Here is a 141930-nt window from a genome sequence, read left to right on the forward strand (position 1 = left end):
TAGAATGTTGGGTTATATCTCTAGGTGTGTGGAGCTTAAGTCAAGGGAGGTGATGTTACATTTATATAATTCCTTGGTAAGACCCCACCTCGAATATTGTGTGCAGGTTTGGTCACCATACCTTAAGAAGGTCATTGCTGCCTTAGAAAAGGTGCAACAGAGGGTTACGAGAATGATTCCTGGTCTTAAAGGAATGTCTTATGAGGAGAGGTTAGCTGAGTTGAATCTGTTTAGCCTTGAGCAAAGGAGACTAAGGGGGGACATGATCCAGGTCTATAAGATTCTAACGGGTCTGGATGCTGTTCAGCCAAATGGTTATTTCAATATTAGTTTAAATACTAGAACTCGTAGCCGTAAGTGGAAATTAGCGGGAGGACATTTTAAAACAAATTTGAGGAAGCACTTCTTTACACAGCGTGTAGTTAGAGTATGGAATAGTCTTCCTGCTAGTGTAACGGAAGCTAAAACCCTGGGTTCCTTTAAATCAGAGCTAGATAAGATTTTAACAACTCTGAGCTATTAGTTTAAGTTCTCCCCAAACGAGCTCGAATGTCCCCCTCTCGTTTGTAGATTTCTTATGTTCTTGACTGTCCAAACTCTGCACTTGAGTCGAAAACTACTCTCAGCTGGTCAGGTTTTTGTGGGTGGTACACACCGAAGGATGGTAAGTACCAGTGTTCTTTGTCTGAGTCCAAAGGTGGAGCGACTTCTGCGTGTTCATTGTCCAGCATGTTTTGAATGAACTCGATGTATTGTCTTTTTAATTTCAGGGTTCTGGTCCAGTGTTTTTCTGAGACACTGGAGGCGTTTGAGCGCTTTCCCTCTGTTACTTGGAAGTTCTGGCCTCGAGGAGCGGAACGGCAAAGGCGTCACCCAGCTGTTACTGTACCTTCGTTTTGATGCACCTCCTTTTCCATGATGTCAATAAATTCTTTGTCCTCTACTGACAGTGCTGGTTTGTCATCATCTTTTGTCCTGTCAAAACTGTTTCTCCCAGTTGATTGGTGTTTGTACTTCCACTGTCCTTTTTGGGGTTAGGTGTGTTGTTAAACTGATAGTTGTAACCATTCAACTCTTTGATTTGAAATGTGTTAGGGCATGGGCAGAGGTAAGAAGCTCGGCCATTCTGAAGAACGTGTGTTTTGAGAGCATTCACATTAGGAGGCTTATGTGTCTTCCCCATGCAGGCTTCCCCAACTATAACCCAGCCTAAGTCTAAACGCTGTGCATAAGGTGTACTGTGTGGTCCATTGATTCTCTCTCTGACTTTGTGTACCTGTATAATGTCTCTTCCCAAGAGCAACAGAATATGTACTTGTTCTTCTACAGGAGGTACTTTTCCAGCAATCTTCTGTAAGTGTGGGAACTTCATAGCAACTTGTGGAGATGGAATCTCTCTTCTGTCGTCTGGAATCATGTTACATTCATTCAGATTTGGGAGTGGGAGCTTTACCATCCGTTGACTCGATCATGAAGTTTAATGTTGTTCTGCCGACATTATCTGACAGTCCTGAGCATGTTCTGAGCTTGTAAGTGTCTGAGCGTGTCTTAATATAAAAGAGCTCGAAAAACTGAGACTTAGCCAGTGATTTGTTACTTTGTTCATCAAGCACTGCATACATCTTTCTAGCCTGTTCTCTTTTGCCTTCTGGATAGACTAACACAGGACTTATTTTTGAGCATGAATGTGGGCTATCTGCATCACCACAGACTTCCGTGCATTTAGAAACAACTGAGGCATTTACACTATCCTGTGTCTCCCTGCCATCATCTTTATCAGCTTCAGAGCTCTCAGCTGGAGCAGGGGGTGGACCTGGATGTAGTACTGCTAAATGTCTGTCGCTACCGCAGTCCATACATTTTATTTGCACCCTACAGTCCCTTGCTAAATGCAAAGTAGAGCCACAGCATTTAAAAAAGATTCTGCAGAACGTCACCCAGCTCTCTTAACTTTTAAAAATGACTTGCGCTTATCTATGGGTTTCACTCTAAAAATTTTGCACTTTTTATGAGGGTGAGGCTTCTTATGTTGTTAAAAAAGCAGTCTGTATCCTTAAATCTGTCGGAGCTGAGACTTTGCTTACAGCTCAGCAGAGCGTGTGCATCCCGCGTCACAGGAGGAAGAGGGGCGTTTTGGGAAACTGCACGGGAGTTCTTTGCATGGCTTGTTTTAGTTATGTAGCCAGTTTAAGCCTGTGATAAGTGAAGTTTAGTAAAGTTTAGTATTTTCAGTTTATAACCTGGCATTTATTATCGTGGGATATGTGCATCCATGAAAACCATAAGTTTTTTTTCTTTCTTTGTGAATAATGCTAAGTTTGTATGTTAGTTTGTACGGTAGAGACACTAATCGTAAGACTGCATATACTAGTTTATAATTAATTTACATTCTTGGTTTAATTCCTATGTTGGAGATATGTATATATCATTTAGGTTTATAATTCGAAGACGAGCCAGATTACTTCGCAGTGTAATCTGTAATTTGAATTTATAATGTTAAGTCTTGCATTGTGTTATTTATTTATGTTTACAGACCACACCCTAATTCCACGTAATAAAGTGTAACAGTTGCAGTTGTGTCAGAGTTCTGACCGGACTCCCCACAGCGATTCGAACTTACCTAGTCAGCGCACAATCGCTCCATCACATATGTCTTGGGCATACCTTGTCAGGACTTTCTATGGGCTTACTGCAACTATTTTGAGCTGAACTAGTGTCTGTAGGAATGTCTGTTTTGTGTACACTAATCACTTGCCTGTTATTGCCTTTGAAGCTTTTCTCTTTTTTGAAGCTTGTGTTGGCAACAGACATGTTTGCTTGTAACCCAACTGAAAACTTCAATGATGTCTTTCCACTCTCTGCCTACAGGGTTAAAGGCAAGGTGTTTGTTACTCTGAAGCGTTACATTTTGTGCTGAATCTCATGTTTTATTGTTTCAGAACCATGGAGCAGTCCTGGCCAGTGAGGATAGTTGTTGGTGAAAATGACATTCGAAAGGTAATTTTCCATGAGAGACCAGGCACTGTGGAAGAATTAATAGAGGAATTGAAAAAACGGTTGAGGCTGCAGCATGACTTCATGCTTCACTATGAAGACCCAGATTTCAAACATGCTTTTTGCAACCTTGCGGATAGCACTGAATTGACCGATAGAGCAACACTGAACACTGTCTCTCTGGAAAGTGTCAGTTTAACACTCAACCAACGGGCACCTTGTCTACAGCTAGTTCATCTGACACGGAAATACTGCCTCGCACTGAGGAAACCTCACGTGACCCATGGCCTTCTGCCTTTGAGGTACCATATTTCTTGAAGCTTAATATACATGATGATGAGAGATGGCACACGCATGTCAGTTTCACGAGACATGAAGCATGACTTTCTGCAGAAGCTGGCTGAGGAAATGTACAAACTCTCAGCTTATCCACAAGATGAACAGTTCACTGATGTTCATTGATAACTGCTAAGCAGCCTTGCCTTGCTGAGCCAGGATCAACCACGGGTTTCTACGGATGGAAAAATAGTTTAAAATTCAAAATGGGGAATCTACACTCCAAACTTCGCCAGTGTGGAATTGCAGATGTCTCAGTCAACAGTAATAAGAGAACACGACAAAACCCAGATGGAGAGCCTACTGGAAAAGAAACTCAAGAGACCCAGAAGTAGTGAGACAAAGTTCCTACCAAATTTTCCACAGGGTCAAGATACAAGAACACTTGAAAGCTCTAGACAGATGCTTGAAAACAAGATGAAGAAAAGGTCACCAAATGCAGTGCATGTAAATCAGCTGATGAGCCAGACCTTTTCATTAAGACGTAAGGAGATTGTAGAGGAGCAGCCTCCAGTTAAACGGATGTTGGGACGCTGGCCAGTTCTCTTCAGAAAACAACAAGTAAATCACAGCATATAACAACTAACTAACTGAGGCTGTTTATTATTTGGGGAAAATGTACTACTGTGGCTGTCATGGTTTGTAATACTGCCTGACTGGACAGGATGGCAACAAAATCTTGACACATTACTGAAAACAATATAATACAATCCACAAATTGGACAGAAACCTTTTGTAAGACTACTAACAAGCTACAATAATAACTATATATTTGTAAACTATAACAATAAGCATGAGAGGTACTTGCAAGGAAGCACTCTGCAAACTTTATTCTAATGGTTCCTGTTTCAGCAGTAAGAGTTGTACTGAACTCCTAAAGTAGACTACTGTCAATCGTCACCATGTGGAATAAAGTCTGTGCTGCTGTACTATCAAAGTGCTCCCACTTACTAGCAGGTATTTCCCTTGTTTTGTTATACTTTTTAAAGCGGTCTTGGTATTTATTGCAAGACTGCTGGATTAGACTAACTAAATTTTAACTAGGTGTAGCTAGTAAACTGACAACTGAGTGTATACAACTTAAAACACTGGAGGAGTACATATTAAATGATCTCCTCGGGAGTCTATTGACGCACCGGTGCCTCAAGGATCACGCGCCTGCCGCCATCTAGTGGCCAAATTATAGTATACATCATGAAAGAGTAAAATCTGTTATATTGTTATTTGAGTTTTCCTTTAGTCTGGGTCACTGTTCTGGTGCCTGAATTGTGTTGTAAAAGAGGCGCACATAGTTTAATTTTTACTTGTTTTAGAATATATTTTATTTCTAGTATAATATCATTTACTAAGATTAGGGTTTGGGTTATGGGCGACCCTAACTTATGCTCGGGTTGCAGGGAAGCAGGAGAGAGGAGCCAGGAAGTAGGGTAAACGTGACTTTATTGCACGTAGACAGGACCGGGGAAACACGACAGCAACGTCACATAACGTCACAACGTCAATGACCGGACTGGGGATACAAACGGGAACGCGGACTAAATACACTGAACTAATGACAACAATCCGAAACAGCTGTAAAACACTGGGATTCCACATGAGGTTAACGAGGGGGCGTGGCACACATTAGGATCGGACGGAGCGGGGCATGGCAGAACCCCCCCCCCAAAGGCGCGCACACCGGGCGCGCCCAAGAGGAGGCGACGGACGAGACAAGACCGGGGAACAGGACCTGAAAGACAAAAACATCAATGAGAAACAGGAAACAAGACAGAGACACAGAACAGGAACAAAGACCAAAAGAACGACAAGACCCGACACAAAACAGGGAACGCAGACAGGCAGACCAAGAAGGGAGACACAGAGGGAACACCAACGGGAGGAACGAAGGGGCCAGGAGTGAACGAAGGAGAAACAGGAGGACGAGGAGCAGACACAGGGGGCACAAAGGCAAAGGGTGGGGGGAAACGGGGAGCCCGAAGGAGCCCAGGCGGGCGAAGGGCAGCGGCCGGAGGGACCGCAGGCGACAGGGAGGAGGGAGCAGGAGGGAACCACACAGGGGCCGAGGGAACGGGACGAGGGAGAGACGGAGGGGACACGGAGGGAGCAGGAGGGAACACCAGCGGAGGCAGGTAGGAGGGGGAAGCCGCGGCAGGCGACGGCGCAGCCGGAGCCGGCGAAGGCGCCGTCCGACGCCCCGCCGAAGCAGGGGGGCCCGGAGGCGACCGACATGGAGGCGGGACCGAGGACCGGCACCGAGGCACCGGGGGGGAACCCGGAGGGGACCGCCGACCCGGAGCCGAAGGACCCGCAGGCAGCCACCGAGCGACAGCCAGGGGTCGAACGGGCGAGCCAGGGGGCAGGGCGGGCGGGACCCGGGCCCGACGCAGGTGTCCCCGCCCTTTCCGGGAGACTGCGAGGCGGGGACCCGGCCGGGGTCTGTCACCTTGGGGTGACAGTGGAGGAGTCACGGGGGCAGTCAAGGGGACAGTCACAGGGAAAGCCACAGGGGTAGCCAAGGCAATCCCCGAGGGGTCCCACTCAAGCTCCCCCTCCGACTCCACTATGGAGGGAGGAGCATCATGGCAGCAGTCAGGGACCTCCTCGGGGACAGGAGCATAGGGAGTCGTGGGGGGCTGAGCTGAGAGCTCAGGGGCTGCGGGGAGCTCAGGGGCCGCGGGGAGCTCAGGGGCCGCGGGGAGCTCAGGGGTCAGGGCCTCAGGCGAGGTAGCCTGTGGGGCCGCGGGGAGCTCATGGGTCAGGGCCTCAGGCGAGGTAGCCTCTGAGGCCGCGGGCGAGCCGGGCTGGACCGGCAGAGCGGCGGCCTCAGGCCGGGCCGCGGGCAGAGCGGCGGCCTCAGGCAGGGCCTCAGGCAGGGCCGCGGGCAGAGCGGCGGCCTCAGGCAGGGCCACGGGAGTCACTGGGGGCGCCTCAGCAGGCGTGGGAGTCACTGGGGGCGCCTCGGGCATGCGGCCAGCAGGGGGCGCCTCGGGCGTGAGGCCAGCAGGGGGCGCCGCAGGAGCAGGAGACGACATGGGTGCCTCTGGGGGCGCCGCAGGAGTTTCTGGAGGAGCCAGCTCCGAACAAAAACGGAGCAACTCCCTCACGGTCTCCTCTGGAATAACCAGCTGCTGGAGTGGGGACTCAGGGGTCACTGCTGCGAACTCCCTCCGCAGCTGCTCCATGAGTTTGACCGCCTCCGGGGAGTCTCTCACTGCAGGTTCCCCTACCACCCGCCAGTACAGCCCTTGGAGGGTAAAAAACCTCCTAGCTGTCTCCAGGCGGGGCCGTGGCTTAGGAACCACGGGGGGCGCTGCAGCCTCAGGAACCACGGGGGGCGCTGCAGCCTAAGAAACCACGGGGGGCGCTGCAGCCTCAGGAACCACGGGTGTTGCCGACACATGGCCAGCAGGGGGCACCACAGGGGGTTGAGCTGGGAGCTCGAGCACTGGAATCACGGGGAGCACTGGAGTCACGGGGAGCACTGGAGGCTGCACAGGGGACTGGGCAGGGGGCACCCACTCCAGGCCAGCAGGGGGTAGTGCAACTGGAGCAGGCGGCACAGGAGTCTCGGGGGGCGCTGCAGGCGTCACAGGAACCACGGGGGGCGCTGCCCGCTTCCGAAATCGCGGCACCCGCGGGATAGCGTCCTTAATGGACCTGGCCCCTTTAAGGGCCAGGCGCTTCCCATGGAAGGGAGAAGCTGGCTTGGGCAGTGAAGCGGTGGGCGGACGGTCTTCAGGTGTCCGCTTAGGGGAAGCGGCGGTGACGTCACCCGCGAACACCGCCGGGTGGAGAATCGGGCGGGGATTCTCCTTCTGCGCAGCAGGGCATGCAGCAGAAATAGAGACGGTGCCCAGATGGACCTCCTGCGCGTCCTCCCGTCTGTCTCTCCGTCTCCGTCTTCTTCTCCGCGCTGAGGTAGGCGGAGGCAGGGGCACAACGGGTAGCTCGCTGTCTGGCAGCCCGCAGTCCAAAGTGACCTGCCTCAGCGTTATCCTGGCGACCCCCTCCCTAAGCTGCCGCACGTTGTCGCGCACCTACCCCACAAGGTGCGCATCTCCGGGCAGGGACATGTCCTCTAAGATGTCCCTGCTCCGGCTGGCTATAGCCCGAAGCAGGGGATCCTCCTGGACTTCGGGCTGTGTGAGCCAATATATCATCTCGTCCGTGAGGTCGAAGTACTCAGCCTCACCGATCGGAGGTGTTTTCTTGTAGAGTCCGGTCATTCTGTTATGCTCGGGTTGCAGGGAAGCAGGAGAGAGGAGCCAGGAAGTAGGGTAAACGTGACTTTATTGCACGTAGACAGGACCAGGGAAACACGACAGCAACGTCACATAACGTCACAACATCAATGACCGGACTGGGGATACAAACGGGAACGCGGACTAAATACACTGAACTAATGACAACAATCCGAAACAGCTGTAAAACACTGGGATTCCACATGAGGTTAACGAGGGGCCGTGGCACACATTAGGTTCGGACGGAGCGGGGCATGACACTAACCTACTAAATCATGTTTATTGAACGTGTTTGTGGTTTTCACCATGAAAAATACACCTTTTTACTATTCTGACTTTATTTTGTTCGTGTTGTATGGGTCCAATGTGTTGATACAGTATGTCAAAATTAGACTTAATTATTAATAATTACGGCAAATTCACATATCTGGGGTTGTGCTGAAAAAAATGATAACCAGACACTGGCATGGAAAGTTTTTGCAAGTTTTTATGTTGAAATGTCAAGGAAAAAACAAAACTAGTAAAATACCATAGACTTCTAAGTGTTAAGTAACTGCTTCTCCTTAATGTTAGGCCTCTGATGTCATAGCAGTTCAGACGGCTGTCCTGCACTGTCTTTCAGTTCTTCTCGGCGATGATGGCAGCGATTTCTTCAAAGTGTGTTTTGTAAGTATTGCAGCTATTATATAGCAGGGATTTATCAAGTGACGCTTTTTGCGTTGGAAATTTTCACCTTATTGTCTCAACCCTCCTCTATGTTTGCAGGAATCAGATGTCACTGCAGATCATACACAGGTTCCTGTTGGGGTATTGACAGTTATACCCGACAACAGCAAGCAGCCGGGCCCAAATGCCCTGCACCCCCAACCATCAGGCACTGATATAATACTGGAAGGTGGTAACATCATAATGGGCGGTATTGAAAACCAACGCGCAATTTTGTCCCGGCCACTGCAATGGACTCTGTGGTCTCCTCCGGTGCTACAGTCTGAGAACGATGCTGGCCGCATGGTAGGCCAATTGGTTATCTCACTGTTCTTGATTGTTATGCTGTTCCCTTTTTCTCATTTCTATTCGCCTTTGGGACTATATCTATATGAGCCACTTTAAAGGGGTAAATGTTATTACTGTGTTGTCTTCATATTTTTCTTATATCACGAACTCTTAGGGGCACTTGTCTTAGATGTTGCTGTGGAGCAATCTGAATGTCTCTGGTATTTCTTGGTTGGCAGGGCGCTTCAGCCGGGGGGTGGGAGGGTTTTTTCTTTCTTTTTTCTTGCTTTGTCAGAGTGATGTTTGGTTTTTCATATTGCATGGTCACTTGTATTTTCTTTTTATTTACAGCTGTTAGACATTCCATACTACACTGTGTGTGCATGTACTGATCTATCTGTTTACGTAAACAATGCCACAACTCCCTACTCAGCCAGACAATACCCTTGACAGTTACCTGGAGGGAGCCAGCATTGCCAATCAAAGAATTGAATATTGGTGGGGATTTCTTCGCAACCAGTGCGTAGAGTTTTGGTTATGCTTGTTTGCAGACCTTAGAGACAATGGATTCTTTGATGGCGGGCTTCTGGATAAAAACCTCCTCCAGTTCTGTTGCATGGGACTTATCCAGGTCAGTTCATGAATTACAATGTTTTCATATAGTGTTGTATGTGTGTATGTTAGTGAGAAACAAGGGGTAAGAGCAGGAACAGACAAGAAGGAGAAACAAAGGATAGAGAAAAAGAAGAGGGGATGAGAAATTACACAGGAGAGAATGAGGCAGAGAGGGGGTAGGGAATAAAGTTAAAGAATATGGTGTGTAGATGTCATATGATGTGGTATCAAAAAGCTGAGACTAGCTCTGTCTACAAGAAAGTAAATCTGGGCGATATGGCCTAAAAATAAAATCTCCGATTTTTTTCACAATAAATCCGATTTTCAATTTTAATCGATTTTCCCCTCCCCTACTCAAAATCAAACTACAGATGACAAATAAATGGTTCAAAACAAGTTTTAACTTTATTTTGGTTTTGTTTTTTTTCTTTAGAGTTAAAGTGCAATCTGACAAGCCAAAAAGATGTACATAAGTGAGATGGCAGCCCACGCCGTTGTAAACACTTTTAGAAACTTGTACAAACTTTTAGCATGTTAATGAATCCCGGCTTTCCACAGTATGTATGGGAACCATGTCATTTGCAATATACATCGCGACAGCGTTTATTGCCTTCCACCGTGCCCCATTCTTATCATATGGCACACAGTTCGAAAACGTGTCAGGGACGGTTGCTTGCTTAACTTTGGATGTTGTGCTGGTGCTGTGGGTATTTTCATTTCGCTGAGAGCTGTACTTCTCCCACTCTGCTGTGTGCCTCTGCTTTAGGTGCTGGAATAAATTTGTCGTCCTGCTTCCTTTGGTTGCAACAGTTTTTAAACAGACTTTGCAACAAGGACTTGTTTGGTCTGTGTCCGACAGCTCAAAACCCGAACCATTACCATGTTGTTTGTGAATCCGCTACAGTATTTGGGTGCGCCGCGCTAATTTACCCATGAACAACGGTGTGTCGCATTAGTTCCACTTTTGGCGCTCGCGTGTAATATAAGTAATAAAAACACATCGTCCTGAACTGTAAATTCAAATTAATCGATAATATCGTTTTATCGCCCATCTCTACAAGAAAGTACTTTATTTATCTACGTTTACACACTATCACCTTCAAAATAGTCCCCTTGTACAGCAATACATCTGTCGGTGTGTCACAAAACTAGCCTTGAAACTTTTTGATACCACCTCGTATTGTAATGCTCTTGTTAGGTTCATACATAATTTGGGATTATTAGTTGCCTGCGTAAATCTGTGTGTATATTCTTTTTATCAGGATGAGCTGGATGACACTGCACAGGTTTGGAATGCACACACCATCAGGCCATCCAAAAACATGAATGTCCCCAGCGGTCGGCCTAATGTGATGTATGCTATGCCTGAACTGTACAGGACAAGAGATTTCCTAAACCAGGGTGAAGATGACCATGTTCAACTGTGCAAAAATGAATGTGTCTTTTGGTCAACCATACCCTGCGATTCAGATATAAATGAATTATGCAATATTACTATGGCAGAGTCCCACCTGTATCTACCAAATGATCCATATCAAGCTGTATACTTGTCCGTTGGCAGTCTGCTCCCAAAGTCTCAAAAAGTATCCTTTGTTTTTTGGTTCTTGGTTGCATTTGGAAATGAAGATGCTGCAGTAAATAAAAACAAAACCTGTTAGTACTAATTTAAATTAATGGTAGTGAGAAATACATATTCTGCATTTACTATTAAAGGTTGTGCATAACATACATATGGGTGAAACACCAAAAGCTTAGTAAGGATAAAAAACCATATTTATTGTGAAATAAATGGAACATTAAATGGATCTAACCACACACGAATAACATAGTCCTGAAAAATAATTTCATTTTAGAGAAGAGATTGCACATGCAAAAAGTTGTTGAGAAGCCCTGGAGTGATTGCTGGCACAAAATGCAACTGTTTGTACAAAGTACATGTGGATTAAGTTATTACCTAAAGTTGATTCCATCTCTACCCATGTTTCTCCATCATCATCATTACTTTATTTATTATAAACGCTTCTAATATCAAAAACCTGTTCACTGCTTCCACTGTCAGATGTATGTCTGTGCTCCACTGGATCTGTGATCAAATGTTCTGCACCAGTTTGACTCAACTGTGGATCCACTTCCTCTGTTGTACTGACAGATGAATCCTTAGATAAGAAATCTTCACTGTATTCAGTCGCTACAGATGATGACTCATCTGTTGAAGGTGCTTCTTCTTTTGTGCAAATGTAAAATCTAAGCATTTTCAGTTTGGTTTTTCATAAAGTCTGCCAACAGTGTCATCCATAGTAATCTGGTTTTAAAATGTCCATGTAATTCTACATCCTCAGCAAGATGGGTTACCCCATGAACATTGTAACTAACAAATTCAGCACCATACAATTCACTGAAATGTGTTACAAGAGACACAAGTAGTGTGTGTGCAAAGTCATGAAGAGCTACAGACAATGAAGGACTTGCAAGAATGAAAATGGCAACAGATAACAACATGAAGTTGTTATAAACTGAAGTTGACAACACATTGCGGAGAAACACTTGTCCGGTATACAGTAAGAAATGTGGCAGCTCTGTGGCCTTCCACCTCGGCCTTTCTGAAAGCCCCCTTGGTTTACGAGCAAAATCAATGGGAATGAAATATCTTGAGCCTATGAGTTCACTAGAGATTTGATCCGTTTGATGAGACGACAAGGGCCCTGATGTAAACCACAAATCCAACAGTTTTCGCACTACCCCAAGACAGACAAGATGCATATATTCATGCCACAAATACACCATAAAGAACGATACTATGATTAGTTAAGGGGACCGGATCATGATCACTGATTATTCTACTCCTACTCATATCCTGAGAAGCTTGATAAATACTGTCCCTGAACTGGAACAGACTGAGAAGTCCAACAGAACATCCAACACATCCCTAAAGATACTCTCAGGCTGTGTGGCTTCGTGCTTTTCCTCATAGCCATGTCACAGGCTGCCCTGATGCTAACATCACCGCTCAGCCTGTCTTTGTATGATACTGGGGAAAAATAAGCGACAGCAAGTCTATGGAGCTCTAATAGCTAGCAATAAGAAATCAGAAATTTGCAGTTTTCTATCAGCTAAAATGAACTTTTCGGTGTTAGCTTGCTAGTGACGTATTGAATTATCCCCGTTCAGGATATTAACGTTAGCTAACATTATAAAATTCATATTTTTCTTAATGCTTCATCCTACTAACCTTAGCTAACATAAGCAGATACATACACTTGTAGTTGCTTTTGTATGAGGAAGCGTATAGCTTAAACCCCTTATCCATTTTGGTGGCAGGAGTTTTAGATGTCAACCTGCATCTGCGATAGACACTGGTTACACCCATGTTTGGAAGCTCATGAAAGCATCTCAAGTAAAACAGCGCTATATTCAACTTAGCTCGTACAGCCGACCTGAACTGGAAGCAACGTGACCTGTTTTACAGAATAAGGAAGTCTGTTGTGCCTAAACCCCATACCAGTTATACTAGACTAGACCAGTGGTTCCCAAACAGGGGGGGGCGCCCCCTACAGGGGGCACAGAGGTATTGCAGAGGGGCACACCAATGGGATAGCCTACGCTCAACTTAAGCACCGCTAGCAAAAACATGGATAAGTTTGTGGATTCAGCCAAGTCTCCAGCAGAGGCCGACTCATCAGCTGCAGGTTCAAGCTCCAAAGCAAAGAAGAGAGAACATGATGAGTCATATCTGGGCCTTGGTTCCACAGCGACGATGGTGGGTAACGAGGAGAGACCACAGTGTGTTGTGTGTCTGAAAATACTTGCTGCTGACAGTCTGAAGCCGAACAAATTAAGATGTAATTTGGAGACAACACACCCTAAGCATAAAGATAAGCCAGTTAATTTCTTTAAAGGAAAACTCACAAACCGCTGTGTACAACAAAGCATCATTACTGAAGCTGTATCTTTGCATAAAAACACTCAACTGGCATCATATAAAGTTCCCTACCAAGTTGCTCATTGTCAAAAACCGCACACAATAGCTGAGGAATTAATACTTCCCTCCACTATCGATATGGTTGCAACTATGATTGAAGAAGCAACAGCCAGCAAGTTAAAAAGGCAATTCCGTTAACAAACAATACGATCGCGAGGGGCATTCATGACATGTCAGACAACATAGAGGAGCAGCTGACTGACAAGGTGCGGGTCAGCCGCCACTTCACGCTGCACGTGGATGAAGCGACTGACAGTAACAGAGACTGTTTTTTGATAACGTACATCAGATATATCGATGCTGAGGATTTCAAGGAGGATTTGCTGTTCTGTAAGCAGATTACTGGCAGAGCCACTGCAGAAGAAATTTTTTAAATCATTGACACGTATGAGAGAGGCTGATCTGAAATGAGAGGACTGTCGGGGATCGGCACAGACGGGGCTCAGGCTATGGCTGGGAAACGGGGTGGGCTGCAAGCGCTTGTGAAGCACGTCTCTCCCAGTGTGCAGTGGACACACTGTATGATCCATGGAGAAGCTGGCGTTTGAACAGCTGAGTCCCGAGCTGAACGATGTAATGACGGATGTCATCACTGCAGTAAACAACATTAAAACACGCCCCATCAAAGCCCCGATTTTTTCTGCCCTGTGTGAGGAAATGGGCTCCAACCACACAGATGTTTTGTTTCACAGTGAGGCTCGTTGGCTGTCAGGTGGGAAAGTTTTAAATATTTTTTTTGAGCTCCGAGATGAGATCAGCACTTTCATGGAGGAAGAGGGTCACGAGTTTGCCAATACGTTTTAAAATGACAAATTCCTCCTGAAAGTTGCATACCTGGGTGACATGTTTCAGAAACTCAATGAACTAAATCTGCAGATGCAAGGCACCACCACACACCTTCCACATCTGGCAGATAAAATCACATCAGTCTGGAGAAAACTGGAGATGTGAGAGCAGCAAGTTACTGAGGGAAATATAGACTCATTTGGGAACCTGAAAACATTCATTAAGCTCAACAAGCTTCAGAACACAATTATCCCATGCATGAAAGCTCACCTCTCCCCCCTACAAAAATATTGCCAGAAGTATTTCCCAATGACAGGATCCGAGACCCCTACAGTGCTACACCACATGAGGATTTCAGCACTGCAGAGGAGGAACAGTTCATTGATGTCACCTCAGATTCATCAATGCAGTTTAAGTCTAAAACACTGGCTGCATTTTGGATTGGAGTGGAGAAGGATTACCCAGTGCTAGGAGGGAAAGCTGTGGGCACACTCCTTCCTTTTGCTACATCCTACCTATGTGAGGTAGGTTATTCTGCTGTAGCGTATATTAAGACAAAATACAGATCAAAGCTGGACATTGAAAAGGAACTAAGAGTGGCTGTTTCCCAGCTGCAACCCCAAATTGAGAAGTTTTGCAGCACAAAGCAAGCCCACACCAGCCACTGAAAAGTGTGAGACTTGAGATGATCCATTTTTTAGTTTTTATCTGACTGGGAACTGGTTAATTTTCCCAACCATTTTTGTGGAGACAGTTGTTTATTCTTCAGTGTGCTCTTTATTTCTCCCACTGTGGTGAAATTGCACCATTTGTAATTGCATTTGTTTCGCTAAAATAGAAAATGGAGTTTCAAATAAAGTTTGAATCTGAACTTGTGTAGTTTGAATGGGGGGGGGTCAATAATGTTCATATCTAGAAAAAGGGGGCCCTGCAGAGAAAGTTTGGGAACCACTGGACTAGACAATATTATATTAGACAATGGCATGGATAATGATGCAGCTGTAGATCTAGACTCTATATCTTTCTTGGGCTAAACGATAAGGTTTCAAGGGACAATTAATAAGACATTCCACTTTTAAGACGTTCAATTACATCAAGACATTTCTGAGTAAACTCATAATCTATGTGCTATATCTACTGCATCGTGGGCTACAGTATAAGACTATGATAGACTATAGGCCAATCAGTCTAACTTGTATAACTGGTAAAGTTATGGAGGCTATAATCAAAGAGAAAATGGTAGATTACCTGGACTCAAATAACATTTTGAGGGATAGCCAGCATGGATTTAGGAAAGGTAGATCCTGTTTAACAAATCTGTTGGAGTTTTTTGAGGAAGCTACTCAGGAAGTTGATGATAAGAAGGCCTATGATGTCATCTATTTAGATTTCCAAAAGGCTTTTGATGTTGTTCCCCACAAGAGGCTCTCACTTAAACTCAAAGCGACAGGTATTTTAGGAACTGTAGCGACTTGGATTGATAACTGGTTAACGGATAGGAAGCAGCGAGTAGTTATAAGAGGCTCGATGTCACAGTGGGCCTGCGTTCATAGTGGGGTACCGCAGGGTTCAATTTTAGGACCACTTTTGTTCCTAATTTACATAAATGATATAGACACCAATATATACAGTAAACTGGTGAAATTTGCAGATGACACCAAGGTGGGTGGTGTAGCAGATACTGAACTAGCGGCTCAGCAGCTACAGCGGGATCTTAATTTAATTAGTGGCTGGGCTGACACCTGGCAGATGAAATTTAACAAAGACAAATGTAAGGTACTCCATGTAGGGAGCAGAAATATAAAGTACAGGTATTTTATGGGACCTACTGAAATAAAGGTAGCTGATTATGAGAAAGACCTTGGTGTGTATGTTGATGCTTCCATGTCTCATTCTCGCCAGTGTGGGGAAGCAATAAAAAAGGCCAATAGGATGTTGGGGTACATCTCCAGGTGTGTGGAGTTTAAGTCAAGGGAGGTAATGCTAAGATTATACAATTCCTTGGTGAGACCTCACCTAGAATATTGTGTACAGGTTTGGTCACCATATCTTAAAAAGGACATAGCGGCCTTAGAAAAGGTGCAGCGTAGGGCCACAAGAATGATTCCTGGTCTTAGAGGAATGTCATACGAGGAAAGGTTATTTGAGCTAAATCTGTTCAGCCTCAAGCAAAGGAGACTGAGGGGGGACATGATCCAGGTCTATAAGATTCTAACAGGTTTGGATGCTGTTCAACCGAATAGTTACTTCAGCATTAGTTCAAATACAAGAACTCGTGGCCATAGGTGGAAATTAGCGGGAGAACATTTCAAACTGGATTTAAGGAAGCACTTCTTTACACAGCGTGTAGTCAGAGTATGGAATAGTCTTCCTGATAACGTAGTGCAAGCTGAATCCTTGGGTTCCTTTAAATCAGAGCTAGATAAGATTTTAACAACTCTGAGCTATTAGTTAAGTTCTCCCCAAGCGAGCTCGATGGGCCGAATGGCCTCCTCTCGTTTGTATATTTCTTATGTTCTTATGTTCTTATGATAGCCAAAATAAAAACTAAAATAACGAATATTGAATATATAATCGATAATTATATTCGTTTTATTATTTTTCATAATAGCAAATTAAATATAAATTTAAAAGCGTTTTATTCAGAGCAACAGTGTTTTTTTGGATTGCGGGTAAGATTCATGTTCAGCCATGTTTTTGGCATGGAGCTGGGTAATCTCAACATAAAAGATCACGTGATTTGGGTGACCAGATAAACCATGTCAGGGAGGACACTCTGGGCTAGGACAGGAATTGTAACTTACCATTTCAATGAAAAGGACCTGGAACTACAGGTCCTTTTCAATGAAAAGGAACTACACAGGCTAAATGGCGAATTAATTTCAGAAAGGCACAATTTATTCATGATTAAATGAGAATGAAAACATAAGCAGTTCATCTCCTTGGAAAATGAACGATTTTACCTCACCAAATAAGCCTGGTTTAAATAGAGAACTTAGCTGATCTTACTAGTTAACGTAACTAACGTTGACTGTAATGGTCTCAGAAGGATAATGGCAAGTAATTCAACTTATAAAGACGTCAGCTTGCATTAGTAGATGCAACACTTAAACGAATAAATGAAGGTTGTAAAATAACACGTACAGTTTCAACAGGCTAGACTTGTGCTGGCTACTTACGTTTACCAATGCACGACAAACAGTACCATGACAGACGAACACAAGGAACAGGTCACTCACTGAGAAAGAATGACGCAACCGACAGGCTAAGCTGCTTCTAGCACTGAGGTGGTTAAAATGGTACGGTCCACATTAGGGGTGTCTGAAATCGTTTTACATAAAAATTTCCTTCAAGGTGAGGTTCTCTTTTTTTTCTTTTACAACAAAAGAAAAATGTAAAGACCTCCCCCAAAACTGCTATTTTTGTCTCTTGGGGGGGGGGGGGGTCTGGGTCTTGATCGGGGGTACTGTACCCCCCAATACCCCCGTAATTGGAACCATGATTGTAATGTTGCGCTGCTTTATATGTTTAATCGTCCAGTCTGTGAAGAAGGCATCCAAGTAAGAATGGCATTTTACTCAGTACATGTCAATAAAAACTTTGATTCCTTGAAATACATGTATTTGATCTTTTTCCTGCCAGCTATCTTTTTACACAGGGCCACTATACACAAAAGTTTATTTTTTTCCACTGCTAACAGTTTGGATCAGGAGTTGGTCATTGTAAAAGAAGTACTGTGCCTGCAGGTGAAATTTGTAAAGATTTATCTACACCCTTCTGGCAGTGCTGCCATTGCAGTCAGGTCTCGCAGACTACGAGGAGTAGAATTAAGTTGTCCGGCTTGGTGGCAGCAGTTTATACTCCACCCCTGCAGCTGTGCTCCACGCCACGTCAGCGGCAGACAGACCTAAGCCCAAGTCAGACGCAACCACAGTTTCGATTGCTTAGCCTTGGTATCCCGATGTATAACTCATTAACCTCGTAGTTTTGCATGTGAATTCGGACCATGTCTGCACTGTCTGACACGCCCCCATTGGCAATTTGGAGTGTATCGCGCACGTAAACACATTTGGTTAACAAACTTAATATTTCATATTCAGTGTTTTTTTTCCTCCGCAAAAAAAATTATGTTTTATGTAATCAGTAATAAGCAATTTTCGTTACCAAAACACACTAGTAATTTAGCTGTTTAAGAAAGGAAAAGAGTCAAGAACATCACAAAAATGTCATTGCATAGACATATATTTTATTTTAAATATGACCAATAAAGTTAAGTAGCAAGCAGAATACAGGCTCGGTATACAATGAGTTTATACAGATCCTTCCAGACATCATGTGAAACGTTAGAAACCATACTTGCAAATGTTCCTAAACTTAAACTATAGTTGGTCATTGGTTTGTCAGGGCACAGCACACAGTGACAGACGTATCCAGCATTGCGGCTTATAATTCATGCACGCGAATATACACATACATGCACTGATAAACGTGTCATTACAGTTTTGCTGTTTACTTTTGTCTTTTAAAAGCATTCACTCTTTAACGCTAGTTTAACAGGAACAGATTAACCCATTTCTGCTACCCTCCGTAGTGAGGCTAGCTTGCTAGCGTATATAAAACAATGTGAAAATACCAACATTAGAAGACAAGAAACTGCATATTCGATAATACTACTTAAACAAAAAACATCTTAGTTACCTTTATGAAAATGCCGAGAGCAAACACGCAGGAAGGGAGATATCGTGTTGAAAGTGATCTCCTTCCATCTCACCAGGCCACCCGACGCCTCTTCGTTAGCTCCTCTATCAATATCTGCTGTCCATATCCTCTTTTCCAAGTGGGAAACCGAAAAAAGCTCGTGTTGTGGTCCACCTTTCTGCCATTTCTAGCATGTGATTTTGTATGACAGCCTTTCACACAGCACGAGTGTCCCATCTTACCAAAGAAAATGCCGCACGCAAACCCTCGCTCTTCAGTTGTATACACCCAAAATGGCGATTCCACCCACAATACACTGCGGCTATAGCGAGTGTGACATCAGCTGACAAAGACCGATTGGAGCAACTTTGAAATGTTCTCCTAGAATTTTTGAAACTTGACTTTTATGTAATTTGTATCTTTAAACCCTGAATTTGTTTTATCGTGAATTTGAGGGCATGGAAAAATAGCAGTGAAACTGCATTATAGAAAATTTGAAGACTGTAATTCAGAGGTAAAAAAAAAAACATGCATATTTCCAATGCATAGATATTCAATGTTAGAATTTCAGTGGCATATAAAATTCAAATTGTGATGAGACAGAGTTACTTCCATACCTTTCATGTGTCACACCGCACAACAGGAACTGGGACCTTTCAACTCGTAGCTTAAACTCCACACATAATTACACCGCCACGCCAAAACAACGGAGGATAAATAATTAAGTCGCTTTGTTAGTTAATAATTTATTAGTTATTTGGAGGACCAATCGGTCAATACGGGACACAGCCACTTTATTTATATTTTACTTTACTTACGACCTGCGACATGTTTATGATTCTTATTACATCTGGCCAGCAGATCGATCTTTCGTTTCTCACAGAATAATACATGATGTAACGTTATCCCGCTAATAAGCTCTGGAACATTTCATGGCTGGCACCGGTGTTCTGTCGATATACAGTATGCTGCCTTGTCGAAAAATGCTACCGTAGTGATAATCGATAGCCCTAACCCTAACCCCCCAAAACCCCTAAAACCCTTACCTTAACCCTAACCACTAAAACCTAACCCTAATCCCAAAACGGTGGAACTGCACATGCGCAGAAAGGCTCGATAGCACGTCTCGATAGGTAGTATTTTATGACAGAACACCTGCAATATTGGACAACAGTGTATTGGTTATTGATCTAATTTTCCGATGCAGAGATATGGAGACACGGGGGCTCCGTAGTGTTACTATACATGTGATACACACTCATAATGTAATTAACAAAGCGTTATATTTCCAACTTCATGTCTGTTGTTTTCAACTGTTGAATCAATATTAACATGCGCATAAGTATTAAGTAACAAACCGTTTTAAGACCTGTTTTATTTGTTTGTACGTTGTATATCTGTATTTTAACAAAATAGATCATATATACATACGTTTTATGAGTTTGCATAAATAGAAACGATCGTTTTCACGGCCTACAGAAAAGAGCCTTCCGTTCGCTGTTTTCCCGAAACAGCTATGCTTTCTAGGGCAGGGACGCTTTATTCGGCGTAACACCTGCAGCTGATGGCGGAGCAGCAGGACGAGCTCCAGGCTGCTGAGTGTCTTATGACTGACTGCCTCTCCACCCTGCAGCGATGTGCTTTAATGTAAAGGCAAACTGCCCGGCACCGACAGGAGGATGAGGCATGTCAACCAGTGAAGAACCAGCTGGAGCAGAAGTGTGATATCCTACTGCTCAACACCGTAGAGCAAATGCTACGCTAAGCTGAGGATGTTTTAATGAAATGTGCTGGTTAAATGAGAAAGACGGGCTGCCGTGGGAACTTCATGCTTTGCTGTAACGTTGTGAAGATGCGCTGTATACATAAAATTGAATTGAATATTATGTACAGTACTGTATTGTGTTATATCGTATTTGAATTATACACACTTCAGTAATTTTATTGGTGCGGTACTGTAATTTGAAAAGCGTTTGAAACAACTACTGTGGTTTTAAATCATCAATAAAATGAAGTAAATATATAGCGATCAACGCTGTCCTTATTTGAATGTAATAAATATACAAATGTGAATCAGATGGTAATCTGTCTAAGACATAAATAAACAGAAAAAAACCGTAATAACCATCATTCGCATATAATGATCAATTTCACCCAGAGAAACGTGATCATTACAAGCGATGTCCAGCGTATTTCCGTTCAGCGGAACAAGATTGCCTTTCGGTGATCTTTTTTCAATCATTTTTGTTAAATATTCCCACAAATTAGCCACGTACGCTGTTTATGACTGGGCCAGAAACCTTTGACTGCATTTCGTATGTGATCGGTTAAGTTGTTTCTGGGTTTTAATCATAGCCGATCAGAACCGCAATGGCGGATTCCACGTCACTCCGTGATTTCTGATCGATGTACTAGTTGGAGATACTTTGAGCTTTAGAAGGAATGAACCACCGCTTATTAGAGGACAGATAACTAACAATTATCAATTCATCCATATTCAATAGTCGTGCATGTGTTTAGACTACAGGGAAACCGGAGAACCCGGAAGAAACAGACGGGGAGAATATTCAAATTGACAACTAATTATATTACTGCTAAATAATATATTCAAATATCTTATTTATTTTTCAATTTTACGACGGGGGGAGTGAGGGGGCCTCTGGGCTGCAGCCCATGTAACCCCGTGCATGATGCCGTCCGTTGTTCTAAAATCAACAATATTTGAATGATGCTCATCCATCCATCCGTAACTGGACAGCATCTTTTGCATCTTGCTCGGTATTGAGAAGGATCTCTTTGCTCTTACGATCGATTACTTTTTGGTCTAGAGCAATAATGGACAGGAAACGCTCCCGCTCCGATTCTGATGATCAATCTCCAGCGAAAAAAAGGAGGGAGAGTTCGGAAGTCCAGAGCACCGGCGATCCCCGCAAAGGTTTGTAGCAAAAGATGATTGCCTTTTCATAGGGAATGAAAATTACACATAAGAAAGCCATGTGATTCTCTTTAATAAGGCTTACTGCAAGAACAGATGTGAACACTGTCCTGGACTTATAGATTAATTAATGCAACAATTGATTCTTTGATTGATAAAAAAAATGTCGCTGAACGTTTGAAAAGCAAACTTATACCCAAATTGGTTCAATACTGTAGCTCTTTTGATTCTGAACCCGAGCTTACTCTGACTGCAGCATCTAATAGGCAAACTAATGATAATACTGAATTAAAAGGCCATGTTCGTGATAGGCATGTGGTAAAGAAATATTAATTCATGCTATTTAAAGTTAATAGTGAAGTGTCTGCAACTGTGTTATCCTGTAGAAAATGCTGTATGGACTCTTTTTCTGAAGTGTACCTGCTTAATGTTGTAGAACATTTGGAGGACCTGTACCTCGAGGGGGAACTGCTCGGAAAGGGTGGTTTTGGAGCAGTTTTCGCCGGCATTCGCAAGGCCGATGGCTTCCCAGTAAGTCACCAAACGGTGTAGTCGTGACATGCAAAGTAATATCTCTCCAGAGATCCCTTTTATTACACCGGTTACAGGCACCTATAAGAGGCGATGCCTTCTCAATATGCACTACACTAAATTTGTGATTTTTTTTCCCTCTAGGTGGCCATCAAATATGCCAGGAAGAATTATAAGGAGCTAGAACTGGTAAGTGTTTTCAGTCATGGAGCTGGGTTTATTTGGAGGAATTTCTGCCTAAATATAATATGTATATCCTGCTCTCCCATTCATAGCCTGGAATTGATGGGCCCATCCCATTGGAGGTGGCACTGATGAAGCTTGTTAGCCAGAAGTCATCCTGTGCTAACGTGCTCCAGCTCATCGACTGGTTTGATGGACCACAGGACTATATTATGGTCCTGGAAAGGCCGGACCCATGCCAGGATCTCTTTGACTTCTGCCAAAGTGAAGGAGGGATCCTGTCAGAGGGTGTTGCCAGGCAGGTGCTGGTGCAGGTGCTCCAGGCCTTGCGTCACTGCCAGGAATCAGGTGTCTTCCATCGAGACCTGAAATCTGAGAACCTCTTGATCAACACAGACACTCTGGAGGTGAAACTCATTGACTTCGGCTGTGGTGATATCTGGACAGATTCCCACTACACAAAATATTCAGGTCAGTGAGAGAGGCTAATTAAAATCCTGTCAAACTAACCCCTGGTTCAACAGCAAGTAGCGGGTAATCCAGTGCAGTGTTTCCCCTACCATTATATTAGGGGGCATTTAATTTAATCTAATTTAATTTTCTATGTAGCGCCAGATCACAACAGAAGTCATTTAAGGTTACCTTTCCTATAGAACAGGTCTATACATTGTCCTTTTATTAAACTAAATAGCCTTATGTTATTTATCGTATATACACAACAGCTTGTCATTTTTGTCTCTACACGGTCGCACGTTTATAATTCTCCTCTGCTCTCTGTATCACGCATGGCGGAGTTCCGCCCCAATGCACGGCACAGTAACGTGCGCACACACACAGGTGAGCACACTCCGACCAGCGGACAGAGAGCGCGCCTTGGAAAATATGTTGCATCAGCCACCTGAAAAGCAGACAATAAATCAATAAATGGGCCAGACGTTTCTGACTTCCCATATCAAGAGGCTCTAGAAATGTTCTTCTAGAAGCCCAGAAGGATATACTGCATTGACAAAAGCTGCACACTTTGTGGATAATTGTCATAAAAAGAAATGTTCTGATGTTTAGTTCAGTTGTTATATCGACTGCTGTCATTAAAAGAAACGCATGAACACCATGAATCCTGTCGGTGTCCGTCTGCCCCACCCACCCCCCAAGCTGTAAACCTAGGGGAAACACTGCAGTGATTAAGTAATCTGGACTTGTGATAAAACTCCCTGCAGGGGAGTTGGATTTGTGTTCTTGAGTCCTAACCTAACTCGTTTCAGTAAAAATATCTAGGTTTATGAAAGATTTTGTGAGTTTATGAATGATTTTGCTTTGTTTCAGGGACAAAGGTCTTCGCTCCCCCAGAGTGGTTCCTGAAGGGGCAATACCTAGCTGGCCCCGCCACAGTCTGGTCTGTGGGGGTCACACTATTTATATTAGTGTGTGGTTACTTGCCCTTCCCCAACAAGAGGGCAATCATCTCAGGCTGCCTGGAATTCCCCCCATGGGTCTCTCCTGGTGAGCAGCTTATTTTTCATCCCGTGACTTGACTCTCCTGATAGGAAGTGTTCTTTTCTGACTAACTATGTGCCAAATTATTCTCCGACAGGCTGCTGCAGTCTGATCCGCCGGTGCCTGAGGCGCAAGGTTGCGAATCGGCGGACTTTGGAGCAGATTCAGCGCCATCCTTGGCTGCAGCGGAAGTGACACCATAAGTTTTAGTTTAGTGACTACTGGAGCTTTGTCAGTCCCTGCTGTAGGTAGTTGTAGCATATAGTTCTGTTTTTATTTTAGTTTGTTTTTTTAGTTTTTTGTGTTTGGTGTATCGGACGCGGGTAGACCGCATTTTGCGGTTGAGCTGCATGTGGGTGCACTGAAGACTAGGTTAGAATGTAGAGAGTTAGGCAGTAAAAAAAGCAGGGAAGCTCCAGTTTTCACTTGTCCAGCTCTATTTTGGGTTGAGCGTCCTCTGTGGACTTAAGGATAAGGCTACAACAGGGGGATAGTTTAGTGTCAAGTTCCAACAGAGGACCACATCAAAGCAGCAGAAGAAAAGGAAAAGCAAACAGCTAAGTCCTTCAACCATTTTCTCGTTGTCCTGATAAATAATTTTTGATATTAATATGTTAGTGATGGTTTACTTGCTGTAATACTACAGATGCATGTAGAGGACCAATGCAAGGCAGCAAAAGAAAAAAAGCTAAGTCCTTTTCCTACTTTTCACACTTTCCCTTTGTCCTGATGATCCACTCATTTTCAATGCTAGAAATTAATGATATCTGTCTTTTCTGTCCTATCCAAGGTCCAACAGAGGACCACATCAAAGCAGCAGAAGAGAAAGAAAAGCACAAAGCTAAGTCCTTCAACCATTTTCTCGTTGTCCTGATAAATAATTTTTGATATTGTTAGTGATGGTTTACTTGCTGTAATACTGACTTTTTTGTTTCATTCCAATCCAGGCTGCAACAGATGCATGTAGAGGACCAATGCAAGGCAGCAAAAGAAAAAAAGATAAAAGCTAAGTCCTTTTCCTACTTTTCACACTTTCCCTTTGTCCTGATGATCCACTCATTTTCAATGCTAGAAATTAATGATATCTGTCTTTTCTGTCCTATCCAAGGTCCAACAGAGGCAACCCCGCCTCCTCCTACAGGTTCCGGGCGGCGTAAAAAGAAGAGACGCCGGGGAAAAGGGGAGGAAGCCGCCCCGACGCTCTTCCTGGGGGCGTGCTACCTCGCCGCAGCGCCTCTTCCAGCGGAGGTTCAAGAGGAGCCCCTCCTGGTTCAGCCAAGGAGCACCCTGCTGGCCGCGTGATGGCGGCGCCCGCCGAGGCGCCCCCTGCTGGCCACATGCCCAAGGCACCCGCAGAGGCGCCCCCTGCTGGCCGCACGCCCGCGGCCCTGCCTGAGGCCGCTCTGCCCGCGGCCCTGCTTGAGGCCGCCTCTCTGCACGTCCAGCCCGGCTCTTCTGTCCTGCCCGCGGCTTCGGCTGCTCCGCCCGCAGCTCCAGCCACGTCTGCTACCCTGGCTCCGTCTCTACCTGACCCTGTCCCTACTCCAGTCTCCCCAGCACCGGTTATGGTCCCCGAGGAGGTCCCGGACTATGCGACTGACACTCCTTCCTCCGGAGAGGAGGATGAACTCGAGTGGGACCCCTCAGGGACCTCTCTAATGACTCTGGGTCCCTCGCCATGGCATGGGAAACCCCACCTATCTGTGTCCAAGAAGGGGAGGGGACATAGACGTCGGGCCGGGGTCCTGCCCGCCCTGCCCCCTGGCTCGCCCTCGTGCGCCTTGGCTGGGGCTCCGGGGCTGCCTCGGTGCCGGTTCTCGGTCGGGTCCTCGGCTAAGTGTCGGCCGCCTCCGGACCCCCCTGCTCCGCCTGGGCGTCGGACGGCGCCTTCCCCTGTCATTGTCGATACTGTGTGAGTGTACCTGTCCTGTCGATTGTCTTTAATAAACCCCATTCTTCAGTTCAACCTGACTGCTCTCGCCTCTCTCACCTGCTCGTCACTCGCCGAACATGACAGTTGCCTGTTATTTTCTGCTTGTTTTCTGTATTTAGTCCGCGTTCAAGTCTGTTTCCCCAGATCAGTCATTGATGTTTTGTGCCGTGTTTCCTCGTCTGCCTTGAATAAACCCCGTCTGCCCGTAATTACGGCTCGACTGCTCTGTCTGCCCGCTCGTCTGCACTGCGGACGTAACACTTATATGACTCATGTAGGTTCTTCCAGAGACACATCATTTGTTACTTTATGAATCAGGTTGTCATCATCATTGTCATCAACCACAATAGGTGCACACAGATATCTATATATTTGTGTGTGACCATGAACCTGTAACAACTGGTCTTGCCTGGTTGACATCCTGAGGTACTTGGACTAATAACCTCTGTGTCCAAAGGTACAACCTTAATATTAAAAAAACTAAAATCTAATTAAGAGTTAGCTTTTCAACAATCAACGCACTATTATTCAGTCAGATTTCATGAAGGGAAAGCATGATGATTAGCTGTGGATGCTAGATAGAAGGAAATTAAGTTTACTGATAGGCTTCATCTGTCACATTTCTGCGTTAACTGAGGTGAATGAAACTGCAAATTAAATACAATTGTTTTATGTTTACCTGTTTCAACAATATGCAGGTAGTGAGTATATGTCAGGATTAAATTTGTGGACATGAAGGAATAAGAATATGATATACTCAGCTACAGACAGGTGATCTCAGTTATGTGTTCAACTGGGTTGAGATCTGGTCACTTAAAGGATACTACACACAGGAATCGCTACAAAACAAGGTGTTGACATGCTGTCACTGGCCAAAATAATGCAAGATTATAGTTAGATAGTTTGGATGCTTTACTGCAATTATGCTTATTTTGACTTTGAGCATAACAAATTCAAACCATGGCACTAACATGGATATACTGGCATTAGTGCCTTGGTCGCATTATCGTTGTGTATGTAAAGTTACAGTAGATATTGTTTACTGTCACATCTAAAGCCACAAGAGAATAAAAAGAACACAAAGTGTGTTGCTGTCTCAGTACATGTAACTGTATCTGGCAGTAATCTATGACAGTATAAAATCTAACAAACCCATATGTGTAAAAGGCTGCCTGCAGGAGGACTTTAATTATACCGGGTTTTTTTAAAGAACTGCTCCCCGGATGGTTATGTGTTTAGTTTCAGCAATTGGCGAGTTATAGGAGCAGCCATTTTTTCCCACCGTTTCAGTGTGATGAGTCAGATCTTCACCGTTAATCCTTGCAGGGATAGTAAATGAAAAGTGAGTATTAATGATGCTGTTCGATGTAAACGGAAACTGAAATGCGGCAAAGCTGGTAATACTGACCTGTACTGGGGTTGCAGCGCCATAAATTAGTTTAAATACTATTACGTTTAGTTTAGTCTTAGAGCCAGTGTTGACTGTCTAAAGGCTATAAATTTATTGCTGTTCTGTTCAGTAATTACTGGCTGTTAGCCCATTGTGCTTTGCTTCGCTAATTCAGTTTCCTCATTTGGGCATTAGATGGCACCGAAGTAGCATAAGAGCTATGGGAAACAGCTAATCTCGCAAATCTTTAATTTATGGTGAGTTTACCTATGTTGTATGAGACATTGATATTGCTGTATTCATTTACCATTTTTGGATTTATTTGTCACACTACATACTTATGTAGATTATTGAATAATTAGGAGCACATTTTCTGGTATTTCAGAACTATCTGTACATCAGTCCCTAAGTGCCTTTATGAGGATATAAAAGCCATCAAAATTGCCTTCCTGAAGTCTGTCTCTTCAATTCAGTGTTCTAACTGACACTCAGGAGTGTTTCTGCCATATCCCAGAACGTCTCACCCTAGTAAGTCTCCGTGACACCATATGTAATGGCTTATTACCTGTTGTTCATCACTAACCAGTGATGGTCCACCAAGAGAATTCCTGTTAGGACAGAAATCATTTACACAAAGTTTATACACAGACATAATATACATACATACCCACAATGATATAAAAGTCAGCTTACACTGTTTCTGGCACTTTCGGTACAGGACTGCTTTGATGCTCAGGTTCAAATGGCTGTAGTGAAATAAAGCGAAAACCTGTTAAAATGTATATATGTAATACAAATGTTATTAGCTTGTATGTGTAGCTTGATGAATGGGTTGAAATGGAATGAAATTTGTTAACATATTAGTGTTAAATATTACTGGGGCCCAAAACAAAGACATGCTGTCGTGTGCACTATCATTGTTTATTCGGTTTTTATTTATGTAAGTTTACACATTTTAGTTTTCTCTCAGAAACAAGAAGATTCTGCTATCTCTAGATAAATGCTGTTGGCTGCTCTAAAACTTTATTTTTCATTCATTAAAGTGTTTTTGATTCTCCGTGGACATTGTTTGGTTGATACACTTTACACATAACCAAAGTGTTGTAAATTGCACTCACCAGTGTATCAGCTACATCAAACTCTGTGGGTTTTTTGATCACGATCTCAGTGTCAGAGTCAGAAATGTCTGACACTTCTCCAACTGCAAAACACACTACAATTGAAATTAGTATAGTATTACTATAGTCAGACAGAGCTGAACTTTTTAAACAATGCTAAATCTAGGAGAAAGCGAAGAAGGGAAAGCCTCTCTGACACACTGTGATGGTAATAGTTGATTTTTGGCTCAAGGTGGGACTTCATGGGAAAAAGGTCGACTGAAAAGTATTAGGAAAAGTAGATTTTTATGTAGCAACAGCTCCAAAATGGCTTGGAATGAGTTTCAACATGAATCCCAGCTGGTGCAACACCAACATACCTGCACAGCAAATTAAAATGGCTTAGTACTTTTCACTTTACAGACTAGATCATCTTTCTCAGAGAGTTGGAACAACTAGGTACAGAAGTTACTGGCTATGGTAAATCCTGATTATTTACCCTCTTCAAAATCCTGGCATGGATAATGGATAATGATGCAGCTGTAGATCTAGACTCTACATCTTCCTTGGGCTAAACGATAAGGTTTCAAGGGACAATTAATAAGACATTCCACTTCTAAGACGTTCAATTACATCGACATTTCTGAGTAAACTCATAATCTATGTGCTATATCTACTGCATCGTGGGCTACAGTATAAGACTATGATAGCCAAAATGAATACTAAAATAACGAATATTGAATATATAATCGATAATTATATTCGTTTTATTATTTTTCATAATAGCAAATTAAATATTAATTTAAAAGCATTTTATTCAGAGCAACAGTGTTTTTTTGGATTGCGGGTAAGCTTCATGTTCAGCCATGGTTTTGGCATGGAGCTGGGTAATCTCAACATAAAAGATCACGTGATTTGGGTGACCAGATAATCCATGTCAGGGAGGACACTCTGGGCTAGGACAGGAATTGTAACTTACCATTTCAATGAAAAGGACCTGGATTTGACTTGAGCACTGAGTTCTTGCTGTGTGCTGATTGGTCAGTCTCCTACAGTACAATCATGCATGTGTCACTAAGGCTAATGTGAAACAGCTGGATGCGTCTTTCAGTCAAGGAAACAAACCAGTCAAAGCACAAGAAGAGCTGAACTATTTAGCCAAGCACAGGAGCCTTTCCGTTTGAAAGTACAGTAGTTTGTAAAACCCGAAGTAGCTCAAAGTGTCCTCCCTGACATGGATTATCTGGTCATCCTACACGTGATCATATTACGGTAATGTAGTTCAGTGCATTCCTTAGCCGTCAAACCGTCAGAAATATTCTTGCCATTATGTTTGTTACACAGTTTCTATTACACTATCCATCCATTTTCTGAAACCACTTGTTCTATTCAGAGTCGCGGGGGGGTCCGGATCCTATACCGGACGCTACGGGGGCAAAGCAGCGAACACCACAGCATGGGGCGCCAACCCATTGCAATTAGTATATTATATGACTATAAACTTCTATAATATGACTTCTACTATCTATTATATATGGCAAATGTACCTGATCCACCCCCCACCATGTCAGACACTTTCTTACACGTATAATATGGCTGCGTCCGACTTCATGCAGCCGCTTACAGCGCTGGCTTAAAGCAATGCACTCCGGTCCTGACGTTCGTATCCCAGGCAGTTCCGAGGCGGTATCTGCTATTTCTCCTGAATATCATGTAAAGCAGTGAGAACTGATTTTCAGTTAATTTACCTGGTAAAATAAAGTTTAAGTAAATTATATAAATGCTGTAATAGTACACGTAAGATAGTGGTTTATTTATTGTTAGTTATTGTAATCAGAGTGCGAATTACCCCTCCATAAAACAGTCCCCCCAGCTCCAACAGCCTTCAGAAATAAATATTTGCCTATTAGGCTAATATCTGTCTTGATGATACAGTAGATCTTAAAGTACAGCCTAATTTCTAACTCACCTCTTGGTCCTGCGCGCTGCCCTCATCCTGCCATCTTCCTGCTGCCTGCTGACTGTCCTGTACACTGTCCTCATCCTGCCATCTTCCTGCTGCCTGCTCACTGTCCTCATCCTGCCATCTTCCTGCTGCCTGCTCACTGTCCTGCACACTGTCCTCATCCTGCCATCTTCCTGCTACCTGCTCACTGTCCTGCACACTGTCCTCATCCTGCCATCTCCCTGCTGCCTGCTCACTGTCCTGCACACTGTCCTCATCCTGCCATCTTCCTGCTGCCTGCTCACTGTCCTGCACACTGTCCTCATCCTGCCATCTTCCTGCTACCTGCTCACTGTCCTGCACACTGTCCTCATCCTGCCATCTCCCTGCTGCCTGCTCACTGTCCTGCACACTGTCCTCATCCTGCCATCTTCCTGCTGCCTGCTCACTGTCCTGCACACTGTCCTCATCCTGCCATCTTCCTGCTGCCTGCTCACTGTCCTGCACACTGTCCTCATCCTGCCATCTCCCTGCTGCCTGCTCCTGTGCCTCTCCTGCCTTCTGCTGACCACCATTTTCCTTCATACACATTAACAGTTTGCAAAACTGCACCTATACTTTTGGTGTGATGTTCTGTAGCTCAACACTAATATTTCCTACTTACTCTTCTTTTACCACCAAAAAAGTGTCTGATGTCTCCATCTTTCCTTTTCCTCAAAATGTGTCTGTGAATAAAATCTAATCTATGTTTAACAAAACAGTATCTGGCTTACCAGATGAAGCTTCTAAAAATGTCCATAAATATGAAATTGTGGAATGCAGAATCAATACCAGGAAAATTCTAATAATAGGGCTTATTATTTGCTAGTTTTTTTTTTACGTTGACCTTATAGGTTTCACTTATAGTAATGTTTTTTCAGAGCATAACGTTAGACCTTCTTATGCATTAGCATTAGCCTAATAACAAACTACACAGGCTAAATGGCGAATTAATTTCAGAAAGGCACAATTTATTCATGATAAAATGAGAATGAAAACATAGGCAGTTCATCTCCTTGGAAAATGACCGATTTTACCTCACCAAATAAGCCTGGTTTAAATAGAGAACTTAGCTGATCTTACTAGTTAACGTAACTAACGTTGACTGTACCGGTCTCAGAAGGATAATGGCAAGTAATTCAACTTATAAAGACGTCAGCTTGCATTAGTTAGATGCAGCACTTAAACGAATAAATGAAGGTTGTAAAATAACACGTACAGTTTCAACAGGCTAGACTTGTGCTGGCTACTTACATTTACCAATGCACGACAAACAGTACCATGACAGACGAACACAAGGAACAGGTCACTCACTGAGAATGAATGACGCAACCGACAGGCTAAGCTGCTTCTAGCACCGAGGTGGTTAAAATAGTACGGTCCACATTAGGGGTGTCTGAAATCGTTTTACATAAAAATTTCCTACAAGGTGAGGTTCTCTTTTTTTCTTTTACAACAAAAGAAAAATGTAAAGACCTCCCCCCAAACTGCTATTTTTGTCTCTTGGGGGGGGGGGTCTGGGTCTTGATCTGGGGTACTGTACCCCCCAATACCCCCCGTAATTCGAACCATGATTGGTAATGTTGCGCTGCTTTATATGTTTAATCGTCCAGCCTGTGAAGAAGGCATTCAAGTAAGAATGGCATTGTACTCAGTACATGACAATAAAAACTTTGATTCCTTGAAATACATGTATTTGATCTTTTTCCTGACAGCTATCTTTTTACACAGGGCCACTATTATGACTATACACAAAAGTTTATGTTTTTCCACTGCTAACAGTTTGGATCAGGAGTTGGTCATTGTAAAAGAAGTACTGTGCCTGCAGGTGATATTTGTAAAGATTTATCTACACCCTTCTGGCAGTGCTGCCATTGCAGTCAGGTCTCGCAGACTACGAGGAGTAGAATTAAGTTGTCTGGCTTGGTGGCAGCAGTTTATACTCCACCCCTGCAGCTGTGCTCCACGCCACGTCAGCGGCAGACAGACCTAAGCCCAAGTCGGACACAACCACAGTTTCGATTGCTGAGCCTTGGTATCCCGATGTATAACTCATTAACCTCGTAGTTTTGCATGTGAATTCGGACCATGTCTGCACTGTCTGACACGCCCCCATTGGCAATTTGGAGTGTATCGCGCACGTAAACACATTTGGTTAACAAACTTAATATTTCATATTCAGTGTTTTTTTTCCTCCGCAAAAAAAATTATGTTTTATGTAATCAGTAATAAGCAATTTTCGTTACCAAAACACACTAGTAATTTAGCTGTTTAAGAAAGGAAAAGAGTCAAGAACATCACAAAAATGTCATTGCATAGACATATATTTTATTTTAAATATGACCAATAAAGTTAAGTAGCAAGCAGAATACAGGCTCGGTATACAATGAGTTTATACAGATCCTTCCAGACATCATGTGAAACGTTAGAAACCATACTTGCAAATGTTCCTAAACTTAAACTATAGTTGGTCATTGGTTTGTCAGGGCACAGCACACAGTGACAGACGTATCCAGCATTGCGGCTTATAATCCATGCACGCGAATATACACATACATGCACTGATAAACGTGTCATTACAGTTTTGCTGTTTACTTTTGTCTTTTAAAAGCATTCACTCTTTAACGCTAGTTTAACAGGAACAGATTAACCCATTTCTGCTACCCTCCGTAGTGAGGCTAGCTTGCTAGCGTATATAAAACAATGTGAAAATACCAACATTAGAAGACAAGAAACTGCATATTCGATAATACTACTTAAACAAAAAACATCTTAGTTACCTTTATGAAAATCTGCTGTCCATATCCTCTTTTCCAAGTGGGAAACCGAAAAAAAGCTCATGTTGTGGTCCACCTTTCTGCCATTTCTAGCATGTGATTTAGTATGGCAGCCTTTCACACAGCACGAGTGTCCCATCTTACCAAAGAAAATGCCGCACGCAAACCCTCGCTCTTCAGTTGTATACACCCAAAATGGCGATTCCACCCACAATACACTGCGGCTATAGCGAGTGTGACATCAGCTGACAAAGACCGATTGGAGCAACTTTGAAATGTTCTCCTAGAATTTTTGAAACTTGACTTTTATGTAATTTGTATCTTTAAACCCTGAATTTGTTTTATCGTGAATTTGAGGGCATGGAAAAATAGCAGTGAAACTGCATTATAGAAAATTTGAAGACTGTAATTCAGAGGTAAAAAAAAAACATGCATATTTCCAATGCATAGATATTCAATGTTAGAATTTCAGTGGCATATAAAATTCAAATTGTGATGAGACAGAGTTACTTCCATACCTTTCATGTGTCACACCGCACAACAGGAACTGGGACCTTTCAACTCGTAGCTTAAACTCCACACATAATTACACCGCCACGCCAAAACAACGGAGGATAAATAATTAAGTCGCTTTGTTAGTTAATAATTTATTAGTTATTTGGAGGACCAATCGGTCAATACGGGACACAGCCACTTTATTTATATTTTACTTTACTTACGACCTGCGACATGTTTATGATTCTTATTACATCTGGCCAGCAGATCGATCTTTCGTTTCTCACAGAATAATACATGATGTAACGTTATCCCGCTAATAAGCTCTGGAACATTTCATGGCTGGCACCGGTGTTCTGTCGATATACAGTATGCTGCCTTGTCGAAAAATGCTACCGTAGTGATAATCGATAGCCCTAACCCTAACCCCCCAAAACCCCTAAAACCCTTACCTTAACCCTAACCACTAAAACCTAACCCTAATCCCAAAACGGTGGAACTGCACATGCGCAGAAAGGCTCGATAGCACGTCTCGATAGGTAGTATTTTATGACAGAACACCTGCAATATTGGACAACAGTGTATTGGTTATTGATCTAATTTTCCGATGCAGAGATATGGAGACACGGGGGCTCCGTAGTGTTACTATACATGTGATACACACTCATAATGTAATTAACAAAGCGTTATATTTCCAACTTCATGTCTGTTGTTTTCAACTGTTGAATCAATATTAACATGCGCATAAGTATTAAGTAACAAACCGTTTTAAGACCTGTTTTATTTGTTTGTACGTTGTATATCTGTATTTTAACAAAATAGATCATATATACATACGTTTTATGAGTTTGCATAAATACAAAACGATCGTTTTCACGGCCTACAGAAAAGAGCCTTCCGTTCGCTGTTTTCCCGAAACAGCTATGCTTTCTAGGGCAGGGACGCTTTATTCGGCGTAACACCTGCAGCTGATGGCGGAGCAGCAGGACGAGCTCCAGGCTGCTGAGTGTCTTATGACTGACTGCCTCTCCACCCTGCAGCGATGTGCTTTAATGTAAAGGCAAACTGCCCGGCACCGACAGGAGGATGAGTCATGTCAACCAGTGAAGAACCAGCTGGAGCAGAAGTGTGATATCCTACTGCTCAACACCGTAGAGCAAATGCTACGCTAAGCTGAGGATGTTTTAATGAAATGTGCTGGTTAAATGAGAAAGACGGGCTGCCGTGGGAACTTCATGCTTTGCTGTAACGTTGTGAAGATGCGCTGTATACATAAAATTGAATTGAATATTATGTACAGTACTGTATTGTGTTATATCGTATTTGAATTATACACACTTCAGTAATTTTATTGGTGCGGTACTGTAATTTGAAAAGCGTTTGAAACAACTACTGTGGTTTTAAATCATCAATAAAATGAAGTAAATATATAGCGATCAACGCTGTCCTTATTTGAATGTAATAAATATACAAATGTGAATCAGATGGTAATCTGTCTAAGACATAAATAAACAGAAAAAAACCGTAATAACCATCATTCGCATATAATGATCAATTTCACCCAGAGAAACGTGATCATTACAAGCGATGTCCAGCGTATTTCCGTTCAGCGGAACAAGATTGCCTTTCGGTGATCTTTTTTCAATCATTTTTGTTAAATATTCCCACAAATTAGCCACGTACGCTGTTTATGACTGGGCCAGAAACCTTTGACTGCATTTCGTATGTGATCGGTTAAGTTGTTTCTGGGTTTTAATCATAGCCGATCAGAACCGCAATGGCGGATTCCATGTCACTCCGTGATTTCTGATCGATGTACTAGTTGGAGATACTTTGAGCTTTAGAAGGAATGAACCACCGCTTATTAGAGGACAGATAACTAACAATTATCAATTCATCCATATTCAATAGTCGTGCATGTGTTTAGACTACAGGGAAACCGGAGAACCCGGAAGAAACAGACGGGGAGAATATTCAAATTGACAACTAATTATATTACTGCTAAATAATATATTCAAATATCTTATTTATTTTTCAATTTTACGACGGGGGGAGTGAGGGGGCCTCTGGGCTGCAGCCCATGTAACCCCGTGCATGATGCCGTCCGTTGTTCTAAAATCAACAATATTTGAATGATGCTCATCCATCCATCCGTAACTGGACAGCATCTTTTGCATCTTGCTCGGTATTGAGAAGGATCTCTTTGCTCTTACGATCGATTACTTTTTGGTCTAGAGCAATAATGGACAGGAAACGCTCCCGCTCCGATTCTGATGATCAATCTCCAGCGAAAAAAAGGAGGGAGAGTTCGGAAGTCCAGAGCACCGGCGATCCCCGCAAAGGTTTGTAGCAAAAGATGATTGCCTTTTCATAGGGAATGAAAATTACACATAAGAAAGCCATGTGATTCTCTTTAATAAGGCTTACTGCAAGAACAGATGTGAACACTGTCCTGGACTTATAGATTAAACAAATTAATGCAACAATTGATTCTTTGATTGATAAAAAAAATGTCGCTGAACGTTTGAAAAGCAAACTTATACCCAAATTGGTTCAATACTGTAGCTCTTTTGATTCTGAACCCGAGCTTACTCTGACTGCAGCATCTAATAGGCAAACTAATGATAATACTGAATTAAAAGGCCATGTTCGTGATAGGCATGTGGTAAAGAAATATTAATTCATGCTATTTAAAGTTAATAGTGAAGTGTCTGCAACTGTGTTATCCTGTAGAAAATGCTGTATGGACTCTTTTTCTGAAGTGTACCTGCTTAATGTTGTAGAACATTTGGAGGACCTGTACCTCGAGGGGGAACTGCTCGGAAAGGGTGGTTTTGGAGCAGTTTTCGCCGGCATTCGCAAGGCCGATGGCTTCCCAGTAAGTCACCAAACGGTGTAGCCGTGACATGCAAAGTAATATCTCTCCAGAGATCCCTTTTATTACACCGGTTACAGGCACCTATAAGAGGCGATGCCTTCTCAATATGCACTACACTAAATTTGCGATTTTTTTTCCCTCTAGGTGGCCATCAAATATGCCAGGAAGAATTATAAGGAGCTAGAACTGGTAAGTGTTTTCAGTCATGGAGCTGGGTTTATTTGGAGGAATTTCTGCCTAAATATAATATGTATATCCTGCTCTCCCATTCATAGCCTGGAATTGATGGGCCCATCCCATTGGAGGTGGCACTGATGAAGCTTGTTAGCCAGAAGTCATCCTGTGCTAACGTGCTCCAGCTCATCGACTGGTTTGATGGACCACAGGACTATATTATGGTCCTGGAAAGGCCGGACCCATGCCAGGATCTCTTTGACTTCTGCCAAAGTGAAGGAGGGATCCTGTCAGAGGGTGTTGCCAGGCAGGTGCTGGTGCAGGTGCTCCAGGCCTTGCATCACTGCCAGGAATCAGGTGTCTTCCATCGAGACCTGAAATCTGAGAACCTCTTGATCAACACAGACACTCTGGAGGTGAAACTCATTGACTTCGGCTGTGGTGATATCTGGACAGATTCCCACTACACAAAATATTCAGGTCAGTGAGAGAGGCTAATTAAAATCCTGTCAAACTAACCCCTGGTTCAACAGCAAGTAGCGGGTAATCCAGTGCAGTGTTTCCTCTACCATTATATTAGGGGGCATTTAATTTAATCTAATTTAATTTTCTATGTAGCGCCAGATCACAACAGAAGTCATTTAAGGTTACCTTTCCTATAGAACAGGTCTATACATTGTCCTTTTATTAAACTAAATAGCCTTATGTTATTTATCGTATATACACAACAGCTTGTCATTTTTGTCTCTACACGGTCGCACGTTTATAATTCTCCTCTGCTCTCTGTATCACGCATGGCGGAGTTCCGCCCCAATGCACGGCACAGTAACGTGCGCACACACACAGGTGAGCACACTCCGACCAGCGGACAGAGAGCGCGCCTTGGAAAATATGTTGCATCAGCCACCTGAAAAGCAGACAATAAATCAATAAATGGGCCAGACGTTTCTGACTTCCCATATCAAGAGGCTCTAGAAATGTTCTTCTAGAAGCCCAGAAGGATATACTGCATTGACAAAAGCTGCACACTTTGTGGATAATTGTCATAAAAAGAAATGTTCTGATGTTTAGTTCAGTTGTTATATCGACTGCTGTCATTAAAAGAAACGCATGAACACCATGAATCCTGTCGGTGTCCGTCTGCCCCACCCACCCCCCAAGCTGTAAACCTAGGGGAAACACTGCAGTGATTAAGTAATCTGGACTTGTGATAAAACTCCCTGCAGGGGAGTTGGATTTGTGTTCTTGAGTCCTAACCTAACTCGTTTCAGTAAAAATATCTAGGTTTATGAAAGATTTTGTGAGTTTATGAATGATTTTGCTTTGTTTCAGGGACAAAGGTCTTCGCTCCCCCAGAGTGGTTCCTGAAGGGGCAATACCTAGCTGGCCCCGCCACAGTCTGGTCTGTGGGGGTCACACTATTTATATTAGTGTGTGGTTACTTGCCCTTCCCCAACAAGAGGGCAATCATCTCAGGCTGCCTGGAATTCCCCCCATGGGTCTCTCCTGGTGAGCAGCTTATTTTTCATCCCGTGACTTGACTCTCCTGATAGGAAGTGTTCTTTTCTGACTAACTATGTGCCAAATTATTCTCCGACAGGCTGCTGCAGTCTGATCCGCCGGTGCCTGAGGCGCAAGGTTGCGAATCGGCGGACTTTGGAGCAGATTCAGCGCCATCCTTGGCTGCAGCGGAAGTGACACCATAAGTTTTAGTTTAGTGACTACTGGAGCTTTGTCAGTCCCTGCTGTAGGTAGTTGTAGCATATAGTTCTGTTTTTATTTTAGTTTGTTTTTTTAGTTTTTTGTGTTTGGTGTATCGGACGCGGGTAGACCGCATTTTGCGGTTGAGCTGCATGTGGGTGCACTGAAGACTAGGTTAGAATGTAGAGAGTTAGGCAGTAAAAAAAGCAGGGAAGCTCCAGTTTTCACTTGTCCAGCTCTATTTTGGGTTGAGCGTCCTCTGTGGACTTAAGGATAAGGCTACAACAGGGGGATAGTTTAGTGTCAAGTTCCAACAGAGGACCACATCAAAGCAGCAGAAGAAAAGGAAAAGCAAACAGCTAAGTCCTTCAACCATTTTCTCGTTGTCCTGATAAATAATTTTTGATATTAATATGTTAGTGATGGTTTACTTGCTGTAATACTACAGATGCATGTAGAGGACCAATGCAAGGCAGCAAAAGAAAAAAAGCTAAGTCCTTTTCCTACTTTTCACACTTTCCCTTTGTCCTGATGATCCACTAATTTTCAATGCTAGAAATTAATGATATCTGTCTTTTCTGTCCTATCCAAGGTCCAACAGAGGACCACATCAAAGCAGCAGAAGAGAAAGAAAAGCACAAAGCTAAGTCCTTCAACCATTTTCCCGTTGTCCTGATAAATAATTTTTGATATTGTTAGTGATGGTTTACTTGCTGTAATACTGACTTTTTTGTTTCATTCCAATCCAGGCTGCAACAGATGCATGTAGAGGACCAATGCAAGGCAGCAAAAGAAAAAAAGATAAAAGCTAAGTCCTTTTCCTACTTTTCACACTTTCCCTTTGTCCTGATGATCCACTCATTTTCAATGCTAGAAATTAATGATATCTGTCTTTTCTGTCCTATCCAAGGTCCAACAGAGGCAACCCCGCCTCCTCCTACAGGTTCCGGGCGGCGTAAAAAGAAGAGACGCCGGGGAAAAGGGGAGGAAGCCGCCCCGACGCTCTTCCTGGGGGCGTGCTACCTCGCCGCAGCGCCTCTTCCAGCGGAGGTTCAAGAGGAGCCCCTCCTGGTTCAGCCAAGGAGCACCCTGCTGGCCGCGTGATGGCGGCGCCCGCCGAGGCGCCCCCTGCTGGCCACATGCCCAAGGCACCCGCAGAGGCGCCCCCTGCTGGCCGCACGCCCGCGGCCCTGCCTGAGGCCGCTCTGCCCGCGGCCCTGCTTGAGGCCGCCTCTCTGCACGTCCAGCCCGGCTCTTCTGTCCTGCCCGCGGCTTCGGCTGCTCCGCCCGCAGCTCCAGCCACGTCTGCTACCCTGGCTCCGTCTCTACCTGACCCTGTCCCTACTCCAGTCTCCCCAGCACCGGTTATGGTCCCCGAGGAGGTCCCGGACTATGCGACTGACACTCCTTCCTCCGGAGAGGAGGATGAACTCGAGTGGGACCCCTCAGGGACCTCTCTAATGACTCTGGGTCCCTCGCCATGGCATGGGAAACCCCACCTATCTGTGTCCAAGAAGGGGAGGGGACATAGACGTCGGGCCGGGGTCCTGCCCGCCCTGCCCCCTGGCTCGCCCTCGTGCGCCTTGGCTGGGGCTCCGGGGCTGCCTCGGTGCCGGTTCTCGGTCGGGTCCTCGGCTAAGTGTCGGCCGCCTCCGGGCCCCCCTGCTCCGCCTGGGCGTCGGACGGCGCCTTCCCCTGTCATTGTCGATACTGTGTGAGTGTACCTGTCCTGTCGATTGTCTTTAATAAACCCCATTCTTCAGTTCAACCTGACTGCTCTCGCCTCTCTCACCTGCTCGTCACTCGCCGATCATGACAGTTGCCTGTTATTTTCTGCTTGTTTTCTGTATTTAGTCCGCGTTCAAGTCTGTTTCCCCAGATCAGTCATTGATGTTTTGTGCCGTGTTTCCTCGTCTGCCTTGAATAAACCCCGTCTGCCCGTAATTACGGCTCGACTGCTCTGTCTGCCCGCTCGTCTGCACTGCGGACGTAACACTTATATGACTCATGTAGGTTCTTCCAGAGACACATCATTTGTTACTTTATGAATCAGGTTGTCATCATCATTGTCATCAACCACAATAGGTGCACACAGATATCTATATATTTGTGTGTGACCATGAACCTGTAACAACTGGTCTTGCCTGGTTGACATCCTGAGGTACTTGGACCAATAACCTCTGTGTCCAAAGGTACAACCTTAATATTAAAAAAACTAAAATCTAATTAAGAGTTAGCTTTTCAACAATCAACGCACTATTATTCAGTCAGATTTCATGAAGGGAAAGCATGATGATTAGCTGTGGATGCTAGATAGAAGGAAATTAAGTTTACTGATAGGCTTCATCTGTCACATTTCTGCGTTAACTGAGGTGAATGAAACTGCAAATTAAATACAATTGTTTTATGTTTACCTGTTTCAACAATATGCAGGTAGTGAGTATATGTCAGGATTAAATTTGTGGACATGAAGGAATAAGAATATGATATACTCAGCTACAGACAGGTGATCTCAGTTATGTGTTCAACTGGGTTGAGATCTGGTCACTTAAAGGATACTACACACAGGAATCGCTACAAAACAAGGTGTTGACATGCTGTCACTGGCCAAAATAATGCAAGATTATAGTTAGATAGTTTGGATGCTTTACTGCAATTATGCTTATTTTGACTTTGAGCATAACAAATTCAAACCATGGCACTAACATGGATATACTGGCATTAGTGCCTTGGTCGCATTATCGTTGTGTATGTAAAGTTACAGTAGATATTGTTTACTGTCACATCTAAAGCCACAAGAGAATAAAAAGAACACAAAGTGTGTTGCTGTCTCAGTACATGTAACTGTATCTGGCAGTAATCTATGACAGTATAAAATCTAACAAACCCATATGTGTAAAAGGCTGCCTGCAGGAGGACTTTAATTATACCGGGTTTTTTTAAAGAACTGCTCCCCGGATGGTTATGTGTTTAGTTTCAGCAATTGGCGAGTTATAGGAGCAGCCATTTTTTCCCACCGTTTCAGTGTGATGAGTCAGATCTTCACCGTTAATCCTTGCAGGGATAGTAAATGAAAAGTGAGTATTAATGATGCTGTTCGATGTAAATGGAAACTGAAATGCGGCAAAGCTGGTAATACTGACCTGTACTGGGGTTTCAGCGCCATAAATTAGTTTAAATACTATTACGTTTAGTTTAGTCTTAGAGCCAGTGTTGACTGTCTAAAGGCTATAAATTTATTGCTGTTCTGTTCAGTAATTACTGGCTGTTAGCCCATTGTGCTTTGCTTCGCTAATTCAGTTTCCTCATTTGGGCATTAGATGGCACCGAAGTAGCATAAGAGCTATGGGAAACAGCTAATCTCGCAAATCTTTAATTTATGGTGAGTTTACCTATGTTGTATGAGACATTGATATTGCTGTATTCATTTACCATTTTTGGATTTATTTGTCACACTACATACTTATGTAGATTATTGAATAATTAGGAGCACATTTTCTGGTATTTCAGAACTATCTGTACTTCAGTCCCTAAGTGCCTTTATGAGGATATAAAAGCCATCAAAATTGCCTTCCTGAAGTCTGTCTCTTCAATTCAGTGTTCTAACTGACACTCAGGAGTGTTTCTGCCATATCCCAGAACGTCTCACCCTAGTAAGTCTCCGTGACACCATAAGTAATGGCTTATTACCTGTTGTTCATCACTAACCAGTGATGGTCCACCAAGAGAATTCCTGTTAGGACAGAAATCATTTACACAAAGTTTATACACAGACATAATATACATACATACCCACAATGATATAAAAGTCAGCTTACACTGTTTCTGGCACTTTCGGTACAGGACTGCTTTGATGCTCAGGTTCAAATGGCTGTAGTGAAATAAAGCGAAAACCTGTTAAAATGTATATATGTAATACAAATGTTATTAGCTTGTATGTGTAGCTTGATGAATGGGTTGAAATGGAATGAAATTTGTTAACATATTAGTGTTAAATATTACTGGGGCCCAAAACAAAGACATGCTGTCGTGTGCACTATCATTGTTTATTCGGTTTTTATTTATGTAAGTTTACACATTTTAGTTTTCTCTCAGAAACAAGAAGATTCTGCTATCTCTAGATAAATGCTGTTGGCTGCTCTAAAACTTTATTTTTCATTCATTAAAGTGTTTTTGATTCTCCGTGGACATTGTTTGGTTGATACACTTTACACATAACCAAAGTGTTGTAAATTGCACTCACCAGTGTATCAGCTACATCAAACTCTGTGGGTTTTTTGATCACGATCTCAGTGTCAGAGTCAGAAATGTCTGACACTTCTCCAACTGCAAAACACACTACAATTGAAATTAGTATAGTATTACTATAGTCAGACAGAGCTGAACTTTTTAAACAATGCTAAATCTAGGAGAAAGCGAAGAAGGGAAAGCCTCTCTGACACACTGTGATGGTAATAGTTGATTTTTGGCTCAAGGTGGGACTTCATGGGAAAAAGGTCGACTGAAAAGTATTAGGAAAAGTAGATTTTTATGTAGCAACAGCTCCAAAATGGCTTGGAATGAGTTTCAACATGAATCCCAGCTGGTGCAACACCAACATACCTGCACAGCAAATTATAATGGCTTAGTACTTTTCACTTTACAGACTAGATCATCTTTCTCAGAGAGTTGGAACAACTAGGTACAGAAGTTACTGGCTATGGTAAATCCTGATTATTTACCCTCTTCAAAATCCTGGCATGGATAATGGATAATGATGCAGCTGTAGATCTAGACTCTACATCTTCCTTGGGCTAAACGATAAGGTTTCAAGGGACAATTAATAAGACATTCCACTTCTAAGACGTTCAATTACATCGACATTTCTGAGTAAACTCATAATCTATGTGCTATATCTACTGCATCGTGGGCTACAGTATAAGACTATGATAGCCAAAATGAATACTAAAATAACGAATATTGAATATATAATCGATAATTATATTCGTTTTATTATTTTTCATAATAGCAAATTAAATATTAATTTAAAAGCATTTTATTCAGAGCAACAGTGTTTTTTTGGATTGCGGGTAAGCTTCATGTTCAGCCATGTTTTTGGCATGGAGCTGGGTAATCTCAACATAAAAGATCACGTGATTTGGGTGACCAGATAATCCATGTCAGGGAGGACACTCTGGGCTAGGACAGGAATTGTAACTTACCATTTCAATGAAAAGGACCTGGATTTGACTTGAGCACTGAGTTCTTGCTGTGTGCTGATTGGTCAGTCTCCTACAGTACAATCATGCATGTGTCACTAAGGCTAATGTGAAACAGCTGGATGCGTCTTTCAGTCAAGGAAACAAACCAGTCAAAGCACAAGAAGAGCTGAACTATTTAGCCAAGCACAGGAGCCTTTCCGTTTGAAAGTACAGTAGTTTGTAAAACCCGAAGTAGCTCAAAGTGTCCTCCCTGACATGGATTATCTGGTCATCCTACACGTGATCATATTACGGTAATGTAGTTCAGTGCATTCCTTAGCCGTCAAACCGTCAGAAATATTCTTGCCATTATGTTTGTTACACAGTTTCTATTACACTATCCATCCATTTTCTGAAACCACTTGTTCTATTCAGAGTCGCGGGGGGGTCCGGATCCTATACCGGACGCTACGGGGGCAAAGCAGCGAACACCACAGCATGGGGCGCCAACCCATTGCAATTAGTATATTATATGACTATAAACTTCTATAATATGACTTCTACTATCTATTATATATGGCAAATGTACCTGATCCACCCCCCACCATGTCAGACACTTTCTTACACGTATAATATGGCTGCGTCCGACTTCATGCAGCCGCTTACAGCGCTGGCTTAAAGCAATGCACTCCGGTCCTGACGTTCGTATCCCAGGCAGTTCCGAGGCGGTATCTGCTATTTCTCCTGAATATCATGTAAAGCAGTGAGAACTGATTTTCAGTTAATTTACCTGGTAAAATAAAGTTTAAGTAAATTATATAAATGCTGTAATAGTACACGTAAGATAGTGGTTTATTTATTGTTAGTTATTGTAATCAGAGTGCGAATTACCCCTCCATAAAACAGTCCCCCCAGCTCCAACAGCCTTCAGAAATAAATATTTGCCTATTAGGCTAATATCTGTCTTGATGATACAGTAGATCTTAAAGTACAGCCTAATTTCTAACTCACCTCTTGGTCCTGCGCGCTGCCCTCATCCTGCCATCTTCCTGCTGCCTGCTGACTGTCCTGTACACTGTCCTCATCCTGCCATCTTCCTGCTGCCTGCTCACTGTCCTGCACACTGTCCTCATCCTGCCATCTTCCTGCTGCCTGCTCACTGTCCTCATCCTGCCCTCATCCTGCCATCTTCCTGCTGCCTGCTCACTGTCCTCATCCTGCCATCTTCCTGCTGCCTGCTCACTGTCCTGCACACTGTCCTCATCCTGCCATCTTCCTGCTGCCTGCTCACTGTCCTGCACACTGTCCTCATCCTGCCATCTCCCTGCTGCCTGCTCACTGTCCTGCACACTGTCCTCATCCTGCCATCTTCCTGCTGCCTGCTCACTGTCCTGCACACTGTCCTCATCCTGCCATCTTCCTGCTGCCTGCTCACTGTCCTGCACACTGTCCTCATCCTGCCATCTTCCTGTTACCTGCTCACTGTCCTGCACACTGTCCTCATCCTGCCATCTCCCTGCTGCCTGCTCCTGTGCCTCTCCTGCCTTCTGCTGACCACCATTTTCCTTCATACACATTAACAGTTTGCAAAACTGCACCTATACTTTTGGTGTGATGTTCTGTAGCTCAACACTAATATTTCCTACTTACTCTTCTTTTACCACCAAAAAAGTGTCTGATGTCTCCATCTTTCCTTTTCCTCAAAATGTGTCTGTGAATAAAATCTAATCTATGTTTAACAAAACAGTATCTGGCTTACCAGATGAAGCTTCTAAAAATGTCCATAAATATGAAATTGTGGAATGCAGAATCAATACCAGGAAAATTCTAATAATAGGGCTTATTATTTGCTAGTTTTTTTTTTACGTTGACCTTATAGGTTTCACTTATAGTAATGTTTTTTCAGAGCATAACGTTAGACCTTCTTATGCATTAGCATTAGCCTAATAACAAACTACACAGGCTAAATGGCGAATTAATTTCAGAAAGGCACAATTTATTCATGATAAAATGAGAATGAAAACATAGGCAGTTCATCTCCTTCGAAAATGACCGATTTTACCTCACCAAATAAGCCTGGTTTAAATAGAGAACTTAGCTGATCTTACTAGTTAACGTAACTAACGTTGACTGTACCGGTCTCAGAAGGATAATGGCAAGTAATTCAACTTATAAAGACGTCAGCTTGCATTAGTTAGATGCAGCACTTAAACGAATAAATGAAGGTTGTAAAATAACACGTACAGTTTCAACAGGCTAGACTTGTGCTGGCTACTTACATTTACCAATGCACGACAAACAGTACCATGACAGACGAACACAAGGAACAGGTCACTCACTGAGAATGAATGACGCAACCGACAGGCTAAGCTGCTTCTAGCACCGAGGTGGTTAAAATAGTACGGTCCACATTAGGGGTGTCTGAAATCGTTTTACATAAAAATTTCCTACAAGGTGAGGTTCTCTTTTTTTCTTTTACAACAAAAGAAAAATGTAAAGACCTCCCCCCAAACTGCTATTTTTGTCTCTTGGGGGGGGGGGGTCTGGGTCTTGATCTGGGGTACTGTACCCCCCAATACCCCCCGTAATTCGAACCATGATTGGTAATGTTGCGCTGCTTTATATGTTTAATCGTCCAGCCTGTGAAGAAGGCATTCAAGTAAGAATGGCATTGTACTCAGTACATGACAATAAAAACTTTGATTCCTTGAAATACATGTATTTGATCTTTTTCCTGACAGCTATCTTTTTACACAGGGCCACTATTATGACTATACACAAAAGTTTATGTTTTTCCACTGCTAACAGTTTGGATCAGGAGTTGGTCATTGTAAAAGAAGTACTGTGCCTGCAGGTGATATTTGTAAAGATTTATCTACACCCTTCTGGCAGTGCTGCCATTGCAGTCAGGTCTCGCAGACTACGAGGAGTAGAATTAAGTTGTCTGGCTTGGTGGCAGCAGTTTATACTCCACCCCTGCAGCTGTGCTCCACGCCACGTCAGCGGCAGACAGACCTAAGCCCAAGTCGGACACAACCACAGTTTCGATTGCTGAGCCTTGGTATCCCGATGTATAACTCATTAACCTCGTAGTTTTGCATGTGAATTCGGACCATGTCTGCACTGTCTGACACGCCCCCATTGGCAATTTGGAGTGTATCGCGCACGTAAACACATTTGGTTAACAAACTTAATATTTCATATTCAGTGTTTTTTTTCCTCCGCAAAAAAAATTATGTTTTATGTAATCAGTAATAAGCAATTTTCGTTACCAAAACACACTAGTAATTTAGCTGTTTAAGAAAGGAAAAGAGTCAAGAACATCACAAAAATGTCATTGCATAGACATATATTTTATTTTAAATATGACCAATAAAGTTAAGTAGCAAGCAGAATACAGGCTCGGTATACAATGAGTTTATACAGATCCTTCCAGACATCATGTGAAACGATAAATAATTAAGTCGCTTTGTTAGTTAATAATTTATTAGTTATTTGGAGGACCAATCGGTCAATACGGGACACAGCCACTTTATTTATATTTTACTTTACTTACGACCTGCGACATGTTTATGATTCTTATTACATCTGGCCAGCAGATCGATCTTTCGTTTCTCACAGAATAATACATGATGTAACGTTATCCCGCTAATAAGCTCTGGAACATTTCATGGCTGGCACCGGTGTTCTGTCGATATACAGTATGCTGCCTTGTCGAAAAATGCTACCGTAGTGATAATCGATAGCCCTAACCCTAACCCCCCAAAACCCCTAAAACCCTTACCTTAACCCTAACCACTAAAACCTAACCCTAATCCCAAAACGGTGGAACTGCACATGCGCAGAAAGGCTCGATAGCACGTCTCGATAGGTAGTATTTTATGACAGAACACCTGCAATATTGGACAACAGTGTATTGGTTATTGATCTAATTTTCCGATGCAGAGATATGGAGACACGGGGGCTCCGTAGTGTTACTATACATGTGATACACACTCATAATGTAATTAACAAAGCGTTATATTTCCAACTTCATGTCTGTTGTTTTCAACTGTTGAATCAATATTAACATGCGCATAAGTATTAAGTAACAAACCGTTTTAAGACCTGTTTTATTTGTTTGTACGTTGTATATCTGTATTTTAACAAAATAGATCATATATACATACGTTTTATGAGTTTGCATAAATACAAAACGATCGTTTTCACGGCCTACAGAAAAGAGCCTTCCGTTCGCTGTTTTCCCGAAACAGCTATGCTTTCTAGGGCAGGGACGCTTTATTCGGCGTAACACCTGCAGCTGATGGCGGAGCAGCAGGACGAGCTCCAGGCTGCTGAGTGTCTTATGACTGACTGCCTCTCCACCCTGCAGCGATGTGCTTTAATGTAAAGGCAAACTGCCCGGCACCGACAGGAGGATGAGGCATGTCAACCAGTGAAGAACCAGCTGGAGCAGAAGTGTGATATCCTACTGCTCAACACCGTAGAGCAAATGCTACGCTAAGCTGAGGATGTTTTAATGAAATGTGCTGGTTAAATGAGAAAGACGGGCTGCCGTGGGAACTTCATGCTTTGCTGTAACGTTGTGAAGATGCGCTGTATACATAAAATTGAATTGAATATTATGTACAGTACTGTATTGTGTTATATCGTATTTGAATTATACACACTTCAGTAATTTTATTGGTGCGGTACTGTAATTTGAAAAGCGTTTGAAACAACTACTGTGGTTTTAAATCATCAATAAAATGAAGTAAATATATAGCGATCAACGCTGTCCTTATTTGAATGTAATAAATATACAAATGTGAATCAGATGGTAATCTGTCTAAGACATAAATAAACAGAAGAAAACCGTAATAACCATCATTCGCATATAATGATCAATTTTACCCAGAGAAACGTGATCATTACAAGCGATGTCCAGCGTATTTCCGTTCAGCGGAACAAGATTGCCTTTCGGTGATCTTTTTTCAATCATTTTTGTTAAATATTCCCACAAATTAGCCACGTACGCTGTTTATGACTGGGCCAGAAACCTTTGACTGCATTTCGTATGTGATCGGTTAAGTTGTTTCTGGGTTTTAATCATAGCCGATCAGAACCGCAATGGCGGATTCCATGTCACTCCGTGATTTCTGATCGATGTACTAGTTGGAGATACTTTGAGCTTTAGAAGGAATGAACCACCGCTTATTAGAGGACAGATAACTAACAATTATCAATTCATCCATATTCAATAGTCGTGCATGTGTTTAGACTACAGGGAAACCGGAGAACCCGGAAGAAACAGACGGGGAGAATATTCAAATTGACAACTAATTATATTACTGCTAAATAATATATTCAAATATCTTATTTATTTTTCAATTTTACGACGGGGGGAGTGAGGGGGCCTCTGGGCTGCAGCCCATGTAACCCCGTGCATGATGCCGTCCGTTGTTCTAAAATCAACAATATTTGAATGATGCTCATCCATCCATCCGTAACTGGACAGCATCTTTTGCATCTTGCTCGGTATTGAGAAGGATCTCTTTGCTCTTACGATCGATTACTTTTTGGTCTAGAGCAATAATGGACAGGAAACGCTCCCGCTCCGATTCTGATGATCAATCTCCAGCGAAAAAAAGGAGGGAGAGTTCGGAAGTCCAGAGCACCGGCGATCCCCGCAAAGGTTTGTAGCAAAAGATGATTGCCTTTTCATAGGGAATGAAAATTACACATAAGAAAGCCATGTGATTCTCTTTAATAAGGCTTACTGCAAGAACAGATGTGAACACTGTCCTGGACTTATAGATTAAACAAATTAATGCAACAATTGATTCTTTGATTGATAAAAAAAATGTCGCTGAACGTTTGAAAAGCAAACTTATACCCAAATTGGTTCAATACTGTAGCTCTTTTGATTCTGAACCCGAGCTTACTCTGACTGCAGCATCTAATAGGCAAACTAATGATAATACTGAATTAAAAGGCCATGTTCGTGATAGGCATGTGGTAAAGAAATATTAATTCATGCTATTTAAAGTTAATAGTGAAGTGTCTGCAACTGTGTTATCCTGTAGAAAATGCTGTATGGACTCTTTTTCTGAAGTGTACCTGCTTAATGTTGTAGAACATTTGGAGGACCTGTACCTCGAGGGGGAACTGCTCGGAAAGGGTGGTTTTGGAGCAGTTTTCGCCGGCATTCGCAAGGCCGATGGCTTCCCAGTAAGTCACCAAACGGTGTAGTCGTGACATGCAAAGTAATATCTCTCCAGAGATCCCTTTTATTACACCGGTTACAGGCACCTATAAGAGGCGATGCCTTCTCAATATGCACTACACTAAATTTGTGATTTTTTTTCCCTCTAGGTGGCCATCAAATATGCCAGGAAGAATTATAAGGAGCTAGAACTGGTAAGTGTTTTCAGTCATGGAGCTGGGTTTATTTGGAGGAATTTCTGCCTAAATATAATATGTATATCCTGCTCTCCCATTCATAGCCTGGAATTGATGGGCCCATCCCATTGGAGGTGGCACTGATGAAGCTTGTTAGCCAGAAGTCATCCTGTGCTAACGTGCTCCAGCTCATCGACTGGTTTGATGGACCACAGGACTATATTATGGTCCTGGAAAGGCCGGACCCATGCCAGGATCTCTTTGACTTCTGCCAAAGTGAAGGAGGGATCCTGTCAGAGGGTGTTGCCAGGCAGGTGCTGGTGCAGGTGCTCCAGGCCTTGCGTCACTGCCAGGAATCAGGTGTCTTCCATCGAGACCTGAAATCTGAGAACCTCTTGATCAACACAGACACTCTGGAGGTGAAACTCATTGACTTCGGCTGTGGTGATATCTGGACAGATTCCCACTACACAAAATATTCAGGTCAGTGAGAGAGGCTAATTAAAATCCTGTCAAACTAACCCCTGGTTCAACAGCAAGTAGCGGGTAATCCAGTGCAGTGTTTCCCCTACCATTATATTAGGGGGCATTTAATTTAATCTAATTTAATTTTCTATGTAGCGCCAGATCACAACAGAAGTCATTTAAGGTTACCTTTCCTATAGAACAGGTCTATACATTGTCCTTTTATTAAACTAAATAGCCTTATGTTATTTATCGTATATACACAACAGCTTGTCATTTTTGTCTCTACACGGTCGCACGTTTATAATTCTCCTCTGCTCTCTGTATCACGCATGGCGGAGTTCCGCCCCAATGCACGGCACAGTAACGTGCACACACACACAGGTGAGCACACTCCGACCAGCGGACAGAGAGCGCGCCTTGGAAAATATGTTGCATCAGCCACCTGAAAAGCAGACAATAAATCAATAAATGGGCCAGACGTTTCTGACTTCCCATATCAAGAGGCTCTAGAAATGTTCTTCTAGAAGCCCAGAAGGATATACTGCATTGACAAAAGCTGCACACTTTGTGGATAATTGTCATAAAAAGAAATGTTCTGATGTTTAGTTCAGTTGTTATATCGACTGCTGTCATTAAAAGAAACGCATGAACACCATGAATCCTGTCGGTGTCCGTCTGCCCCACCCACCCCCCAAGCTGTAAACCTAGGGGAAACACTGCAGTGATTAAGTAATCTGGACTTGTGATAAAACTCCCTGCAGGGGAGTTGGATTTGTGTTCTTGAGTCCTAACCTAACTCGTTTCAGTAAAAATATCTAGGTTTATGAAAGATTTTGTGAGTTTATGAATGATTTTGCTTTGTTTCAGGGACAAAGGTCTTCGCTCCCCCAGAGTGGTTCCTGAAGGGGCAATACCTAGCTGGCCCCGCCACAGTCTGGTCTGTGGGGGTCACACTATTTATATTAGTGTGTGGTTACTTGCCCTTCCCCAACAAGAGGGCAATTATCTCAGGCTGCCTGGAATTCCCCCCATGGGTCTCTCCTGGTGAGCAGCTTATTTTTCATCCTGTGACTTGACTCTCCTGATAGGAAGTGTTCTTTTCTGACTAACTATGTGCCAAATTATTCTCCGACAGGCTGCTGCAGTCTGATCCGCCGGTGCCTGAGGCGCAAGGTTGCGAATCGGCGGACTTTGGAGCAGATTCAGCGCCATCCTTGGCTGCAGCGGAAGTGACACCATAAGTTTTAGTTTAGTGACTACTGGAGCTTTGTCAGTCCCTGCTGTAGGTAGTTGTAGCATATAGTTCTGTTTTTATTTTAGTTTGTTTTTTTAGTTTTTTGTGTTTGGTGTATCGGACGCGGGTAGACCGCATTTTGCGGTTGAGCTGCATGTGGGTGCACTGAAGACTAGGTTAGAATGTAGAGAGTTAGGCAGTAAAAAAAGCAGGGAAGCTCCAGTTTTCACTTGTCCAGCTCTATTTTGGGTTGAGCGTCCTCTGTGGACTTAAGGATAAGGCTACAACAGGGGGATAGTTTAGTGTCAAGTTCCAACAGAGGACCACATCAAAGCAGCAGAAGAAAAGGAAAAGCAAACAGCTAAGTCCTTCAACCATTTTCTCGTTGTCCTGATAAATAATTTTTGATATTAATATGTTAGTGATGGTTTACTTGCTGTAATACTACAGATGCATGTAGAGGACCAATGCAAGGCAGCAAAAGAAAAAAAGCTAAGTCCTTTTCCTACTTTTCACACTTTCCCTTTGTCCTGATGATCCACTAATTTTCAATGCTAGAAATTAATGATATCTGTCTTTTCTGTCCTATCCAAGGTCCAACAGAGGACCACATCAAAGCAGCAGAAGAGAAAGAAAAGCACAAAGCTAAGTCCTTCAACCATTTTCTCGTTGTCCTGATAAATAATTTTTGATATTGTTAGTGATGGTTTACTTGCTGTAATACTGACTTTTTTGTTTCATTCCAATCCAGGCTGCAACAGATGCATGTAGAGGACCAATGCAAGGCAGCAAAAGAAAAAAAGATAAAAGCTAAGTCCTTTTCCTACTTTTCACACTTTCCCTTTGTCCTGATGATCCACTCATTTTCAATGCTAGAAATTAATGATATCTGTCTTTTCTGTCCTATCCAAGGTCCAACAGAGGCAACCCCGCCTCCTCCTACAGGTTCCGGGCGGCGTAAAAAGAAGAGACGCCGGGGAAAAGGGGAGGAAGCCGCCCCGACGCTCTTCCTGGGGGCGTGCTACCTCGCCGCAGCGCCTCTTCCAGCGGAGGTTCAAGAGGAGCCCCTCCTGGTTCAGCCAAGGAGCACCCTGCTGGCCGCGTGATGGCGGCGCCCGCCGAGGCGCCCCCTGCTGGCCGCACGCCCGCGGCCCTGCCTGAGGCCGCTCTGCCCGCGGCCCTGCTTGAGGCCGCCTCTCTGCACGTCCAGCCCGGCTCTTCTGTCCTGCCCGCGGCTTCGGCTGCTCCGCCCGCAGCTCCAGCCACGTCTGCTACCCTGGCTCCGTCTCTACCTGACCCTGTCCCTACTCCAGTCTCCCCAGCACCGGTTATGGTCCCCGAGGAGGTCCCGGACTATGCGACTGACACTCCATCCTCCGGAGAGGAGGATGAACTCGAGTGGGACCCCTCAGGGACCTCTCTAATGACTCTGGGTCCCTCGCCATGGCATGGGAAACCCCACCTATCTGTGTCCAAGAAGGGGAGGGGACATAGACGTCGGGCCGGGGTCCTGCCCGCCCTGCCCCCTGGCTCGCCCTCGTGCGCCTTGGCTGGGGCTCCGGGGCTGCCTCGGTGCCGGTTCTCGGTCGGGTCCTCGGCTAAGTGTCGGCCGCCTCCGGACCCCCCTGCTCCGCCTGGGCGTCGGACGGCGCCTTCCCCTGTCATTGTCGATACTGTGTGAGTGTACCTGTCCTGTCGATTGTCTTTAATAAACCCCATTCTTCAGTTCAACCTGACTGCGCTCGCCTCTCTCACCTGCTCGTCACTCGCTGATCATGACAGTTGCCTGTTATTTTCTGCTTGTTTTCTGTATTTAGTCCGCGTTCAAGTCTGTTTCCCCAGATCAGTCATTGATGTTTTGTGCCGTGTTTCCTCGTCTGCCTTGAATAAACCCCTTCTGCCCGTAATTTCGGCTCGACTGCTCTGTCTGCCCGCTCGTCTGCACTGCGGACGTAACACTTATATGACTCATGTAGGTTCTTCCAGAGACACATCATTTGTTACTTTATGAATCAGGTTGTCATCATCATTGTCATCAACCACAATAGGTGCACACAGATATCTATATATTTGTGTGTGACCATGAACCTGTAACAACTGGTCTTGCCTGGTTGACATCCTGAGGTACTTGGACCAATAACCTCTGTGTCCAAAGGTACAACCTTAATATTAAAAAAACTAAAATCTAATTAAGAGTTAGCTTTTCAACAATCAACGCACTATTATTCAGTCAGATTTCATGAAGGGAAAGCATGATGATTAGCTGTGGATGCTAGATAGAAGGAAATTAAGTTTACTGATAGGCTTCATCTGTCACATTTCTGCGTTAACTGAGGTGAATGAAACTGCAAATTAAATACAATTGTTTTATGTTTACCTGTTTCAACAATATGCAGGTAGTGAGTATATGTCAGGATTAAATTTGTGGACATGAAGGAATAAGAATATGATATACTCAGCTACAGACAGGTGATCTCAGTTATGTGTTCAACTGGGTTGAGATCTGGTCACTTAAAGGATACTACACACAGGAATCGCTACAAAACAAGGTGTTGACATGCTGTCACTGGCCAAAATAATGCAAGATTATAGTTAGATAGTTTGGATGCTTTACTGCAATTATGCTTATTTTGACTTTGAGCATAACAAATTCAAACCATGGCACTAACATGGATATACTGGCATTAGTGCCTTGGTCGCATTATCGTTGTGTATGTAAAGTTACAGTAGATATTGTTTACTGTCACATCTAAAGCCACAAGAGAATAAAAAGAACACAAAGTGTGTTGCTGTCTCAGTACATGTAACTGTATCTGGCAGTAATCTATGACAGTATAAAATCTAACAAACCCATATGTGTAAAAGGCTGCCTGCAGGAGGACTTTAATTATACCGGGTTTTTTTAAAGAACTGCTCCCCGGATGGTTATGTGTTTAGTTTCAGCAATTGGCGAGTTATAGGAGCAGCCATTTTTTCCCACCGTTTCAGTGTGATGAGTCAGATCTTCACCGTTAATCCTTGCAGGGATAGTAAATGAAAAGTGAGTATTAATGATGCTGTTCGATGTAAATGGAAACTGAAATGCGGCAAAGCTGGTAATACTGACCTGTACTGGGGTTTCAGCGCCATAAATTAGTTTAAATACTATTACGTTTAGTTTAGTCTTAGAGCCAGTGTTGACTGTCTAAAGGCTATAAATTTATTGCTGTTCTGTTCAGTAATTACTGGCTGTTAGCCCATTGTGCTTTGCTTCGCTAATTCAGTTTCCTCATTTGGGCATTAGATGGCACCGAAGTAGCATAAGAGCTATGGGAAACAGCTAATCTCGCAAATCTTTAATTTATGGTGAGTTTACCTATGTTGTATGAGACATTGATATTGCTGTATTCATTTACCATTTTTGGATTTATTTGTCACACTACATACTTATGTAGATTATTGAATAATTAGGAGCACATTTTCTGGTATTTCAGAACTATCTGTACATCAGTCCCTAAGTGCCTTTATGAGGATATAAAAGCCATCAAAATTGCCTTCCTGAAGTCTGTCTCTTCAATTCAGTGTTCTAACTGACACTCAGGAGTGTTTCTGCCATATCCCAGAACGTCTCACCCTAGTAAGTCTCCGTGACACCATAAGTAATGGCTTATTACCTGTTGTTCATCACTAACCAGTGATGGTCCACCAAGAGAATTCCTGTTAGGACAGAAATCATTTACACAAAGTTTATACACAGACATAATATACATACATACCCACAATGATATAAAAGTCAGCTTACACTGTTTCTGGCACTTTCGGTACAGGACTGCTTTGATGCTCAGGTTCAAATGGCTGTAGTGAAATAAAGCGAAAACCTGTTAAAATGTATATATGTAATACAAATGTTATTAGCTTGTATGTGTAGCTTGATGAATGGGTTGAAATGGAATGAAATTTGTTAACATATTAGTGTTAAATATTACTGGGGCCCAAAACAAAGACATGCTGTCGTGTGCACTATCATTGTTTATTCGGTTTTTATTTATGTAAGTTTACACATTTTAGTTTTCTCTCAGAAACAAGAAGATTCTGCTATCTCTAGATAAATGCTGTTGGCTGCTCTAAAACTTTATTTTTCATTCATTAAAGTGTTTTTGATTCTCCGTGGACATTGTTTGGTTGATACACTTTACACATAACCAAAGTGTTGTAAATTGCACTCACCAGTGTATCAGCTACATCAAACTCTGTGGGTTTTTTGATCACGATCTCAGTGTCAGAGTCAGAAATGTCTGACACTTCTCCAACTGCAAAACACACTACAATTGAAATTAGTATAGTATTACTATAGTCAGACAGAGCTGAACTTTTTAAACAATGCTAAATCTAGGAGAAAGCGAAGAAGGGAAAGCCTCTCTGACACACTGTGATGGTAATAGTTGATTTTTGGCTCAAGGTGGGACTTCATGGGAAAAAGGTCGACTGAAAAGTATTAGGAAAAGTAGATTTTTATGTAGCAACAGCTCCAAAATGGCTTGGAATGAGTTTCAACATGAATCCCAGCTGGTGCAACACCAACATACCTGCACAGCAAATTATAATGGCTTAGTACTTTTCACTTTACAGACTAGATCATCTTTCTCAGAGAGTTGGAACAACTAGGTACAGAAGTTACTGGCTATGGTAAATCCTGATTATTTACCCTCTTCAAAATCCTGGCATGGATAATGGATAATGATGCAGCTGTAGATCTAGACTCTACATCTTCCTTGGGCTAAACGATAAGGTTTCAAGGGACAATTAATAAGACATTCCACTTCTAAGACGTTCAATTACATCGACATTTCTGAGTAAACTCATAATCTATGTGCTATATCTACTGCATCGTGGGCTACAGTATAAGACTATGATAGCCAAAATGAATACTAAAATAACGAATATTGAATATATAATCGATAATTATATTCGTTTTATTATTTTTCATAATAGCAAATTAAATATTAATTTAAAAGCATTTTATTCAGAGCAACAGTGTTTTTTTGGATTGCGGGTAAGCTTCATGTTCAGCCATGTTTTTGGCATGGAGCTGGGTAATCTCAACATAAAAGATCACGTGATTTGGGTGACCAGATAATCCATGTCAGGGAGGACACTCTGGGCTAGGACAGGAATTGTAACTTACCATTTCAATGAAAAGGACCTGGATTTGACTTGAGCACTGAGTTCTTGCTGTGTGCTGATTGGTCAGTCTCCTACAGTACAATCATGCATGTGTCACTAAGGCTAATGTGAAACAGCTGGATGCGTCTTTCAGTCAAGGAAACAAACCAGTCAAAGCACAAGAAGAGCTGAACTATTTAGCCAAGCACAGGAGCCTTTCCGTTTGAAAGTACAGTAGTTTGTAAAACCCGAAGTAGCTCAAAGTGTCCTCCCTGACATGGATTATCTGGTCATCCTACACGTGATCATATTACGGTAATGTAGTTCAGTGCATTCCTTAGCCGTCAAACCGTCAGAAATATTCTTGCCATTATGTTTGTTACACAGTTTCTATTACACTATCCATCCATTTTCTGAAACCACTTGTTCTATTCAGAGTCGCGGGGGGGTCCGGATCCTATACCGGACGCTACGGGGGCAAAGCAGCGAACACCACAGCATGGGGCGCCAACCCATTGCAATTAGTATATTATATGACTATAAACTTCTATAATATGACTTCTACTATCTATTATATATGGCAAATGTACCTGATCCACCCCCCACCATGTCAGACACTTTCTTACACGTATAATATGGCTGCGTCCGACTTCATGCAGCCGCTTACAGCGCTGGCTTAAAGCAATGCACTCCGGTCCTGACGTTCGTATCCCAGGCAGTTCCGAGGCGGTATCTGCTATTTCTCCTGAATATCATGTAAAGCAGTGAGAACTGATTTTCAGTTAATTTACCTGGTAAAATAAAGTTTAAGTAAATTATATAAATGCTGTAATAGTACACGTAAGATAGTGGTTTATTTATTGTTAGTTATTGTAATCAGAGTGCGAATTACCCCTCCATAAAACAGTCCCCCCAGCTCCAACAGCCTTCAGAAATAAATATTTGCCTATTAGGCTAATATCTGTCTTGATGATACAGTAGATCTTAAAGTACAGCCTAATTTCTAACTCACCTCTTGGTCCTGCGCGCTGCCCTCATCCTGCCATCTTCCTGCTGCCTGCTGACTGTCCTGTACACTGTCCTCATCCTGCCATCTTCCTGCTGCCTGCTCACTGTCCTGCACACTGTCCTCATCCTGCCATCTTCCTGCTGCCTGCTCACTGTCCTCATCCTGCCATCTTCCTGCTGCCTGCTCACTGTCCTGCACACTGTCCTCATCCTGCCATCTTCCTGCTGCCTGCTCACTGTCCTGCACACTGTCCTCATCCTGCCATCTCCCTGCTGCCTGCTGACTGTCCTGCTCACTGTCCTCATCCTGCCATCTTCCTGCTGCCTGCTCACTGTCCTCATCCTGCCATCTTCCTGCTGCCTGCTCACTGTCCTCATCCTGCCATCTTCCTGCTGCCTGCTCACTGTCCTCATCCTGCCATCTTCCTGCTGCCTGCTCACTGTCCTCATCCTGCCATCTTCCTGCTGCCTGCTCACTGTCCTCATCCTGCCATCTTCCTGCTGCCTGCTCACTGTCCTGCACACTGTCCTCATCCTGCCATCTCCCTGCTGCCTGCTCCTGTGCCTCTCCTGCCTTCTGCTGACCACCATTTTCCTTCATACACATTAACAGTTTGCAAAACTGCACCTATACTTTTGGTGTGATGTTCTGTAGCTCAACACTAATATTTCCTACTTACTCTTCTTTTACCACCAAAAAAGTGCCTGATGTCTCCATCTTTCCTTTTCCTCAAAATGTGTCTGTGAATAAAATCTAATCTATGTTTAACAAAACAGTATCTGGCTTACCAGATGAAGCTTCTAAAAATGTCCATAAATATGTAATTGTGGAATGCAGAATCAATACCAGGAAAATTCTAATAATAGGGCTTATTATTTGCTAGTTTTTTTTTACGTTGACCTTATAGGTTTCACTTATAGTAATGTTTTTTCAGAGCATAACGTTAGACCTTCTTATGCATTAGCATTAGCCTAATAACAAACTACACAGGCTAAATGGCGAATTAATTTCAGAAAGGCACAATTTATTCATGATAAAATGAGAATGAAAACATAGGCAGTTCATCTCCTTGGAAAATGACCGATTTTACCTCACCAAATAAGCCTGGTTTAAATAGAGAACTTAGCTGATCTTACTAGTTAACGTAACTAACGTTGACTGTACCGGTCTCAGAAGGATAATGGCAAGTAATTCAACTTATAAAGACGTCAGCTTGCATTAGTTAGATGCAGCACTTAAACGAATAAATGAAGGTTGTAAAATAACACGTACAGTTTCAACAGGCTAGACTTGTGCTGGCTACTTACATTTACCAATGCACGACAAACAGTACCATGACAGACGAACACAAGGAACAGGTCACTCACTGAGAATGAATGACGCAACCGACAGGCTAAGCTGCTTCTAGCACCGAAGTGGTTAAAATAGTACGGTCCACATTAGGGGTGTCTGAAATCGTTTTACATAAAAATTTCCTACAAGGTGAGGTTCTCTTTTTTTCTTTTACAACAAAAGAAAAATGTAAAGACCTCCCCCCAAACTGCTATTTTTGTCTCTTGGGGGGGGGGTCTGGGTCTTGATCTGGGGTACTGTACCCCCCAATACCCCCCGTAATTCGAACCATGATTGGTAATGTTGCGCTGCTTTATATGTTTAATCGTCCAGTCTGTGAAGAAGGCATTCAAGTAAGAATGGCATTGTACTCAGTACATGACAATAAAAACTTTGATTCCTTGAAATACATGTATTTGATCTTTTTCCTGACAGCTATCTTTTTACACAGGGCCACTATTATGACTATACACAAAAGTTTATGTTTTTCCACTGCTAACAGTTTGGATCAGGAGTTGGTCATTGTAAAAGAAGTACTGTGCCTGCAGGTGATATTTGTAAAGATTTATCTACACCCTTCTGGCAGTGCTGCCATTGCAGTCAGGTCTCGCAGACTACGAGGAGTAGAATTAAGTTGTCTGGCTTGGTGGCAGCAGTTTATACTCCACCCCTGCAGCTGTGCTCCACGCCACGTCAGCGGCAGACAGACCTAAGCCCAAGTCGGACACAACCACAGTTTCGATTGCTGAGCCTTGGTATCCCGATGTATAACTCATTAACCTCGTAGTTTTGCATGTGAATTCGGACCATGTCTGCACTGTCTGACACGCCCCCATTGGCAATTTGGAGTGTATCGCGCACGTAAACACATTTGGTTAACAAACTTAATATTTCATATTCAGTGTTTTTTTTCCTCCGCAAAAAAAATTATGTTTTATGTAATCAGTAATAAGCAATTTTCGTTACCAAAACACACTAGTAATTTAGCTGTTTAAGAAAGGAAAAGAGTCAAGAACATCACAAAAATGTCATTGCATAGACATATATTTTATTTTAAATATGACCAATAAAGTTAAGTAGCAAGCAGAATACAGGCTCGGTATACAATGAGTTTATACAGATCCTTCCAGACATCATGTGAAACGTTAGAAACCATACTTGCAAATGTTCCTAAACTTAAACTATAGTTGGTCATTGGTTTGTCAGGGCACAGCACACAGTGACAGACGTATCCAGCATTGCGGCTTATAATCCATGCACGCGAATATACACATACATGCACTGATAAACGTGTCATTACAGTTTTGCTGTTTACTTTTGTCTTTTAAAAGCATTCACTCTTTAACGCTAGTTTAACAGGAACAGATTAACCCATTTCTGCTACCCTCCGTAGTGAGGCTAGCTTGCTAGCGTATATAAAACAATGTGAAAATACCAACATTAGAAGACAAGAAACTGCAAATTCGATAATACTACTTAAACAAAAAACATCTTAGTTACCTTTATGAAAATGCCGAGAGCAAACACGCAGGAAGGGAGATATCGTGTTGAAAGTGATCTCCTTCCATCTCACCAGGCGACCCGACGCCTCTTCGTTAGCTCCTCTATCAGCATCTGCTGTCCATATCCTCTTTTCCAAGTGGGAAACCGAAAAAAAGCTCATGTTGTGGTCCACCTTTCTGCCATTTCTAGCATGTGATTTAGTATGACAGCCTTTCACACAGCACGAGTGTCCCATCTTACCAAAGAAAATGCCGCACGCAAACCCTCGCTCTTCAGTTGTATACACCCAAAATGGCGATTCCACCCACAATACACTGCGGCTATAGCGAGTGTGACATCAGCTGACAAAGACCGATTGGAGCAACTTTGAAATGTTCTCCTAGAATTTTTGAAACTTGACTTTTATGTAATTTGTATCTTTAAACCCTGAATTTGTTTTATCGTGAATTTGAGGGCATGGAAAAATAGCAGTGAAACTGCATTATAGAAAATTTGAAGACTGTAATTCAGAGGTAAAAAAAAAACATGCATATTTCCAATGCATAGATATTCAATGTTAGAATTTCAGTGGCATATAAAATTCAAATTGTGATGAGACAGAGTTACTTCCATACCTTTCATGTGTCACACCGCACAACAGGAACTGGGACCTTTCAACTCGTAGCTTAAACTCCACACATAATTACACCGCCACGCCAAAACAACGGAGGATAAATAATTAAGTCGCTTTGTTAGTTAATAATTTATTAGTTATTTGGAGGACCAATCGGTCAATACGGGACACAGCCACTTTATTTATATTTTACTTTACTTACGACCTGCGACATGTTTATGATTCTTATTACATCTGGCCAGCAGATCGATCTTTCGTTTCTCACAGAATAATACATGATGTAACGTTATCCCGCTAATAAGCTCTGGAACATTTCATGGCTGGCACCGGTGTTCTGTCGATATACAGTATGCTGCCTTGTCGAAAAATGCTACCGTAGTGATAATCGATAGCCCTAACCCTAACCCCCCAAAACCCCTAAAACCCTTACCTTAACCCTAACCACTAAAACCTAACCCTAATCCCAAAACGGTGGAACTGCACATGCGCAGAAAGGCTCGATAGCACGTCTCGATAGGTAGTATTTTATGACAGAACACCTGCAATATTGGACAACAGTGTATTGGTTATTGATCTAATTTTCCGATGCAGAGATATGGAGACACGGGGGCTCCGTAGTGTTACTATACATGTGATACACACTCATAATGTAATTAACAAAGCGTTATATTTCCAACTTCATGTCTGTTGTTTTCAACTGTTGAATCAATATTAACATGCGCATAAGTATTAAGTAACAAACCGTTTTAAGACCTGTTTTATTTGTTTGTACGTTGTATATCTGTATTTTAACAAAATAGATCATATATACATACGTTTTATGAGTTTGCATAAATACAAAACGATCGTTTTCACGGCCTACAGAAAAGAGCCTTCCGTTCGCTGTTTTCCCGAAACAGCTATGCTTTCTAGGGCAGGGACGCTTTATTCGGCGTAACACCTGCAGCTGATGGCGGAGCAGCAGGACGAGCTCCAGGCTGCTGAGTGTCTTATGACTGACTGCCTCTCCACCCTGCAGCGATGTGCTTTAATGTAAAGGCAAACTGCCCGGCACCGACAGGAGGATGAGGCATGTCAACCAGTGAAGAACCAGCTGGAGCAGAAGTGTGATATCCTACTGCTCAACACCGTAGAGCAAATGCTACGCTAAGCTGAGGATGTTTTAATGAAATGTGCTGGTTAAATGAGAAAGACGGGCTGCCGTGGGAACTTCATGCTTTGCTGTAACGTTGTGAAGATGCGCTGTATACATAAAATTGAATTGAATATTATGTACAGTACTGTATTGTGTTATATCGTATTTGAATTATACACACTTCAGTAATTTTATTGGTGCGGTACTGTAATTTGAAAAGCGTTTGAAACAACTACTGTGGTTTTAAATCATCAATAAAATGAAGTAAATATATAGCGATCAACGCTGTCCTTATTTGAATGTAATAAATATACAAATGTGAATCAGATGGTAATCTGTCTAAGACATAAATAAACAGAAAAAAACCGTAATAACCATCATTCGCATATAATGATCAATTTCACCCAGAGAAACGTGATCATTACAAGCGATGTCCAGCGTATTTCCGTTCAGCGGAACAAGATTGCCTTTCGGTGATCTTTTTTCAATCATTTTTGTTAAATATTCCCACAAATTAGCCACGTACGCTGTTTATGACTGGGCCAGAAACCTTTGACTGCATTTCGTATGTGATCGGTTAAGTTGTTTCTGGGTTTTAATCATAGCCGATCAGAACCGCAATGGCGGATTCCATGTCACTCCGTGATTTCTGATCGATGTACTAGTTGGAGATACTTTGAGCTTTAGAAGGAATGAACCACCGCTTATTAGAGGACAGATAACTAACAATTATCAATTCATCCATATTCAATAGTCGTGCATGTGTTTAGACTACAGGGAAACCGGAGAACCCGGAAGAAACAGACGGGGAGAATATTCAAATTGACAACTAATTATATTACTGCTAAATAATATATTCAAATATCTTATTTATTTTTCAATTTTACGACGGGGGGAGTGAGGGGGCCTCTGGGCTGCAGCCCATGTAACCCCGTGCATGATGCCGTCCGTTGTTCTAAAATCAACAATATTTGAATGATGCTCATCCATCCATCCGTAACTGGACAGCATCTTTTGCATCTTGCTCGGTATTGAGAAGGATCTCTTTGCTCTTACGATCGATTACTTTTTGGTCTAGAGCAATAATGGACAGGAAACGCTCCCGCTCCGATTCTGATGATCAATCTCCAGCGAAAAAAAGGAGGGAGAGTTCGGAAGTCCAGAGCACCGGCGATCCCCGCAAAGGTTTGTAGCAAAAGATGATTGCCTTTTCATAGGGAATGAAAATTACACATAAGAAAGCCATGTGATTCTCTTTAATAAGGCTTACTGCAAGAACAGATGTGAACACTGTCCTGGACTTATAGATTAAACAAATTAATGCAACAATTGATTCTTTGATTGATAAAAAAAATGTCGCTGAACGTTTGAAAAGCAAACTTATACCCAAATTGGTTCAATACTGTAGCGCTTTTGATTCTGAAACCGAGCTTACTCTGACTGCAGCATCTAATAGGCAAACTAATGATAATACTGAATTAAAAGGCCATGTTCGTGATAGGCATGTGGTAAAGAAATATTAATTCATGCTATTTAAAGTTAATAGTGAAGTGTCTGCAACTGTGTTATCCTGTAGAAAATGCTGTATGGACTCTTTTTCTGAAGTGTACCTGCTTAATGTTGTAGAACATTTGGAGGACCTGTACCTCGAGGGGGAACTGCTCGGAAAGGGTGGTTTTGGAGCAGTTTTCGCCAGCATTCGCAAGGCCGATGGCTTCCCAGTAAGTCACCAAACGGTGTAGCCGTGACATGCAAAGTAATATCTCTCCAGAGATCCCTTTTATTACACCGGTTACAGGCACCTATAAGAGGCGATGCCTTCTCAATATGCACTACACTAAATTTGTGATTTTTTTTCCCTCTAGGTGGCCATCAAATATGCCAGGAAGAATTATAAGGAGCTAGAACTGGTAAGTGTTTTCAGTCATGGAGCTGGGTTTATTTGGAGGAATTTCTGCCTAAATATAATATGTATATCCTGCTCTCCCATTCATAGCCTGGAATTGATGGGCCCATCCCATTGGAGGTGGCACTGATGAAGCTTGTTAGCCAGAAGTCATCCTGTGCTAACGTGCTCCAGCTCATCGACTGGTTTGATGGACCACAGGACTATATTATGGTCCTGGAAAGGCCGGACCCATGCCAGGATCTCTTTGACTTCTGCCAAAGTGAAGGAGGGATCCTGTCAGAGGGTGTTGCCAGGCAGGTGCTGGTGCAGGTGCTCCAGGCCTTGCGTCACTGCCAGGAATCAGGTGTCTTCCATCGAGACCTGAAATCTGAGAACCTCTTGATCAACACAGACACTCTGGAGGTGAAACTCATTGACTTCGGCTGTGGTGATATCTGGACAGATTCCCACTACACAAAATATTCAGGTCAGTGAGAGAGGCTAATTAAAATCCTGTCAAACTAACCCCTGGTTCAACAGCAAGTAGCGGGTAATCCAGTGCAGTGTTTCCCCTACCATTATATTAGGGGGCATTTAATTTAATCTAATTTAATTTTCTATGTAGCGCCAGATCACAACAGAAGTCATTTAAGGTTACCTTTCCTATAGAACAGGTCTATACATTGTCCTTTTATTAAACTAAATAGCCTTATGTTATTTATCGTATATACACAACAGCTTGTCATTTTTGTCTCTACACGGTCGCACGTTTATAATTCTCCTCTGCTCTCTGTATCACGCATGGCGGAGTTCCGCCCCAATGCACGGCACAGTAACGTGCGCACACACACAGGTGAGCACACTCCGACCAGCGGACAGAGAGCGCGCCTTGGAAAATATGTTGCATCAGCCACCTGAAAAGCAGACAATAAATCAATAAATGGGCCAGACGTTTCTGACTTCCCATATCAAGAGGCTCTAGAAATGTTCTTCTAGAAGCCCAGAAGGATATACTGCATTGACAAAAGCTGCACACTTTGTGGATAATTGTCATAAAAAGAAATGTTCTGATGTTTAGTTCAGTTGTTATATCGACTGCTGTCATTAAAAGAAACGCATGAACACCATGAATCCTGTCGGTGTCCGTCTGCCCCACCCACCCCCCAAGCTGTAAACCTAGGGGAAACACTGCAGTGATTAAGTAATCTGGACTTGTGATAAAACTCCCTGCAGGGGAGTTGGATTTGTGTTCTTGAGTCCTAACCTAACTCGTTTCAGTAAAAATATCTAGGTTTATGAAAGATTTTGTGAGTTTATGAATGATTTTGCTTTGTTTCAGGGACAAAGGTCTTCGCTCCCCCAGAGTGGTTCCTGAAGGGGCAATACCTAGCTGGCCCCGCCACAGTCTGGTCTGTGGGGGTCACACTATTTATATTAGTGTGTGGTTACTTGCCCTTCCCCAACAAGAGGGCAATCATCTCAGGCTGCCTGGAATTCCCCCCATGGGTCTCTCCTGGTGAGCAGCTTATTTTTCATCCTGTGACTTGACTCTCCTGATAGGAAGTGTTCTTTTCTGACTAACTATGTGCCAAATTATTTTCCGACAGGCTGCTGCAGTCTGATCCGCCGGTGCCTGAGGCGCAAGGTTGCGAATCGGCGGACTTTGGAGCAGATTCAGCGCCATCCTTGGCTGCAGCGGAAGTGACACCATAAGTTTTAGTTTAGTGACTACTGGAGCTTTGTCAGTCCCTGCTGTAGGTAGTTGTAGCATATAGTTCTGTTTTTATTTTAGTTTGTTTTTTTAGTTTTTTGTGTTTGGTGTATCGGACGCGGGTAGACCGCATTTTGCGGTTGAGCTGCATGTGGGTGCACTGAAGACTAGGTTAGAATGTAGAGAGTTAGGCAGTAAAAAAAAGCAGGGAAGCTCCAGTTTTCACTTGTCCAGCTCTATTTTGGGTTGAGCGTCCTCTGTGGACTTAAGGATAAGGCTACAACAGGGGGATAGTTTAGTGTCAAGTTCCAACAGAGGACCACATCAAAGCAGCAGAAGAAAAGGAAAAGCAAACAGCTAAGTCCTTCAACCATTTTCTCGTTGTCCTGATAAATAATTTTTGATATTAATATGTTAGTGATGGTTTACTTGCTGTAATACTACAGATGCATGTAGAGGACCAATGCAAGGCAGCAAAAGAAAAAAAGCTAAGTCCTTTTCCTACTTTTCACACTTTCCCTTTGTCCTGATGATCCACTAATTTTCAATGCTAGACATTAATGATATCTGTCTTTTCTGTCCTATCCAAGGTCCAACAGAGGACCACATCAAAGCAGCAGAAGAGAAAGAAAAGCACAAAGCTAAGTCCTTCAACCATTTTCTCGTTGTCCTGATAAATAATTTTTGATATTGTTAGTGATGGTTTACTTGCTGTAATACTGACTTTTTTGTTTCATTCCAATCCAGGCTGCAACAGATGCATGTAGAGGACCAATGCAAGGCAGCAAAAGAAAAAAAGATAAAAGCTAAGTCCTTTTCCTACTTTTCACACTTTCCCTTTGTCCTGATGATCCACTCATTTTCAATGCTAGAAATTAATGATATCTGTCTTTTCTGTCCTATCCAAGGTCCAACAGAGGCAACCCCGCCTCCTCCTACAGGTTCCGGGCGGCGTAAAAAGAAGAGACGCCGGGGAAAAGGGGAGGAAGCCGCCCCGACGCTCTTCCTGGGGGCGTGCTACCTCGCCGCAGCGCCTCTTCCAGCGGAGGTTCAAGAGGAGCCCCTCCTGGTTCAGCCGAGGAGCACCCTGCTGGCCGCGTGATGGCGGCGCCCGCCGAGGCGCCCCCTGCTGGCCACATGCCCAAGGCACCCGCAGAGGCGCCCCCTGCTGGCCGCACGCCCGCGGCCCTGCCTGAGGCCGCTCTGCCCGCGGCCCTGCTTGAGGCCGCCTCTCTGCACGTCCAGCCCGGCTCTTCTGTCCTGCCCGCGGCTTCGGCTGCTCCGCCCGCAGCTCCAGCCACGTCTGCTACCCTGGCTCCGTCTCTACCTGACCCTGTCCCTACTCCAGTCTCCCCAGCACCGGTTATGGTCCCCGAGGAGGTCCCGGACTATGCGACTGACACTCCTTCCTCCGGAGAGGAGGATGAACTCGAGTGGGACCCCTCAGGGACCTCTCTAATGACTCTGGGTCCCTCGCCATGGCATGGGAAACCCCACCTATCTGTGTCCAAGAAGGGGAGGGGACATAGGCGTCGGGCCGGGGTCCTGCCCGCCCTGCCCCCTGGCTCGCCCTCGTGCGCCTTGGCTGGGGCTCCGGGGCTGCCTCGGTGCCGGTTCTCGGTCGGGTCCTCGGCTAAGTGTCGGCCGCCTCCGGGCCCCCCTGCTCCGCCTGGGCGTCGGACGGCGCCTTACCCTGTCATTGTCGATACTGTGTGAGTGTACCTGTCCTGTCGATTGTCTTTAATAAACCCCATTCTTCAGTTCAACCTGACTGCTCTCGCCTCTCTCACCTGCTCGTCACTCGCCGATCATGACAGTTGCCTGTTATTTTCTGCTTGTTTTCTGTATTTAGTCCGCGTTCAAGTCTGTTTCCCCAGATCAGTCATTGATGTTTTGTGCCGTGTTTCCTCGTCTGCCTTGAATAAACCCCGTCTGCCCGTAATTACGGCTCGACTGCTCTGTCTGCCCGCTCGTCTGCACTGCGGACGTAACACTTATATGACTCATGTAGGTTCTTCCAGAGACACATCATTTGTTACTTTATGAATCAGGTTGTCATCATCATTGTCATCAACCACAATAGGTGCACACAGATATCTATATATTTGTGTGTGACCATGAACCTGTAACAACTGGTCTTGCCTGGTTGACATCCTGAGGTACTTGGACCAATAACCTCTGTGTCCAAAGGTACAACCTTAATATTAAAAAAACTAAAATCTAATTAAGAGTTAGCTTTTCAACAATCAACGCACTATTATTCAGTCAGATTTCATGAAGGGAAAGCATGATGATTAGCTGTGGATGCTAGATAGAAGGAAATTAAGTTTACTGATAGGCTTCATCTGTCACATTTCTGCATTAACTGAGGTGAATGAAACTGCAAATTAAATACAATTGTTTTATGTTTACCTGTTTCAACAATATGCAGGTAGTGAGTATATGTCAGGATTAAATTTGTGGACATGAAGGAATAAGAATATGATATACTCAGCTACAGACAGGTGATCTCAGTTATGTGTTCAACTGGGTTGAGATCTGGTCACTTAAAGGATACTACACACAGGAATCGCTACAAAACAAGGTGTTGACATGCTGTCACTGGCCAAAATAATGCAAGATTATAGTTAGATAGTTTGGATGCTTTACTGCAATTATGCTTATTTTGACTTTGAGCATAACAAATTCAAACCATGGCACTAACATGGATATACTGGCATTAGTGCCTTGGTCGCATTATCGTTGTGTATGTAAAGTTACAGTAGATATTGTTTACTGTCACATCTAAAGCCACAAGAGAATAAAAAGAACACAAAGTGTGTTGCTGTCTCAGTACATGTAACTGTATCTGGCAGTAATCTATGACAGTATAAAATCTAACAAACCCATATGTGTAAAAGGCTGCCTGCAGGAGGACTTTAATTATACCGGGTTTTTTTAAAGAACTGCTCCCCGGATGGTTATGTGTTTAGTTTCAGCAATTGGCGAGTTATAGGAGCAGCCATTTTTTCCCACCGTTTCAGTGTGATGAGTCAGATCTTCACCGTTAATCCTTGCAGGGATAGTAAATGAAAAGTGAGTATTAATGATGCTGTTCGATGTAAATGGAAACTGAAATGCGGCAAAGCTGGTAATACTGACCTGTACTGGGGTTTCAGCGCCATAAATTAGTTTAAATACTATTACGTTTAGTTTAGTCTTAGAGCCAGTGTTGACTGTCTAAAGGCTATAAATTTATTGCTGTTCTGTTCAGTAATTACTGGCTGTTAGCCCATTGTGCTTTGCTTCGCTAATTCAGTTTCCTCATTTGGGCATTAGATGGCACCGAAGTAGCATAAGAGCTATGGGAAACAGCTAATCTCGCAAATCTTTAATTTATGGTGAGTTTACCTATGTTGTATGAGACATTGATATTGCTGTATTCATTTACCATTTTTGGATTTATTTGTCACACTACATACTTATGTAGATTATTGAATAATTAGGAGCACATTTTCTGGTATTTCAGAACTATCTGTACATCAGTCCCTAAGTGCCTTTATGAGGATATAAAAGCCATCAAAATTGCCTTCCTGAAGTCTGTCTCTTCAATTCAGTGTTCTAACTGACACTCAGGAGTGTTTCTGCCATATCCCAGAACGTCTCACCCTAGTAAGTCTCCGTGACACCATATGTAATGGCTTATTACCTGTTGTTCATCACTAACCAGTGATGGTCCACCAAGAGAATTCCTGTTAGGACAGAAATCATTTACACAAAGTTTATACACAGACATAATATACATACATACCCACAATGATATAAAAGTCAGCTTACACTGTTTCTGGCACTTTCGGTACAGGACTGCTTTGATGCTCAGGTTCAAATGGCTGTAGTGAAATAAAGCGAAAACCTGTTAAAATTTATATATGTAATACAAATGTTATTAGCTTGTATGTGTAGCTTGATGAATGGGTTGAAATGGAATGAAATTTGTTAACATATTAGTGTTAAATATTACTGGGGCCCAAAACAAAGACATGCTGCATCATTGTTTATTCGGTTTTTATTTATGTAAGTTTACACATTTTAGTTTTCTCTCAGAAACAAGAAGATTCTGCTATCTCTAGATAAATGCTGTTGGCTGCTCTAAAACTTTATTTTTCATTCATTAAAGTGTTTTTGATTCTCCGTGGACATTGTTTGGTTGATACACTTTACACATAACCAAAGTGTTGTAAATTGCACTCACCAGTGTATCAGCTACATCAAACTCTGTGGGTTTTTTGATCACGATCTCAGTGTCAGAGTCAGAAATGTCTGACACTTCTCCAACTGCAAAACACACTACAATTGAAATTAGTATAGTATTACTATAGTCAGACAGAGCTGAACTTTTTAAACAATGCTAAATCTAGGAGAAAGCGAAGAAGGGAAAGCCTCTCTGACACACTGTGATGGTAATAGTTGATTTTTGGCTCAAGGTGGGACTTCATGGGAAAAAGGTCGACTGAAAAGTATTAGGAAAAGTAGATTTTTATGTAGCAACAGCTCCAAAATGGCTTGGAATGAGTTTCAACATGAATCCCAGCTGGTGCAACACCAACATACCTGCACAGCAAATTAAAATGGCTTAGTACTTTTCACCTTACAGACTAGATCATCTTTCTCAGAGAGTTGGAACAACTAGGTACAGAAGTTACTGGCTATGGTAAATCCTGATTATTTACCCTCTTCAAAATCCTGGCATGGATAATGGATAATGATGCAGCTGTAGATCTAGACTCTACATCTTCCTTGGGCTAAACGATAAGGTTTCAAGGGACAATTAATAAGACATTCCACTTCTAAGACGTTCAATTACATCGACATTTCTGAGTAAACTCATAATCTATGTGCTATATCTACTGCATCGTGGGCTACAGTATAAGACTATGATAGCCAAAATGAATACTAAAATAACGAATATTGAATATATAATCGATAATTATATTCGTTTTATTATTTTTCATAATAGCAAATTAAATATTAATTTAAAAGCATTTTATTCAGAGCAACAGTGTTTTTTTGGATTGCGGGTAAGCTTCATGTTCAGCCATGTTTTTGGCATGGAGCTGGGTAATCTCAACATAAAAGATCACGTGATTTGGGTGACCAGATAATCCATGTCAGGGAGGACACTCTGGGCTAGGACAGGAATTGTAACTTACCATTTCAATGAAAAGGACCTGGATTTGACTTGAGCACTGAGTTCTTGCTGTGTGCTGATTGGTCAGTCTCCTACAGTATAATCATGCATGTGTCACTAAGGCTAATGTGAAACAGCTGGATGCGTCTTTCAGTCAAGGAAACAAACCAGTCAAAGCACAAGAAGAGCTGAACTATTTAGCCAAGCACAGGAGCCTTTCCGTTTGAAAGTACAGTAGTTTGTAAAACCCGAAGTAGCTCAAAGTGTCCTCCCTGACATGGATTATCTGGTCATCCTACACGTGATCATATTACGGTAATGTAGTTCAGTGCATTCCTTAGCCGTCAAACCGTCAGAAATATTCTTGCCATTATGTTTGTTACACAGTTTCTATTACACTATCCATCCATTTTCTGAAACCACTTGTTCTATTCAGAGTCGCGGGGGGGTCCGGATCCTATACCGGACGCTACGGGGGCAAAGCAGCGAACACCACAGCATGGGGCGCCAACCCATTGCAATTAGTATATTATATGACTATAAACTTCTATAATATGACTTCTACTATCTATTATATATGGCAAATGTACCTGATCCACCCCCCACCATGTCAGACACTTTCTTACACGTATAATATGGCTGCGTCCGACTTCATGCAGCCGCTTACAGCGCTGGCTTAAAGCAATGCACTCCGGTCCTGACGTTCGTATCCCAGGGAGTTCCGAGGCGGTATCTGCTATTTCTCCTGAATATCATGTAAAGCAGTGAGAACTGATTCTCAGTTAATTTACCTGGTAAAATAAAGTTTAAGTAAATTATATAAATGCTGTAATAGTACACGTAAGATAGTGGTTTATTTATTGTTAGTTATTGTAATCAGAGTGTGAATTACCCCTCCATAAAACAGTCCCCCCAGCTCCAACAGCCTTCAGAAATAAATATTTGCCTATTAGGCTAATATCTGTCTTGATGATACAGTAGATCTTAAAGTACAGCCTAATTTCTAACTCACCTCTTGGTCCTGCGCGCTGCCCTCATCCTGCCATCTTCCTGCTGCCTGCTGACTGTCCTGTACACTGTCCTCATCCTGCCATCTTCCTGCTGCCTGCTCACTGTCCTGCACACTGTCCTCATCCTGCCATCTTCCTGCTGCCTGCTCACTGTCCTGCACACTGTCCTCATCCTGCCATCTTCCTGCTGCCTGCTCACTGTCCTCATCCTGCCATCTTCCTGCTGCCTGCTCACTGTCCTGCACACTGTCCTCATCCTGCCATCTTCCTGCTGCCTGCTCACTGTCCTGCACACTGTCCTCATCCTGCCATCTTCCTGCTGCCTGCTCACTGTCCTGCACACTGTCCTCATCCTGCCATCTTCCTGCTGCCTGCACACTGTCCTGCACACTGTCCTCATCCTGCCATCTCCCTGCTGCCTGCTCACTGTCCTGCACACTGTCCTCATCCTGCCATCTTCCTGCTGCCTGCTCACTGTCCTGCACACTGTCCTCATCCTGCCATCTTCCTGCTGCCTGCTCACTGTCCTGCACACTGTCCTCATCCTGCCATCTTCCTGCTGCCTGCTCACTGTCCTGCACACTGTCCTCATCCTGCCATCTCCCTGCTGCCTGCTCCTGTGCCTCTCCTGCCTTCTGCTGACCACCATTTTCCTTCATACACATTAACAGTTTGCAAAACTGCACCTATACTTTTGGTGTGATGTTCTGTAGCTCAACACTAATATTTCCTACTTACTCTTCTTTTACCACCAAAAAAGTGTCTGATGTCTCCATCTTTCCTTTTCCTCAAAATGTGTCTGTGAATAAAATCTAATCTATGTTTAACAAAACAGTATCTGGCTTACCAGATGAAGCTTCTAAAAATGTCCATAAATATGAAATTGTGGAATGCAGAATCAATACCAGGAAAATTCTAATAATAGGGCTTATTATTTGCTAGTTTTTTTTTTACGTTGACCTTATAGGTTTCACTTATAGTAATGTTTTTTCAGAGCATAACGTTAGACCTTCTTATGCATTAGCATTAGCCTAATAACAAACTACACAGGCTAAATGGCGAATTAATTTCAGAAAGGCACAATTTATTCATGATAAAATGAGAATGAAAACATAGGCAGTTCATCTCCTTGGAAAATGACCGATTTTACCTCACCAAATAAGCCTGGTTTAAATAGAGAACTTAGCTGATCTTACTAGTTAACGTAACTAACGTTGACTGTACCGGTCTCAGAAGGATAATGGCAAGTAATTCAACTTATAAAGACGTCAGCTTGCATTAGTTAGATGCAGCACTTAAACGAATAAATTAAGGTTGTAAAATAACACGTACAGTTTCAACAGGCTAGACTTGTGCTGGCTACTTACATTTACCAATGCACGACAAACAGTACCATGACAGACGAACACAAGGAACAGGTCACTCACTGAGAATGAATGACGCAACCGACAGGCTAAGCTGCTTCTAGCACCGAGGTGGTTAAAATAGTACGGTCCACATTAGGGGTGTCTGAAATCGTTTTACATAAAAATTTCCTACAAGGTGAGGTTCTCTTTTTTTCTTTTACAACAAAAGAAAAATGTAAAGACCTCCCCCCAAACTGCTATTTTTGTCTCTTGGGGGGGGGGGTCTGGGTCTTGATCTGGGGTACTGTACCCCCCAATACCCCCCGTAATTCGAACCATGATTGGTAATGTTGCGCTGCTTTATATGTTTAATCGTCCAGCCTGTGAAGAAGGCATTCAAGTAAGAATGGCATTGTACTCAGTACATGACAATAAAAACTTTGATTCCTTGAAATACATGTATTTGATCTTTTTCCTGACAGCTATCTTTTTACACAGGGCCACTATTATGACTATACACAAAAGTTTATGTTTTTCCACTGCTAACAGTTTGGATCAGGAGTTGGTCATTGTAAAAGAAGTACTGTGCCTGCAGGTGATATTTGTAAAGATTTATCTACACCCTTCTGGCAGTGCTGCCATTGCAGTCAGGTCTCGCAGACTACGAGGAGTAGAATTAAGTTGTCTGGCTTGGTGGCAGCAGTTTATACTCCACCCCTGCAGCTGTGCTCCACGCCACGTCAGCGGCAGACAGACCTAAGCCCAAGTCGGACACAACCACAGTTTCGATTGCTGAGCCTTGGTATCCCGATGTATAACTCATTAACCTCGTAGTTTTGCATGTGAATTCGGACCATGTCTGCACTGTCTGACACGCCCCCATTGGCAATTTGGAGTGTATCGCGCACGTAAACACATTTGGTTAACAAACTTAATATTTCATATTCAGTGTTTTTTTTCCTCCGCAAAAAAAATTATGTTTTATGTAATCAGTAATAAGCAATTTTCGTTACCAAAACACACTAGTAATTTAGCTGTTTAAGAAAGGAAAAGAGTCAAGAACATCACAAAAATGTCATTGCATAGACATATATTTTATTTTAAATATGACCAATAAAGTTAAGTAGCAAGCAGAATACAGGCTCGGTATACAATGAGTTTATACAGATCCTTCCAGACATCATGTGAAACGTTAGAAACCATACTTGCAAATGTTCCTAAACTTAAACTATAGTTGGTCATTGGTTTGTCAGGGCACAGCACACAGTGACAGACGTATCCAGCATTGCGGCTTATAATCCATGCACGCGAATATACACATACATGCACTGATAAACGTGTCATTACAGTTTTGCTGTTTACTTTTGTCTTTTAAAAGCATTCACTCTTTAACGCTAGTTTAACAGGAACAGATTAACCCATTTCTGCTACCCTCCGTAGTGAGGCTAGCTTGCTAGCGTATATAAAACAATGTGAAAATACCAACATTAGAAGACAAGAAACTGCATATTCGATAATACTACTTAAACAAAAAACATCTTAGTTACCTTTATGAAAATCTGCTGTCCATATCCTCTTTTCCAAGTGGGAAACCGAAAAAAAGCTCATGTTGTGGTCCACCTTTCTGCCATTTCTAGCATGTGATTTAGTATGGCAGCCTTTCACACAGCACGAGTGTCCCATCTTACCAAAGAAAATGCCGCACGCAAACCCTCGCTCTTCAGTTGTATACACCCAAAATGGCGATTCCACCCACAATACACTGCGGCTATAGCGAGTGTGACATCAGCTGACAAAGACCGATTGGAGCAACTTTGAAATGTTCTCCTAGAATTTTTGAAACTTGACTTTTATGTAATTTGTATCTTTAAACCCTGAATTTGTTTTATCGTGAATTTGAGGGCATGGAAAAATAGCAGTGAAACTGCATTATAGAAAATTTGAAGACTGTAATTCAGAGGTAAAAAAAAAACATGCATATTTCCAATGCATAGATATTCAATGTTAGAATTTCAGTGGCATATAAAATTCAAATTGTGATGAGACAGAGTTACTTCCATACCTTTCATGTGTCACACCGCACAACAGGAACTGGGACCTTTCAACTCGTAGCTTAAACTCCACACATAATTACACCGCCACGCCAAAACAACGGAGGATAAATAATTAAGTCGCTTTGTTAGTTAATAATTTATTAGTTATTTGGAGGACCAATCGGTCAATACGGGACACAGCCACTTTATTTATATTTTACTTTACTTACGACCTGCGACATGTTTATGATTCTTATTACATCTGGCCAGCAGATCGATCTTTCGTTTCTCACAGAATAATACATGATGTAACGTTATCCCGCTAATAAGCTCTGGAACATTTCATGGCTGGCACCGGTGTTCTGTCGATATACAGTATGCTGCCTTGTCGAAAAATGCTACCGTAGTGATAATCGATAGCCCTAACCCTAACCCCCCAAAACCCCTAAAACCCTTACCTTAACCCTAACCACTAAAACCTAACCCTAATCCCAAAACGGTGGAACTGCACATGCGCAGAAAGGCTCGATAGCACGTCTCGATAGGTAGTATTTTATGACAGAACACCTGCAATATTGGACAACAGTGTATTGGTTATTGATCTAATTTTCCGATGCAGAGATATGGAGACACGGGGGCTCCGTAGTGTTACTATACATGTGATACACACTCATAATGTAATTAACAAAGCGTTATATTTCCAACTTCATGTCTGTTGTTTTCAACTGTTGAATCAATATTAACATGCGCATAAGTATTAAGTAACAAACCGTTTTAAGACCTGTTTTATTTGTTTGTACGTTGTATATCTGTATTTTAACAAAATAGATCATATATACATACGTTTTATGAGTTTGCATAAATACAAAACGATCGTTTTCACGGCCTACAGAAAAGAGCCTTCCGTTCGCTGTTTTCCCGAAACAGCTATGCTTTCTAGGGCAGGGACGCTTTATTCGGCGTAACACCTGCAGCTGATGGCGGAGCAGCAGGACGAGCTCCAGGCTGCTGAGTGTCTTATGACTGACTGCCTCTCCACCCTGCAGCGATGTGCTTTAATGTAAAGGCAAACTGCCCGGCACCGACAGGAGGATGAGTCATGTCAACCAGTGAAGAACCAGCTGGAGCAGAAGTGTGATATCCTACTGCTCAACACCGTAGAGCAAATGCTACGCTAAGCTGAGGATGTTTTAATGAAATGTGCTGGTTAAATGAGAAAGACGGGCTGCCGTGGGAACTTCATGCTTTGCTGTAACGTTGTGAAGATGCGCTGTATACATAAAATTGAATTGAATATTATGTACAGTACTGTATTGTGTTATATCGTATTTGAATTATACACACTTCAGTAATTTTATTGGTGCGGTACTGTAATTTGAAAAGCGTTTGAAACAACTACTGTGGTTTTAAATCATCAATAAAATGAAGTAAATATATAGCGATCAACGCTGTCCTTATTTGAATGTAATAAATATACAAATGTGAATCAGATGGTAATCTGTCTAAGACATAAATAAACAGAAAAAAACCGTAATAACCATCATTCGCATATAATGATCAATTTCACCCAGAGAAACGTGATCATTACAAGCGATGTCCAGCGTATTTCCGTTCAGCGGAACAAGATTGCCTTTCGGTGATCTTTTTTCAATCATTTTTGTTAAATATTCCCACAAATTAGCCACGTACGCTGTTTATGACTGGGCCAGAAACCTTTGACTGCATTTCGTATGTGATCGGTTAAGTTGTTTCTGGGTTTTAATCATAGCCGATCAGAACCGCAATGGCGGATTCCATGTCACTCCGTGATTTCTGATCGATGTACTAGTTGGAGATACTTTGAGCTTTAGAAGGAATGAACCACCGCTTATTAGAGGACAGATAACTAACAATTATCAATTCATCCATATTCAATAGTCGTGCATGTGTTTAGACTACAGGGAAACCGGAGAACCCGGAAGAAACAGACGGGGAGAATATTCAAATTGACAACTAATTATATTACTGCTAAATAATATATTCAAATATCTTATTTATTTTTCAATTTTACGACGGGGGGAGTGAGGGGGCCTCTGGGCTGCAGCCCATGTAACCCCGTGCATGATGCCGTCCGTTGTTCTAAAATCAACAATATTTGAATGATGCTCATCCATCCATCCGTAACTGGACAGCATCTTTTGCATCTTGCTCGGTATTGAGAAGGATCTCTTTGCTCTTACGATCGATTACTTTTTGGTCTAGAGCAATAATGGACAGGAAACGCTCCCGCTCCGATTCTGATGATCAATCTCCAGCGAAAAAAAGGAGGGAGAGTTCGGAAGTCCAGAGCACCGGCGATCCCCGCAAAGGTTTGTAGCAAAAGATGATTGCCTTTTCATAGGGAATGAAAATTACACATAAGAAAGCCATGTGATTCTCTTTAATAAGGCTTACTGCAAGAACAGATGTGAACACTGTCCTGGACTTATAGATTAAACAAATTAATGCAACAATTGATTCTTTGATTGATAAAAAAAATGTCGCTGAACGTTTGAAAAGCAAACTTATACCCAAATTGGTTCAATACTGTAGCTCTTTTGATTCTGAACCCGAGCTTACTCTGACTGCAGCATCTAATAGGCAAACTAATGATAATACTGAATTAAAAGGCCATGTTCGTGATAGGCATGTGGTAAAGAAATATTAATTCATGCTATTTAAAGTTAATAGTGAAGTGTCTGCAACTGTGTTATCCTGTAGAAAATGCTGTATGGACTCTTTTTCTGAAGTGTACCTGCTTAATGTTGTAGAACATTTGGAGGACCTGTACCTCGAGGGGGAACTGCTCGGAAAGGGTGGTTTTGGAGCAGTTTTCGCCGGCATTCGCAAGGCCGATGGCTTCCCAGTAAGTCACCAAACGGTGTAGCCGTGACATGCAAAGTAATATCTCTCCAGAGATCCCTTTTATTACACCGGTTACAGGCACCTATAAGAGGCGATGCCTTCTCAATATGCACTACACTAAATTTGCGATTTTTTTTCCCTCTAGGTGGCCATCAAATATGCCAGGAAGAATTATAAGGAGCTAGAACTGGTAAGTGTTTTCAGTCATGGAGCTGGGTTTATTTGGAGGAATTTCTGCCTAAATATAATATGTATATCCTGCTCTCCCATTCATAGCCTGGAATTGATGGGCCCATCCCATTGGAGGTGGCACTGATGAAGCTTGTTAGCCAGAAGTCATCCTGTGCTAACGTGCTCCAGCTCATCGACTGGTTTGATGGACCACAGGACTATATTATGGTCCTGGAAAGGCCGGACCCATGCCAGGATCTCTTTGACTTCTGCCAAAGTGAAGGAGGGATCCTGTCAGAGGGTGTTGCCAGGCAGGTGCTGGTGCAGGTGCTCCAGGCCTTGCATCACTGCCAGGAATCAGGTGTCTTCCATCGAGACCTGAAATCTGAGAACCTCTTGATCAACACAGACACTCTGGAGGTGAAACTCATTGACTTCGGCTGTGGTGATATCTGGACAGATTCCCACTACACAAAATATTCAGGTCAGTGAGAGAGGCTAATTAAAATCCTGTCAAACTAACCCCTGGTTCAACAGCAAGTAGCGGGTAATCCAGTGCAGTGTTTCCTCTACCATTATATTAGGGGGCATTTAATTTAATCTAATTTAATTTTCTATGTAGCGCCAGATCACAACAGAAGTCATTTAAGGTTACCTTTCCTATAGAACAGGTCTATACATTGTCCTTTTATTAAACTAAATAGCCTTATGTTATTTATCGTATATACACAACAGCTTGTCATTTTTGTCTCTACACGGTCGCACGTTTATAATTCTCCTCTGCTCTCTGTATCACGCATGGCGGAGTTCCGCCCCAATGCACGGCACAGTAACGTGCGCACACACACAGGTGAGCACACTCCGACCAGCGGACAGAGAGCGCGCCTTGGAAAATATGTTGCATCAGCCACCTGAAAAGCAGACAATAAATCAATAAATGGGCCAGACGTTTCTGACTTCCCATATCAAGAGGCTCTAGAAATGTTCTTCTAGAAGCCCAGAAGGATATACTGCATTGACAAAAGCTGCACACTTTGTGGATAATTGTCATAAAAAGAAATGTTCTGATGTTTAGTTCAGTTGTTATATCGACTGCTGTCATTAAAAGAAACGCATGAACACCATGAATCCTGTCGGTGTCCGTCTGCCCCACCCACCCCCCAAGCTGTAAACCTAGGGGAAACACTGCAGTGATTAAGTAATCTGGACTTGTGATAAAACTCCCTGCAGGGGAGTTGGATTTGTGTTCTTGAGTCCTAACCTAACTCGTTTCAGTAAAAATATCTAGGTTTATGAAAGATTTTGTGAGTTTATGAATGATTTTGCTTTGTTTCAGGGACAAAGGTCTTCGCTCCCCCAGAGTGGTTCCTGAAGGGGCAATACCTAGCTGGCCCCGCCACAGTCTGGTCTGTGGGGGTCACACTATTTATATTAGTGTGTGGTTACTTGCCCTTCCCCAACAAGAGGGCAATCATCTCAGGCTGCCTGGAATTCCCCCCATGGGTCTCTCCTGGTGAGCAGCTTATTTTTCATCCCGTGACTTGACTCTCCTGATAGGAAGTGTTCTTTTCTGACTAACTATGTGCCAAATTATTCTCCGACAGGCTGCTGCAGTCTGATCCGCCGGTGCCTGAGGCGCAAGGTTGCGAATCGGCGGACTTTGGAGCAGATTCAGCGCCATCCTTGGCTGCAGCGGAAGTGACACCATAAGTTTTAGTTTAGTGACTACTGGAGCTTTGTCAGTCCCTGCTGTAGGTAGTTGTAGCATATAGTTCTGTTTTTATTTTAGTTTGTTTTTTTAGTTTTTTGTGTTTGGTGTATCGGACGCGGGTAGACCGCATTTTGCGGTTGAGCTGCATGTGGGTGCACTGAAGACTAGGTTAGAATGTAGAGAGTTAGGCAGTAAAAAAAGCAGGGAAGCTCCAGTTTTCACTTGTCCAGCTCTATTTTGGGTTGAGCGTCCTCTGTGGACTTAAGGATAAGGCTACAACAGGGGGATAGTTTAGTGTCAAGTTCCAACAGAGGACCACATCAAAGCAGCAGAAGAAAAGGAAAAGCAAACAGCTAAGTCCTTCAACCATTTTCTCGTTGTCCTGATAAATAATTTTTGATATTAATATGTTAGTGATGGTTTACTTGCTGTAATACTACAGATGCATGTAGAGGACCAATGCAAGGCAGCAAAAGAAAAAAAGCTAAGTCCTTTTCCTACTTTTCACACTTTCCCTTTGTCCTGATGATCCACTAATTTTCAATGCTAGAAATTAATGATATCTGTCTTTTCTGTCCTATCCAAGGTCCAACAGAGGACCACATCAAAGCAGCAGAAGAGAAAGAAAAGCACAAAGCTAAGTCCTTCAACCATTTTCCCGTTGTCCTGATAAATAATTTTTGATATTGTTAGTGATGGTTTACTTGCTGTAATACTGACTTTTTTGTTTCATTCCAATCCAGGCTGCAACAGATGCATGTAGAGGACCAATGCAAGGCAGCAAAAGAAAAAAAGATAAAAGCTAAGTCCTTTTCCTACTTTTCACACTTTCCCTTTGTCCTGATGATCCACTCATTTTCAATGCTAGAAATTAATGATATCTGTCTTTTCTGTCCTATCCAAGGTCCAACAGAGGCAACCCCGCCTCCTCCTACAGGTTCCGGGCGGCGTAAAAAGAAGAGACGCCGGGGAAAAGGGGAGGAAGCCGCCCCGACGCTCTTCCTGGGGGCGTGCTACCTCGCCGCAGCGCCTCTTCCAGCGGAGGTTCAAGAGGAGCCCCTCCTGGTTCAGCCAAGGAGCACCCTGCTGGCCGCGTGATGGCGGCGCCCGCCGAGGCGCCCCCTGCTGGCCACATGCCCAAGGCACCCGCAGAGGCGCCCCCTGCTGGCCGCACGCCCGCGGCCCTGCCTGAGGCCGCTCTGCCCGCGGCCCTGCTTGAGGCCGCCTCTCTGCACGTCCAGCCCGGCTCTTCTGTCCTGCCCGCGGCTTCGGCTGCTCCGCCCGCAGCTCCAGCCACGTCTGCTACCCTGGCTCCGTCTCTACCTGACCCTGTCCCTACTCCAGTCTCCCCAGCACCGGTTATGGTCCCCGAGGAGGTCCCGGACTATGCGACTGACACTCCTTCCTCCGGAGAGGAGGATGAACTCGAGTGGGACCCCTCAGGGACCTCTCTAATGACTCTGGGTCCCTCGCCATGGCATGGGAAACCCCACCTATCTGTGTCCAAGAAGGGGAGGGGACATAGACGTCGGGCCGGGGTCCTGCCCGCCCTGCCCCCTGGCTCGCCCTCGTGCGCCTTGGCTGGGGCTCCGGGGCTGCCTCGGTGCCGGTTCTCGGTCGGGTCCTCGGCTAAGTGTCGGCCGCCTCCGGGCCCCCCTGCTCCGCCTGGGCGTCGGACGGCGCCTTCCCCTGTCATTGTCGATACTGTGTGAGTGTACCTGTCCTGTCGATTGTCTTTAATAAACCCCATTCTTCAGTTCAACCTGACTGCTCTCGCCTCTCTCACCTGCTCGTCACTCGCCGATCATGACAGTTGCCTGTTATTTTCTGCTTGTTTTCTGTATTTAGTCCGCGTTCAAGTCTGTTTCCCCAGATCAGTCATTGATGTTTTGTGCCGTGTTTCCTCGTCTGCCTTGAATAAACCCCGTCTGCCCGTAATTACGGCTCGACTGCTCTGTCTGCCCGCTCGTCTGCACTGCGGACGTAACACTTATATGACTCATGTAGGTTCTTCCAGAGACACATCATTTGTTACTTTATGAATCAGGTTGTCATCATCATTGTCATCAACCACAATAGGTGCACACAGATATCTATATATTTGTGTGTGACCATGAACCTGTAACAACTGGTCTTGCCTGGTTGACATCCTGAGGTACTTGGACCAATAACCTCTGTGTCCAAAGGTACAACCTTAATATTAAAAAAACTAAAATCTAATTAAGAGTTAGCTTTTCAACAATCAACGCACTATTATTCAGTCAGATTTCATGAAGGGAAAGCATGATGATTAGCTGTGGATGCTAGATAGAAGGAAATTAAGTTTACTGATAGGCTTCATCTGTCACATTTCTGCGTTAACTGAGGTGAATGAAACTGCAAATTAAATACAATTGTTTTATGTTTACCTGTTTCAACAATATGCAGGTAGTGAGTATATGTCAGGATTAAATTTGTGGACATGAAGGAATAAGAATATGATATACTCAGCTACAGACAGGTGATCTCAGTTATGTGTTCAACTGGGTTGAGATCTGGTCACTTAAAGGATACTACACACAGGAATCGCTACAAAACAAGGTGTTGACATGCTGTCACTGGCCAAAATAATGCAAGATTATAGTTAGATAGTTTGGATGCTTTACTGCAATTATGCTTATTTTGACTTTGAGCATAACAAATTCAAACCATGGCACTAACATGGATATACTGGCATTAGTGCCTTGGTCGCATTATCGTTGTGTATGTAAAGTTACAGTAGATATTGTTTACTGTCACATCTAAAGCCACAAGAGAATAAAAAGAACACAAAGTGTGTTGCTGTCTCAGTACATGTAACTGTATCTGGCAGTAATCTATGACAGTATAAAATCTAACAAACCCATATGTGTAAAAGGCTGCCTGCAGGAGGACTTTAATTATACCGGGTTTTTTTAAAGAACTGCTCCCCGGATGGTTATGTGTTTAGTTTCAGCAATTGGCGAGTTATAGGAGCAGCCATTTTTTCCCACCGTTTCAGTGTGATGAGTCAGATCTTCACCGTTAATCCTTGCAGGGATAGTAAATGAAAAGTGAGTATTAATGATGCTGTTCGATGTAAATGGAAACTGAAATGCGGCAAAGCTGGTAATACTGACCTGTACTGGGGTTTCAGCGCCATAAATTAGTTTAAATACTATTACGTTTAGTTTAGTCTTAGAGCCAGTGTTGACTGTCTAAAGGCTATAAATTTATTGCTGTTCTGTTCAGTAATTACTGGCTGTTAGCCCATTGTGCTTTGCTTCGCTAATTCAGTTTCCTCATTTGGGCATTAGATGGCACCGAAGTAGCATAAGAGCTATGGGAAACAGCTAATCTCGCAAATCTTTAATTTATGGTGAGTTTACCTATGTTGTATGAGACATTGATATTGCTGTATTCATTTACCATTTTTGGATTTATTTGTCACACTACATACTTATGTAGATTATTGAATAATTAGGAGCACATTTTCTGGTATTTCAGAACTATCTGTACATCAGTCCCTAAGTGCCTTTATGAGGATATAAAAGCCATCAAAATTGCCTTCCTGAAGTCTGTCTCTTCAATTCAGTGTTCTAACTGACACTCAGGAGTGTTTCTGCCATATCCCAGAACGTCTCACCCTAGTAAGTCTCCGTGACACCATAAGTAATGGCTTATTACCTGTTGTTCATCACTAACCAGTGATGGTCCACCAAGAGAATTCCTGTTAGGACAGAAATCATTTACACAAAGTTTATACACAGACATAATATACATACATACCCACAATGATATAAAAGTCAGCTTACACTGTTTCTGGCACTTTCGGTACAGGACTGCTTTGATGCTCAGGTTCAAATGGCTGTAGTGAAATAAAGCGAAAACCTGTTAAAATGTATATATGTAATACAAATGTTATTAGCTTGTATGTGTAGCTTGATGAATGGGTTGAAATGGAATGAAATTTGTTAACATATTAGTGTTAAATATTACTGGGGCCCAAAACAAAGACATGCTGTCGTGTGCACTATCATTGTTTATTCGGTTTTTATTTATGTAAGTTTACACATTTTAGTTTTCTCTCAGAAACAAGAAGATTCTGCTATCTCTAGATAAATGCTGTTGGCTGCTCTAAAACTTTATTTTTCATTCATTAAAGTGTTTTTGATTCTCCGTGGACATTGTTTGGTTGATACACTTTACACATAACCAAAGTGTTGTAAATTGCACTCGCCAGTGTATCAGCTACATCAAACTCTGTGGGTGTTTTGATCACGATCTCAGTGTCAGAGTCAGAAATGTCTGACACTTCTCCAACTGCAAAACACACTACAATTGAAATTAGTATAGTATTACTATAGTCAGACAGAGCTGAACTTTTTAAACAATGCTAAATCTAGGAGAAAGCGAAGAAGGGAAAGCCTCTCTGACACACTGTGATGGTAATAGTTGATTTTTGGCTCAAGGTGGGACTTCATGGGAAAAAGGTCAACTGAAAAGTATTAGGAAAAGTAGATTTTTATGTAGCAACAGCTCCAAAATGGCTTGGAATGAGTTTCAACATGAATCCCAGCTGGTGCAACACCAACATACCTGCACAGCAAATTAAAATGGCTTAGTACTTTTCACTTTACAGACTAGATCATCTTTCTCAGAGAGTTGGAACAACTAGGTACAGAAGTTACTGGCTATGGTAAATCCTGATTATTTACCCTCTTCAAAATCCTGGCATGGATAATGGATAATGATGCAGCTGTAGATCTAGACTCTACATCTTCCTTGGGCTAAACGATAAGGTTTCAAGGGACAATTAATAAGACATTCCACTTCTAAGACGTTCAATTACATCGACATTTCTGAGTAAACTCATAATCTATGTGCTATATCTACTGCATCGTGGGCTACAGTATAAGACTATGATAGCCAAAATGAATACTAAAATAACGAATATTGAATATATAATCGATAATTATATTCGTTTTATTATTTTTCATAATAGCAAATTAAATATTAATTTAAAAGCATTTTATTCAGAGCAACAGTGTTTTTTTGGATTGCGGGTAAGCTTCATGTTCAGCCATGTTTTTGGCATGGAGCTGGGTAATCTCAACATAAAAGATCACGTGATTTGGGTGACCAGATAATCCATGTCAGGGAGGACACTCTGGGCTAGGACAGGAATTGTAACTTACCATTTCAATGAAAAGGACCTGGATTTGACTTGAGCACTGAGTTCTTGCTGTGTGCTGATTGGTCAGTCTCCTACAGTACAATCATGCATGTGTCACTAAGGCTAATGTGAAACAGCTGGATGCGTCTTTCAGTCAAGGAAACAAACCAGTCAAAGCACAAGAAGAGCTGAACTATTTAGCCAAGCACAGGAGCCTTTCCGTTTGAAAGTACAGTAGTTTGTAAAACCCGAAGTAGCTCAAAGTGTCCTCCCTGACATGGATTATCTGGTCATCCTACACGTGATCATATTACGGTAATGTAGTTCAGTGCATTCCTTAGCCGTCAAACCGTCAGAAATATTCTTGCCATTATGTTTGTTACACAGTTTCTATTACACTATCCATCCATTTTCTGAAACCACTTGTTCTATTCAGAGTCGCGGGGGGGTCCGGATCCTATACCGGACGCTACGGGGGCAAAGCAGCGAACACCACAGCATGGGGCGCCAACCCATTGCAATTAGTATATTATATGACTATAAACTTCTATAATATGACTTCTACTATCTATTATATATGGCAAATGTACCTGATCCACCCCCCACCATGTCAGACACTTTCTTACACGTATAATATGGCTGCGTCCGACTTCATGCAGCCGCTTACAGCGCTGGCTTAAAGCAATGCACTCCGGTCCTGACGTTCGTATCCCAGGCAGTTCCGAGGCGGTATCTGCTATTTCTCCTGAATATCATGTAAAGCAGTGAGAACTGATTTTCAGTTAATTTACCTGGTAAAATAAAGTTTAAGTAAATTATATAAATGCTGTAATAGTACACGTAAGATAGTGGTTTATTTATTGTTAGTTATTGTAATCAGAGTGCGAATTACCCCTCCATAAAACAGTCCCCCCAGCTCCAACAGCCTTCAGAAATAAATATTTGCCTATTAGGCTAATATCTGTCTTGATGATACAGTAGATCTTAAAGTACAGCCTAATTTCTAACTCACCTCTTGGTCCTGCGCGCTGCCCTCATCCTGCCATCTTCCTGCTGCCTGCTGACTGTCCTGTACACTGTCCTCATCCTGCCATCTTCCTGCTGCCTGCTCACTGTCCTGCACACTGTCCTCATCCTGCCATCTTCCTGCTGCCTGCTCACTGTCCTCATCCTGCCCTCATCCTGCCATCTTCCTGCTGCCTGCTCACTGTCCTCATCCTGCCATCTTCCTGCTGCCTGCTCACTGTCCTGCACACTGTCCTCATCCTGCCATCTTCCTGCTGCCTGCTCACTGTCCTGCACACTGTCCTCATCCTGCCATCTCCCTGCTGCCTGCTCACTGTCCTGCACACTGTCCTCATCCTGCCATCTTCCTGCTGCCTGCTCACTGTCCTGCACACTGTCCTCATCCTGCCATCTTCCTGTTACCTGCTCACTGTCCTGCACACTGTCCTCATCCTGCCATCTCCCTGCTGCCTGCTCCTGTGCCTCTCCTGCCTTCTGCTGACCACCATTTTCCTTCATACACATTAACAGTTTGCAAAACTGCACCTATACTTTTGGTGTGATGTTCTGTAGCTCAACACTAATATTTCCTACTTACTCTTCTTTTACCACCAAAAAAGTGTCTGATGTCTCCATCTTTCCTTTTCCTCAAAATGTGTCTGTGAATAAAATCTAATCTATGTTTAACAAAACAGTATCTGGCTTACCAGATGAAGCTTCTAAAAATGTCCATAAATATGAAATTGTGGAATGCAGAATCAATACCAGGAAAATTCTAATAATAGGGCTTATTATTTGCTAGTTTTTTTTTTACGTTGACCTTATAGGTTTCACTTATAGTAATGTTTTTTCAGAGCATAACGTTAGACCTTCTTATGCATTAGCATTAGCCTAATAACAAACTACACAGGCTAAATGGCGAATTAATTTCAGAAAGGCACAATTTATTCATGATAAAATGAGAATGAAAACATAGGCAGTTCATCTCCTTCGAAAATGACCGATTTTACCTCACCAAATAAGCCTGGTTTAAATAGAGAACTTAGCTGATCTTACTAGTTAACGTAACTAACGTTGACTGTACCGGTCTCAGAAGGATAATGGCAAGTAATTCAACTTATAAAGACGTCAGCTTGCATTAGTTAGATGCAGCACTTAAACGAATAAATGAAGGTTGTAAAATAACACGTACAGTTTCAACAGGCTAGACTTGTGCTGGCTACTTACATTTACCAATGCACGACAAACAGTACCATGACAGACGAACACAAGGAACAGGTCACTCACTGAGAATGAATGACGCAACCGACAGGCTAAGCTGCTTCTAGCACCGAGGTGGTTAAAATAGTACGGTCCACATTAGGGGTGTCTGAAATCGTTTTACATAAAAATTTCCTACAAGGTGAGGTTCTCTTTTTTTCTTTTACAACAAAAGAAAAATGTAAAGACCTCCCCCCAAACTGCTATTTTTGTCTCTTGGGGGGGGGGGGTCTGGGTCTTGATCTGGGGTACTGTACCCCCCAATACCCCCCGTAATTCGAACCATGATTGGTAATGTTGCGCTGCTTTATATGTTTAATCGTCCAGCCTGTGAAGAAGGCATTCAAGTAAGAATGGCATTGTACTCAGTACATGACAATAAAAACTTTGATTCCTTGAAATACATGTATTTGATCTTTTTCCTGACAGCTATCTTTTTACACAGGGCCACTATTATGACTATACACAAAAGTTTATGTTTTTCCACTGCTAACAGTTTGGATCAGGAGTTGGTCATTGTAAAAGAAGTACTGTGCCTGCAGGTGATATTTGTAAAGATTTATCTACACCCTTCTGGCAGTGCTGCCATTGCAGTCAGGTCTCGCAGACTACGAGGAGTAGAATTAAGTTGTCTGGCTTGGTGGCAGCAGTTTATACTCCACCCCTGCAGCTGTGCTCCACGCCACGTCAGCGGCAGACAGACCTAAGCCCAAGTCGGACACAACCACAGTTTCGATTGCTGAGCCTTGGTATCCCGATGTATAACTCATTAACCTCGTAGTTTTGCATGTGAATTCGGACCATGTCTGCACTGTCTGACACGCCCCCATTGGCAATTTGGAGTGTATCGCGCACGTAAACACATTTGGTTAACAAACTTAATATTTCATATTCAGTGTTTTTTTTCCTCCGCAAAAAAAATTATGTTTTATGTAATCAGTAATAAGCAATTTTCGTTACCAAAACACACTAGTAATTTAGCTGTTTAAGAAAGGAAAAGAGTCAAGAACATCACAAAAATGTCATTGCATAGACATATATTTTATTTTAAATATGACCAATAAAGTTAAGTAGCAAGCAGAATACAGGCTCGGTATACAATGAGTTTATACAGATCCTTCCAGACATCATGTGAAACGTTAGAAACCATACTTGCAAATGTTCCTAAATGAGCACACAGTGACAGACGTATCCAGCATTGCGGCTTATAATCCATGCACGCGAATATACACATACATGCACTGATAAACGTGTCATTACAGTTTTGCTGTTTACTTTTGTCTTTTAAAAGCATTCACTCTTTAACGCTAGTTTAACAGGAACAGATTAACCCATTTCTGCTACCCTCCGTAGTGAGGCTAGCTTGCTAGCGTATATAAAACAATGTGAAAATACCAACATTAGAAGACAAGAAACTGCATATTCGATAATACTACTTAAACAAAAAACATCTTAGTTACCTTTATGAAAATGCCGAGAGCAAACACGCAGGAAGGGAGATATCGTGTTGAAAGTGATCTCCTTCCATCTCACCAGGCGACCCGACGCCTCTTCGTTAGCTCCTCTATTAGCATCTGCTGTCCATATCCTCTTTTCCAAGTGGGAAACCGAAAAAAAGCTCATGTTGTGGTCCACCTTTCTGCCATTTCTAGCATGTGATTTAGTATGACAGCCTTTCACACAGCACGCGTGTCCCATCTTACCAAAGAAAATGCCGCACGCAAACCCTCGCTCTTCAGTTGTATACACCCAAAATGGCGATTCCACCCACAATACACTGCGGCTATAGCGAGTGTGACATCAGCTGACAAAGACCGATTGGAGCAACTTTGAAATGTTCTCCTAGAATTTTTGAAACTTGACTTTTATGTAATTTGTATCTTTAAACCCTGAATTTGTTTTATCGTGAATTTGAGGGCATGGAAAAATAGCAGTGAAACTGCATTATAGAAAATTTGAAGACTGTAATTCAGAGGTAAAAAAAAAACATGCATATTTCCAATGCATAGATATTCAATGTTAGAATTTCAGTGGCATATAAAATTCAAATTGTGATGAGACAGAGTTACTTCCATACCTTTCATGTGTCACACCGCACAACAGGAACTGGGACCTTTCAACTCGTAGCTTAAACTCCACACATAATTACACCGCCACGCCAAAACAACGGAGGATAAATAATTAAGTCGCTTTGTTAGTTAATAATTTATTAGTTATTTGGAGGACCAATCGGTCAATACGGGACACAGCCACTTTATTTATATTTTACTTTACTTACGACCTGCGACATGTTTATGATTCTTATTACATCTGGCCAGCAGATCGATCTTTCGTTTCTCACAGAATAATACATGATGTAACGTTATCCCGCTAATAAGCTCTGGAACATTTCATGGCTGGCACCGGTGTTCTGTCGATATACAGTATGCTGCCTTGTCGAAAAATGCTACCGTAGTGATAATCGATAGCCCTAACCCTAACCCCCCAAAACCCCTAAAACCCTTACCTTAACCCTAACCACTAAAACCTAACCCTAATCCCAAAACGGTGGAACTGCACATGCGCAGAAAGGCTCGATAGCACGTCTCGATAGGTAGTATTTTATGACAGAACACCTGCAATATTGGACAACAGTGTATTGGTTATTGATCTAATTTTCCGATGCAGAGATATGGAGACACGGGGGCTCCGTAGTGTTACTATACATGTGATACACACTCATAATGTAATTAACAAAGCGTTATATTTCCAACTTCATGTCTGTTGTTTTCAACTGTTGAATCAATATTAACATGCGCATAAGTATTAAGTAACAAACCGTTTTAAGACCTGTTTTATTTGTTTGTACGTTGTATATCTGTATTTTAACAAAATAGATCATATATACATACGTTTTATGAGTTTGCATAAATACAAAACGATCGTTTTCACGGCCTACAGAAAAGAGCCTTCCGTTCGCTGTTTTCCCGAAACAGCTATGCTTTCTAGGGCAGGGACGCTTTATTCGGCGTAACACCTGCAGCTGATGGCGGAGCAGCAGGACGAGCTCCAGGCTGCTGAGTGTCTTATGACTGACTGCCTCTCCACCCTGCAGCGATGTGCTTTAATGTAAAGGCAAACTGCCCGGCACCGACAGGAGGATGAGGCATGTCAACCAGTGAAGAACCAGCTGGAGCAGAAGTGTGATATCCTACTGCTCAACACCGTAGAGCAAATGCTACGCTAAGCTGAGGATGTTTTAATGAAATGTGCTGGTTAAATGAGAAAGACGGGCTGCCGTGGGAACTTCATGCTTTGCTGTAACGTTGTGAAGATGCGCTGTATACATAAAATTGAATTGAATATTATGTACAGTACTGTATTGTGTTATATCGTATTTGAATTATACACACTTCAGTAATTTTATTGGTGCGGTACTGTAATTTGAAAAGCGTTTGAAACAACTACTGTGGTTTTAAATCATCAATAAAATGAAGTAAATATATAGCGATCAACGCTGTCCTTATTTGAATGTAATAAATATACAAATGTGAATCAGATGGTAATCTGTCTAAGACATAAATAAACAGAAGAAAACCGTAATAACCATCATTCGCATATAATGATCAATTTTACCCAGAGAAACGTGATCATTACAAGCGATGTCCAGCGTATTTCCGTTCAGCGGAACAAGATTGCCTTTCGGTGATCTTTTTTCAATCATTTTTGTTAAATATTCCCACAAATTAGCCACGTACGCTGTTTATGACTGGGCCAGAAACCTTTGACTGCATTTCGTATGTGATCGGTTAAGTTGTTTCTGGGTTTTAATCATAGCCGATCAGAACCGCAATGGCGGATTCCATGTCACTCCGTGATTTCTGATCGATGTACTAGTTGGAGATACTTTGAGCTTTAGAAGGAATGAACCACCGCTTATTAGAGGACAGATAACTAACAATTATCAATTCATCCATATTCAATAGTCGTGCATGTGTTTAGACTACAGGGAAACCGGAGAACCCGGAAGAAACAGACGGGGAGAATATTCAAATTGACAACTAATTATATTACTGCTAAATAATATATTCAAATATCTTATTTATTTTTCAATTTTACGACGGGGGGAGTGAGGGGGCCTCTGGGCTGCAGCCCATGTAACCCCGTGCATGATGCCGTCCGTTGTTCTAAAATCAACAATATTTGAATGATGCTCATCCATCCATCCGTAACTGGACAGCATCTTTTGCATCTTGCTCGGTATTGAGAAGGATCTCTTTGCTCTTACGATCGATTACTTTTTGGTCTAGAGCAATAATGGACAGGAAACGCTCCCGCTCCGATTCTGATGATCAATCTCCAGCGAAAAAAAGGAGGGAGAGTTCGGAAGTCCAGAGCACCGGCGATCCCCGCAAAGGTTTGTAGCAAAAGATGATTGCCTTTTCATAGGGAATGAAAATTACACATAAGAAAGCCATGTGATTCTCTTTAATAAGGCTTACTGCAAGAACAGATGTGAACACTGTCCTGGACTTATAGATTAAACAAATTAATGCAACAATTGATTCTTTGATTGATAAAAAAAATGTCGCTGAACGTTTGAAAAGCAAACTTATACCCAAATTGGTTCAATACTGTAGCGCTTTTGATTCTGAAACCGAGCTTACTCTGACTGCAGCATCTAATAGGCAAACTAATGATAATACTGAATTAAAAGGCCATGTTCGTGATAGGCATGTGGTAAAGAAATATTAATTCATGCTATTTAAAGTTAATAGTGAAGTGTCTGCAACTGTGTTATCCTGTAGAAAATGCTGTATGGACTCTTTTTCTGAAGTGTACCTGCTTAATGTTGTAGAACATTTGGAGGACCTGTACCTCGAGGGGGAACTGCTCGGAAAGGGTGGTTTTGGAGCAGTTTTCGCCGGCATTCGCAAGGCCGATGGCTTCCCAGTAAGTCACCAAACGGTGTAGCCGTGACATGCAAAGTAATATCTCTCCAGAGATCCCTTTTATTACACCGGTTACAGGCACCTATAAGAGGCGATGCCTTCTCAATATGCACTACACTAAATTTGTGATTTTTTTTCCCTCTAGGTGGCCATCAAATATGCCAGGAAGAATTATAAGGAGCTAGAACTGGTAAGTGTTTTCAGTCATGGAGCTGGGTTTATTTGGAGGAATTTCTGCCTAAATATAATATGTATATCCTGCTCTCCCATTCATAGCCTGGAATTGATGGGCCCATCCCATTGGAGGTGGCACTGATGAAGCTTGTTAGCCAGAAGTCATCCTGTGCTAACGTGCTCCAGCTCATCGACTGGTTTGATGGACCACAGGACTATATTATGGTCCTGGAAAGGCCGGACCCATGCCAGGATCTCTTTGACTTCTGCCAAAGTGAAGGAGGGATCCTGTCAGAGGGTGTTGCCAGGCAGGTGCTGGTGCAGGTGCTCCAGGCCTTGCGTCACTGCCAGGAATCAGGTGTCTTCCATCGAGACCTGAAATCTGAGAACCTCTTGATCAACACAGACACTCTGGAGGTGAAACTCATTGACTTCGGCTGTGGTGATATCTGGACAGATTCCCACTACACAAAATATTCAGGTCAGTGAGAGAGGCTAATTAAAATCCTGTCAAACTAACCCCTGGTTCAACAGCAAGTAGCGGGTAATCCAGTGCAGTGTTTCCCCTACCATTATATTAGGGGGCATTTAATTTAATCTAATTTAATTTTCTATGTAGCGCCAGATCACAACAGAAGTCATTTAAGGTTACCTTTCCTATAGAACAGGTCTATACATTGTCCTTTTATTAAACTAAATAGCCTTATGTTATTTATCGTATATACACAACAGCTTGTCATTTTTGTCTCTACACGGTCGCACGTTTATAATTCTCCTCTGCTCTCTGTATCACGCATGGCGGAGTTCCGCCCCAATGCACGGCACAGTAACGTGCGCACACACACAGGTGAGCACACTCCGACCAGCGGACAGAGAGCGCGCCTTGGAAAATATGTTGCATCAGCCACCTGAAAAGCAGACAATAAATCAATAAATGGGCCAGACGTTTCTGACTTCCCATATCAAGAGGCTCTAGAAATGTTCTTCTAGAAGCCCAGAAGGATATACTGCATTGACAAAAGCTGCACACTTTGTGGATAATTGTCATAAAAAGAAATGTTCTGATGTTTAGTTCAGTTGTTATATCGACTGCTGTCATTAAAAGAAACGCATGAACACCATGAATCCTGTCGGTGTCCGTCTGCCCCACCCACCCCCCAAGCTGTAAACCTAGGGGAAACACTGCAGTGATTAAGTAATCTGGACTTGTGATAAAACTCCCTGCAGGGGAGTTGGATTTGTGTTCTTGAGTCCTAACCTAACTCGTTTCAGTAAAAATATCTAGGTTTATGAAAGATTTTGTGAGTTTATGAATGATTTTGCTTTGTTTCAGGGACAAAGGTCTTCGCTCCCCCAGAGTGGTTCCTGAAGGGGCAATACCTAGCTGGCCCCGCCACAGTCTGGTCTGTGGGGGTCACACTATTTATATTAGTGTGTGGTTACTTGCCCTTCCCCAACAAGAGGGCAATCATCTCAGGCTGCCTGGAATTCCCCCCATGGGTCTCTCCTGGTGAGCAGCTTATTTTTCATCCCGTGACTTGACTCTCCTGATAGGAAGTGTTCTTTTCTGACTAACTATGTGCCAAATTATTTTCCGACAGGCTGCTGCAGTCTGATCCGCCGGTGCCTGAGGCGCAAGGTTGCGAATCGGCGGACTTTGGAGCAGATTCAGCGCCATCCTTGGCTGCAGCGGAAGTGACACCATAAGTTTTAGTTTAGTGACTACTGGAGCTTTGTCAGTCCCTGCTGTAGGTAGTTGTAGCATATAGTTCTGTTTTTATTTTAGTTTGTTTTTTTAGTTTTTTGTGTTTGGTGTATCGGACGCGGGTAGACCGCATTTTGCGGTTGAGCTGCATGTGGGTGCACTGAAGACTAGGTTAGAATGTAGAGAGTTAGGCAGTAAAAAAAAGCAGGGAAGCTCCAGTTTTCACTTGTCCAGCTCTATTTTGGGTTGAGCGTCCTCTGTGGACTTAAGGATAAGGCTACAACAGGGGGATAGTTTAGTGTCAAGTTCCAACAGAGGACCACATCAAAGCAGCAGAAGAAAAGGAAAAGCAAACAGCTAAGTCCTTCAACCATTTTCTCGTTGTCCTGATAAATAATTTTTGATATTAATATGTTAGTGATGGTTTACTTGCTGTAATACTACAGATGCATGTAGAGGACCAATGCAAGGCAGCAAAAGAAAAAAAGCTAAGTCCTTTTCCTACTTTTCACACTTTCCCTTTGTCCTGATGATCCACTAATTTTCAATGCTAGACATTAATGATATCTGTCTTTTCTGTCCTATCCAAGGTCCAACAGAGGACCACATCAAAGCAGCAGAAGAGAAAGAAAAGCACAAAGCTAAGTCCTTCAACCATTTTCTCGTTGTCCTGATAAATAATTTTTGATATTGTTAGTGATGGTTTACTTGCTGTAATACTGACTTTTTTGTTTCATTCCAATCCAGGCTGCAACAGATGCATGTAGAGGACCAATGCAAGGCAGCAAAAGAAAAAAAGATAAAAGCTAAGTCCTTTTCCTACTTTTCACACTTTCCCTTTGTCCTGATGATCCACTCATTTTCAATGCTAGAAATTAATGATATCTGTCTTTTCTGTCCTATCCAAGGTCCAACAGAGGCAACCCCGCCTCCTCCTACAGGTTCCGGGCGGCGTAAAAAGAAGAGACGCCGGGGAAAAGGGGAGGAAGCCGCCCCGACGCTCTTCCTGGGGGCGTGCTACCTCGCCGCAGCGCCTCTTCCAGCGGAGGTTCAAGAGGAGCCCCTCCTGGTTCAGCCGAGGAGCACCCTGCTGGCCGCGTGATGGCGGCGCCCGCCGAGGCGCCCCCTGCTGGCCACATGCCCAAGGCACCCGCAGAGGCGCCCCCTGCTGGCCGCACGCCCGCGGCCCTGCCTGAGGCCGCTCTGCCCGCGGCCCTGCTTGAGGCCGCCTCTCTGCACGTCCAGCCCGGCTCTTCTGTCCTGCCCGCGGCTTCGGCTGCTCCGCCCGCAGCTCCAGCCACGTCTGCTACCCTGGCTCCGTCTCTACCTGACCCTGTCCCTACTCCAGTCTCCCCAGCACCGGTTATGGTCCCCGAGGAGGTCCCGGACTATGCGACTGACACTCCTTCCTCCGGAGAGGAGGATGAACTCGAGTGGGACCCCTCAGGGACCTCTCTAATGACTCTGGGTCCCTCGCCATGGCATGGGAAACCCCACCTATCTGTGTCCAAGAAGGGGAGGGGACATAGGCGTCGGGCCGGGGTCCTGCCCGCCCTGCCCCCTGGCTCGCCCTCGTGCGCCTTGGCTGGGGCTCCGGGGCTGCCTCGGTGCCGGTTCTCGGTCGGGTCCTCGGCTAAGTGTCGGCCGCCTCCGGGCCCCCCTGCTCCGCCTGGGCGTCGGACGGCGCCTTACCCTGTCATTGTCGATACTGTGTGAGTGTACCTGTCCTGTCGATTGTCTTTAATAAACCCCATTCTTCAGTTCAACCTGACTGCTCTCGCCTCTCTCACCTGCTCGTCACTCGCCGATCATGACAGTTGCCTGTTATTTTCTGCTTGTTTTCTGTATTTAGTCCGCGTTCAAGTCTGTTTCCCCAGATCAGTCATTGATGTTTTGTGCCGTGTTTCCTCGTCTGCCTTGAATAAACCCCGTCTGCCCGTAATTACGGCTCGACTGCTCTGTCTGCCCGCTCGTCTGCACTGCGGACGTAACACTTATATGACTCATGTAGGTTCTTCCAGAGACACATCATTTGTTACTTTATGAATCAGGTTGTCATCATCATTGTCATCAACCACAATAGGTGCACACAGATATCTATATATTTGTGTGTGACCATGAACCTGTAACAACTGGTCTTGCCTGGTTGACATCCTGAGGTACTTGGACCAATAACCTCTGTGTCCAAAGGTACAACCTTAATATTAAAAAAACTAAAATCTAATTAAGAGTTAGCTTTTCAACAATCAACGCACTATTATTCAGTCAGATTTCATGAAGGGAAAGCATGATGATTAGCTGTGGATGCTAGATAGAAGGAAATTAAGTTTACTGATAGGCTTCATCTGTCACATTTCTGCGTTAACTGAGGTGAATGAAACTGCAAATTAAATACAATTGTTTTATGTTTACCTGTTTCAACAATATGCAGGTAGTGAGTATATGTCAGGATTAAATTTGTGGACATGAAGGAATAAGAATATGATATACTCAGCTACAGACAGGTGATCTCAGTTATGTGTTCAACTGGGTTGAGATCTGGTCACTTAAAGGATACTACACACAGGAATCGCTACAAAACAAGGTGTTGACATGCTGTCACTGGCCAAAATAATGCAAGATTATAGTTAGATAGTTTGGATGCTTTACTGCAATTATGCTTATTTTGACTTTGAGCATAACAAATTCAAACCATGGCACTAACATGGATATACTGGCATTAGTGCCTTGGTCGCATTATCGTTGTGTATGTAAAGTTACAGTAGATATTGTTTACTGTCACATCTAAAGCCACAAGAGAATAAAAAGAACACAAAGTGTGTTGCTGTCTCAGTACATGTAACTGTATCTGGCAGTAATCTATGACAGTATAAAATCTAACAAACCCATATGTGTAAAAGGCTGCCTGCAGGAGGACTTTAATTATACCGGGTTTTTTTAAAGAACTGCTCCCCGGATGGTTATGTGTTTAGTTTCAGCAATTGGCGAGTTATAGGAGCAGCCATTTTTTCCCACCGTTTCAGTGTGATGAGTCAGATCTTCACCGTTAATCCTTGCAGGGATAGTAAATGAAAAGTGAGTATTAATGATGCTGTTCGATGTAAATGGAAACTGAAATGCGGCAAAGCTGGTAATACTGACCTGTACTGGGGTTTCAGCGCCATAAATTAGTTTAAATACTATTACGTTTAGTTTAGTCTTAGAGCCAGTGTTGACTGTCTAAAGGCTATAAATTTATTGCTGTTCTGTTCAGTAATTACTGGCTGTTAGCCCATTGTGCTTTGCTTCGCTAATTCAGTTTCCTCATTTGGGCATTAGATGGCACCGAAGTAGCATAAGAGCTATGGGAAACAGCTAATCTCGCAAATCTTTAATTTATGGTGAGTTTACCTATGTTGTATGAGACATTGATATTGCTGTATTCATTTACCATTTTTGGATTTATTTGTCACACTACATACTTATGTAGATTATTGAATAATTAGGAGCACATTTTCTGGTATTTCAGAACTATCTGTACATCAGTCCCTAAGTGCCTTTATGAGGATATAAAAGCCATCAAAATTGCCTTCCTGAAGTCTGTCTCTTCAATTCAGTGTTCTAACTGACACTCAGGAGTGTTTCTGCCATATCCCAGAACGTCTCACCCTAGTAAGTCTCCGTGACACCATATGTAATGGCTTATTACCTGTTGTTCATCACTAACCAGTGATGGTCCACCAAGAGAATTCCTGTTAGGACAGAAATCATTTACACAAAGTTTATACACAGACATAATATACATACATACCCACAATGATATAAAAGTCAGCTTACACTGTTTCTGGCACTTTCGGTACAGGACTGCTTTGATGCTCAGGTTCAAATGGCTGTAGTGAAATAAAGCGAAAACCTGTTAAAATTTATATATGTAATACAAATGTTATTAGCTTGTATGTGTAGCTTGATGAATGGGTTGAAATGGAATGAAATTTGTTAACATATTAGTGTTAAATATTACTGGGGCCCAAAACAAAGACATGCTGCATCATTGTTTATTCGGTTTTTATTTATGTAAGTTTACACATTTTAGTTTTCTCTCAGAAACAAGAAGATTCTGCTATCTCTAGATAAATGCTGTTGGCTGCTCTAAAACTTTATTTTTCATTCATTAAAGTGTTTTTGATTCTCCGTGGACATTGTTTGGTTGATACACTTTACACATAACCAAAGTGTTGTAAATTGCACTCACCAGTGTATCAGCTACATCAAACTCTGTGGGTTTTTTGATCACGATCTCAGTGTCAGAGTCAGAAATGTCTGACACTTCTCCAACTGCAAAACACACTACAATTGAAATTAGTATAGTATTACTATAGTCAGACAGAGCTGAACTTTTTAAACAATGCTAAATCTAGGAGAAAGCGAAGAAGGGAAAGCCTCTCTGACACACTGTGATGGTAATAGTTGATTTTTGGCTCAAGGTGGGACTTCATGGGAAAAAGGTCGACTGAAAAGTATTAGGAAAAGTAGATTTTTATGTAGCAACAGCTCCAAAATGGCTTGGAATGAGTTTCAACATGAATCCCAGCTGGTGCAACACCAACATACCTGCACAGCAAATTAAAATGGCTTAGTACTTTTCACCTTACAGACTAGATCATCTTTCTCAGAGAGTTGGAACAACTAGGTACAGAAGTTACTGGCTATGGTAAATCCTGATTATTTACCCTCTTCAAAATCCTGGCATGGATAATGGATAATGATGCAGCTGTAGATCTAGACTCTACATCTTCCTTGGGCTAAACGATAAGGTTTCAAGGGACAATTAATAAGACATTCCACTTCTAAGACGTTCAATTACATCGACATTTCTGAGTAAACTCATAATCTATGTGCTATATCTACTGCATCGTGGGCTACAGTATAAGACTATGATAGCCAAAATGAATACTAAAATAACGAATATTGAATATATAATCGATAATTATATTCGTTTTATTATTTTTCATAATAGCAAATTAAATATTAATTTAAAAGCATTTTATTCAGAGCAACAGTGTTTTTTTGGATTGCGGGTAAGCTTCATGTTCAGCCATGTTTTTGGCATGGAGCTGGGTAATCTCAACATAAAAGATCACGTGATTTGGGTGACCAGATAATCCATGTCAGGGAGGACACTCTGGGCTAGGACAGGAATTGTAACTTACCATTTCAATGAAAAGGACCTGGATTTGACTTGAGCACTGAGTTCTTGCTGTGTGCTGATTGGTCAGTCTCCTACAGTATAATCATGCATGTGTCACTAAGGCTAATGTGAAACAGCTGGATGCGTCTTTCAGTCAAGGAAACAAACCAGTCAAAGCACAAGAAGAGCTGAACTATTTAGCCAAGCACAGGAGCCTTTCCGTTTGAAAGTACAGTAGTTTGTAAAACCCGAAGTAGCTCAAAGTGTCCTCCCTGACATGGATTATCTGGTCATCCTACACGTGATCATATTACGGTAATGTAGTTCAGTGCATTCCTTAGCCGTCAAACCGTCAGAAATATTCTTGCCATTATGTTTGTTACACAGTTTCTATTACACTATCCATCCATTTTCTGAAACCACTTGTTCTATTCAGAGTCGCGGGGGGGTCCGGATCCTATACCGGACGCTACGGGGGCAAAGCAGCGAACACCACAGCATGGGGCGCCAACCCATTGCAATTAGTATATTATATGACTATAAACTTCTATAATATGACTTCTACTATCTATTATATATGGCAAATGTACCTGATCCACCCCCCACCATGTCAGACACTTTCTTACACGTATAATATGGCTGCGTCCGACTTCATGCAGCCGCTTACAGCGCTGGCTTAAAGCAATGCACTCCGGTCCTGACGTTCGTATCCCAGGGAGTTCCGAGGCGGTATCTGCTATTTCTCCTGAATATCATGTAAAGCAGTGAGAACTGATTCTCAGTTAATTTACCTGGTAAAATAAAGTTTAAGTAAATTATATAAATGCTGTAATAGTACACGTAAGATAGTGGTTTATTTATTGTTAGTTATTGTAATCAGAGTGTGAATTACCCCTCCATAAAACAGTCCCCCCAGCTCCAACAGCCTTCAGAAATAAATATTTGCCTATTAGGCTAATATCTGTCTTGATGATACAGTAGATCTTAAAGTACAGCCTAATTTCTAACTCACCTCTTGGTCCTGCGCGCTGCCCTCATCCTGCCATCTTCCTGCTGCCTGCTGACTGTCCTGTACACTGTCCTCATCCTGCCATCTTCCTGCTGCCTGCTCACTGTCCTGCACACTGTCCTCATCCTGCCATCTTCCTGCTGCCTGCTCACTGTCCTGCACACTGTCCTCATCCTGCCATCTTCCTGCTGCCTGCTCACTGTCCTCATCCTGCCATCTTCCTGCTGCCTGCTCACTGTCCTGCACACTGTCCTCATCCTGCCATCTTCCTGCTGCCTGCTCACTGTCCTGCACACTGTCCTCATCCTGCCATCTTCCTGCTGCCTGCTCACTGTCCTGCACACTGTCCTCATCCTGCCATCTTCCTGCTGCCTGCACACTGTCCTGCACACTGTCCTCATCCTGCCATCTCCCTGCTGCCTGCTCACTGTCCTGCACACTGTCCTCATCCTGCCATCTTCCTGCTGCCTGCTCACTGTCCTGCACACTGTCCTCATCCTGCCATCTTCCTGCTGCCTGCTCACTGTCCTGCACACTGTCCTCATCCTGCCATCTTCCTGCTGCCTGCTCACTGTCCTGCACACTGTCCTCATCCTGCCATCTTCCTGCTGCCTGCTCACTGTCCTGCACACTGTCCTCATCCTGCCATCTCCCTGCTGCCTGCTCCTGTGCCTCTCCTGCCTTCTGCTGACCACCATTTTCCTTCATACACATTAACAGTTTGCAAAACTGCACCTATACTTTTGGTGTGATGTTCTGTAGCTCAACACTAATATTTCCTACTTACTCTTCTTTTACCACCAAAAAAGTGTCTGATGTCTCCATCTTTCCTTTTCCTCAAAATGTGTCTGTGAATAAAATCTAATCTATGTTTAACAAAACAGTATCTGGCTTACCAGATGAAGCTTCTAAAAATGTCCATAAATATGAAATTGTGGAATGCAGAATCAATACCAGGAAAATTCTAATAATAGGGCTTATTATTTGCTAGTTTTTTTTTTACGTTGACCTTATAGGTTTCACTTATAGTAATGTTTTTTCAGAGCATAACGTTAGACCTTCTTATGCATTAGCATTAGCCTAATAACAAACTACACAGGCTAAATGGCGAATTAATTTCAGAAAGGCACAATTTATTCATGATAAAATGAGAATGAAAACATAGGCAGTTCATCTCCTTGGAAAATGACCGATTTTACCTCACCAAATAAGCCTGGTTTAAATAGAGAACTTAGCTGATCTTACTAGTTAACGTAACTAACGTTGACTGTACCGGTCTCAGAAGGATAATGGCAAGTAATTCAACTTATAAAGACGTCAGCTTGCATTAGTTAGATGCAGCACTTAAACGAATAAATGAAGGTTGTAAAATAACACGTACAGTTTCAACAGGCTAGACTTGTGCTGGCTACTTACATTTACCAATGCACGACAAACAGTACCATGACAGACGAACACAAGGAACAGGTCACTCACTGAGAATGAATGACGCAACCGACAGGCTAAGCTGCTTCCAGCACCGAGGTGGTTAAAATAGTACGGTCCACATTAGGGGTGTCTGAAATCGTTTTACATAAAAATTTCCTACAAGGTGAGGTTCTCTTTTTTTCTTTTACAACAAAAGAAAAATGTAAAGACCTCCCCCCAAACTGCTATTTTTGTCTCTTGGGGGGGGGGGTCTGGGTCTTGATCTGGGGTACTGTACCCCCCAATACCCCCCGTAATTCGAACCATGATTGGTAATGTTGCGCTGCTTTATATGTTTAATCGTCCAGCCTGTGAAGAAGGCATTCAAGTAAGAATGGCATTGTACTCAGTACATGACAATAAAAACTTTGATTCCTTGAAATACATGTATTTGATCTTTTTCCTGACAGCTATCTTTTTACACAGGGCCACTATTATGACTATACACAAAAGTTTATGTTTTTCCACTGCTAACAGTTTGGATCAGGAGTTGGTCACAGAAGTACTGTGCCTGCAGGTGATATTTGTAAAGATTTATCTACACCCTTCTGGCAGTGCTGCCATTGCAGTCAGGTCTCGCAGACTACGAGGAGTAGAATTAAGTTGTCTGGCTTGGTGGCAGCAGTTTATACTCCACCCCTGCAGCTGTGCTCCACGCCACGTCAGCGGCAGACAGACCTAAGCCCAAGTCGGACACAACCACAGTTTCGATTGCTGAGCCTTGGTATCCCGATGTATAACTCATTAACCTCGTAGTTTTGCATGTGAATTCGGACCATGTCTGCACTGTCTGACACGCCCCCATTGGCAATTTGGAGTGTATCGCGCACGTAAACACATTTGGTTAACAAACTTAATATTTCATATTCAGTGTTTTTTTTCCTCCGCAAAAAAAATTATGTTTTATGTAATCAGTAATAAGCAATTTTCGTTACCAAAACACACTAGTAATTTAGCTGTTTAAGAAAGGAAAAGAGTCAAGAACATCACAAAAATGTCATTGCATAGACATATATTTTATTTTAAATATGACCAATAAAGTTAAGTAGCAAGCAGAATACAGGCTCGGTATACAATGAGTTTATACAGATCCTTCCAGACATCATGTGAAACGTTAGAAACCATACTTGCAAATGTTCCTAAACTTAAACTATAGTTGGTCATTGGTTTGTCAGGGCACAGCACACAGTGACAGACGTATCCAGCATTGCGGCTTATAATCCATGCACGCGGATATACACATACATGCACTGATAAACGTGTCATTACAGTTTTGCTGTTTACTTTTGTCTTTTAAAAGCATTCACTCTTTAACGCTAGTTTAACAGGAACAGATTAACCCATTTCTGCTACCCTCCGTAGTGAGGCTAGCTTGCTAGCGTATATAAAACAATGTGAAAATACCAACATTAGAAGACAAGAAACTGCATATTCGATAATACTACTTAAACAAAAAACATCTTAGTTACCTTTATGAAAATGCCGAGAGCAAACACGCAGGAAGGGAGATATCGTGTTGAAAGTGATCTCCTTCCATCTCACCAGGCGACCCGGCGCCTCTTCGTTAGCTCCTCTATCAGCATCTGCTGTCCATATCCTCTTTTCCAAGTGGGAAACCGAAAAAAAGCTCATGTTGTGGTCCACCTTTCTGCCATTTCTAGCATGTGATTTAGTATGACAGCCTTTCACACAGCACGAGTGTCCCATCTTACCAAAGAAAATGCCGCACGCAAACCCTCGCTCTTCAGTTGTATACACCCAAAATGGCGATTCCACCCACAATACACTGCGGCTATAGCGAGTGTGACATCAGCTGACAAAGACCGATTAGAGCAACTTTGAAATGTTCTCCTAGAATTTTTGAAACTTGACTTTTATGTAATTTGTATCTTTAAACCCTGAATTTGTTTTATCGTGAATTTGAGGGCATGGAAAAATAGCAGTGAAACTGCATTATAGAAAATTTGAAGACTGTAATTCAGAGGTAAAAAAAAACATGCATATTTCCAATGCATAGATATTCAATGTTAGAATTTCAGTGGCATATAAAATTCAAATTGTGATGAGACAGAGTTACTTCCATACCTTTCATGTGTCACACCGCACAACAGGAACTGGGACCTTTCAACTCGTAGCTTAAACTCCACACATAATTACACCGCCACGCCAAAACAACGGAGGATAAATAATTAAGTCGCTTTGTTAGTTAATAATTTATTAGTTATTTGGAGGACCAATCGGTCAATACGGGACACAGCCACTTTATTTATATTTTACTTTACTTACGACCTGCGACATGTTTATGATTCTTATTACATCTGGCCAGCAGATCGATCTTTCGTTTCTCACAGAATAATACATGATGTAACGTTATCCCGCTAATAAGCTCTGGAACATTTCATGGCTGGCACCGGTGTTCTGTCGATATACAGTATGCTGCCTTGTCGAAAAATGCTACCGTAGTGATAATCGATAGCCCTAACCCTAACCCCCCAAAACCCCTAAAACCCTTACCTTAACCCTAACCACTAAAACCTAACCCTAATCCCAAAACGGTGGAACTGCACATGCGCAGAAAGGCTCGATAGCACGTCTCGATAGGTAGTATTTTATGACAGAACACCTGCAATATTGGACAACAGTGTATTGGTTATTGATCTAATTTTCCGATGCAGAGATATGGAGACACGGGGGCTCCGTAGTGTTACTATACATGTGATACACACTCATAATGTAATTAACAAAGCGTTATATTTCCAACTTCATGTCTGTTGTTTTCAACTGTTGAATCAATATTAACATGCGCATAAGTATTAAGTAACAAACCGTTTTAAGACCTGTTTTATTTGTTTGTACGTTGTATATCTGTATTTTAACAAAATAGATCATATATACATACGTTTTATGAGTTTGCATAAATACAAAACGATCGTTTTCACGGCCTACAGAAAAGAGCCTTCCGTTCGCTGTTTTCCCGAAACAGCTATGCTTTCTAGGGCAGGGACGCTTTATTCGGCGTAACACCTGCAGCTGATGGCGGAGCAGCAGGACGAGCTCCAGGCTGCTGAGTGTCTTATGACTGACTGCCTCTCCACCCTGCAGCGATGTGCTTTAATGTAAAGGCAAACTGCCCGGCACCGACAGGAGGATGAGGCATGTCAACCAGTGAAGAACCAGCTGGAGCAGAAGTGTGATATCCTACTGCTCAACACCGTAGAGCAAATGCTACGCTAAGCTGAGGATGTTTTAATGAAATGTGCTGGTTAAATGAGAAAGACGGGCTGCCGTGGGAACTTCATGCTTTGCTGTAACGTTGTGAAGATGCGCTTTATACATAAAATTGAATTGAATATTATGTACAGTACTGTATTGTGTTATATCGTATTTGAATTATACACACTTCAGTAATTTTATTGGTGCGGTACTGTAATTTGAAAAGCGTTTGAAACAACTACTGTGGTTTTAAATCATCAATAAAATGAAGTAAATATATAGCGATCAACGCTGTCCTTATTTGAATGTAATAAATATACAAATGTGAATCAGATGGTAATCTGTCTAAGACATAAATAAACAGAAAAAAACCGTAATAACCATCATTCGCATATAATGATCAATTTCACCCAGAGAAACGTGATCATTACAAGCGATGTCCAGCGTATTTCCGTTCAGCGGAACAAGATTGCCTTTCGGTGATCTTTTTTCAATCATTTTTGTTAAATATTCCCACAAATTAGCCACGTACGCTGTTTATGACTGGGCCAGAAACCTTTGACTGCATTTCGTATGTGATCGGTTAAGTTGTTTCTGGGTTTTAATCATAGCCGATCAGAACCGCAATGGCGGATTCCATGTCACTCCGTGATTTCTGATCGATGTACTAGTTGGAGATACTTTGAGCTTTAGAAGGAATGAACCACCGCTTATTAGAGGACAGATAACTAACAATTATCAATTCATCCATATTCAATAGTCGTGCATGTGTTTAGACAACAGGGAAACCGGAGAACCCGGAAGAAACAGACGGGGAGAATATTCAAATTGACAACTAATTATATTACTGCTAAATAATATATTCAAATATCTTATTTATTTTTCAATTTTACGACGGGGGGAGTGAGGGGGCCTCTGGGCTGCAGCCCATGTAACCCCGTGCATGATGCCGTCCGTTGTTCTAAAATCAACAATATTTGAATGATGCTCATCCATCCATCCGTAACTGGACAGCATCTTTTGCATCTTGCTCGGTATTGAGAAGGATCTCTTTGCTCTTACGATCGATTACTTTTTGGTCTAGAGCAATAATGGACAGGAAACGCTCCCGCTCCGATTCTGATGATCAATCTCCAGCGAAAAAAAGGAGGGAGAGTTCGGAAGTCCAGAGCACCGGCGATCCCCGCAAAGGTTTGTAGCAAAAGATGATTGCCTTTTCATAGGGAATGAAAATTACACATAAGAAAGCCATGTGATTCTCTTTAATAAGGCTTACTGCAAGAACAGATGTGAACACTGTCCTGGACTTATAGATTAAACAAATTAATGCAACAATTGATTCTTTGATTGATAAAAAAAATGTCGCTGAACGTTTGAAAAGCAAACTTATACCCAAATTGGTTCAATACTGTAGCGCTTTTGATTCTGAAACCGAGCTTACTCTGACTGCAGCATCTAATAGGCAAACTAATGATAATACTGAATTAAAAGGCCATGTTCGTGATAGGCATGTGGTAAAGAAATATTAATTCATGCTATTTAAAGTTAATAGTGAAGTGTCTGCAACTGTGTTATCCTGTAGAAAATGCTGTATGGACTCTTTTTCTGAAGTGTACCTGCTTAATGTTGTAGAACATTTGGAGGACCTGTACCTCGAGGGGGAACTGCTCGGAAAGGGTGGTTTTGGAGCAGTTTTCGCCGGCATTCGCAAGGCCGATGGCTTCCCAGTAAGTCACCAAACGGTGTAGCCGTGACATGCAAAGTAATATCTCTCCAGAGATCCCTTTTATTACACCGGTTACAGGCACCTATAAGAGGCGATGCCTTCTCAATATGCACTACACTAAATTTGTGATTTTTTTTCCCTCTAGGTGGCCATCAAATATGCCAGGAAGAATTATAAGGAGCTAGAACTGGTAAGTGTTTTCAGTCATGGAGCTGGGTTTATTTGGAGGAATTTCTGCCTAAATATAATATGTATATCCTGCTCTCCCATTCATAGCCTGGAATTGATGGGCCCATCCCATTGGAGGTGGCACTGATGAAGCTTGTTAGCCAGAAGTCATCCTGTGCTAACGTGCTCCAGCTCATCGACTGGTTTGATGGACCACAGGACTATATTATGGTCCTGGAAAGGCCGGACCCATGCCAGGATCTCTTTGACTTCTGCCAAAGTGAAGGAGGGATCCTGTCAGAGGGTGTTGCCAGGCAGGTGCTGGTGCAGGTGCTCCAGGCCTTGCATCACTGCCAGGAATCAGGTGTCTTCCATCGAGACCTGAAATCTGAGAACCTCTTGATCAACACAGACACTCTGGAGGTGAAACTCATTGACTTCGGCTGTGGTGATATCTGGACAGATTCCCACTACACAAAATATTCAGGTCAGTGAGAGAGGCTAATTAAAATCCTGTCAAACTAACCCCTGGTTCAACAGCAAGTAGCGGGTAATCCAGTGCAGTGTTTCCTCTACCATTATATTAGGGGGCATTTAATTTAATCTAATTTAATTTTCTATGTAGCGCCAGATCACAACAGAAGTCATTTAAGGTTACCTTTCCTATAGAACAGGTCTATACATTGTCCTTTTATTAAACTAAATAGCCTTATGTTATTTATCGTATATACACAACAGCTTGTCATTTTTGTCTCTACACGGTCGCACGTTTATAATTCTCCTCTGCTCTCTGTATCACGCATGGCGGAGTTCCGCCCCAATGCACGGCACAGTAACGTGCGCACACACACAGGTGAGCACACTCCGACCAGCGGACAGAGAGCGCGCCTTGGAAAATATGTTGCATCAGCCACCTGAAAAGCAGACAATAAATCAATAAATGGGCCAGACGTTTCTGACTTCCCATATCAAGAGGCTCTAGAAATGTTCTTCTAGAAGCCCAGAAGGATATACTGCATTGACAAAAGCTGCACACTTTGTGGATAATTGTCATAAAAAGAAATGTTCTGATGTTTAGTTCAGTTGTTATATCGACTGCTGTCATTAAAAGAAACGCATGAACACCATGAATCCTGTCGGTGTCCGTCTGCCCCACCCACCCCCCAAGCTGTAAACCTAGGGGAAACACTGCAGTGATTAAGTAATCTGGACTTGTGATAAAACTCCCTGCAGGGGAGTTGGATTTGTGTTCTTGAGTCCTAACCTAACTCGTTTCAGTAAAAATATCTAGGTTTATGAAAGATTTTGTGAGTTTATGAATGATTTTGCTTTGTTTCAGGGACAAAGGTCTTCGCTCCCCCAGAGTGGTTCCTGAAGGGGCAATACCTAGCTGGCCCCGCCACAGTCTGGTCTGTGGGGGTCACACTATTTATATTAGTGTGTGGTTACTTGCCCTTCCCCAACAAGAGGGCAATCATCTCAGGCTGCCTGGAATTCCCCCCATGGGTCTCTCCTGGTGAGCAGCTTATTTTTCATCCCGTGACTTGACTCTCCTGATAGGAAGTGTTCTTTTCTGACTAACTATGTGCCAAATTATTCTCCGACAGGCTGCTGCAGTCTGATCCGCCGGTGCCTGAGGCGCAAGGTTGCGAATCGGCGGACTTTGGAGCAGATTCAGCGCCATCCTTGGCTGCAGCGGAAGTGACACCATAAGTTTTAGTTTAGTGACTACTGGAGCTTTGTCAGTCCCTGCTGTAGGTAGTTGTAGCATATAGTTCTGTTTTTATTTTAGTTTGTTTTTTTAGTTTTTTGTGTTTGGTGTATCGGACGCGGGTAGACCGCATTTTGCGGTTGAGCTGCATGTGGGTGCACTGAAGACTAGGTTAGAATGTAGAGAGTTAGGCAGTAAAAAAAGCAGGGAAGCTCCAGTTTTCACTTGTCCAGCTCTATTTTGGGTTGAGCGTCCTCTGTGGACTTAAGGATAAGGCTACAACAGGGGGATAGTTTAGTGTCAAGTTCCAACAGAGGACCACATCAAAGCAGCAGAAGAAAAGGAAAAGCAAACAGCTAAGTCCTTCAACCATTTTCTCGTTGTCCTGATAAATAATTTTTGATATTAATATGTTAGTGATGGTTTACTTGCTGTAATACTACAGATGCATGTAGAGGACCAATGCAAGGCAGCAAAAGAAAAAAAGCTAAGTCCTTTTCCTACTTTTCACACTTTCCCTTTGTCCTGATGATCCACTAATTTTCAATGCTAGAAATTAATGATATCTGTCTTTTCTGTCCTATCCAAGGTCCAACAGAGGACCACATCAAAGCAGCAGAAGAGAAAGAAAAGCACAAAGCTAAGTCCTTCAACCATTTTCCCGTTGTCCTGATAAATAATTTTTGATATTGTTAGTGATGGTTTACTTGCTGTAATACTGACTTTTTTGTTTCATTCCAATCCAGGCTGCAACAGATGCATGTAGAGGACCAATGCAAGGCAGCAAAAGAAAAAAAGATAAAAGCTAAGTCCTTTTCCTACTTTTCACACTTTCCCTTTGTCCTGATGATCCACTCATTTTCAATGCTAGAAATTAATGATATCTGTCTTTTCTGTCCTATCCAAGGTCCAACAGAGGCAACCCCGCCTCCTCCTACAGGTTCCGGGCGGCGTAAAAAGAAGAGACGCCGGGGAAAAGGGGAGGAAGCCGCCCCGACGCTCTTCCTGGGGGCGTGCTACCTCGCCGCAGCGCCTCTTCCAGCGGAGGTTCAAGAGGAGCCCCTCCTGGTTCAGCCAAGGAGCACCCTGCTGGCCGCGTGATGGCGGCGCCCGCCGAGGCGCCCCCTGCTGGCCACATGCCCAAGGCACCCGCAGAGGCGCCCCCTGCTGGCCGCACGCCCGCGGCCCTGCCTGAGGCCGCTCTGCCCGCGGCCCTGCTTGAGGCCGCCTCTCTGCACGTCCAGCCCGGCTCTTCTGTCCTGCCCGCGGCTTCGGCTGCTCCGCCCGCAGCTCCAGCCACGTCTGCTACCCTGGCTCCGTCTCTACCTGACCCTGTCCCTACTCCAGTCTCCCCAGCACCGGTTATGGTCCCCGAGGAGGTCCCGGACTATGCGACTGACACTCCTTCCTCCGGAGAGGAGGATGAACTCGAGTGGGACCCCTCAGGGACCTCTCTAATGACTCTGGGTCCCTCGCCATGGCATGGGAAACCCCACCTATCTGTGTCCAAGAAGGGGAGGGGACATAGACGTCGGGCCGGGGTCCTGCCCGCCCTGCCCCCTGGCTCGCCCTCGTGCGCCTTGGCTGGGGCTCCGGGGCTGCCTCGGTGCCGGTTCTCGGTCGGGTCCTCGGCTAAGTGTCGGCCGCCTCCGGGCCCCCCTGCTCCGCCTGGGCGTCGGACGGCGCCTTCCCCTGTCATTGTCGATACTGTGTGAGTGTACCTGTCCTGTCGATTGTCTTTAATAAACCCCATTCTTCAGTTCAACCTGACTGCTCTCGCCTCTCTCACCTGCTCGTCACTCGCCGATCATGACAGTTGCCTGTTATTTTCTGCTTGTTTTCTGTATTTAGTCCGCGTTCAAGTCTGTTTCCCCAGATCAGTCATTGATGTTTTGTGCCGTGTTTCCTCGTCTGCCTTGAATAAACCCCGTCTGCCCGTAATTACGGCTCGACTGCTCTGTCTGCCCGCTCGTCTGCACTGCGGACGTAACACTTATATGACTCATGTAGGTTCTTCCAGAGACACATCATTTGTTACTTTATGAATCAGGTTGTCATCATCATTGTCATCAACCACAATAGGTGCACACAGATATCTATATATTTGTGTGTGACCATGAACCTGTAACAACTGGTCTTGCCTGGTTGACATCCTGAGGTACTTGGACCAATAACCTCTGTGTCCAAAGGTACAACCTTAATATTAAAAAAACTAAAATCTAATTAAGAGTTAGCTTTTCAACAATCAACGCACTATTATTCAGTCAGATTTCATGAAGGGAAAGCATGATGATTAGCTGTGGATGCTAGATAGAAGGAAATTAAGTTTACTGATAGGCTTCATCTGTCACATTTCTGCGTTAACTGAGGTGAATGAAACTGCAAATTAAATACAATTGTTTTATGTTTACCTGTTTCAACAATATGCAGGTAGTGAGTATATGTCAGGATTAAATTTGTGGACATGAAGGAATAAGAATATGATATACTCAGCTACAGACAGGTGATCTCAGTTATGTGTTCAACTGGGTTGAGATCTGGTCACTTAAAGGATACTACACACAGGAATCGCTACAAAACAAGGTGTTGACATGCTGTCACTGGCCAAAATAATGCAAGATTATAGTTAGATAGTTTGGATGCTTTACTGCAATTATGCTTATTTTGACTTTGAGCATAACAAATTCAAACCATGGCACTAACATGGATATACTGGCATTAGTGCCTTGGTCGCATTATCGTTGTGTATGTAAAGTTACAGTAGATATTGTTTACTGTCACATCTAAAGCCACAAGAGAATAAAAAGAACACAAAGTGTGTTGCTGTCTCAGTACATGTAACTGTATCTGGCAGTAATCTATGACAGTATAAAATCTAACAAACCCATATGTGTAAAAGGCTGCCTGCAGGAGGACTTTAATTATACCGGGTTTTTTTAAAGAACTGCTCCCCGGATGGTTATGTGTTTAGTTTCAGCAATTGGCGAGTTATAGGAGCAGCCATTTTTTCCCACCGTTTCAGTGTGATGAGTCAGATCTTCACCGTTAATCCTTGCAGGGATAGTAAATGAAAAGTGAGTATTAATGATGCTGTTCGATGTAAACGGAAACTGAAATGCGGCAAAGCTGGTAATACTGACCTGTACTGGGGTTGCAGCGCCATAAATTAGTTTAAATACTATTACGTTTAGTTTAGTCTTAGAGCCAGTGTTGACTGTCTAAAGGCTATAAATTTATTGCTGTTCTGTTCAGTAATTACTGGCTGTTAGCCCATTGTGCTTTGCTTCGCTAATTCAGTTTCCTCATTTGGGCATTAGATGGCACCGAAGTAGCATAAGAGCTATGGGAAACAGCTAATCTTGCAAATCTTTAATTTATGGTGAGTTTACCTATGTTGTATGAGACATTGATATTGCTGTATTCATTTACCATTTTTGGATTTATTTGTCACACTACATACTTATGTAGATTATTGAATAATTAGGAGCACATTTTCTGGTATTTCAGAACTATCTGTACATCAGTCCCTAAGTGCCTTTATGAGGATATAAAAGCCATCAAAATTGCCTTCCTGAAGTCTGTCTCTTCAATTCAGTGTTCTAACTGACACTCAGGAGTGTTTCTGCCATATCCCAGAACGTCTCACCCTAGTAAGTCTCCGTGACACCATATGTAATGGCTTATTACCTGTTGTTCATCACTAACCAGTGATGGTCCACCAAGAGAATTCCTGTTAGGACAGAAATCATTTACACAAAGTTTATACACAGACATAATATACATACATACCCACAATGATATAAAAGTCAGCTTACACTGTTTCTGGCACTTTCGGTACAGGACTGCTTTGATGCTCAGGTTCAAATGGCTGTAGTGAAATAAAGCGAAAACCTGTTAAAATTTATATATGTAATACAAATGTTATTAGCTTGTATGTGTAGCTTGATGAATGGGTTGAAATGGAATGAAATTTGTTAACATATTAGTGTTAAATATTACTGGGGCCCAAAACAAAGACATGCTGTTGTGTGCACTATCATTGTTTATTCGGTTTTTATTTATGTAAGTTTACACATTTTAGTTTTCTCTCAGAAACAAGAAGATTCTGCTATCTCTAGATAAATGCTGTTGGCTGCTCTAAAACTTTATTTTTCATTCATTAAAGTGTTTTTGATTCTCCGTGGACATTGTTTGGTTGATACACTTTACACATAACCAAAGTGTTGTAAATTGCACTCGCCAGTGTATCAGCTACATCAAACTCTGTGGGTGTTTTGATCACGATCTCAGTGTCAGAGTCAGAAATGTCTGACACTTCTCCAACTGCAAAACACACTACAATTGAAATTAGTATAGTATTACTATAGTCAGACAGAGCTGAACTTTTTAAACAATGCTAAATCTAGGAGAAAGCGAAGAAGGGAAAGCCTCTCTGACACACTGTGATGGTAATAGTTGATTTTTGGCTCAAGGTGGGACTTCATGGGAAAAAGGTCAACTGAAAAGTATTAGGAAAAGTAGATTTTTATGTAGCAACAGCTCCAAAATGGCTTGGAATGAGTTTCAACATGAATCCCAGCTGGTGCAACACCAACATACCTGCACAGCAAATTAAAATGGCTTAGTACTTTTCACTTTACAGACTAGATCATCTTTCTCAGAGAGTTGGAACAACTAGGTACAGAAGTTACTGGCTATGGTAAATCCTGATTATTTACCCTCTTCAAAATCCTGGCATGGATAATGGATAATGATGCAGCTGTAGATCTAGACTCTACATCTTCCTTGGGCTAAACGATAAGGTTTCAAGGGACAATTAATAAGACATTCCACTTCTAAGACGTTCAATTACATCGACATTTCTGAGTAAACTCATAATCTATGTGCTATATCTACTGCATCGTGGGCTACAGTATAAGACTATGATAGCCAAAATGAATACTAAAATAACGAATATTGAATATATAATCGATAATTATATTCGTTTTATTATTTTTCATAATAGCAAATTAAATATTAATTTAAAAGCATTTTATTCAGAGCAACAGTGTTTTTTTGGATTGCGGGTAAGCTTCATGTTCAGCCATGTTTTTGGCATGGAGCTGGGTAATCTCAACATAAAAGATCACGTGATTTGGGTGACCAGATAATCCATGTCAGGAAGGACACTCTGGGCTAGGACAGGAATTGTAACTTACCATTTCAATGAAAAGGACCTGGATTTGACTTGAGCACTGAGTTCTTGCTGTGTGCTGATTGGTCAGTCTCCTACAGTATAATCATGCATGTGTCACTAAGGCTAATGTGAAACAGCTGGATGCGTCTTTCAGTCAAGGAAACAAACCAGTCAAAGCACAAGAAGAGCTGAACTATTTAGCCAAGCACAGGAGCCTTTCCGTTTGAAAGTACAGTAGTTTGTAAAACCCGAAGTAGCTCAAAGTGTCCTCCCTGACATGGATTATCTGGTCATCCTACACGTGATCATATTACGGTAATGTAGTTCAGTGCATTCCTTAGCCGTCAAACCGTCAGAAATATTCTTGCCATTATGTTTGTTACACAGTTTCTATTACACTATCCATCCATTTTCTGAAACCACTTGTTCTATTCAGAGTCGCGGGGGGGTCCGGATCCTATACCGGACGCTACGGGGGCAAAGCAGCGAACACCACAGCATGGGGCGCCAACCCATTGCAATTAGTATATTATATGACTATAAACTTCTATAATATGACTTCTACTATCTATTATATATGGCAAATGTACCTGATCCACCCCCCACCATGTCAGACACTTTCTTACACGTATAATATGGCTGCGTCCGACTTCATGCAGCCGCTTACAGCGCTGGCTTAAAGCAATGCACTCCGGTCCTGACGTTCGTATCCCAGGCAGTTCCGAGGCGGTATCTGCTATTTCTCCTGAATATCATGTAAAGCAGTGAGAACTGATTTTCAGTTAATTTACCTGGTAAAATAAAGTTTAAGTAAATTATATAAATGCTGTAATAGTACACGTAAGATAGTGGTTTATTTATTGTTAGATATTGTAATTAGAGTGCGAATTACCCCTCCATAAAACAGTCCCCCCAGCTCCAACAGCCTTCAGAAATAAATATTTGCCTATTAGGCTAATATCTGTCTTGATGATACAGTAGATCTTAAAGTACAGCCTAATTTCTAACTCACCTCTTGGTCCTGCGCGCTGCCCTCATCCTGCCATCTTCGTGCTGCCTGCTGACTGTCCTGTACACTGTCCTCATCCTGCCATCTTCCTGCTGCCTGCTCACTGTCCTGCACACTGTCCTCATCCTGCCATCTTCCTGCTGCCTGCTCACTGTCCTGCACACTGTCCTCATCCTGCCATCTTCCTGCTGCCTGCTCACTGTCCTGCACACTGTCCTCATCCTGCCATCTTCCTGCTGCCTGCTGACTGTCCTGTACACTGTCCTCATCCTGCCATCTTCCTGCTGCCTGCTCACTGTCCTGCACACTGTCCTCATCCTGCCATCTTCCTGCTGCCTGCTCACTGTCCTGCACACTGTCCTCATCCTGCCATCTCCCTGCTGCCTGCTCACTGTCCTGCACACTGTCCTCATCCTGCCATCTTCCTGCTGCCTGCTCACTGTCCTGCACACTGTCCTCATCCTGCCATCTTCCTGCTGCCTGCTCACTGTCCTGCACACTGTCCTCATCCTGCCATCTTCCTGCTGCCTGCTCACTGTCCTGCACACTGTCCTCATCCTGCCATCTTCCTGCTGCCTGCTCACTGTCCTGCACACTGTCCTCATCCTGCCATCTTCCTGCTGCCTGCTCACTGTCCTGCACACTGTCCTCATCCTGCCATCTTCCTGCTGCCTGCTCACTGTCCTGCACACTGTCCTCATCCTGCCATCTTCCTGCTGCCTGCTCACTGTCCTGCACACTGTCCTCATCCTGCCATCTCCCTGCTGCCTGCTCCTGTGCCTCTCCTGCCTTCTGCTGACCACCATTTTCCTTCATACACATTAACAGTTTGCAAAACTGCACCTATACTTTTGGTGTGATGTTCTGTAGCTCAACACTAATATTTCCTACTTACTCTTCTTTTACCACCAAAAAAGTGTCTGATGTCTCCATCTTTCCTTTTCCTCAAAATGTGTCTGTGAATAAAATCTAATCTATGTTTAACAAAACAGTATCTGGCTTACCAGATGAAGCTTCTAAAAATGTCCATAAATATGAAATTGTGGAATGCAGAATCAATACCAGGAAAATTCTAATAATAGGGCTTATTATTTGCTAGTTTTTTTTTTACGTTGACCTTATAGGTTTCACTTATAGTAATGTTTTTTCAGAGCATAACGTTAGACCTTCTTATGCATTAGCATTAGCCTAATAACAAACTACACAGGCTAAATGGCGAATTAATTTCAGAAAGGCACAATTTATTCATGATAAAATGAGAATGAAAACATAGGCAGTTCATCTCCTTGGAAAATGACCGATTTTACCTCACCAAATAAGCCTGGTTTAAATAGAGAACTTAGCTGATCTTACTAGTTAACGTAACTAACGTTGACTGTACCGGTCTCAGAAGGATAATGGCAAGTAATTCAACTTATAAAGACGTCAGCTTGCATTAGTTAGATGCAGCACTTAAACGAATAAATGAAGGTTGTAAAATAACACGTACAGTTTCAACAGGCTAGACTTGTGCTGGCTACTTACATTTACCAATGCACGACAAACAGTACCATGACAGACGAACACAAGGAACAGGTCACTCACTGAGAATGAATGACGCAACCGACAGGCTAAGCTGCTTCAAGCACCGAGGTGGTTAAAATAGTACGGTCCACATTAGGGGTGTCTGAAATCGTTTTACATAAAAATTTCCTACAAGGTGAGGTTCTCTTTTTTTCTTTTACAACAAAAGAAAAATGTAAAGACCTCCCCCCAAACTGCTATTTTTGTCTCTTGGGGGGGGGGTCTGGGTCTTGATCTGGGGTACTGTACCCCCCAATACCCCCCGTAATTCGAACCATGATTGGTAATGTTGCGCTGCTTTATATGTTTAATCGTCCAGTCTGTGAAGAAGGCATTCAAGTAAGAATGGCATTGTACTCAGTACATGACAATAAAAACTTTGATTCCTTGAAATACATGTATTTGATCTTTTTCCTGACAGCTATCTTTTTACACAGGGCCACTATTATGACTATACACAAAAGTTTATGTTTTTCCACTGCTAACAGTTTGGATCAGGAGTTGGTCATTGTAAAAGAAGTACTGTGCCTGCAGGTGATATTTGTAAAGATTTATCTACACCCTTCTGGCAGTGCTGCCATTGCAGTCAGGTCTCGCAGACTACGAGGAGTAGAATTAAGTTGTCTGGCTTGGTGGCAGCAGTTTATACTCCACCCCTGCAGCTGTGCTCCACGCCACGTCAGCGGCAGACAGACCTAAGCCCAAGTCGGACACAACCACAGTTTCGATTGCTGAGCCTTGGTATCCCGATGTATAACTCATTAACCTCGTAGTTTTGCATGTGAATTCGGACCATGTCTGCACTGTCTGACACGCCCCCATTGGCAATTTGGAGTGTATCGCGCACGTAAACACATTTGGTTAACAAACTTAATATTTCATATTCAGTGTTTTTTTTCCTCCGCAAAAAAAAATATGTTTTATGTAATCAGTAATAAGCAATTTTCGTTACCAAAACACACTAGTAATTTAGCTGTTTAAGAAAGGAAAAGAGTCAAGAACATCACAAAAATGTCATTGCATAGACATATATTTTATTTTAAATATGACCAATAAAGTTAAGTAGCAAGCAGAATACAGGCTCGGTATACAATGAGTTTATACAGATCCTTCCAGACATCATGTGAAACGTTAGAAACCATACTTGCAAATGTTCCTAAACTTAAACTATAGTTGGTCATTGGTTTGTCAGGGCACAGCACACAGTGACAGACTTATCCAGCATTGCGGCTTATAATCCATGCACGCGAATATACACATACATGCACTGATAAACGTGTCATTACAGTTTTGCTGTTTACTTTTGTCTTTTAAAAGCATTCACTCTTTAACGCTAGTTTAACAGGAACAGATTAACCCATTTCTGCTACCCTCCGTAGTGAGGCTAGCTTGCTAGCGTATATAAAACAATGTGAAAATACCAACATTAGAAGACAAGAAACTGCATATTCGATAATACTACTTAAACAAAAAACATCTTAGTTACCTTTATGAAAATCTGCTGTCCATATCCTCTTTTCCAAGTGGGAAACCGAAAAAAAGCTCATGTTGTGGTCCACCTTTCTGCCATTTCTAGCATGTGATTTAGTATGGCAGCCTTTCACACAGCACGAGTGTCCCATCTTACCAAAGAAAATGCCGCACGCAAACCCTCGCTCTTCAGTTGTATACACCCAAAATGGCGATTCCACCCACAATACACTGCGGCTATAGCGAGTGTGACATCAGCTGACAAAGACCGATTGGAGCAACTTTGAAATGTTCTCCTAGAATTTTTGAAACTTGACTTTTATGTAATTTGTATCTTTAAACCCTGAATTTGTTTTATCGTGAATTTGAGGGCATGGAAAAATAGCAGTGAAACTGCATTATAGAAAATTTGAAGACTGTAATTCAGAGGTAAAAAAAAAACATGCATATTTCCAATGCATAGATATTCAATGTTAGAATTTCAGTGGCATATAAAATTCAAATTGTGATGAGACAGAGTTACTTCCATACCTTTCATGTGTCACACCGCACAACAGGAACTGGGACCTTTCAACTCGTAGCTTAAACTCCACACATAATTACACCGCCACGCCAAAACAACGGAGGATAAATAATTAAGTCGCTTTGTTAGTTAATAATTTATTAGTTATTTGGAGGACCAATCGGTCAATACGGGACACAGCCACTTTATTTATATTTTACTTTACTTACGACCTGCGACATGTTTATGATTCTTATTACATCTGGCCAGCAGATCGATCTTTCGTTTCTCACAGAATAATACATGATGTAACGTTATCCCGCTAATAAGCTCTGGAACATTTCATGGCTGGCACCGGTGTTCTGTCGATATACAGTATGCTGCCTTGTCGAAAAATGCTACCGTAGTGATAATCGATAGCCCTAACCCTAACCCCCCAAAACCCCTAAAACCCTTACCTTAACCCTAACCACTAAAACCTAACCCTAATCCCAAAACGGTGGAACTGCACATGCGCAGAAAGGCTCGATAGCACGTCTCGATAGGTAGTATTTTATGACAGAACACCTGCAATATTGGACAACAGTGTATTGGTTATTGATCTAATTTTCCGATGCAGAGATATGGAGACACGGGGGCTCCGTAGTGTTACTATACATGTGATACACACTCATAATGTAATTAACAAAGCGTTATATTTCCAACTTCATGTCTGTTGTTTTCAACTGTTGAATCAATATTAACATGCGCATAAGTATTAAGTAACAAACCGTTTTAAGACCTGTTTTATTTGTTTGTACGTTGTATATCTGTATTTTAACAAAATAGATCATATATACATACGTTTTATGAGTTTGCATAAATACAAAACGATCGTTTTCACGGCCTACAGAAAAGAGCCTTCCGTTCGCTGTTTTCCCGAAACAGCTATGCTTTCTAGGGCAGGGACGCTTTATTCGGCGTAACACCTGCAGCTGATGGCGGAGCAGCAGGACGAGCTCCAGGCTGCTGAGTGTCTTATGACTGACTGCCTCTCCACCCTGCAGCGATGTGCTTTAATGTAAAGGCAAACTGCCCGGCACCGACAGGAGGATGAGGCATGTCAACCAGTGAAGAACCAGCTGGAGCAGAAGTGTGATATCCTACTGCTCAACACCGTAGAGCAAATGCTACGCTAAGCTGAGGATGTTTTAATGAAATGTGCTGGTTAAATGAGAAAGACGGGCTGCCGTGGGAACTTCATGCTTTGCTGTAACGTTGTGAAGATGCGCTGTATACATAAAATTGAATTGAATATTATGTACAGTACTGTATTGTGTTATATCGTATTTGAATTATACACACTTCAGTAATTTTATTGGTGCGGTACTGTAATTTGAAAAGCGTTTGAAACAACTACTGTGGTTTTAAATCATCAATAAAATGAAGTAAATATATAGCGATCAACGCTGTCCTTATTTGAATGTAATAAATATACAAATGTGAATCAGATGGTAATCTGTCTAAGACATAAATAAACAGAAAAAAACCGTAATAACCATCATTCGCATATAATGATCAATTTCACCCAGAGAAACGTGATCATTACAAGCGATGTCCAGCGTATTTCCGTTCAGCGGAACAAGATTGCCTTTCGGTGATCTTTTTTCAATCATTTTTGTTAAATATTCCCACAAATTAGCCACGTACGCTGTTTATGACTGGGCCAGAAACCTTTGACTGCATTTCGTATGTGATCGGTTAAGTTGTTTCTGGGTTTTAATCATAGCCGATCAGAACCGCAATGGCGGATTCCATGTCACTCCGTGATTTCTGATCGATGTACTAGTTGGAGATACTTTGAGCTTTAGAAGGAATGAACCACCGCTTATTAGAGGACAGATAACTAACAATTATCAATTCATCCATATTCAATAGTCGTGCATGTGTTTAGACTACAGGGAAACCGGAGAACCCGGAAGAAACAGACGGGGAGAATATTCAAATTGACAACTAATTATATTACTGCTAAATAATATATTCAAATATCTTATTTATTTTTCAATTTTACGACGGGGGGAGTGAGGGGGCCTCTGGGCTGCAGCCCATGTAACCCCGTGCATGATGCCGTCCGTTGTTCTAAAATCAACAATATTTGAATGATGCTCATCCATCCATCCGTAACTGGACAGCATCTTTTGCATCTTGCTCGGTATTGAGAAGGATCTCTTTGCTCTTACGATCGATTACTTTTTGGTCTAGAGCAATAATGGACAGGAAACGCTCCCGCTCCGATTCTGATGATCAATCTCCAGCGAAAAAAAGGAGGGAGAGTTCGGAAGTCCAGAGCACCGGCGATCCCCGCAAAGGTTTGTAGCAAAAGATGATTGCCTTTTCATAGGGAATGAAAATTACACATAAGAAAGCCATGTGATTCTCTTTAATAAGGCTTACTGCAAGAACAGATGTGAACACTGTCCTGGACTTATAGATTAAACAAATTAATGCAACAATTGATTCTTTGATTGATAAAAAAAATGTCGCTGAACGTTTGAAAAGCAAACTTATACCCAAATTGGTTCAATACTGTAGCTCTTTTGATTCTGAACCCGAGCTTACTCTGACTGCAGCATCTAATAGGCAAACTAATGATAATACTGAATTAAAAGGCCATGTTCGTGATAGGCATGTGGTAAAGAAATATTAATTCATGCTATTTAAAGTTAATAGTGAAGTGTCTGCAACTGTGTTATCCTGTAGAAAATGCTGTATGGACTCTTTTTCTGAAGTGTACCTGCTTAATGTTGTAGAACATTTGGAGGACCTGTACCTCGAGGGGGAACTGCTCGGAAAGGGTGGTTTTGGAGCAGTTTTCGCCGGCATTCGCAAGGCCGATGGCTTCCCAGTAAGTCACCAAACGGTGTAGCCGTGACATGCAAAGTAATATCTCTCCAGAGATCCCTTTTATTACACCGGTTACAGGCACCTATAAGAGGCGATGCCTTCTCAATATGCACTACACTAAATTTGCGATTTTTTTTCCCTCTAGGTGGCCATCAAATATGCCAGGAAGAATTATAAGGAGCTAGAACTGGTAAGTGTTTTCAGTCATGGAGCTGGGTTTATTTGGAGGAATTTCTGCCTAAATATAATATGTATATCCTGCTCTCCCATTCATAGCCTGGAATTGATGGGCCCATCCCATTGGAGGTGGCACTGATGAAGCTTGTTAGCCAGAAGTCATCCTGTGCTAACGTGCTCCAGCTCATCGACTGGTTTGATGGACCACAGGACTATATTATGGTCCTGGAAAGGCCGGACCCATGCCAGGATCTCTTTGACTTCTGCCAAAGTGAAGGAGGGATCCTGTCAGAGGGTGTTGCCAGGCAGGTGCTGGTGCAGGTGCTCCAGGCCTTGCATCACTGCCAGGAATCAGGTGTCTTCCATCGAGACCTGAAATCTGAGAACCTCTTGATCAACACAGACACTCTGGAGGTGAAACTCATTGACTTCGGCTGTGGTGATATCTGGACAGATTCCCACTACACAAAATATTCAGGTCAGTGAGAGAGGCTAATTAAAATCCTGTCAAACTAACCCCTGGTTCAACAGCAAGTAGCGGGTAATCCAGTGCAGTGTTTCCTCTACCATTATATTAGGGGGCATTTAATTTAATCTAATTTAATTTTCTATGTAGCGCCAGATCACAACAGAAGTCATTTAAGGTTACCTTTCCTATAGAACAGGTCTATACATTGTCCTTTTATTAAACTAAATAGCCTTATGTTATTTATCGTATATACACAACAGCTTGTCATTTTTGTCTCTACACGGTCGCACGTTTATAATTCTCCTCTGCTCTCTGTATCACGCATGGCGGAGTTCCGCCCCAATGCACGGCACAGTAACGTGCGCACACACACAGGTGAGCACACTCCGACCAGCGGACAGAGAGCGCGCCTTGGAAAATATGTTGCATCAGCCACCTGAAAAGCAGACAATAAATCAATAAATGGGCCAGACGTTTCTGACTTCCCATATCAAGAGGCTCTAGAAATGTTCTTCTAGAAGCCCAGAAGGATATACTGCATTGACAAAAGCTGCACACTTTGTGGATAATTGTCATAAAAAGAAATGTTCTGATGTTTAGTTCAGTTGTTATATCGACTGCTGTCATTAAAAGAAACGCATGAACACCATGAATCCTGTCGGTGTCCGTCTGCCCCACCCACCCCCCAAGCTGTAAACCTAGGGGAAACACTGCAGTGATTAAGTAATCTGGACTTGTGATAAAACTCCCTGCAGGGGAGTTGGATTTGTGTTCTTGAGTCCTAACCTAACTCGTTTCAGTAAAAATATCTAGGTTTATGAAAGATTTTGTGAGTTTATGAATGATTTTGCTTTGTTTCAGGGACAAAGGTCTTCGCTCCCCCAGAGTGGTTCCTGAAGGGGCAATACCTAGCTGGCCCCGCCACAGTCTGGTCTGTGGGGGTCACACTATTTATATTAGTGTGTGGTTACTTGCCCTTCCCCAACAAGAGGGCAATCATCTCAGGCTGCCTGGAATTCCCCCCATGGGTCTCTCCTGGTGAGCAGCTTATTTTTCATCCCGTGACTTGACTCTCCTGATAGGAAGTGTTCTTTTCTGACTAACTATGTGCCAAATTATTCTCCGACAGGCTGCTGCAGTCTGATCCGCCGGTGCCTGAGGCGCAAGGTTGCGAATCGGCGGACTTTGGAGCAGATTCAGCGCCATCCTTGGCTGCAGCGGAAGTGACACCATAAGTTTTAGTTTAGTGACTACTGGAGCTTTGTCAGTCCCTGCTGTAGGTAGTTGTAGCATATAGTTCTGTTTTTATTTTAGTTTGTTTTTTTAGTTTTTTGTGTTTGGTGTATCGGACGCGGGTAGACCGCATTTTGCGGTTGAGCTGCATGTGGGTGCACTGAAGACTAGGTTAGAATGTAGAGAGTTAGGCAGTAAAAAAAGCAGGGAAGCTCCAGTTTTCACTTGTCCAGCTCTATTTTGGGTTGAGCGTCCTCTGTGGACTTAAGGATAAGGCTACAACAGGGGGATAGTTTAGTGTCAAGTTCCAACAGAGGACCACATCAAAGCAGCAGAAGAAAAGGAAAAGCAAACAGCTAAGTCCTTCAACCATTTTCTCGTTGTCCTGATAAATAATTTTTGATATTAATATGTTAGTGATGGTTTACTTGCTGTAATACTACAGATGCATGTAGAGGACCAATGCAAGGCAGCAAAAGAAAAAAAGCTAAGTCCTTTTCCTACTTTTCACACTTTCCCTTTGTCCTGATGATCCACTAATTTTCAATGCTAGAAATTAATGATATCTGTCTTTTCTGTCCTATCCAAGGTCCAACAGAGGACCACATCAAAGCAGCAGAAGAGAAAGAAAAGCACAAAGCTAAGTCCTTCAACCATTTTCCCGTTGTCCTGATAAATAATTTTTGATATTGTTAGTGATGGTTTACTTGCTGTAATACTGACTTTTTTGTTTCATTCCAATCCAGGCTGCAACAGATGCATGTAGAGGACCAATGCAAGGCAGCAAAAGAAAAAAAGATAAAAGCTAAGTCCTTTTCCTACTTTTCACACTTTCCCTTTGTCCTGATGATCCACTCATTTTCAATGCTAGAAATTAATGATATCTGTCTTTTCTGTCCTATCCAAGGTCCAACAGAGGCAACCCCGCCTCCTCCTACAGGTTCCGGGCGGCGTAAAAAGAAGAGACGCCGGGGAAAAGGGGAGGAAGCCGCCCCGACGCTCTTCCTGGGGGCGTGCTACCTCGCCGCAGCGCCTCTTCCAGCGGAGGTTCAAGAGGAGCCCCTCCTGGTTCAGCCAAGGAGCACCCTGCTGGCCGCGTGATGGCGGCGCCCGCCGAGGCGCCCCCTGCTGGCCACATGCCCAAGGCACCCGCAGAGGCGCCCCCTGCTGGCCGCACGCCCGCGGCCCTGCCTGAGGCCGCTCTGCCCGCGGCCCTGCTTGAGGCCGCCTCTCTGCACGTCCAGCCCGGCTCTTCTGTCCTGCCCGCGGCTTCGGCTGCTCCGCCCGCAGCTCCAGCCACGTCTGCTACCCTGGCTCCGTCTCTACCTGACCCTGTCCCTACTCCAGTCTCCCCAGCACCGGTTATGGTCCCCGAGGAGGTCCCGGACTATGCGACTGACACTCCTTCCTCCGGAGAGGAGGATGAACTCGAGTGGGACCCCTCAGGGACCTCTCTAATGACTCTGGGTCCCTCGCCATGGCATGGGAAACCCCACCTATCTGTGTCCAAGAAGGGGAGGGGACATAGACGTCGGGCCGGGGTCCTGCCCGCCCTGCCCCCTGGCTCGCCCTCGTGCGCCTTGGCTGGGGCTCCGGGGCTGCCTCGGTGCCGGTTCTCGGTCGGGTCCTCGGCTAAGTGTCGGCCGCCTCCGGGCCCCCCTGCTCCGCCTGGGCGTCGGACGGCGCCTTCCCCTGTCATTGTCGATACTGTGTGAGTGTACCTGTCCTGTCGATTGTCTTTAATAAACCCCATTCTTCAGTTCAACCTGACTGCTCTCGCCTCTCTCACCTGCTCGTCACTCGCCGATCATGACAGTTGCCTGTTATTTTCTGCTTGTTTTCTGTATTTAGTCCGCGTTCAAGTCTGTTTCCCCAGATCAGTCATTGATGTTTTGTGCCGTGTTTCCTCGTCTGCCTTGAATAAACCCCGTCTGCCCGTAATTACGGCTCGACTGCTCTGTCTGCCCGCTCGTCTGCACTGCGGACGTAACACTTATATGACTCATGTAGGTTCTTCCAGAGACACATCATTTGTTACTTTATGAATCAGGTTGTCATCATCATTGTCATCAACCACAATAGGTGCACACAGATATCTATATATTTGTGTGTGACCATGAACCTGTAACAACTGGTCTTGCCTGGTTGACATCCTGAGGTACTTGGACCAATAACCTCTGTGTCCAAAGGTACAACCTTAATATTAAAAAAACTAAAATCTAATTAAGAGTTAGCTTTTCAACAATCAACGCACTATTATTCAGTCAGATTTCATGAAGGGAAAGCATGATGATTAGCTGTGGATGCTAGATAGAAGGAAATTAAGTTTACTGATAGGCTTCATCTGTCACATTTCTGCGTTAACTGAGGTGAATGAAACTGCAAATTAAATACAATTGTTTTATGTTTACCTGTTTCAACAATATGCAGGTAGTGAGTATATGTCAGGATTAAATTTGTGGACATGAAGGAATAAGAATATGATATACTCAGCTACAGACAGGTGATCTCAGTTATGTGTTCAACTGGGTTGAGATCTGGTCACTTAAAGGATACTACACACAGGAATCGCTACAAAACAAGGTGTTGACATGCTGTCACTGGCCAAAATAATGCAAGATTATAGTTAGATAGTTTGGATGCTTTACTGCAATTATGCTTATTTTGACTTTGAGCATAACAAATTCAAACCATGGCACTAACATGGATATACTGGCATTAGTGCCTTGGTCGCATTATCGTTGTGTATGTAAAGTTACAGTAGATATTGTTTACTGTCACATCTAAAGCCACAAGAGAATAAAAAGAACACAAAGTGTGTTGCTGTCTCAGTACATGTAACTGTATCTGGCAGTAATCTATGACAGTATAAAATCTAACAAACCCATATGTGTAAAAGGCTGCCTGCAGGAGGACTTTAATTATACCGGGTTTTTTTAAAGAACTGCTCCCCGGATGGTTATGTGTTTAGTTTCAGCAATTGGCGAGTTATAGGAGCAGCCATTTTTTCCCACCGTTTCAGTGTGATGAGTCAGATCTTCACCGTTAATCCTTGCAGGGATAGTAAATGAAAAGTGAGTATTAATGATGCTGTTCGATGTAAACGGAAACTGAAATGCGGCAAAGCTGGTAATACTGACCTGTACTGGGGTTGCAGCGCCATAAATTAGTTTAAATACTATTACGTTTAGTTTAGTCTTAGAGCCAGTGTTGACTGTCTAAAGGCTATAAATTTATTGCTGTTCTGTTCAGTAATTACTGGCTGTTAGCCCATTGTGCTTTGCTTCGCTAATTCAGTTTCCTCATTTGGGCATTAGATGGCACCGAAGTAGCATAAGAGCTATGGGAAACAGCTAATCTTGCAAATCTTTAATTTATGGTGAGTTTACCTATGTTGTATGAGACATTGATATTGCTGTATTCATTTACCATTTTTGGATTTATTTGTCACACTACATACTTATGTAGATTATTGAATAATTAGGAGCACATTTTCTGGTATTTCAGAACTATCTGTACATCAGTCCCTAAGTGCCTTTATGAGGATATAAAAGCCATCAAAATTGCCTTCCTGAAGTCTGTCTCTTCAATTCAGTGTTCTAACTGACACTCAGGAGTGTTTCTGCCATATCCCAGAACGTCTCACCCTAGTAAGTCTCCGTGACACCATATGTAATGGCTTATTACCTGTTGTTCATCACTAACCAGTGATGGTCCACCAAGAGAATTCCTGTTAGGACAGAAATCATTTACACAAAGTTTATACACAGACATAATATACATACATACCCACAATGATATAAAAGTCAGCTTACACTGTTTCTGGCACTTTCGGTACAGGACTGCTTTGATGCTCAGGTTCAAATGGCTGTAGTGAAATAAAGCGAAAACCTGTTAAAATTTATATATGTAATACAAATGTTATTAGCTTGTATGTGTAGCTTGATGAATGGGTTGAAATGGAATGAAATTTGTTAACATATTAGTGTTAAATATTACTGGGGCCCAAAACAAAGACATGCTGTTGTGTGCACTATCATTGTTTATTCGGTTTTTATTTATGTAAGTTTACACATTTTAGTTTTCTCTCAGAAACAAGAAGATTCTGCTATCTCTAGATAAATGCTGTTGGCTGCTCTAAAACTTTATTTTTCATTCATTAAAGTGTTTTTGATTCTCCGTGGACATTGTTTGGTTGATACACTTTACACATAACCAAAGTGTTGTAAATTGCACTCGCCAGTGTATCAGCTACATCAAACTCTGTGGGTGTTTTGATCACGATCTCAGTGTCAGAGTCAGAAATGTCTGACACTTCTCCAACTGCAAAACACACTACAATTGAAATTAGTATAGTATTACTATAGTCAGACAGAGCTGAACTTTTTAAACAATGCTAAATCTAGGAGAAAGCGAAGAAGGGAAAGCCTCTCTGACACACTGTGATGGTAATAGTTGATTTTTGGCTCAAGGTGGGACTTCATGGGAAAAAGGTCAACTGAAAAGTATTAGGAAAAGTAGATTTTTATGTAGCAACAGCTCCAAAATGGCTTGGAATGAGTTTCAACATGAATCCCAGCTGGTGCAACACCAACATACCTGCACAGCAAATTAAAATGGCTTAGTACTTTTCACTTTACAGACTAGATCATCTTTCTCAGAGAGTTGGAACAACTAGGTACAGAAGTTACTGGCTATGGTAAATCCTGATTATTTACCCTCTTCAAAATCCTGGCATGGATAATGGATAATGATGCAGCTGTAGATCTAGACTCTACATCTTCCTTGGGCTAAACGATAAGGTTTCAAGGGACAATTAATAAGACATTCCACTTCTAAGACGTTCAATTACATCGACATTTCTGAGTAAACTCATAATCTATGTGCTATATCTACTGCATCGTGGGCTACAGTATAAGACTATGATAGCCAAAATGAATACTAAAATAACGAATATTGAATATATAATCGATAATTATATTCGTTTTATTATTTTTCATAATAGCAAATTAAATATTAATTTAAAAGCATTTTATTCAGAGCAACAGTGTTTTTTTGGATTGCGGGTAAGCTTCATGTTCAGCCATGTTTTTGGCATGGAGCTGGGTAATCTCAACATAAAAGATCACGTGATTTGGGTGACCAGATAATCCATGTCAGGAAGGACACTCTGGGCTAGGACAGGAATTGTAACTTACCATTTCAATGAAAAGGACCTGGATTTGACTTGAGCACTGAGTTCTTGCTGTGTGCTGATTGGTCAGTCTCCTACAGTATAATCATGCATGTGTCACTAAGGCTAATGTGAAACAGCTGGATGCGTCTTTCAGTCAAGGAAACAAACCAGTCAAAGCACAAGAAGAGCTGAACTATTTAGCCAAGCACAGGAGCCTTTCCGTTTGAAAGTACAGTAGTTTGTAAAACCCGAAGTAGCTCAAAGTGTCCTCCCTGACATGGATTATCTGGTCATCCTACACGTGATCATATTACGGTAATGTAGTTCAGTGCATTCCTTAGCCGTCAAACCGTCAGAAATATTCTTGCCATTATGTTTGTTACACAGTTTCTATTACACTATCCATCCATTTTCTGAAACCACTTGTTCTATTCAGAGTCGCGGGGGGGTCCGGATCCTATACCGGACGCTACGGGGGCAAAGCAGCGAACACCACAGCATGGGGCGCCAACCCATTGCAATTAGTATATTATATGACTATAAACTTCTATAATATGACTTCTACTATCTATTATATATGGCAAATGTACCTGATCCACCCCCCACCATGTCAGACACTTTCTTACACGTATAATATGGCTGCGTCCGACTTCATGCAGCCGCTTACAGCGCTGGCTTAAAGCAATGCACTCCGGTCCTGACGTTCGTATCCCAGGCAGTTCCGAGGCGGTATCTGCTATTTCTCCTGAATATCATGTAAAGCAGTGAGAACTGATTTTCAGTTAATTTACCTGGTAAAATAAAGTTTAAGTAAATTATATAAATGCTGTAATAGTACACGTAAGATAGTGGTTTATTTATTGTTAGATATTGTAATTAGAGTGCGAATTACCCCTCCATAAAACAGTCCCCCCAGCTCCAACAGCCTTCAGAAATAAATATTTGCCTATTAGGCTAATATCTGTCTTGATGATACAGTAGATCTTAAAGTACAGCCTAATTTCTAACTCACCTCTTGGTCCTGCGCGCTGCCCTCATCCTGCCATCTTCGTGCTGCCTGCTGACTGTCCTGTACACTGTCCTCATCCTGCCATCTTCCTGCTGCCTGCTCACTGTCCTGCACACTGTCCTCATCCTGCCATCTTCCTGCTGCCTGCTCACTGTCCTGCACACTGTCCTCATCCTGCCATCTTCCTGCTGCCTGCTCACTGTCCTGCACACTGTCCTCATCCTGCCATCTTCCTGCTGCCTGCTGACTGTCCTGTACACTGTCCTCATCCTGCCATCTTCCTGCTGCCTGCTCACTGTCCTGCACACTGTCCTCATCCTGCCATCTTCCTGCTGCCTGCTCACTGTCCTGCACACTGTCCTCATCCTGCCATCTCCCTGCTGCCTGCTCACTGTCCTGCACACTGTCCTCATCCTGCCATCTTCCTGCTGCCTGCTCACTGTCCTGCACACTGTCCTCATCCTGCCATCTTCCTGCTGCCTGCTCACTGTCCTGCACACTGTCCTCATCCTGCCATCTTCCTGCTGCCTGCTCACTGTCCTGCACACTGTCCTCATCCTGCCATCTTCCTGCTGCCTGCTCACTGTCCTGCACACTGTCCTCATCCTGCCATCTTCCTGCTGCCTGCTCACTGTCCTGCACACTGTCCTCATCCTGCCATCTTCCTGCTGCCTGCTCACTGTCCTGCACACTGTCCTCATCCTGCCATCTTCCTGCTGCCTGCTCACTGTCCTGCACACTGTCCTCATCCTGCCATCTCCCTGCTGCCTGCTCCTGTGCCTCTCCTGCCTTCTGCTGACCACCATTTTCCTTCATACACATTAACAGTTTGCAAAACTGCACCTATACTTTTGGTGTGATGTTCTGTAGCTCAACACTAATATTTCCTACTTACTCTTCTTTTACCACCAAAAAAGTGTCTGATGTCTCCATCTTTCCTTTTCCTCAAAATGTGTCTGTGAATAAAATCTAATCTATGTTTAACAAAACAGTATCTGGCTTACCAGATGAAGCTTCTAAAAATGTCCATAAATATGAAATTGTGGAATGCAGAATCAATACCAGGAAAATTCTAATAATAGGGCTTATTATTTGCTAGTTTTTTTTTTACGTTGACCTTATAGGTTTCACTTATAGTAATGTTTTTTCAGAGCATAACGTTAGACCTTCTTATGCATTAGCATTAGCCTAATAACAAACTACACAGGCTAAATGGCGAATTAATTTCAGAAAGGCACAATTTATTCATGATAAAATGAGAATGAAAACATAGGCAGTTCATCTCCTTGGAAAATGACCGATTTTACCTCACCAAATAAGCCTGGTTTAAATAGAGAACTTAGCTGATCTTACTAGTTAACGTAACTAACGTTGACTGTACCGGTCTCAGAAGGATAATGGCAAGTAATTCAACTTATAAAGACGTCAGCTTGCATTAGTTAGATGCAGCACTTAAACGAATAAATGAAGGTTGTAAAATAACACGTACAGTTTCAACAGGCTAGACTTGTGCTGGCTACTTACATTTACCAATGCACGACAAACAGTACCATGACAGACGAACACAAGGAACAGGTCACTCACTGAGAATGAATGACGCAACCGACAGGCTAAGCTGCTTCAAGCACCGAGGTGGTTAAAATAGTACGGTCCACATTAGGGGTGTCTGAAATCGTTTTACATAAAAATTTCCTACAAGGTGAGGTTCTCTTTTTTTCTTTTACAACAAAAGAAAAATGTAAAGACCTCCCCCCAAACTGCTATTTTTGTCTCTTGGGGGGGGGGTCTGGGTCTTGATCTGGGGTACTGTACCCCCCAATACCCCCCGTAATTCGAACCATGATTGGTAATGTTGCGCTGCTTTATATGTTTAATCGTCCAGTCTGTGAAGAAGGCATTCAAGTAAGAATGGCATTGTACTCAGTACATGACAATAAAAACTTTGATTCCTTGAAATACATGTATTTGATCTTTTTCCTGACAGCTATCTTTTTACACAGGGCCACTATTATGACTATACACAAAAGTTTATGTTTTTCCACTGCTAACAGTTTGGATCAGGAGTTGGTCATTGTAAAAGAAGTACTGTGCCTGCAGGTGATATTTGTAAAGATTTATCTACACCCTTCTGGCAGTGCTGCCATTGCAGTCAGGTCTCGCAGACTACGAGGAGTAGAATTAAGTTGTCTGGCTTGGTGGCAGCAGTTTATACTCCACCCCTGCAGCTGTGCTCCACGCCACGTCAGCGGCAGACAGACCTAAGCCCAAGTCGGACACAACCACAGTTTCGATTGCTGAGCCTTGGTATCCCGATGTATAACTCATTAACCTCGTAGTTTTGCATGTGAATTCGGACCATGTCTGCACTGTCTGACACGCCCCCATTGGCAATTTGGAGTGTATCGCGCACGTAAACACATTTGGTTAACAAACTTAATATTTCATATTCAGTGTTTTTTTTCCTCCGCAAAAAAAAATATGTTTTATGTAATCAGTAATAAGCAATTTTCGTTACCAAAACACACTAGTAATTTAGCTGTTTAAGAAAGGAAAAGAGTCAAGAACATCACAAAAATGTCATTGCATAGACATATATTTTATTTTAAATATGACCAATAAAGTTAAGTAGCAAGCAGAATACAGGCTCGGTATACAATGAGTTTATACAGATCCTTCCAGACATCATGTGAAACGTTAGAAACCATACTTGCAAATGTTCCTAAACTTAAACTATAGTTGGTCATTGGTTTGTCAGGGCACAGCACACAGTGACAGACTTATCCAGCATTGCGGCTTATAATCCATGCACGCGAATATACACATACATGCACTGATAAACGTGTCATTACAGTTTTGCTGTTTACTTTTGTCTTTTAAAAGCATTCACTCTTTAACGCTAGTTTAACAGGAACAGATTAACCCATTTCTGCTACCCTCCGTAGTGAGGCTAGCTTGCTAGCGTATATAAAACAATGTGAAAATACCAACATTAGAAGACAAGAAACTGCATATTCGATAATACTACTTAAACAAAAAACATCTTAGTTACCTTCATGAAAATGCCGAGAGCAAACACGCAGGAAGGGAGATATCGTGTTGAAAGTGATCTCCTTCCATCTCACCAGGCGACCCGACGCCTCTTCGTTAGCTCCTCTATCAGCATCTGCTGTCCATATCCTCTTTTCCAAGTGGGAAACCGAAAAAAGCTCATGTTGTGGTCCACCTTTCTGCCATTTCTAGCATGTGATTTAGTATGACAGCCTTTCACACAGCACGAGTGTCCCATCTTACCAAAGAAAATGCCGCACGCAAACCCTCGCTCTTCAGTTGTATACACCCAAAATGGCGATTCCACCCACAACACACTGCGGCTATAGCGAGTGTGACATCGGCTGACAAAGACCGATTGGAGCAACTTTGAAATGTTCTCCTAGAATTTTTGAAACTTGACTTTTATGTAATTTGTATCTTTAAACCCTGAATTTGTTTTATCGTGAATTTGAGGGCATGGAAAAATAGCAGTGAAACTGCATTATAGAAAATTTGAAGACTGTAATTCAGAGGTAAAAAAAAAACATGCATATTTCCAATGCATAGATATTCAATGTTAGAATTTCAGTGGCATATAAAATTCAAATTGTGATGAGACAGAGTTACTTCCATACCTTTCATGTGTCACACCGCACAACAGGAACTGGGACCTTTCAACTCGTAGCTTAAACTCCACACATAATTACACCGCCACGCCAAAACAACGGAGGATAAATAATTAAGTCGCTTTGTTAGTTAATAATTTATTAGTTATTTGGAGGACCAATCGGTCAATACGGGACACAGCCACTTTATTTATATTTTACTTTACTTACGACCTGCGACATGTTTATGATTCTTATTACATCTGGCCAGCAGATCGATCTTTCGTTTCTCACAGAATAATACATGATGTAACGTTATCCCGCTAATAAGCTCTGGAACATTTCATGGCTGGCACCGGTGTTCTGTCGATATACAGTATGCTGCCTTGTCGAAAAATGCTACCGTAGTGATAATCGATAGCCCTAACCCTAACCCCCCAAAACCCCTAAAACCCTTACCTTAACCCTAACCACTAAAACCTAACCCTAATCCCAAAACGGTGGAACTGCACATGCGCAGAAAGGCTCGATAGCACGTCTCGATAGGTAGTATTTTATGACAGAACACCTGCAATATTGGACAACAGTGTATTGGTTATTGATCTAATTTTCCGATGCAGAGATATGGAGACACGGGGGCTCCGTAGTGTTACTATACATGTGATACACACTCATAATGTAATTAACAAAGCGTTATATTTCCAACTTCATGTCTGTTGTTTTCAACTGTTGAATCAATATTAACATGCGCATAAGTATTAAGTAACAAACCGTTTTAAGACCTGTTTTATTTGTTTGTACGTTGTATATCTGTATTTTAACAAAATAGATCATATATACATACGTTTTATGAGTTTGCATAAATACAAAACGATCGTTTTCACGGCCTACAGAAAAGAGCCTTCCGTTCGCTGTTTTCCCGAAACAGCTATGCTTTCTAGGGCAGGGACGCTTTATTCGGCGTAACACCTGCAGCTGATGGCGGAGCAGCAGGACGAGCTCCAGGCTGCTGAGTGTCTTATGACTGACTGCCTCTCCACCCTGCAGCGATGTGCTTTAATGTAAAGGCAAACTGCCCGGCACCGACAGGAGGATGAGGCATGTCAACCAGTGAAGAACCAGCTGGAGCAGAAGTGTGATATCCTACTGCTCAACACCGTAGAGCAAATGCTACGCTAAGCTGAGGATGTTTTAATGAAATGTGCTGGTTAAATGAGAAAGACGGGCTGCCGTGGGAACTTCATGCTTTGCTGTAACGTTGTGAAGATGCGCTGTATACATAAAATTGAATTGAATATTATGTACAGTACTGTATTGTGTTATATCGTATTTGAATTATACACACTTCAGTAATTTTATTGGTGCGGTACTGTAATTTGAAAAGCGTTTGAAACAACTACTGTGGTTTTAAATCATCAATAAAATGAAGTAAATATATAGCGATCAACGCTGTCCTTATTTAAATGTAATAAATATACAAATGTGAATCAGATGGTAATCTGTCTAAGACATAAATAAACAGAAGAAAACCGTAATAACCATCATTCGCATATAATGATCAATTTTACCCAGAGAAACGTGATCATTACAAGCGATGTCCAGCGTATTTCCGTTCAGCGGAACAAGATTGCCTTTCGGTGATCTTTTTTCAATCATTTTTGTTAAATATTCCCACAAATTAGCCACGTACGCTGTTTATGACTGGGCCAGAAACCTTTGACTGCATTTCGTATGTGATCGGTTAAGTTGTTTCTGGGTTTTAATCATAGCCGATCAGAACCGCAATGGCGGATTCCATGTCACTCCGTGATTTCTGATCGATGTACTAGTTGGAGATACTTTGAGCTTTAGAAGGAATGAACCACCGCTTATTAGAGGACAGATAACTAACAATTATCAATTCATCCATATTCAATAGTCGTGCATGTGTTTAGACTACAGGGAAACCGGAGAACCCGGAAGAAACAGACGGGGAGAATATTCAAATTGACAACTAATTATATTACTGCTAAATAATATATTCAAATATCTTATTTATTTTTCAATTTTACGACGGGGGGAGTGAGGGGGCCTCTGGGCTGCAGCCCATGTAACCCCGTGCATGATGCCGTCCGTTGTTCTAAAATCAACAATATTTGAATGATGCTCATCCATCCATCCGTAACTGGACAGCATCTTTTGCATCTTGCTCGGTATTGAGAAGGATCTCTTTGCTCTTACGATCGATTACTTTTTGGTCTAGAGCAATAATGGACAGGAAACGCTCCCGCTCCGATTCTGATGATCAATCTCCAGCGAAAAAAAGGAGGGAGAGTTCGGAAGTCCAGAGCACCGGCGATCCCCGCAAAGGTTTGTAGCAAAAGATGATTGCCTTTTCATAGGGAATGAAAATTACACATAAGAAAGCCATGTGATTCTCTTTAATAAGGCTTACTGCAAGAACAGATGTGAACACTGTCCTGGACTTATAGATTAAACAAATTAATGCAACAATTGATTCTTTGATTGATAAAAAAAATGTCGCTGAACGTTTGAAAAGCAAACTTATACCCAAATTGGTTCAATACTGTAGCTCTTTTGATTCTGAACCCGAGCTTACTCTGACTGCAGCATCTAATAGGCAAACTAATGATAATACTGAATTAAAAGGCCATGTTCGTGATAGGCATGTGGTAAAGAAATATTAATTCATGCTATTTAAAGTTAATAGTGAAGTGTCTGCAACTGTGTTATCCTGTAGAAAATGCTGTATGGACTCTTTTTCTGAAGTGTACCTGCTTAATGTTGTAGAACATTTGGAGGACCTGTACCTCGAGGGGGAACTGCTCGGAAAGGGTGGTTTTGGAGCAGTTTTCGCCGGCATTCGCAAGGCCGATGGCTTCCCAGTAAGTCACCAAACGGTGTAGTCGTGACATGCAAAGTAATATCTCTCCGGAGATCCCTTTTATTACACCGGTTACAGGCACCTATAAAAGGCGATGCCTTCTCAATATGCACTACACTAAATTTGTGATTTTTTTCCCCTCTAGGTGGCCATCAAATATGCCAGGAAGAATTATAAGGAGCTAGAACTGGTAAGTGTTTTCAGTCATGGAGCTGGGTTTATTTGGAGGAATTTCTGCCTAAATATAATATGTATATCCTGCTCTCCCATTCATAGCCTGGAATTGATGGGCCCATCCCATTGGAGGTGGCACTGATGAAGCTTGTTAGCCAGAAGTCATCCTGTGCTAACGTGCTGCAGCTCATCGACTGGTTTGATGGACCACAGGACTATATTATGGTCCTGGAAAGGCCGGACCCATGCCAGGATCTCTTTGACTTCTGCCAAAGTGAAGGAGGGATCCTGTCAGAGGGTGTTGCCAGGCAGGTGCTGGTGCAGGTGCTCCAGGCCTTGCGTCACTGCCAGGAATCAGGTGTCTTCCATCGAGACCTGAAATCTGAGAACCTCTTGATCAACACAGACACTCTGGAGGTGAAACTCATTGACTTCGGCTGTGGTGATATCTGGACAGATTCCCACTACACAAAATATTCAGGTCAGTGAGAGAGGCTAATTAAAATCCTGTCAAACTAACCCCTGGTTCAACAGCAAGTAGCGGGTAATCCAGTGCAGTGTTTCCCCTACCATTATATTAGGGGGCATTTAATTTAATCTAATTTAATTTTCTATGTAGCGCCAGATCACAACAGAAGTCATTTAAGGTTACCTTTCCTATAGAACAGGTCTATACATTGTCCTTTTATTAAACTAAATAGCCTTATGTTATTTATCGTATATACACAACAGCTTGTCATTTTTGTCTCTACACGGTCGCACGTTTATAATTCTCCTCTGCTCTCTGTATCACGCATGGCGGAGTTCCGCCCCAATGCACGGCACAGTAACGTGCGCACACACACAGGTGAGCACACTCCGACCAGCGGACAGAGAGCGCGCCTTGGAAAATATGTTGCATCAGCCACCTGAAAAGCAGACAATAAATCAATAAATGGGCCAGACGTTTCTGACTTCCCATATCAAGAGGCTCTAGAAATGTTCTTCTAGAAGCCCAGAAGGATATACTGCATTGACAAAAGCTGCACACTTTGTGGATAATTGTCATAAAAAGAAATGTTCTGATGTTTAGTTCAGTTGTTATATCGACTGCTGTCATTAAAAGAAACGCATGAACACCATGAATCCTGTCGGTGTCCGTCTGCCCCACCCACCCCCCAAGCTGTAAACCTAGGGGAAACACTGCAGTGATTAAGTAATCTGGACTTGTGATAAAACTCCCTGCAGGGGAGTTGGATTTGTGTTCTTGAGTCCTAACCTAACTCGTTTCAGTAAAAATATCTAGGTTTATGAAAGATTTTGTGAGTTTATGAATGATTTTGCTTTGTTTCAGGGACAAAGGTCTTCGCTCCCCCAGAGTGGTTCCTGAAGGGGCAATACCTAGCTGGCCCCGCCACAGTCTGGTCTGTGGGGGTCACACTATTTATATTAGTGTGTGGTTACTTGCCCTTCCCCAACAAGAGGGCAATCATCTCAGGCTGCCTGGAATTCCCCCCATGGGTCTCTCCTGGTGAGCAGCTTATTTTTCATCCCGTGACTTGACTCTCCTGATAGGAAGTGTTCTTTTCTGACTAACTATGTGCCAAATTATTCTCCGACAGGCTGCTGCAGTCTGATCCGCCGGTGCCTGAGGCGCAAGGTTGCGAATCGGCGGACTTTGGAGCAGATTCAGCGCCATCCTTGGCTGCAGCGGAAGTGACACCATAAGTTTTAGTTTAGTGACTACTGGAGCTTTGTCAGTCCCTGCTGTAGGTAGTTGTAGCATATAGTTCTGTTTTTATTTTAGTTTGTTTTTTTAGTTTTTTGTGTTTGGTGTATCGGACGCGGGTAGACCGCATTTTGCGGTTGAGCTGCATGTGGGTGCACTGAAGACTAGGTTAGAATGTAGAGAGTTAGGCAGTAAAAAAAGCAGGGAAGCTCCAGTTTTCACTTGTCCAGCTCTATTTTGGGTTGAGCGTCCTCTGTGGACTTAAGGATAAGGCTACAACAGGGGGATAGTTTAGTGTCAAGTTCCAACAGAGGACCACATCAAAGCAGCAGAAGAAAAGGAAAAGCAAACAGCTAAGTCCTTCAACCATTTTCTCGTTGTCCTGATAAATAATTTTTGATATTAATATGTTAGTGATGGTTTACTTGCTGTAATACTACAGATGCATGTAGAGGACCAATGCAAGGCAGCAAAAGAAAAAAAGCTAAGTCCTTTTCCTACTTTTCACACTTTCCCTTTGTCCTGATGATCCACTAATTTTCAATGCTAGAAATTAATGATATCTGTCTTTTCTGTCCTATCCAAGGTCCAACAGAGGACCACATCAAAGCAGCAGAAGAGAAAGAAAAGCACAAAGCTAAGTCCTTCAACCATTTTCTCGTTGTCCTGATAAATAATTTTTGATATTGTTAGTGATGGTTTACTTGCTGTAATACTGACTTTTTTGTTTCATTCCAATCCAGGCTGCAACAGATGCATGTAGAGGACCAATGCAAGGCAGCAAAAGAAAAAAAGATAAAAGCTAAGTCCTTTTCCTACTTTTCACACTTTCCCTTTGTCCTGATGATCCACTCATTTTCAATGCTAGAAATTAATGATATCTGTCTTTTCTGTCCTATCCAAGGTCCAACAGAGGCAACCCCGCCTCCTCCTACAGGTTCCGGGCGGCGTAAAAAGAAGAGACGCCGGGGAAAAGGGGAGGAAGCCGCCCCGACGCTCTTCCTGGGGGCGTGCTACCTCGCCGCAGCGCCTCTTCCAGCGGAGGTTCAAGAGGAGCCCCTCCTGGTTCAGCCGAGGAGCACCCTGCTGGCCGCGTGATGGCGGCGCCCGCCGAGGCGCCCCCTGCTGGCCACATGCCCAAGGCACCCGCAGAGGCGCCCCCTGCTGGCCGCACGCCCGCGGCCCTGCCTGAGGCCGCTCTGCCCGCGGCCCTGCTTGAGGCCGCCTCTCTGCACGTCCAGCCCGGCTCTTCTGTCCTGCCCGCGGCTTCGGCTGCTCCGCCCGCAGCTCCAGCCACGTCTGCTACCCTGGCTCCGTCTCTACCTGACCCTGTCCCTACTCCAGTCTCCCCAGCACCGGTTATGGTCCCCGAGGAGGTCCCGGACTATGCGACTGACACTCCTTCCTCCGGAGAGGAGGATGAACTCGAGTGGGACCCCTCAGGGACCTCTCTAATGACTCTGGGTCCCTCGCCATGGCATGGGAAACCCCACCTATCTGTGTCCAAGAAGGGGAGGGGACATAGACGTCGGGCCGGGGTCCTGCCCGCCCTGCCCCCTGGCTCGCCCTCGTGCGCCTTGGCTGGGGCTCCGGGGCCGCCTCGGTGCCGGTTCTCGGTCCGGTCCTCGGCTAAGTGTCGGCCGCCTCCGGGCCCCCCTGCTCCGCCTGGGCGTCGGACGGCGCCTTCCCGGGCTCCGGCTGCGGCGTCGCCAGCTATGGCTTCCCCCTCCTGCCCGTCTGCGCCAGGGCTCCCTCCTGCTCCCATCGTGTCCCCTCCGTTTCTCCCTTGTCCCGTTCCCTCGGTCCCTGTGTGGTCCCCTCCTGCTCCCTTCTCCCTCTCCCCTGCGGCCCCTCCGGCCGCCGCCCGTCGCCTGCCTGGGCTCCCTCGGGCTCCCCTTCTTCCTCCTCCCTTTCCCTTTGTCCCGCCTGTGTCTGTTCCTCGTCCTGTCGTCCCGCCTGTTCCTGCTCCTCCTCCTCCTGTCGGTCCTCCGTTCTCTCCTGCCCTTTTTGTTCCACTTTTCTCCCCTTCTTCTGGGTCTCCTGTTCTGGTTTGTCTGTCGGCTTTTCCCGTCCTCTGTCAGGTTTTGTCCATTTTCTGGACCCTATTCTTGTTCAGTGTTTCAGTTCTGTTTCCAGGTCCCTGTTGACGTCTTGCCTTTTGTCTTCCGGGTCCTGTTCCTCGTCTCGTCCGTCGCCTCCCCTCGGGCGCGCCCGGTGTGCGCGCCTTGGGGGGGGGGTTCTGTCACGTCCTGCTCCGTCCAATCCTCGTGTGTGCCACGCCCCCGTCTTACCTCGTGTTAATACCTGATTGTTCTCACCTGTTTATTGTTAATGCCAGCTTGTCAGATGTATTTAGTCCGCGTCTAAGTTCCGTCTAGTCAGATCTGTCATTGTCGATACTGTGTGAGTGTACCTGTCCTGTCGATTGTCTTTAATAAACCCCATTCTTCAGTTCAACCTGACTGCTCTCGCCTCTCTCACCTGCTCGTCACTCGCCGATCATGACAGTTGCCTGTTATTTTCTGCTTGTTTTCTGTATTTAGTCCGCGTTCAAGTCTGTTTCCCCAGATCAGTCATTGATGTTTTGTGCCGTGTTTCCTCGTCTGCCTTGAATAAACCCCGTCTGCCCGTAATTACGGCTCGACTGCTCTGTCTGCCCGCTCGTCTGCACTGCGGACGTAACACTTATATGACTCATGTAGGTTCTTCCAGAGACACATCATTTGTTACTTTATGAATCAGGTTGTCATCATCATTGTCATCAACCACAATAGGTGCACACAGATATCTATATATTTGTGTGTGACCATGAACCTGTAACAACTGGTCTTGCCTGGTTGACATCCTGAGGTACTTGGACCAATAACCTCTGTGTCCAAAGGTACAACCTTAATATTAAAAAAACTAAAATCTAATTAAGAGTTAGCTTTTCAACAATCAACGCACTATTATTCAGTCAGATTTCATGAAGGGAAAGCATGATGATTAGCTGTGGATGCTAGATAGAAGGAAATTAAGTTTACTGATAGGCTTCATCTGTCACATTTCTGCGTTAACTGAGGTGAATGAAACTGCAAATTAAATACAATTGTTTTATGTTTACCTGTTTCAACAATATGCAGGTAGTGAGTATATGTCAGGATTAAATTTGTGGACATGAAGGAATAAGAATATGATATACTCAGCTACAGACAGGTGATCTCAGTTATGTGTTCAACTGGGTTGAGATCTGGTCACTTAAAGGATACTACACACAGGAATCGCTACAAAACAAGGTGTTGACATGCTGTCACTGGCCAAAATAATGCAAGATTATAGTTAGATAGTTTGGATGCTTTACTGCAATTATGCTTATTTTGACTTTGAGCATAACAAATTCAAACCATGGCACTAACATGGATATACTGGCATTAGTGCCTTGGTCGCATTATCGTTGTGTATGTAAAGTTACAGTAGATATTGTTTACTGTCACATCTAAAGCCACAAGAGAATAAAAAGAACACAAAGTGTGTTGCTGTCTCAGTACATGTAACTGTATCTGGCAGTAATCTATGACAGTATAAAATCTAACAAACCCATATGTGTAAAAGGCTGCCTGCAGGAGGACTTTAATTATACCGGGTTTTTTTAAAGAACTGCTCCCCGGATGGTTTCAGCAATTGGCGAGTTATAGGAGCAGCCATTTTTTCCCACCGTTTCAGTGTGATGAGTCAGATCTTCACCGTTAATCCTTGCAGGGATAGTAAATGAAAAGTGAGTATTAATGATGCTGTTCGATGTAAACGGAAACTGAAATGCGGCAAAGCTGGTAATACTGACCTGTACTGGGGTTGCAGCGCCATAAATTAGTTTAAATACTATTACGTTTAGTTTAGTCTTAGAGCCAGTGTTGACTGTCTAAAGGCTATAAATTTATTGCTGTTCTGTTCAGTAATTACTGGCTGTTAGCCCATTGTGCTTTGCTTCGCTAATTCAGTTTCCTCATTTGGGCATTAGATGGCACCGAAGTAGCATAAGAGCT

The 141930-nt window shown here is 42.9% G+C and overlaps 10 protein-coding genes and 1 long non-coding RNA gene across 11 annotated transcripts in view; 10 read left to right on the top strand and 1 right to left on the bottom strand.

Annotated features, from left to right (window-relative positions):
• The first annotated feature begins 19686 nt into the window (after positions 1-19686).
• LOC140578680 (serine/threonine-protein kinase pim-1-like) lies at positions 19687-25751 on the top strand. Its single transcript, XM_072700419.1, has 6 exons — positions 19687-21577; positions 22014-22108; positions 22253-22297; positions 22384-22762; positions 23615-23791; positions 23883-25751. The coding sequence occupies exons 1-6, from the start codon at positions 21478-21480 to the stop codon at positions 23978-23980; spliced, it is 894 nt and encodes a 297-aa protein (XP_072556520.1). The 5' UTR covers positions 19687-21477; the 3' UTR covers positions 23981-25751.
• Positions 25752-34652: 8901 nt separating this feature from the next.
• On the top strand, positions 34653-39982 carry LOC140578772 (serine/threonine-protein kinase pim-1-like). Its single transcript, XM_072700636.1, has 6 exons — positions 34653-35803; positions 36245-36339; positions 36484-36528; positions 36615-36993; positions 37846-38022; positions 38114-39982. Exons 1-6 carry the CDS (start codon positions 35704-35706, stop codon positions 38209-38211), a joined length of 894 nt encoding a protein of 297 aa, XP_072556737.1. The 5' UTR covers positions 34653-35703; the 3' UTR covers positions 38212-39982.
• Positions 39983-48295: 8313 nt separating this feature from the next.
• On the top strand, positions 48296-55010 carry LOC140578766 (serine/threonine-protein kinase pim-1-like). The gene is made up of 6 exons (XM_072700633.1): positions 48296-49068; positions 49510-49604; positions 49749-49793; positions 49880-50258; positions 51111-51287; positions 51379-55010. Exons 1-6 carry the CDS (start codon positions 48969-48971, stop codon positions 51474-51476), a joined length of 894 nt encoding a protein of 297 aa, XP_072556734.1. The 5' UTR covers positions 48296-48968; the 3' UTR covers positions 51477-55010.
• A 9072-nt stretch (positions 55011-64082) lies between these two features.
• LOC140578759 (serine/threonine-protein kinase pim-2-like) lies at positions 64083-67752 on the top strand. The gene is made up of 4 exons (XM_072700618.1): positions 64083-64121; positions 64208-64586; positions 65439-65615; positions 65707-67752. The coding sequence occupies exons 2-4, from the start codon at positions 64247-64249 to the stop codon at positions 65802-65804; spliced, it is 615 nt and encodes a 204-aa protein (XP_072556719.1). The 5' UTR covers positions 64083-64121; positions 64208-64246; the 3' UTR covers positions 65805-67752.
• An 8811-nt stretch (positions 67753-76563) lies between these two features.
• LOC140578780 (serine/threonine-protein kinase pim-1-like) lies at positions 76564-83695 on the top strand. The gene is made up of 6 exons (XM_072700659.1): positions 76564-77714; positions 78156-78250; positions 78395-78439; positions 78526-78904; positions 79757-79933; positions 80025-83695. Exons 1-6 carry the CDS (start codon positions 77615-77617, stop codon positions 80120-80122), a joined length of 894 nt encoding a protein of 297 aa, XP_072556760.1. The 5' UTR covers positions 76564-77614; the 3' UTR covers positions 80123-83695.
• Positions 83696-91192: 7497 nt separating this feature from the next.
• LOC140578761 (serine/threonine-protein kinase pim-1-like) lies at positions 91193-97947 on the top strand. Its single transcript, XM_072700628.1, has 6 exons — positions 91193-91965; positions 92407-92501; positions 92646-92690; positions 92777-93155; positions 94008-94184; positions 94276-97947. The coding sequence occupies exons 1-6, from the start codon at positions 91866-91868 to the stop codon at positions 94371-94373; spliced, it is 894 nt and encodes a 297-aa protein (XP_072556729.1). The 5' UTR covers positions 91193-91865; the 3' UTR covers positions 94374-97947.
• Positions 97948-105411: 7464 nt separating this feature from the next.
• On the top strand, positions 105412-110605 carry LOC140578774 (serine/threonine-protein kinase pim-1-like). The gene is made up of 6 exons (XM_072700637.1): positions 105412-106426; positions 106868-106962; positions 107107-107151; positions 107238-107616; positions 108469-108645; positions 108737-110605. The coding sequence occupies exons 1-6, from the start codon at positions 106327-106329 to the stop codon at positions 108832-108834; spliced, it is 894 nt and encodes a 297-aa protein (XP_072556738.1). The 5' UTR covers positions 105412-106326; the 3' UTR covers positions 108835-110605.
• An 8207-nt stretch (positions 110606-118812) lies between these two features.
• Positions 118813-125087, top strand: LOC140578767 (serine/threonine-protein kinase pim-1-like). The gene is made up of 6 exons (XM_072700634.1): positions 118813-120908; positions 121350-121444; positions 121589-121633; positions 121720-122098; positions 122951-123127; positions 123219-125087. The coding sequence occupies exons 1-6, from the start codon at positions 120809-120811 to the stop codon at positions 123314-123316; spliced, it is 894 nt and encodes a 297-aa protein (XP_072556735.1). The 5' UTR covers positions 118813-120808; the 3' UTR covers positions 123317-125087.
• A 9632-nt stretch (positions 125088-134719) lies between these two features.
• On the top strand, positions 134720-136313 carry LOC140578620 (serine/threonine-protein kinase pim-1-like). The gene is made up of 4 exons (XM_072700225.1): positions 134720-135491; positions 135933-136027; positions 136172-136220; positions 136303-136313. Exons 1-4 carry the CDS (start codon positions 135392-135394, stop codon positions 136311-136313), a joined length of 255 nt encoding a protein of 84 aa, XP_072556326.1. The 5' UTR covers positions 134720-135391.
• Positions 136314-136326: 13 nt separating this feature from the next.
• LOC140578749 (serine/threonine-protein kinase pim-2-like) lies at positions 136327-140541 on the top strand. The gene is made up of 3 exons (XM_072700598.1): positions 136327-136681; positions 137534-137710; positions 137802-140541. The coding sequence occupies exons 1-3, from the start codon at positions 136342-136344 to the stop codon at positions 137897-137899; spliced, it is 615 nt and encodes a 204-aa protein (XP_072556699.1). The 5' UTR covers positions 136327-136341; the 3' UTR covers positions 137900-140541.
• Positions 140542-141820: 1279 nt separating this feature from the next.
• The window catches only part of LOC140578750 (uncharacterized), a 1206-nt gene continuing 1096 nt past the window's right edge, over positions 141821-141930 (bottom strand). The window contains exon 2 of the long non-coding RNA XR_011983024.1: positions 141821-141930. This exon is cut by the window's right edge and continues 526 nt beyond it. This is a non-coding gene — a long non-coding RNA (uncharacterized lncRNA).

This window comes from Paramormyrops kingsleyae, chromosome 16, assembly GCF_048594095.1.
Source record: "Paramormyrops kingsleyae isolate MSU_618 chromosome 16, PKINGS_0.4, whole genome shotgun sequence".
Classification (NCBI taxonomy): domain Eukaryota; kingdom Metazoa; phylum Chordata; class Actinopteri; order Osteoglossiformes; family Mormyridae; genus Paramormyrops; species Paramormyrops kingsleyae.

What these genes read in the sequence shown, in the direction of transcription:
- LOC140578620 (XM_072700225.1), top strand. Translation starts at nt 135,392, where the DNA reads ATGGACAGGAAACGCTCCCGCTCCGATTCTGATGATCAATCTCCAGCG. An exon ending in CACCGGCGATCCCCGCAAAG is followed by an intron (nt 135,492 to 135,932) that starts GTTTGTAGCAAA and finishes TTAATGTTGTAG; the next exon opens with AACATTTGGAGGACCTGTAC. An exon ending in GCAAGGCCGATGGCTTCCCA is followed by an intron (nt 136,028 to 136,171) that starts GTAAGTCACCAA and finishes TTTCCCCTCTAG; the next exon opens with GTGGCCATCAAATATGCCAG.
- LOC140578774 (XM_072700637.1), top strand. Translation starts at nt 106,327, where the DNA reads ATGGACAGGAAACGCTCCCGCTCCGATTCTGATGATCAATCTCCAGCG. An exon ending in CACCGGCGATCCCCGCAAAG is followed by an intron (nt 106,427 to 106,867) that starts GTTTGTAGCAAA and finishes TTAATGTTGTAG; the next exon opens with AACATTTGGAGGACCTGTAC. An exon ending in CCCCCCATGGGTCTCTCCTG is followed by an intron (nt 108,646 to 108,736) that starts GTGAGCAGCTTA and finishes ATTCTCCGACAG; the next exon opens with GCTGCTGCAGTCTGATCCGC.
- LOC140578780 (XM_072700659.1), top strand. Translation starts at nt 77,615, where the DNA reads ATGGACAGGAAACGCTCCCGCTCCGATTCTGATGATCAATCTCCAGCG. An exon ending in ATTATAAGGAGCTAGAACTG is followed by an intron (nt 78,440 to 78,525) that starts GTAAGTGTTTTC and finishes TCCCATTCATAG; the next exon opens with CCTGGAATTGATGGGCCCAT. An exon ending in CCCCCCATGGGTCTCTCCTG is followed by an intron (nt 79,934 to 80,024) that starts GTGAGCAGCTTA and finishes ATTCTCCGACAG; the next exon opens with GCTGCTGCAGTCTGATCCGC.
- LOC140578772 (XM_072700636.1), top strand. Translation starts at nt 35,704, where the DNA reads ATGGACAGGAAACGCTCCCGCTCCGATTCTGATGATCAATCTCCAGCG. An exon ending in GCAAGGCCGATGGCTTCCCA is followed by an intron (nt 36,340 to 36,483) that starts GTAAGTCACCAA and finishes TTTTCCCTCTAG; the next exon opens with GTGGCCATCAAATATGCCAG. An exon ending in ATTATAAGGAGCTAGAACTG is followed by an intron (nt 36,529 to 36,614) that starts GTAAGTGTTTTC and finishes TCCCATTCATAG; the next exon opens with CCTGGAATTGATGGGCCCAT.
- LOC140578761 (XM_072700628.1), top strand. Translation starts at nt 91,866, where the DNA reads ATGGACAGGAAACGCTCCCGCTCCGATTCTGATGATCAATCTCCAGCG. An exon ending in GCAAGGCCGATGGCTTCCCA is followed by an intron (nt 92,502 to 92,645) that starts GTAAGTCACCAA and finishes TTTTCCCTCTAG; the next exon opens with GTGGCCATCAAATATGCCAG. An exon ending in CCCCCCATGGGTCTCTCCTG is followed by an intron (nt 94,185 to 94,275) that starts GTGAGCAGCTTA and finishes ATTTTCCGACAG; the next exon opens with GCTGCTGCAGTCTGATCCGC.
- LOC140578680 (XM_072700419.1), top strand. Translation starts at nt 21,478, where the DNA reads ATGGACAGGAAACGCTCCCGCTCCGATTCTGATGATCAATCTCCAGCG. An exon ending in CACCGGCGATCCCCGCAAAG is followed by an intron (nt 21,578 to 22,013) that starts GTTTGTAGCAAA and finishes TTAATGTTGTAG; the next exon opens with AACATTTGGAGGACCTGTAC. An exon ending in GCAAGGCCGATGGCTTCCCA is followed by an intron (nt 22,109 to 22,252) that starts GTAAGTCACCAA and finishes TTTTCCCTCTAG; the next exon opens with GTGGCCATCAAATATGCCAG.
- LOC140578759 (XM_072700618.1), top strand. Translation starts at nt 64,247, where the DNA reads ATGAAGCTTGTTAGCCAGAAGTCATCCTGTGCTAACGTGCTCCAGCTC. An exon ending in CCACTACACAAAATATTCAG is followed by an intron (nt 64,587 to 65,438) that starts GTCAGTGAGAGA and finishes GCTTTGTTTCAG; the next exon opens with GGACAAAGGTCTTCGCTCCC. An exon ending in CCCCCCATGGGTCTCTCCTG is followed by an intron (nt 65,616 to 65,706) that starts GTGAGCAGCTTA and finishes ATTTTCCGACAG; the next exon opens with GCTGCTGCAGTCTGATCCGC.
- LOC140578767 (XM_072700634.1), top strand. Translation starts at nt 120,809, where the DNA reads ATGGACAGGAAACGCTCCCGCTCCGATTCTGATGATCAATCTCCAGCG. An exon ending in CACCGGCGATCCCCGCAAAG is followed by an intron (nt 120,909 to 121,349) that starts GTTTGTAGCAAA and finishes TTAATGTTGTAG; the next exon opens with AACATTTGGAGGACCTGTAC. An exon ending in ATTATAAGGAGCTAGAACTG is followed by an intron (nt 121,634 to 121,719) that starts GTAAGTGTTTTC and finishes TCCCATTCATAG; the next exon opens with CCTGGAATTGATGGGCCCAT.
- LOC140578749 (XM_072700598.1), top strand. Translation starts at nt 136,342, where the DNA reads ATGAAGCTTGTTAGCCAGAAGTCATCCTGTGCTAACGTGCTGCAGCTC. An exon ending in CCACTACACAAAATATTCAG is followed by an intron (nt 136,682 to 137,533) that starts GTCAGTGAGAGA and finishes GCTTTGTTTCAG; the next exon opens with GGACAAAGGTCTTCGCTCCC. An exon ending in CCCCCCATGGGTCTCTCCTG is followed by an intron (nt 137,711 to 137,801) that starts GTGAGCAGCTTA and finishes ATTCTCCGACAG; the next exon opens with GCTGCTGCAGTCTGATCCGC.
- LOC140578766 (XM_072700633.1), top strand. Translation starts at nt 48,969, where the DNA reads ATGGACAGGAAACGCTCCCGCTCCGATTCTGATGATCAATCTCCAGCG. An exon ending in CACCGGCGATCCCCGCAAAG is followed by an intron (nt 49,069 to 49,509) that starts GTTTGTAGCAAA and finishes TTAATGTTGTAG; the next exon opens with AACATTTGGAGGACCTGTAC. An exon ending in CCACTACACAAAATATTCAG is followed by an intron (nt 50,259 to 51,110) that starts GTCAGTGAGAGA and finishes GCTTTGTTTCAG; the next exon opens with GGACAAAGGTCTTCGCTCCC.